General features: G+C 42.6%; 3 protein-coding genes across 5 annotated transcripts; 2 read left to right on the top strand and 1 right to left on the bottom strand.

Moving 5' to 3' along the window:
- The first annotated feature begins 68,089 nt into the window (after positions 1-68,089).
- On the top strand, positions 68,090-77,411 carry LOC147445716 (putative carbohydrate esterase At4g34215). Of its 3 annotated transcripts, XM_086525158.1 has the most exons (7): positions 68,794-69,949; positions 70,047-70,121; positions 70,818-70,938; positions 71,023-71,116; positions 72,216-72,499; positions 75,110-75,450; positions 76,981-77,411. In XM_086525158.1, the coding sequence occupies exons 1-7, from the start codon at positions 69,860-69,862 to the stop codon at positions 77,188-77,190; spliced, it is 1,215 nt and encodes a 404-aa protein (XP_086381284.1). In that variant the 5' UTR covers positions 68,794-69,859; the 3' UTR covers positions 77,191-77,411. The 3 variants fall into 3 exon arrangements, with proteins under 3 accessions (XP_086381282.1, XP_086381283.1, XP_086381284.1); XM_086525156.1 differs by lacking the exons at positions 68,794-69,949; positions 70,047-70,121 and adding an exon at positions 68,090-68,243; XM_086525157.1 differs by lacking the exons at positions 68,794-69,949; positions 70,047-70,121 and adding an exon at positions 68,598-68,616.
- A 3,642-nt stretch (positions 77,412-81,053) lies between these two features.
- Positions 81,054-89,984, top strand: LOC147445715 (uncharacterized). Its single transcript, XM_086526093.1, has 9 exons — positions 81,054-81,416; positions 82,021-82,139; positions 82,555-82,832; positions 83,046-83,243; positions 85,288-85,429; positions 85,990-86,030; positions 86,156-86,389; positions 86,818-87,009; positions 89,669-89,984. Exons 1-9 carry the CDS (start codon positions 81,241-81,243, stop codon positions 89,768-89,770), a joined length of 1,482 nt encoding a protein of 493 aa, XP_086382219.1. The 5' UTR covers positions 81,054-81,240; the 3' UTR covers positions 89,771-89,984.
- Positions 89,985-96,781: 6,797 nt separating this feature from the next.
- APC10 (anaphase promoting complex 10) lies at positions 96,782-136,170 on the bottom strand. Its single transcript, XM_086525155.1, has 7 exons — positions 135,883-136,170; positions 118,616-118,676; positions 118,365-118,457; positions 118,209-118,279; positions 97,839-97,940; positions 97,696-97,756; positions 96,782-97,197 (listed from the first exon to the last, which is right to left on the bottom strand). The coding sequence occupies exons 1-7, from the start codon at positions 136,017-136,019 to the stop codon at positions 97,174-97,176; spliced, it is 549 nt and encodes a 182-aa protein (XP_086381281.1). The 5' UTR covers positions 136,020-136,170; the 3' UTR covers positions 96,782-97,173.
- Positions 136,171-144,179: the final 8,009 nt, after the last annotated feature.

Here is a 144,179-nt window from a genome sequence, read left to right as displayed (position 1 = left end):
ACTTGGTGAAAGTTGAGGAGCACCACCTCCTTCTCCAAGCTTGTGAGAGTGAAAGCCTACACCAACACTCTTGGCTATGGGATGCAAATCCAACCAAGAGTCATGCTTCAATGCTTAAGCTTGCCATCTTCTCCATCTCCATTACTATGCTATTATGTATGCTAGCAAGAAGAGTAATGATAAGTGAGAAACTACTTCTTTCTCCTATGGAATGTTTCTTCTTCCTCTTCCCTTTCCTCATTCGCCGCTAGCTCTCTCCACCTTCGAATGTGTTTGAGGCCTTGGGACTTAGGCTTGGGATAGTTAATGCTCTTTTCAAGTTTATGTTATGTTATGTTTGTGATGCATGAAGCTTTCTATCTTCATTGCATCACCAAGGTCACAAGGAACACAAAGATTGTATTGTACCAAGTCTCTCTTGATGGGAGAAACTATAATACAAATGCCTATTGGAGGGGGGACCGGCTCCATATGAATCCGGTCCTCAACTATTGTCATGTTCTCTAAACTCTCTCTCTTGCAAAAGTATTGTTCATGCCAAGTTAACTAAGTACCATGTTTATGTTGCTACCATCAATTAAGTTCACCCGCTATGCTCACAAAGTAATCTCTTAAAAGTGCTTCACCTACTTTCCTAATTCCGCTACTCTCTAAGTTCATAGGCCATTTCCATTACATTTAGAGACCTCTATAGGAAGTAGTCAATAGTCGGTCGAGTGTAGGTTGACACCCTATGCTTGCTTCCACGCGCCTGCAGGTCGAGCTTCGTCCTTATCTGACAAATCTTATTAGGTGAGTTCTCGCTATGCTGATGTCTCGCGGCATATCCGCCAACATTGGCGCCGCTGCCGAGGACAAAAACCCTAGGTAGGTGACCAAGACTAGTCCTTGAGGATAGGGATTCTCTGGCTTGCCAGAGTCTTATTGTACATTTAAATAGGATCAGAGGGTGGTGGACTCTCTAGGTCTTAGGAGGAGTTTAGGGAGCAAGTGTCTGGCCTAGATCCTTCGACTTAGGTAGTATTAGTTAGGTTGTGGTGTGGAGATAGGAATTGGAGTGGTAGATGCGGTGAGAAGATAGCTTGAGAGTCGGTGAGAGGCTAGGAAGCAACCGAGACATCAAAATCACCATCTCACATGATGAGTAGGAGTAGGGTAAGTAGGACATCATGATTTATGATATGGAGCACTTCATGCATGTTATATTTGTTGTTAGGCTCATCAAAGAGCTGTAAAAGACGGTAAAATGTGTTTAAAAGCTGAATTGAAGTCCAAAAGTTTCTGTGAGTATTGCTGAGAGATCTGCAGAGCATAGAGAAGCCCACTAACAGAGAAAAAATAAATTTTAAGGAAAAAGACATCCTACGCGTAGAGAAGCCCACTAACAGAGAAAAAATAAATTTTAAGGAAAAAGACATCCTACGCGTAGGATGTCTACAGGGTGATCTGGCAAGAATTTGGAGAACCTGAGTTGACCAGAGTGTTAAGAAGGTAGGTATTACCCTAATTTCACCTGGAAAGTGGAAGATTGACCATATCTTGATAGATTGTGGCCAAAAGACAGGAGTTGCCAGACATCCTACCCAAATTGTGCCAAAGCATTATTTTAAGACCAAAACCATAGAATGTCTTCATCTGCATGATCTACATGATTTATTGAGTGCATGTGAAAGGTTTCATCTCAATTGGGTGAGAAGATTGGAGTTTAAGCATACTTTAGCATTTTTGACTGAAAAAGACTAGAATAGCTAAGTTTGGGGTCTGTTGACATTCAAACACAAATCTAAACACACCAGTGAGCTCAGCACATCAAAGGAAAGGCTTTGGACCAAGTAGGGTTAAATTCTGTTTCAGAAGACATCCTACGCATAGTATGTCTAATGCATGATGAAAAGTCCAAAATCCTATTTGAGACATACCAAACTCTCATATAGCCTTAGACAAGCCTCCTAGTCATCAGAACGGACACTAGGCTTCTGAAACAGATTTCTGATCAGCTGACCAGCTTATAGGTGTCCAAACCAAAAAGTAAATACACAAGTGAGCTCAGCACATCAAGGGAAAGCTACATTGAAAATTTTGGCTAAAACAAAGCAAAAAGATATCCTACGTGTAGGATGTCTACAGGGTCATTTTTTGGACAAAATTAAACTGTTGACATACCTGGAGGTTCTAATTGACTTAAGGGTTCCATAACTTCTTTCAGAAGTGAAATTGGAGTTTGTTTGACCTTTTTGACGGAGCCAAGACATAATTAAGACTTTACCTCTAGACTGATAAACACTTGGGTGGTGTACAATCCAAAATTGGCAGACCTAATCAAGAGCATCAGAAGTGTATAGAGTACAGTAGTGGTTGGGATTAACCCTTCAGATATACCAATCATTACTAAGACCACCTCTAGCAGTTAAAATCCTTGATTCGATTGCCAAAATTAAAATGCTTGTGTACATGTATATTCAGCATCAAGGCAAGAAGTTGTGCGGAAACCGATCCCTTGCCAAGTGAGTGGTGGGATTTGTGATAAATTGCATTGCTAAGTTTGATGAATTTAACATCAGGAAGACACATTCCTAGAGACCAAAAAGTGGCAGGTGATCAGGGGAGCTTAGTATCCACTAAGGAGAGTGTAACTCAAGCAAGGCTAGATCCATTAGCCCCAATCATTGAGGAAGGTAGTGATATTGACACTTCATCAGATAAGTCATTCTTCATGATGGGTAGTCAACAGCCAGGAGGTTTCTCCGGTGAAGGACTAATGCTAGGAGGAAGCACCTCCCAAAACCCTTTGAACAATGCCAAGTTCACTATAATCTTCTTAGAAGGAACAAACTCTCTGGGAGACCTAGTTTATTCTAACTATCGGGGACGCAAGTGTATTTATATAGAGGAACGGCATTCTCAGAGACTAGAGATAATTCAAGTCTATGATGATGGAGATAGATTCCGAGATGAAAAGGTAACCACTATCTATTGATAGTTAGCAACCCGGAGGATTACAACATGTATGGAGATAATGTGGCAAAGGGAAAAATGGTCTCAGAAACTCAAGAGCCACGTCCTAAAATTGATCGACCTGGAGCTCTTTTTATGTATGATAAAAAAACAACTAGAGTCTCTACCTATAGTGAGAATGTGGGAATTTACAAGCATAAGAGCGAGGGAGTAGTCTCTTATTTTTTATGCAAAGAACCCTACCCAAATGAATTGAGCAATGACAAGGTTCTTTACTTGTTCTCTTATGAAACTGCTATGGGGAAGGATATCATTTTTGTTGACAGGTACGGGCGAGAATACAAACAAATTCTTCCAGAGGAGGTAGATAAGGCAACAATTCTAGAAACATCAACATATGCCCCCGAAGAAGTACCAAGGTCCTCCTATACCCCTAGCAAGTCAACAAATCTATTTTTAGAGGAGTATGACACAACATCACATTCTAACCAACAGTAGACGTTCAACTACCAACCATCATTGCAGGCATGGCTTCAACAAAGTGTAACATTAGAACAAGACCAAAACAGAGGTGGTTATCCAGCCGCAGGAGGGCTAAGAGATTTACAAGAACCACCACTCTATTCACAGTATCAAGGCGAGAGTAAGCCAAAAACTCAAGAGTCGACAGAGCCCGGAAGACCACCTGTAGAACGAGTTTGAAGAGATGAACCACCTCTTGCAAGAACCGTAAGAAATTATGGCTTAGGAGCACCTTTGGGAGAGGAACCCTCCCACTACTAAAGGCCAGAGGAGGTATATCAAGTAGGACGAGGAGAACCATTGATGAGATTTGTAGACCATCATAGAATTAGACCTTCTCAGGTGCAAAAATGGGTAAACAAGGAATACACAGCAAATAGAGATCCTAGGGATCATGTAGCAGCCTTCGTGCATGTAATTAGAGTTGAAGAAGTTTTGGACTTCCCTACTCAATTTGCAAGGTTTGGACTTACCCTAGAAGAGGATGCCACCACTTGGTTTGACTCCGTGGAGAGTAGATATTTTGAGTCTATGGAGGAGGTTTTTGACGAGTTTATTGAGGAGTTCTCACAAAGGGGGATACCTCATAATACAGTCTCACAAATCCATAATTCAAACAAAAAGAAGGGGAATCTGTGCGAAAGGCAGCCGTACGACTAAAAATATATGTGAAGTTCTGCCCTGTGGAAGAACTACCAACCCAGTCCAGACTTATGCTCATATTTATTCAAAGACTGAGAAACACAGATCTCCAGAAGGACTTACATATGAAGAGGAACACAATGTTAAATGAATCAACTAAGGAAGCTTTTTACCTTGTAGACAATTGTGCGGTCTACAAGGAGGGTGAATTCAAGGAACTTGATGACGATTCATCGTCACAACAAAGTGGAAGCAAGTTCGCTAAGACAACATCGAGAGGAGAAGTAGTTGTAAGCCAAGAGCATCTTGTGGAGGAAGTGCTAAAAAAAATTAATATGTATGCCAAGCCTCAGGCTAAGCAGCCGAAGTAGTGTGCAATTGAACAAAAATGGACAAACCATGTGACCTCTCTAATGCAGGAGACAATGTCAACAAGAGGCGAGAAGAGATAAAGGTAAACAAGGAAATCAAGAAGAACTACACCTTCGAGGATGTTGCAGATCCAATGGTGGCAACCATGGGCCAACTTTACAACCAATATTTCCATATTTGCACCAAAAGGCCTCAAAAGTACACTGCACCACCTGCAGCAATTGGAACAACATTCGCATGGGAAATGAAGACAAGCAGGCCAGGGGAGATCAATTATGCGGCGTACCTACAGTACAACATTGTGAGGATGGGAACCCCAAAAATCCTACATACATTGCAGCAACGGAGATGCTCACAAAGGTGATATATGAAGATCTACATGCTAAGGGCCAGTGGCCTCTTCCTCCATCACAGATTGACTGGTTGAAGCTGACAGAAGACAAGGAAGAAGAGCAACCTATGGCTCCCAGGGTAACCACCAGACTGAAGAGAAAGCTAGAGACGGTGAAAGAAGAGCCTGCTCAACCAAAGAAAGGGAAGAAAGCTACTGTTCAAATGCCAGCAAAAGAGACCAAATCCCAGAAGGCTGCTCGGCTAGAGAGATTGATGGAGAGTTTCAGAGCACAATGAATGCTTAAAGGAGATCTAAATGAATTATGGAAGCCCTCACTTGAGGCAATGTCTGGAATCCTCTCAAAGGACGAATAGGGATCGCTTCGAAGATTACATAAAGAATTTTGAGATCCTAGGGCTGAGAACATTCCAGTCATACCATTTACTAACGAAGAGGTTGATGATGTAAGGCGACAGCTGCTAGAAGAGCAGGAAGGGGAAGAAAGAGAGAGGAAAACAAAAGCTGACCGAGACTTCAAAAAGAAGCCATCAACCCCACCATCAAGCCGCGAGTCAAGTCCTCCACCATCACCACCTCCTCCTTGTCCTCCTCAACCTCGACAAACTGAGGAGTTGAGCAAATCTGAGAGGCAACAAGACTCCAAGAAAGAGGAGAACAAAGAGAAAGAGCAGAAGGCAGAAATTGAACCAAAGGCTGAGAAGCAAGATCTTGAAGCAAAAAGTTATGGAATATTCCTGGATCTGCTAGCTGCTGGATACACCCGAGAGGAGGCAGCTCAGACAGCATTTCAATTATCAACACCTAAACCAGAAAAATCCACATTGAGTCCTCGTTTGGTGGAGCTGAAGGAAAATGCAACAGACACCATGGATTTGCAACCACAAGAGAAAGAGTGGGAACAAGTTATACAAAGACTGCAAGGATTGAGAGCCAGATCAATGGCTAAAGAAATGGAGTATGAAGGGCTGCTGTTGAGTGAAGAAAAGGTGAAATCAGAAGTGAAAACACTTCAGAAGCAAAACCAGGAGCAAATGCATGGCCAAGCACAAATGCAAACTAAGTTAGAAGCAGCACTACAGAAATGTCAGGAACTAGAAAATCAAAGTCGGAAAAGCAATCAGAAGCTGCTAAACTCTGAAGAGGAATACCAAAAGGTCAGCAATGCTCTTTTTGAAGCTGGGAAGGAAAGGGATGAGCTAACCCTACAGTTGGCGGAAGAGTCAAAGCAAGTGGAGAGCTTGAAGTAAGGACAGGGCTGAACTCTCATATGAAGCTAGCCAAGATGAGGTAATTGAACTCAAGGATCAAGTCAAAGTAAAAGAGCAAACTATTCAGAGGTTGAGAGCATCACCGGGCATAGCAAGATCTGCAGCTACAACTAGCACGAGCCAAGAAAGAGATGCGTTTGAAGAACAAATGATAGAACTTCAAAAAGAGCTCATGCTTGAAAAGAAGCAGAGAGTCTGGATGAACTTCATGGCCAAACAAGTGAAGAACGTCAACAAAGTCAGGGGCTGGCTGCAACGGAAGGAATTGATATAGAGAATGTGTCAGATCCAATGGACACCATAATACAAGAGGACATTCCTGAGGGATCATTACAAGAGCCCCGGGATCTGACACAAGAAGAAGAAGACAATCTACAGAAAGCCATAGAAGCAACTATATAGGACACCGCAAAAGAAGAAATGCAGTGGGAGCAAAGGATATTAAAGTCGATGACCATTCAGAAATTAGATGCAAATGTCGTTCGACATGAATGGCTACAACCCTCTCTCGCCTATCCTCTTCTCAAATATGAGGCTGCTACAATCAACAAGAGGATCAAAGAGGAGCCCACAGTGCCACTGTACAATGAAGATGTCACCAAACTAGAAGGGGTTAAACTCATTGTAGAATCCCAACCAAGATGGAGGAAGGCATGGCTCACTAAATACCCTCAGTATTTAGTTCATTTGGTAGAGGTGCCTAAAATGATTAGAGACAACCTCAGCTTTTTCCCTCTACCAAGGATGCAGACATGGAAGGAGCATGAATTGCTGAAGAGAAGCCACCCCACGTGGCTCAACTACCCAAAGCTGCCAGGCTTGAAGGCAGGTGAGAGAATGAGTGAGCAATACATGGTGAAAACCCTAACGGGCGCCATTAAATTTTTCACTGGCTCGTCTGACCTCTCTTGCATTATGCTCAGGAAGATATGTAAAACCCTTCTGGCAGTCTTTGAGGTCTTTAAACCTGGACAAGCCAGAGACAGCATATTCTTCTTCCAAGATACATATAGATGTGCTTATGAACTGTCTGCACAACCTTCCCATGAGGTGATACATGCCCTCTACCAACGAATAATGTTCTTGCCCTCATACCACCTCCAGGCCTTTGAAGAAGCCTTCTACACCGGCTTCTTCACCATCGATACAGATATATTCGACCCTACATTACTGGCCCAGCATGCACGGTATGAACCTGTTTTGAAGATGCACGAAAGCCTCCACTGAAGCAGCAGCTCCACTGTCATGTCGGGGACAACATGAACTAGGAGGGGGGGAGTGTTAGCAGAAGACTGGCGGCCACACTCAACTGGAGACTGGCGGAATACGAAAAGAAAGAAATCCTATGTAGTCATTCCCTGATTAAGAAAAAAGCTATAATTTCATCTGTAAACACTTGGGGCTTGCAGAAGTTTCCAATTTTATATATTATTTTTGCCAGTATACTGAGTAGAATTTTACTTTGGAACATGAGATAGTGTATTTGGAAGGTATTTATACCAAATTTTGACCTTAATAAAAAAAACCCTCTATTCATTTTAAGAGGTGTATGTGAGAAGCGTATTCTGTGTACAAGAGAGAGTGAGAGTTTATCTTGACGCTACGTGCACACTGGTGGTCGGAATCGAGTGCGGAGAAGTGCAGTGTGTTGCCCCCGGAGAGAGCTATGCGCCAACACCTACATTGTGCATGTACGGCTCGACTGCGAGATTGAACCGCGAGCTATTTCTAGTGATTCGATAAGCATACGGTGTCTGTTTTCACATTTCATCATATCCACGCATTCGTATTAAGTAGAGCTACACATTATGCACCTTAGTTTTTAGAAACGACAACCTGCAAAAACCTGTCAGACATCCTACGTGATTTTGCACCAAGTGTTTTTGGGTAGGATTTTGGGTCACGGACCTTAGGGAGAGTAGCCTATTGGTGTTAATAGAATATCCCTCAAGTTTCGTAGCGTTTCGAGAACGTCTGATGGGTATTTGGCTCTTGGAAGCGTTGTAGGAAATCTCCTCCTGTGTACTTTTGAAGGCTGTAACTTAAACATTGGGTAGAGACCTCTGTAGGAAGTAGTCAATAGTCTATCGAGTGTAGGTTGACACCCTATGCTTGCTTCCACGTACCTGCGGGTCAAGCTTTGTCCTTAGCTGAGAAATCTTGTTAGGTGAGTTCTCGCTGTGATGACATCCGTTGCGGCGTATCCGCCAACAACATGATTCTTTGCTAATGCAATCACAATGCAACACTAAAGTCTTAGCAATGCCAAGATCTCCCACTAGGTGAGCTAACCACACAGCTTCTTTGCTAGCATCAAAACTTGCCACAAATTGTGCCTCTGTGGTGAAAGATGACGTTTAGTTTTGAGGACATGATCTCCATGACAAAACTGCTCCAGCAAATAGGAAAACATAGGTAGATGTGGATCTTCTAGTGTCCACACAACCCAGATAATTTGTATTTGTGTACCCACAATGGATGCATCACTATTCCCAAAGCATAAGCACTTTTCTATTGTACCTTTCAGATCTCTCAAGATGTACTTCACTATTTCCTAGTGCTTTCTCCTAGGATTTTCCATAAATTTGCTAATCACTCCCACTACAAAAGAAATGTCCAGTCTCGTGACTACCATGGCAACTGCTGAAGAATATGGCACCATGGCCATTTTTTGTTTCTCAATATCAACGTTGGGAGTATCATTCTTGATAAGTTTTGCATATGCATGCATTGGCCTTGCATATTAAAACATTGCAAGACCTTGTGGATATATGTTACTTGAGACAATTCCAGTATTCTATGTTTTCTATCCCTCTTGATACACATACCAAGAAAGTGACTTGCATCTCTCAAATCCTTCATAGCAAACTGCGTGCTCAGTGACTTCTACAAGATGGAAATCTTCTCTTTAGACTTCCCGGCAATGAGCATATCATCGACATAAAGTATTAGGATGATAAGTGAACCATCATTGTTCAGCTTCTAGGTAAACAAGTAGTGATCTTCCTAGCTCTTTTCATACCCTTGGGACTGCATGCACTTGTCAAACTTCATGTACCATTTTATTGTGCATTGTTTTAGGCCATAGAAGGCCTTACACAATCTACACACTAGTTTTGCCCTCGTGGGCTTCTTAGGTTTGACTTCAAAACCCTCTGGCTATTTCATGTAGACATCTTCTTCAAGATCCTCGTGAAGGAATGTCACCTTCACATCCATTTGGACAAGTTTCATGTCCTCAATGGCTACTAATACAAGCACAAGATGCAATGTAGTCATCTTGACTACCGGAGAGGAAATCTCATCAAATTGCACACCTTTCTTTTGCTTAAATATCGTAGAAACCAAGCTAGCCTTATACAGTGCCTCCTCCTAGCCCTTATTCATGGCCAACACATCTAAGCAACCGATTCAAAAGAAAAAAAAGGATAATAATAATTATAATAATAATATTTGAGTAAATCTGGGCTAAATCCAAGCTCCAAAGTTTACCCACGAGTCGCTTTCGGCTTACACCACGGGGATAGGGGCATAACCAGTGCATGATAAATTACCTTTTCATCTCAAGGAAATTAGCAAAAGAAAAAATAAAGAGAAGATAAGGATAAAGATGAGGTGAGTAAGTAGCTTTTTGAAGAATTTTTGAAAACGAAGAAAAGCTATCAAGATATGTAAAAATAACTTATCAAAATAAGTTAAGGCCTTTATCAAAATAAGCATAAAAAGAGGGCTTGCCTACTCTTCAACACTTTCCCTCTTCTCATTTTTTGGAAGTGAAATCTTAAGAGTAAGTGGTAGAAGAAGCTTGTGAAATCCAAAGCTAATTCTTCACACACACCTCCTACATACACCTCTCTCTCCAAGAGAAGCCATGTCCATACCATAATCAAACTTATCATTACACTCTCCATCTCCTTTCCTAACCTTCAAGCTCTCCATAGCTTGAATACTCCTTTTCTCTCATTCCAAGTAGCGCCATTGATGATCTTCAAGCGAAGCAACAAGGGAGAGGTAAGACTAAGTCGCCAAGCTTCTCTGATAATTTCCAAAGCAAGAAGAAGACTCTACCACACACACACCAAGGTAATTTTTGCTTATTGTCTTCATGCTATTGCACACCTTAAACAATTGGGTTATTTTTACTCTAAGTTAATTCATATTTAAGCTCTCATGTTACCAAAGCAAGATTTCCTCTTATTTTAAAGAACACCTTATTAATTTCTTCTTGATTGTTAACTAATAACATTACTAATAACTACTAACTACAATGTTATTTCAAGTTCCGTTATTTCAAGTTTCTTTATATTAACAAACTAATATGGCATAGAGAGAGTAGGAAGCACTCTCTTTAACCATAGGTGACTGGAGATCATACTCATCTAAGTAGTATGCATGATGATTGGTGAATACTATCTAAACTTACCCCTAGATCCTTGCAGCAATTTCTTATTGATTTCAAGTTACACTTTTTTCTTTTATCTAAATTAGTTAATGGAGATAAATGCCATAAATCAAATGCAATTAGGTATTGGAATTTTTGGAACTAACCATAATTTCCAAAAAGGCATTATGATTTCTCCAAAATGAAATGCTCTCATGAAACGCTCACAATTTTTTCTTGATTATGCATTCAAGTTAAATGAGAAAATAGAATCCAAAAAGTATGTGTGCAAGGTTTTGTTTAGCAATGCAATTAAGTTAATATTTAATTTTCTCAAGAGGAAGTTGAGTTTTAAAGGATAAATTAGCATAATCTAAGGAATTTCTTTGGAAAATAGGATTCCCATTCCAAATAAGTTTATTCCCCTCTCCTCCCTCTTGTCAATCGGAAGATCTAAATCTTTAAGCCTCTCCTAGCTACATGAGTAATACTCTCCATGGTAGAAGAGGTAAGCCTAAATCCCATCTTAAGAAGATTTTGTTAATCATTCATTCTCCCTTGCACAAATATTTCTCACTACACGAGCATATCCACTCTTAGGAACTTTGCATTTTACTTTATACTATCACTCATTACTGAATGGTTCTACTCTTACACAATCATGCATTGACTCTTGCATAATCACTCAAAAGATGTTATAATTGTAAGTTGGTGCACTCTAAAGTTCTATGTTTGCAATTCATGACCCCACTCTAAAGCAAAGATGATCATAAAGAGCATATGCATTTTTCTTTTCAAGTTTGTATTCTTTCAAATTTGTTTTTGCAATTGTGATATAGGGAGGAGTAAGGAGATAGCTTCACAAAAGTGGCGGTCGTCCTGCTTGAACATAAGACTATGTTGAAGCAGAGAACTCAATCATGCCAATTTGGACGGGCCAGCAAAACTTCTTCCACTTAATCATATATTTTTCATCTAAGCCGACATTGTAAATCGTGAACCCAAAAGAGTCTGATTGTTTCCAAACAGTTTTGCACTTAATGAAGAGATTAGATACCCTAGTCCATCACTATTTTTGAAGTAATTATCCTTTTCTATCCAACTACCCAATTTTTAACATTGGGTACATAAGCCAAAATTTTTAATTATTAGGGATCGTTTAACTTTGGAGCTCATGTAGTGAAGAGTACGCCTACATTTGCGTGCTCACTACTTTTTTTACTGGTAAGAATTTCTAATGAAATCTCTTGTGTTACTTTTCCATACTCTTGGCATCGTGTACATGCTCAATGTACTATGTTTGAGTGTGTGTGCGCGCGCATGCGCGACACAATGAGTGATTTTAGGTCTAGGTTTCTTAGTGTGTTTATTTGCTAGTTTTGAGTTATTAATGGTATTTTAAAGTGAAACTAAACATGGATAGAGGTAAGTAGGCCTTAGAATGAGCTAAATTACCCCTCATTCGTCATTTTTGGTGAAGGTAAGAGGTAGCAACGATTGTGGTTGCTCACCTACTCGATGATAAATTTAGCAGGTTTTCTTATTGAAAACCTATTGCCTATAGCCTAGAGACCCCAATCTTAAGTTTCATGTCACTTGGAGTTCATTTGACACCTCTACGACCATTAGAGTGAAAGATAGACCGCATGAGAGACTTAGGCATTTTCCCCTTAGTTTCTTCTTGTCTTGAGAGTGACACCTTTCTCCTCAGTGCATTGACGTCCTGGAATTGCATTTGACATTTCCATGTACTAGTCGGGTCGGCTCCATCCTCGGATTTACATATTTATGTTGGTTTGAGTTCTCGCTAGGCTACTCCTTTTGATCGCGACGGACCGCCAACATTGGGACCGTTTCCAGGGACGTAGGGCTTACACTAGTGGAGGAGGTTGCAATGAGGTTTTTCTTTCCGCAATTCCCAAGTGTTACAGTTCATTACATTTATCTTTAGGTAGGAGAGACATTGAGGCTTGCTGATTTATCAGGTAGACTGAAGGTTGCCTTATAGGTGAGGACGACCTTAGTTGTTGGTTTTAGTGCATTGTGCATTGAGTCCATGCTTTGAGTCTTGTTGTAAATTGTGCTTGGTAGGCAATTGTGATGAGTTGGGACTAGATTCAAAAATTTCGCTATCATCTTTCCCACTATCACTTCATTTGATTCCGTTCTGTTTTATATTTTATTACTTTGTTAGTTAGCTTAAAATTAAGTTCTGGTGTTGCTTAGAGTAGCCAAAGTTGCTCTTGAATGCCATATCGTGACTTTTGATGGTAAAGTGAATGAACATGCAAGAAGTGTGCATAATTTAAGAATGGGGTGTGCGAATTGAGGAATTTTGGCTTGAGCACTTGCAAATACTAAAGGGGAACATATCTGGAAATTCTGGTTATTGTTTGAGTCATAAGTTGTGAATTAGGGCAAGTTCTACAGTAATTGGCTAATTTGGAGTCATAACTTTGGATACAGGTCAAAAAGTGGTCATTAGAGTGATACACAGTGTCATTGGGAAACCCCAGAGGTAAGGAACCCACAAGAATTGATTGGACAAGAAAAAGATACCAGTAACAGCAGTCGCAATTACTGCCACTAGCCAATTTTTGGACTCCATAGCAAACTACCAGAATCTCTAAGCCTTGTACTTGCCAAATCCACTTTCCACAAGTAAAAAAGGTTCAAACATTGGGTAAAACCAACCAAAACTTCTTAAGTGACTTGACATGGGTGTTAATTTGACTTTTGACATGTCAAATTTCAAAATTACAAGTGACACATAACCAAATCCACTTTCCACACGTCAAAAATTAGGAAGAGGATGGGGTCTAGGAGGGACCCTTTATTTGCCATGAGCTTATGGAGATAAATAACATTTTGATGAATAGCTGTATGTGTGTGTGCAAGAATGGTGGATGTGTAAGAAATATATAGGAGTGGTCAAATGATGTACTTTTCCTCCCAAAAAGAAGGTGGATAATTTTGTGGCTTTTGACCTTCCATAACTCCCACATGTGATCTCCAATTTGAGTGGAGATCATAGATCTGCAATCTACGCATCAAGTTATTTCCATAGATATGCTACATGATATGGTTTTACTTGCAAGATTTTAAATTCCATTTTGGGGGGAAATTTTGAATTCAAATAAACTAGCCGTTTTGCTTGTTTGAATTCAAAACTTATCCTTCGATTACTTTCTTAACACTAGGTTGGTAATGGGACACTTTTATGTCCTGTTAAGTGACCATTTTCCTTGAATTATGTCAAGAGTTTCAAAATGGATTTTGAGGTGCTATCTATCTAGAAAGTTGTCTCATGAGCTGAAAAAAACTTGACATTTTTTTGGAATATCAATTCCATCTTTAACCTTGTCCTTGCACAACATTTCACAACCTAAACTGTGTGAAAAAACGGGTCCTGTTTTTGGCTTTTTTCAACTTTTTTGCAACTATACCACTCTAGAATTCATGTTTGTGAGGTCTATAATGCTAGAGAACTATCTTTAGTAGTCCTCAACATGTCATGATGCTTCTAGGGAGAAATAAATATTAAAGTTGTAAGTTATGACCAAATTACAAAAATTGTCAAATCCTGTTTTTTAGCCAATTTTAGCTCTTCTATGATTTTTTTGGTGGCTTTCATGATATCCAAATGTAGTTTTGATTTTCTATGTCCCATATTGTAACATAAAGCTAATATTCCTTGAGTTTTTGGGCACCTAATACCCTATTTTGCATAGTACACAACGATGGTTGGTTTTTTCTATTATAGAAGAAAACAAAACATTATAGTATATCAAGTATAGCTTTTTCAATATTGCTAGTTTCTTGTGACAACTATATGCATTTTGTAGGTAGTAACCATATCTAGTCATAAGGATCAAATTTGGCTAGATATTCAATAGTTTCTATGGGATTCTACAACTCATAATGTTGAACCCAAATTTTTCATGTTTGCTGTATTTAGCACTTCATCTTTGTCCCCAAGATTCCCCTTGGTAAGAGATGTATTATTCTTTTGACATGCTCCATGGCTCCTTATGAACCTAAAGGACAATAGGGAACTAAGAAAACATGCATATATTATTTGTATTCAGCGTGGCTATAGAAACTTTGATGATAGGTTTGCAGAATGGTAAAAATTCAACTTTTTTGTACCTATTTCTTTTGGCAAAACAAAAAATAGTGAGTGAGAAGAAATCATATGTTCTGATCACCAACCCATTGAAGTTAAAAAGGGACTTTATCTCAAGTCCTACAAAAATCCCTAATCTTATTTTTATACAAAAAAACGTAATAAATGACTGTTTTGATGAAAATGTACTGGTCCATCAACTTTGGAGGCTTGGTGCGACCAAAAGATGAGAAATTTTACAAGTCTCTTATTTTTTCCATGCGTAGTAGGCCTTGAACTATAACCTCATGAAAGGATTTTACAAAATGAGTGGATCTACTATGGTTTTTGAGGTTTTTTTCAAAACCCTGAAAGGACACTTTTATGTCCTGTTAGGTTACCAACCTAGTGTTAATACTAAAGGTTTAACTTACTTAAACTACCAAATAAAGAGGCCCTCCTAGACCCCATTCTCTTCCTAATTTAAGGTTCAAAAATTGGGTAAAACTAGCTAAAATTGCAAGAGTGACCAAACCTAGGGAGTTAACTTGACTTTTGATAGGTCAAATATCAAAATTTCAAGTTACACATAGCTGCAAAAGACTATACAGGTGATTGGGAAGCCACTAGAAGTGCCATAATTCAAAAATCACTCCAAAGTCAGCTACCACTATAGTTGCCATATGTGTGAAATTGGGACCAAGTTGGTGTCATTTGATTCCTAGCAGTGCAAGGATCCAAATATACCCTCCTTGACTCATTTAGACCAGTAAGAGTCCCAATAATCATCCAAAAACTGTATGTCAAAAGCTAAAATATAATAATTGACCAAACAGGCATCAAAAAGTGTCAAAACATTTCATACAGATTGTCAAAAGACTCATGAGGTAGTGGCCAACCAACAGAAAGTGACTAGGATAAAAAAGAAAGCTTACCAGTCTTGACCTAGGTTTGAGAATTTTTGCAAATTTTTTGCGGTGAAGAATCTAATCACTCAAAGGGCCAATAGGCAATGTTGGAAGGGAGATGGGGATAATGGTTGCTTCGGATTCTCAAGATTTCTTGCACACTTCCCTATCAACCTTTCACCATCCCTTCCAATTCCCAAGTACTCACACACACCTAGACTATGACAACGCACACACACACACACACAAATAGATTGACAATGAAAGAGTGTAAGAGAGTAAGAGGAATTTTAAGATATGTAGACATAATCATGGAGTACACAGAGTAACATAGCATAGTATAAGAGAGAGGGAAGGAAAAATTTTGGACATCTACACAAGAACGGTCTAAAGATTGCAACCCCAAACTCCATGACACCTCTTGTGGAGTTTGGTATTTGATATTTGATATTATTATTGATGCCAAAAATTGGAGGCCCTTCTTTTACACTTTAGTCCCACTTTAGTTATAAGTGGAACACATTACTTATTGCATGACCCTCTTAGGGTGAGTTCTCACTGTTCTATTTATAAAAAATCCATAGTGGCTTAATGATAAAAGATCTAAAATACTATGCAAGAATAAAATGGTTGAGAGGATTATTATTTGCCGGTGCCTCCTTCTCAACTCCAAGAATTCCAATCTACAAATCATCATGCACTTAGTATTAGTAAAAAACAAATAGATAACACATAATTAACCATTAAGTCAGCTATCCCAATTATAGTTAATCACATGCAACAGGAGGGTGCCCAATCTTGTAACATCCCTCCCACCAGGGATAGCAATTGTCCTCAGTTGTTCACTAAAGAGTCAACTGGACCGTGTGTGATGGAAAGTGTAAAAAAGGTCTAGGAAGTTGCGAAAAAAAATTTCAAGCATCCGTTTGGCATCCTCTCTAGGGTGGCCTTTGAAGGTCAAAAGATAGCGGTTATAAACCATGCCAGTGCGTGTGGTGGTGGTCTCGTGATCAACTAGTTGAGCAGGGATGAGTTGTTCTTCTTGGTCCACAAGTGAAGGTGGATCCTCATAAATGTGATATGTAGGTAGGGGTCCTATGAAAGGTCTTAAAAGATTAATGTGAAAAGCATTGTGAATGTGTCAATGTGAAGGTAAGTCTAAACAAAATGAAACATCATTGATCATAGTAGATATTTTGAATGGGCCATAAAAACGAGGAGCAAGTTTAACAAAAGCATCAGTATCAACACTTTTGATCCTTCATTTTTCAATGTGAATCATAGCATAATCACCTTCCTTAAACTGGTGTGCCTTGTGGTGCTTGTTAGCATGCTTAGTGTAAAGTTCTTGTGAGTGTTTAATGACAAAATGCACGCTTGCATAAATATCATGAAAATTGGCAATAAAATGATCAACGACGGGCACAATATTAGAAAGACATGAAGCAAGATTAGGTAGAGAATAACCACACGCAATTTCAAATGGATATTTACCTCTGACTTTGTGAGTGGTGTTGTTATATGAAAATTATAGAATATGCAAGTAATCATCCCATTTCTTGGGTTGAGAAGAAACATAAGCTTTTAACAAGTGACTTCGGTTTGACCATTAGATTCAAGATGAATGCAGAAGTAAAATCAAGTGTTGTTCCAAGATTTTCAAAAACAGTAGTCCAAAAAGCACTACAAAATTTTGAATCTCGATCAGATATTATAACTTTAGGCAAACCATGATGTGGAAAGACAGCTTTAAGAAATAGAATTGTAGCTTAATGTGCTGTGAGTGTTTTCTTACAAGGAATGAAGTATGCTTGTTTAGAAAAATGATCAATGACTGTTAACCACTTACGGACACCCTATCACCTTTGACGGACGCCTTCTCACTTTATTTGAGTCATAGACCGGGCTTGTCAGTCCTGTCGGTAAGTAGGTGATCGCCGATGAGAGGTGCACCACTTATCTCATTTTTACATTATTTTTTCTATGACCGATCAATGTGGGCATCTATGTGTGAATGGGTCACATTCATATAAAAGGTCCTCATTCTTAAGGTGCATACCAAAAAAGTGCTTTTCTCTACCTCTACCTTCTTCTACATCGTGTGCTCACGAGTGTGTGTGTGTGTGTGTGTGTGCGCGTGTGTGCACGTATGCTTGAGAGAGAGAGAGACAGAGAGAGAGAGAGAGAGAGTGATCAAGCATTACGGCGGCATCGACTACAACGAGGCGGTTGAGCATGGCGACGGCGGCTCCCTCTTCTTCGCGGCACAGAATCCTTCATGACGGCAAGCATAGAGCGGTAAGTGACACACCATTTTCCCCTTTGAGCTTACAAGGATAGTCTAGTTGTGTGCTTGGATCCATTCGTGGCTCGCAGACAGTGTTCGGCAAGTCCCCAGCCTCCGATACATGCAGTAGAAGTGCATGATTTTGCATCATTGCCGGGGTCTGCCCTGCACCAGGCTCAAGGAGCTCTCAGTTCTACCTCATGAAGCCATTCATTTTTGTCCTTATTCAAGGATGCATCACTTTTTGCAAAAGGGTGTGACAAATGCCAATGCTACAAGATCACACAATGAAAGGATAAGATGCCCTTACATCCTATCAAAAGGGTGTGACAAATGCCAATGCTACAAGATCACACAATGAAAGGATAAGATGCCCTTACATCCTATTAAAGTGACTCAACCATTTGAAAAATTGGATTTGAACTTTGTAGGCCCAATTAGTCCAGCAGCTCGTAACACTCAATTTTGATATATTATTGTTGCCACTGACTATGTGACAAAGTGAGTAGAAGCCAAGGCAACACGCAAGGCCAATGCGAGGTCAACTGCTAAGTTTCTCTTTGAAAACATTATTACAGGATTTGGTTCTCCCCTTGAGATTGTGAGTGACAATGGTACTCATTTTATAAATGGAGTGATAAAGGAACTCACGACAAACTTCATGATAGCCCACCATAAGTCTACACCTTATTATCCACAAGCAAATAAACAAGCTAAGAGCACTAACAAGACTTTAATTTCTATCTTGACCAAGACGGTAGACGCTTATCACACAGATTGGGATTTGAAGCTAGCATCAACTCTATGGGCTTATCGTACTACGTATAAAGTGGCTATTAATTGTATACCATTCAAGATGGTATATGGCCAAGAAGTAGTTATGCCATGGGAGTTTGTAATTTGGAAAAGTGCTATATAATGCCTTATTGGACATAGGTGCTAAATATAATCTGCTATCATATGCAGTGTGGTGTCAGTTAGGAAATCCACCTCTTTCTGAGAGTACCATCCAAGTCAAGGATATCAACAAGAAACAAACTAGTGTTTTTGGAACCTGACACACTTCTGTTAGTTATGACAATGGGGGCGTAGCTCAAGACTTTTTTATCATGCATGTTGGAACTATGAAAGGCAATATAAACGTAGGATGCAAGTGGATGTTAGCGACCAAATGCACTATTGATTGGGGGACTGGGAGTGTCACAACACATAAACCAACTCTTAGCCATGCCACTCAAGCAATAGTCCCTGAGATATCACTTCTTGAGGAAATACAACCCAAAACAATGCATGCCCAAGAGGTTGAACCATCTGTACCTATAGCCCAACCCTCTAGAGCTTAAACTTCTATAGCTGAAATGAAGCATGAGACACATAAGACTCATCATAATATAACATAGAAAACATACAAATGGGTCCCTAAAGCTTCTTTAGCGACCATTTTTTACGCTAAAAAACAGAAGCCTTGTAAGAGACGCCCCACTCACTCTAAGAAATGTAAGAAAACATTGTCTCAGATTCCTAAAAATGACTATTGGAAGCCCAAAGCTACTATGAAGGGAATGATCAAATCTGGGTGACTAAACGTAAATTGTGTTCTTACTTATCACCTATAGACCCATGTGAGTCAAATCCTGTAATGATAAATCCGATTGAAGACCGTGGGAAGGGAAAGATCACAGAATGTTATACACCTGATTCGGAGCTAGTTTGGGTACCCAAGGAGAACGACTTGTATCGCTCGGCTCAAACATAGAAAAAAAATGAAGCTTCTTGCTCTTCATGTAGTTCTTCTACAGAAACACAAACTTCTTCACAACTTCCACCTACCACAAAAAATGTAAAAAAAAAAACAAGGAAAGAATAGCATCTCCTATTGTAAATTCATCACCTAGAACAATGCTTCAAGTAAAATCATGGGAGAGTACCTTACTATCCTTGCAACTAGATGAAACACCTAGGGTGGTGAAAAACTATTGGTCAAAGTCTTCACCCATTACAACTTGGAACACTTTGTTTCAAAAGGTGACGATATCATTCCAAAAGGTATGATCTACCCAAGGTAGGGGGGAGTGTTTGCTGACATCCATCATTCACTTGCTCCCCTCTTAACCTTCCTTCTTGAACTCTCAATCTCCCAATCTAAGGGAATGTATATATATAGCCATATACTCAAGAAAACAAAAACAAAAAAATAAAAGAGCAAGAGCAACCAAACCAAAAGCTTGAAACCTACAAATTCTAGTACATGACCCAAAAATCATAATAACACATTATACACAATGACACAACCTTTTAACATGACCCTTATAATATTGCACACTATCCAAAATCTATATGTGTGTACAAATATGGCCATTATGCTAGAGTCATCCACTCTTACCTTGGGTGAGAGGTACCCTCTTTACTTTTCACAAGTGTTTCACATAGTCTACCCTGTGCTTGCCTGTGAATGGGATTTGGTAGATACACTAGCGTGTGAGAAAAAAATTGAGGACTTAGAATGGCTGATACGTCTCTTGAACACGATTGATCCCTACTTAGTAGAGAACGTCTCTCTGATTGCTCAAGCTTACCCTTTTGAGCAAGATGACTATACATGCCTAGTGACATTCTTAGTGAACATATGTGCATCTAGTAATGAGGAAGATTTACATGATGACACGATGGCACGTATGGTCTCCCTGATGATGAATTTATTTTTCTTGACAATGACAAGGATAGGGGTTTAGACTTAGGGCTACCCGTCCATCTATACAATATCATGTTCCCTTGACCTGTAGGGGGTTGCAAATACTTATGTTAGGTTTCTTTATGTTTTTTTTATTGTGTTCAATAAAGTTTGGTGCCTCTATCCACTGATGTGCCTCCTAGAGGCATTCCTTGTATTTTCTAATGTGTACAGGAATGCATTGCAGTACTTGGGATTTTGAACTTCATGCAATCTTTGTCTAGTTCAATCTTTGAATCAAGCGCAATCATCAACGTGAACAGGTGTTTCTTGTCCATTATCATTGCCTCTTGTCTTTTTTAGCATCCATGTTTGTCTGCTTTAACTATGATTGGTAGCACAATATTCATAACATTTGCTTAGTATTAAACATTAGATTCAAATTTTTTTTTGTCATAGTCCCTTGTCTAGGTTTATGAATCAAGAAGTCTGACTAAGCTGGTTTGACCAAGATAGACATTAGAACTCTTCTCTTAATACCATGGGAATTGCCTTCCTAATAGTCAATGCTTACTTTAGGTTCTTAATCCGATATTATGAAGCATTGTGTGCAATGTACTAGTGCTTTCTAGTGGGCTTAATCCCTCTTGACCTTTACCTTAAGTATTATAAAGGGAGTTTACTATCGTGATGAGCCTGGGGAGGGTAACGATGTCAATATGACCCCCTAAAGTTACAAAATTGAAATGCAATGAAAAACAAACAAACAAAAGAACAAAAGTGTCAAAAATATAAAATCTAAAGTTGGAAGAGAAATCCCAACTTAATTTGGTACTTCACTCACATGTATTGCCTATGGTACTAGAGCCTTAGATGTTCCCAGTGTGGGCACTTTTCCTTGGAAATAAAAAAGCCCAAGGAATACAAAATAAGTACACACGTAAAAAATTGAATCAATGTGAAAAAGACTTTGGGGGGTCAAACAAAGAGAATAATTCAGGTGATGATTTCATATGCAATTCCTTTTATCGTAGCTTAACTAGAAGGTCTTCTAAGTATAGCCTCTACTCAGTCCTCGGACATGAAATACTTTGCTCTCGCAATTAAACAGCTTGATTGACCAAAGAGAATAGAGAAGCTTTCCCATCTATACTATAATAAGGGGGGGGGGGGGGGGGGGGGGGGGGGGGGATTTCGGTCCCCCCTCTCAAACACGTGGCTGAAGCTGCTAGCAAGTCTCCAGAAACCTGGCCGCAACCTTGGACTCAATATTGCACACGAGATGGGCTCTCACCTCATGTTGTCAACCTCTCTTGCATCCGACCACAGTCAGGCCACAACCGACGTAGGGAGTCAACTCAGACGCCTCCAAGGTGATGCTGCAACATGCAAACGCAGCATGAACAACATTGGTATCTAGATTCAACGTCCACTGCCAAAGGCACCACCTAGTGTACTATCCAACACGAGCGTCATCATCAAGGCATTAATGAACAATTGGCCGCTGCGGCATCAATCAATTTTGGGAAAATTCATTTTACCAAGGGCAAATTACCAAAATGCCCCTCTAATTTGTGGAAATTCTCAAAATGCCCCGCAAATTTTAAAATTTTCCAAAATACTCCCAATAGTTTGTCATAAATTCTCAAAATTTCCTTCAAATTTTCCAAATATCCCAAGATACCCCTAGTTGTGAGATTAAATATTTCTAAAAAATTGAAAAATTTGTAGCTTATCATAAGAAGACTGATTGTCTATCAACACAAGATGCTAAAAGTAGAATTTGAGGTTGTTATATAGGTTTTGGAGATGAATTGCTTCATTACTTTTAGACATAATTGCCTTTTTTGCTAGGTATTTTGTGGAAAATAACGTGCTAAGCACTCAAAAACGAATCTCAATTGTCAAATAGGAATCTATACTATAATAAAAGGGGGAGGGATTTCGGTCCTCCCCCGGCCCCCCTCACACACATGGATGAAGCTGCTAGCTCCGGCTGATGTACCCTCCATCCCGGTGACACATGCAACTGTGTGTGTGTGTGTGTGTGTGTGTGTGTGTGTGTGTGTGTGTGTGTGTGTGTGTGTGTGTGTGTGTGAGAGAGAGAGAGAGAGAGAGAGAGAGAGAGAGAGAGAGAGAGAGAGAGAGAGAATCTACCATACTGACAAAAAATTTACATCTGACAACTTAGAGAAAACATCTTCTAGGAGAGAAACTAGCACTAGATGGGTTTGGAGGAAAAAGGAGCATTTATCTTCTCCACAAATTATAAAGATGATGAAGCAGTGGAAAGTTAAGTCTAAAAACACTCAACCCCAACAATTCATCAACGGAAAACCAAGATACCAATCGAGAGTTAAATCTCATCAACCATCATCATTGATACCTACAGCTCAGGAAATCAATGTGCCAAAGCATCTAGATGGTACAATCAGACAAAGAGCATACAAATTATAGAATTTGCTATCTAGAAAACATCAACAAGAAACCTCGACCACAGAAACCCTTGAGTTAGCTACTCAAGAGCCAACTCTTGCACAACATGTTGGTTTGAATTTCATTGATCTTTAGAGCATGGTAGATCCAACCACGGCTATGGATAGACACGATTGTTCAACCCATGCACACAGTCGTCCCGGAGTACTCCATCTAAGAGGGGTGGAAGGGAACTTCAGTAATTATGGGCAATGTTTGAAGAGAGAGGAAAAAATTGGATATTAACGTGTATTTTTTGCAAAATTACCTAATAATTCCCTTAAAAAATCATCATCAAGGGAATTTTAACTGATAACATCTTTTCGATGAGTGTAAATAGTGTATATACTATCTGAAAATACATTTAAAAATAGCCTTTTTTGCATATTTTCATCAATTTTTCTTGATATTGGAGCTTAAAAATGAAGAGATTCACCAAAAATTAATAAAATAGTGTTCTTCAATGGATTTTCTTGATTGTTGATTTTTTAATTTGCTTTTTTTTTAGTGCATTTTATTATTTTCTTTGATTTATCCAATAAACATGTCAAAAATTAATAATAAATAGCAAATGAGCTCAGATGGAGAAACTGGAGATATGTTGATGATCAAAAGAACAAGGTAGGCAGACACAAATATTTTCAATCAAAACGACAAATGAAATCGGGAAGCCTAAATTAGACCGCCAAAGCCTACTTTTGCAAATTCTTGCAGAATGAGCTAACGGAGTTCGATTGAGGAAATTTTTGAGTCTAACATAGATTTCAGGTCTAGTAGGACTAACAAGGAAGTCTGGGAAAAATTAGTTTGGGAAGTCCGAGTATAGATATCCAAGGTAGCACAAAATCACCTCATTTCCACTAGTCACTCTTGGAGGAGAGAGCCTTCTACCTTCTTCGCGCGTGATTTTTGGAGTCCACAATCACCCATTTTTAGCATCGTCTCACACGAGACATGAAGGGTGCAATGCAAGTTACTGAAAAATCAAAGAAGAGGATGACTCAGAAAGAGAAGCTGCAAGAATTGCCACCATACAAGTTGGAGTTGAGCAGCTCTGTGAAAACGGCCTACCTATCCAAAGAACAACTTGAAGAAAACAACACTACAGTCTTCACCGGTAGGTTCAAGAGTGAATATGGACACCAAATAGAGTTACAAATGCTACCCAAGGAAGTTTATGATGTAACCGCAAAGCCAGACACTAAAGAAACCAACAGAAGACTGGGACTTCGGGAATTCTATGACCAAGAGATCTTCACATTTTTTGAGTTGGTTCAGCTACCAGAACTTAAAATAAATGACTTGACGGCCATTCCGTGTGCAGACAAAGTAAGGAATACTTAATAAGCTTGGCAGGATTCCCTAAAGCGAGCTTGATGGTCAAGCCATGTGCATCATTAACTGGAGCACTTGAGTCTGGCGGGGTTCACTACACGGGTTATTCATAATTGAATGCTTTGAAGATACAACAGATACGGTTCAAAGATTTTTTATGGGCAGCTACCTGATGATTAAGCTAGAACATTGATGATAGGGAATAAGCCTTTAATTATTTTCCATATGTTTACCAATTACGTGAGTTTGATGATGGCAGAGAGCGAGTTGGCACAGACCGGAGGCTGTGCAGGTTCAGAGGGGGTGGATGCCGTGCAACTCTGCTTCCATGATGGGAAAAGGAGCAAAGAAATGCAAGATAAGATTCTTTGAAGCCTGCACATTTACTGAGCAGTGATCAAGGCTTGTTAACAAGCAAAGTTTAATGATTAATGTATGCCAGATGCGGCTTAAAAGGGCCAATAAATTCCTTAATGATGCTAAAAAGGATTATGCTTGAAGTGAGCATAGATGGGAGATTATGATCTAGAATTGTAGTGCTTGAACTACTCCACTGGCCTATCTTTACGGCTCGTCGATTGGAGCTACGGTGAAGAAGTTATGGTAGTTTGAAGCTTGAGTCAATTGTAGATTTGTACCGGATTGGGAAACTGCAGCTGAGGGGACAAAAATGAAGTGGATGCATGGGCCTGAAGTGCTCACTTTGTGGAGTGCCTGGTCTTTTTAGATCAGTGATCAGAGTTGGCCGTTAAAGATTCACTGAGGGCCTGGTTTGTACCAATATAGTCCGCTCGACCGGAGTGCCATCTGGGAATTTTTTACTTCGACGACCAAGTTTCAAAATGTCATGCAGTAATGCTTGGTTGATATGTTGTGCTTGAAAAATATCTCATTTACTACAGATTGTTGATACCAGGAAATGCCCAACACGGCTATGGCTTAAGCAGTTGCGAAGTCAAGGGTCTCTCTCAAAATGCCTCTCAAAATGCAATCACCTATATTAGCATCTTGAAGCATGTGGCATTGTACGAGATGCAATATGGCCATTAAAAATCATGATGATTTTGTCAGTTTCGGGCTAATGAAAGCCTTGACAAGGATTTGGCCGGCGTGTATGCCTAATATGGTGCCATTACGAAAGCACAAAAAGCTCTTGATGAGCTCTTTGTTTGGAATGTCATCTTTTGGAATGCAATGATTGCGGGCGATGCCTAGGTCGGTATGCATGCTTAATGTGGTGCCTTAATGAAAGTTAAAAGGGCCCAAAAGAGGCAGCCCGTATCCACTAAGGGCCATTAGTCTATGGCAAATGGGGTGCCCTTTAAGGGCCGCCCGCCCATTAAAACCTAGTGGCCACCCAAGAAGGTAAGCCGGCTGCCCACTATAGAATTTGGTTGCCCATTAATTCATGAGGGCTTTTAGTGTGTAAGAAAAAGAAAAAGGAAATGGGGGATGGTGAAAATAGGGTAGCGCGAGCTGCACAAAGAGGAGAAGAGACGCAACAGCCTGCACAGGGCTCAGAAGCAAATGAGCATGAAACGGAAGTTGATGACCGTGTCCTTCCATCCCATTTTAGTATCACTCGTGCACGGAATTGCGTGCCCCAAAAATCTGCCATGCCATGTCATCAATGGCGGTTTCCACAGTGAGGGCACCGTCGTTGCATAAAAATATATAGCGACTATTTTAAGGGTTATCAAGGAGAGGAAGAAAAGGTAGGGTAACGAGGGAGGGCAAGGCGAGGTGGAGAAGAGAAGGGGAATACCAGGGAAGCTCAGCAGGGAACAAAGAGAAATCTCTCTCTCTCTCTCTCTCTCTCTCTCTCTCTCTCTCTCTCTCTCTCTCTCTCTCTCTCTCTCTCTCTCTCTCTCTCTCTCTCTCTCTCTCTCTCTCTCTCTCTCTCTCTCTCTCTCTTCCTTTGCTAGCAAAGGCATGACTCTCTCGCTTGTGTTGTACAAGCAAGAGGAATTCTCTTTCTCTCTCTTTTTGGCACATGAGGTGAAGCGAGGAAGGAGGAGAAGAAAGTAATGGGAGCTTGGCATGGCAAACGAGGAGAGCTCGGCAAGAGACCGGAGTCGGAGCTCGGCAAGATAAGGTACTCAAGAAAGAAGAGTCGGAGCTCGGCTTGGCAAAGGCAAAAAGAGAGTCGGAGCTCGACAAGGCAAATAAGGAGCTCGGCAAGAGTCAGAGCTCGGCTTGGCAAAGGCAAAAAAGACAGTTGGAGCTTGGCAAGGAAAGAAGGTGGCATGAGCTGGGAAGAGGAAAACACAAGGCAGACCAAGCAAGTGTAGCGGCCAAGCAAGGGTTAAAACTTCGGATAGCAATTGAAGAGCTAGGAAGATAAAACTCGAGAACGGCAGCTAAGCCAGTGCAAACCATAAAGAGCAGGAAGCTATAGAAGAATTAATAATAACTAAAACATGAGAGTTGAGGTAGTGAGCAAAATTATAGTCTGCAAAATCCAAGGGCAGTTGAGGCAGATAAAGCGACAGGAGGGAATTTCCATCACCGTCATTATCTAGAGATTGATTAAACATTCTGTTAAGTCCCCATGTCGTTAACGGCACGGTTAATCTTGTAAAATGAGAGCTTAAACTCGTAATATTTAGCTGATTCGAGTGATGATGTGCTAACAGCCTGCCTTGGCTACCAATTACATTGTATCAAAAGCTTCAATTGATTAATTGAAGACTACGGTGATTGCCGAATCCATATGTATATGTTTTTCTTGTTCTCTCTCACACCTGTCACAGCTAGAGGCCCGCCAGCGCCTACCCGGCTCACGTTTCAAACACATATCCCACGATATCTTTGGTGAACCCGACGCAAATTCGAGCTAGGGTGGGAGGTAAGATGGAGATGCCAGAACAATTAAAGCATTTCATTGAAGACTTCAATTCCAATGGATTTGATAAAAATCTAGCAGTTGCAGATTTGCCAAAAATGATGGAATTAGTTCAGGGTTGTCTACAGGAAGCAAAAGCCATGCAAATAAAAAAGCAGATTGATGATGCGGTAGAGATGGAACTTGATGTTGTATGGGAGCAGTATCATAATTTTCAAGGATATGATCCGGAAGATTTTATTGCATGTTATGAAGCCGAGATGAAGAGCCAAAATGTTCCAGAAAATTGGATGATTGCAGCTTTTGAAGAGGTTGTAAACTCGGATTATAAAAAGCAGGTTCAAGAACTGGCAGAAGCATATCCCACACGGTGGGACTATTTTGCAGAGGAATTCATCTGCAAAAGCTAAAGGATTCTAGATCTGGAAATAAACAAAGCCAGACTGTCTTCAGTAAAGGTGAAGGGGATCAGATGCAGTTGCTCAACTATGATCAATTCTGGGAGCATATTTCTGCGAGAAGCAAAGCCAAAGAAAATGTGGAGTTCGAAGTAGCAGATTCGATTTCAGAGGAGTATATTTTGAGCAACGAAGAAAAGTTAAATGATGAATTTAATGCTGCAATAGACTTATATGAATTTTTCTCAAAGATTGCTCGCATGGATGTTACCTCCAATAATGGTTCCAGTGAAGTCGTAGACTGTACAGTAAGTGGTTCACAAGTTGTTGACCTTGACATGGATTATTCTGAAGGATTTCATCAAGCAGATGAGCCTTTACAGGATATTACTAAAACTATCTGCACTATAGTTGAGCAGGACAACATGTTTGCTACAGATGAGTGCATAAATAAAGCTATTATATACACCATAGCTGATGAAGTGACCAAGATTGTGGACCCAGCACAGGATGAGCCTGAGGATGTCAATGAACCTATGATTTCTACTAACAATATGTTTGTAGATGCTGCTACCACAGAATAGGATGCCATAATTGATGATTTTTTGTCTAAATCTGAAGGAGATGATTGTAACAGTATATACGAGCTTTCTGATGCGTGTACCCATTCATAGGGGGTGCCAAATGAGCCTTTACTGTGCTATGATGGATTTCTAAGTAACATGGATGCAGATGAGAAAGCAGAAGGTAACATGGATGAGTATGAAGATTGCCTAGATCATGTTGATTGTGAACAAATTATTGACAAGAATTTTTTATCTATGCTTGTACATGGGATGTTAGAGGAGATAAATCCTATAGTTTGGATGAATGTTGAGACTTCCAAGGGTGATTTCTCCGAGGATGCTATGGCTGAAGATCTACAGGCTAAAGCTGTTTTCCATGATCAAGCTGAAATTCCAATGGATAAAAATTCCTCTGATGATACACGTCAGGAGACTCCCAAGGTTTTTCGTGATGGCTATGAAGCTAGAGGGGGTGATGATGCTAAATCATCCTTGATATTGCAAAAAATGCACAAGGTTTTTCATTTCCTTAGACAATATGCCAAATGTGGTTGGATTTGGATGCTATTCCTATTGATGCTTATGTCAGTGATGTCTTGGCTGCCAGTAAAAGGGAGTCAGAATTCTTTAATGCTTGTTGGTAACGAGCTTAAGTTGCCAAAAGTTTACGAGATGTGTGTGTTGCACTATGCTTTAGGTGAAGCTCTAGTATATTGCGGAGACCATCAATGCTATGTGATCTCAATGGTGTTTGATCCAGGAGATTCTAAGGATATTCATAAGCAGATTTAATATGGATGGATAATGTTAAGTATGCATAGTAATTGCATGCTATTTGAACCAGGGGTAGCATATTTGCACCAAAAATTCTTGATGTTGATTGATACAGGAGATGTATGCTCATGTGGATATTATGATGCTCCAGTGTGTGGGTAATTCCTTATCATTCCATTTGATCATGGGGGCTACTTAAGTGCAAGTCGCAAATTCAAAGAGTATCAGTTATCTGTTGTAGTAGGTTGCATGGTACAAGGTTTTGGTTTCTAAATTATGCTGAGTCAAAAGAGTTTTTGGTTATGCGTTCAATAAGATTACATGGTTGGCTTCCAATTGACTTCTTTGGACATTTGATGAAGTATCTTCACATTTTTGGAGTTGGTTCTGCTACCAGAACTTAAAGTAAAGGACTTGATGGCCATTCCGTGTGCAGACAAAGTAAGGCATAGTTGAGCTTGACGGGGTTCCCTAAAGCAAGCTTGATGGTGCATCATTAACTAGAATATTTGAGTTTGGCGGAGTTCACTAAACAGGCTATCCATATTTGAATGATTTGAAGATACCACAAATACTGTTCAAAGACTTTTGATGGCCAGCTACCTAATGATTAAGCTAGAACATTGATGATAGGGAATAAGCCTTAAATTATTTTCCATATGTTTACGAGTTACGTGAGTTTGATGATGGCAAAGAGCTTAAGGTACTTGTAGCAGATGCAGATTGAAATGCAGTTTGCACAGACCGGAAGCTGTGCAGGTTCAGAGGGGGTGGATGTCTTACAGCTCTGATTCCATGATGGGAAAAAGAGCAAAGAAATGCAAGCTAAGCTTCCTTGAAGCATGCACATTTATTGAGTAGTAATCAAGGCTTGTTAACAGGCCAAGTTTAATGATTATGCTAGATGCGGCTTAAAAGGTCCAACAAATACCTTAATGATGTTAAAAAGGAATATGCTTGAAGTGAGCACAAATGGGAGATTATGATCTAGAACTTTAGTGCTTGAGCTGCTCTATCGGCCTGTCTTTACGGCTCGTCGACTAGAGCTACGATGAAGAAGTTATGGCTGAAGCTTGAGTCAATTGCAAATCCGTATTGGATTGCGCAACTGCAGCCGAGGGGAAAAAAATGAAGTGGATGCATGGGCCTGAGGTGCTCACTTTGTGGAGCACCTCGGTCTTTTCAAATGAGTGATCGGAGTTTCGGTTGCCAAGATATTGGTCGTTAAGATTCACCGAGGGCCGGGTCCGTACCAATCTCGTTCGCTTGATCGGAGTGCCATCTCGGTAGTTTTTACTTCGACCAAGTTTTGAAACGTCATGCAGTAATGCTTGATTGATATGTTGCACCTGACAAAAATCTCATTTACTGAAGATTGTTGATAGTAGGAAATGCCCAACACGCTATGTCTTAAGCAGTTGCGAAGTCAAGGGTCTCTCTCAAAATGCAATCACCTATATTAGCATCTTGAAGCATGTGGCATTGTACAAGATGCTAACACGGGTAGGTAAAGTCATGATGATATTGTCAGGTTAGGGCTAATGAGAACCTTGACAAGGATTTGGCCGGCGTGTATGCCTAATATGGTGCCGTTATGAAAGCACAAAAAGCTCTTGATGTGCTCTTTGTTTGGAATGTCGTCTTTTGGAATGCAATGATTGTGGGTGGTGCCTAGGTCTGTGTATGTATGCTTAATGTGGTGCCTTAATGAAGGTTGAAAGGGCCCAAAAGAGGCTGCCCGTATCCACTAAGGGCCATTAGCCTTTGGCAAATGGGGTGCCCTTTAAGGGCCGCCCGCCCATTAAAACCTAGTGGCCACCCAAGAAGGTAATCCGGCTGCCCACTATGGAATTTGGCCACCCATTAATTCAGGAGGGCTTTTAGTATGTAAGGAAAAGAAAAAGGAAATGGTGGATGGCGAAAACAGGGCAGCACGAGCTACGCAGGGAGGAGAAGAGATGCAACAGCCTGCACGGGGCTCAGAAGCAAATGAGCATGAAATGGAAGTTGATGATCGTGTCCTTGAGTCCCGTTTTGGTATCACTTGTGCACGGAATGGCGTGCCCCGAAAATTTTCCATGCCACATCATCATCAGCAGTTTCCACAGTGACGGCGCCATCGTTGCATAAAAATATATAGCGGCTATTTTAAGGGTTATGAAGGAGAGGAAGAAAAGGTAGGGTAACGAGGGAGGGCAAGGCGAGGTGGAGAAGAGAAGGGGAATACTGGGGAAGCTCAGAAGGGAACAAAGAGAAATATATCTCTCTCTCTCTGCCTCTTCGTTCTCGTCCTTTGCTAGCAAAGGCACGACTCTCTCTCTCTTGTGTTGTACAAGCAAGAGGAATTCTCTTTCTCTCTCTTTATCGGCACATGAGGTGAAGCGAGGAAGGAGGAGAAGAAAGTAACGGGAGCTTGGCATGGCGAGCGAGGAGATATCGGCAAGAGACCGGAGTCGGAGCTCGGCAAGATAAGGTACTCAAGAAAGAAGAGTTGGAGCTCGGCTTGGCAAAGTCAAAAAGAGAGTCAGAGCTCGGCAAGCAAGATAAGGTACTCAAGAAAGAAGAGTCGGAGCTCGGCTTGGCAAAGGCAAAAAGAGAGTCAGAGCTCGGCAAGGCAAATAAGGAGCTTCGCAAGAGTTGGAGCTCGGCTTGGCAAAGGCAGAAAAGAGAGTTGGAGCTTGGCAGGGAAAGAAGGTGGCATGAGTTGGGAAGAGGAAAGCACAAGGTAGCCAAGCAAGGGTTAAAGCTTTCGATAGCAATTGAAGAGCACGAGGAAGTTAAAACTCGAGAACGGTAGTTAAGTCAGTGCAAAGCATAAAAAGCAAGAAGCTACAGAAGAATTGATAATAACTAAAACATGAGAGTCGAGGCAGTGAGCAAAATTATAGTTTGCAGAATCCAAGGGCAGTTGAGGTAGATAAAGCGACAAGAGGGAATTTCCATCACCATCATCAGCTAGGGATTGATTAACCATTCTGTTAAGTCTCGGTGTCATTAACGGCCCGGTTAATCTTGTAAAAGGGGAGCTTAAACTCCTAGTTTTCAGTTGATTTGAGTGACGGTGCTGCGAACAGCCCACCTTGGCTACCGATTACATTGTACTGAAAGCTTGAATTGATTAATTGAAGACTACAGTGATTGCCAAATCCATATGTATCTATTGATCTTGTTCTCTCTCACACCTTTCACAGTTAGAGGCCCGCCCGGCTCCTGCTCGGCTCATGTTTCGAACACATATCCCCCGACAATGGTGCATCATGCTCCGCCAAGGAAGAGAGAAACTCATTCCCTAGTGCATCAACCTCGACTTCCTCCATAGGTATGGCTGCTCTTTCCCTTCCATCAAAATTATGCACCTGTTGCACCACCATGGAACATTCCATCACAACTTTCATCAGCATAGCCACTAGCATGGCACCACACATCAGTTTTACCTGCATTCCATCACCCGTAGGCCTAGACCGCTCCACTTGGTCTTCATCATACACATCAACTTGCTCCATTCTCTTCTCTTCTTGAACATGGGCTACTACCATATCAGCAAACACACAATAAGGCAGTTTTACCTGTACCAGCTCAGGTTCATCAAGCTCCGTCTCCTCTCCATAGGATGTGGACTCATCTGCTCTATTCTCCTAACTTGTCTTCCAGCTACTCGAGCTTGTATCTCCTTCATCACGGGCATCATATACCGACTCCGTATCAGCGTCTTCATGTGCTTGCTTCTCCACAAAAGCTTGACCGTCTTCACGGATTTGCTCACTTTCTTCATCAGCTTCTGAACCCTCGGTATCTGCAAGTTGATTGCATTCTGCTACATTTTCATGCAAACTTTCCACAAGAACAGGCTTTACCTCTTTAATCTGCACTGGACCTCAACATTTGCTACCGCTTTTGCATCCGGGTCTGCTTCAACAAGGAGCTTCTCCTTGTTGACAAGCTCGTCCGAACTCGGCACATGCACATCACAAACTGGAAATATCCAAGGAACATAACCAATAGTAGGCCTTACCTCAATAGACTCTGCACCTCAATCACTTGAAACCGCCTTCGGTTTGACCAAAGAACTCTTTGATACCTCCGCAACAAGCACATAATCAGCAGGATTCAACACGCCCAATTCCAGCTTCCGCTTCACCTTTCTGCTCTTCATCTTGGCCAGATAGACCATGTCTTCGTAGGTATCTACACCATCCTTGACCTTTCCTCTAGCAGCTTTGACAGCTTCAAATATTGATTGCTTTTTACCCCAGTAGCAACCTCTAACTGCTTCCAATAGGCTCCAAACAGCTTAAGAAAAATGGAAAAGTCCTTACTTACATCCTGGCGTACCGCCTTCAGCTTTGCCCCAGCTTCCTCTGCAATAATCACCTCTCAAAACCTCTCCAAAATTGACTTTGCAACCTTTGCCATGATCCTTGATCACTGCTCTTTAAACCATCGAACCACACCTTAGCTCGTCCTTGCATCAACAACAGAATCGTCTGCAGCTTTTTTGCATTCGTCAACATATGCATCGACAGCAGCCATAACTCGAAATTTGCTAACCAATCCTTGGTGTCGTCCAGCTCCGCTCCCATGCAAAGAAAGATGCCAGAAAAATGCACATTAAGTTTGTTTGAATCTTATATGTTTAATGAACAGTGATTAAGGGCTGGTTGCAGGCCGAGTTCAATGTTGAATGTATGTCAAATGCGGCTGAAAGGGCCAAAACATGCCTTAATGATGCTAAAAAGTGTTATGCTTGAAATGAACACTTATGGAGTATTGTGCTCTAGAACTACAGTGCTCGATGTGCTCTACTGGACTATCTTTACGGCTCGTCGATTGGAGCTACGATGAAGAAGTTATGGCAGTTTAAAGTTCAAGTCGATTGCAGATCCGTGCCGGATGGGAAACAGTAACTGAGGGGATAAAAATGAAATGAATGCGTTGGGCTGAAGTGCTCACTTTATGGATCGTGTCGACCTTTTCAAATCGGTGATAGGATTTACGGTTGCCAAATTATTGACCGTTTAAGATTTACCGGGGGCCAGGTCCGCACTAGACCGGTCCACTCGGTTGGATTGCCATCTAGAAGTTTTTGTCTTGTTTCCGGGTTTTGGAATGCAAATATTGTGGGGAAAGGCCAACACTGCTGCGGCTTGCGGGAGAAAACTGAGTTGCTTGGTAGAGCCTTGGCCGATATGTATGCAAAATGTGGTGCTGTTACGAAAGCACAAAAAGTTCTTGTTGAATTCTCTGTCAAAAATGTCATCTTTTGCAATGCAATGATTGCAGGCGATGCCTTGGCCGGTAAGTGTGCCCGAATGCCAACCAATGAAGGAAGTTTGGCATTGTTTTGCTTGGCCGGCATGTATGCCAAATGTAACACCCTTGCAAGGGCTATGGCCGCTCATTCGATATGTATGCTAAATGGGGTGCCCTTTAAGGGCCGCCCACCCAAGGCAAATGAGAGCTATGGCCGCCCAACTTAACCCCATGAAGGCTGCCCACTTGATTAAATAGAAGGGGGTTTTAGTGTGAACCCAATGGGGGGAAAAATAAAAACAAACATGGCGTTCAGCAGCACGAGGACGAGCGCAGAGGAAGAGAAAAAGCACTCGCGCTGGGCGCCATGATGCTCGGATGAGCTAGCAAGAGTGATGAACTTTGCTCAGGAGCTCAAGGCGCCCCTTTTCGGCATGCCTCTAGCGGGATTTTGTGCTGCTCGAAAGCCAACCCTGCCACGTTGTCAGGAGTTTTTTGGAGCAAGGGATTGCGCATATGTACATATACATGCATGGTGCATCAAATAAAGGATTGCCCATTTTCCTTAGCCAGGTGGTTATGTGGGGCCCACATGTGTACAGGTAGGACAACATGTACATAGTGCAGCGATTTTCACTATTACCAGTACCAGTGTGTTTTTTATACAATAATGAGGAGTTGGTAGCGCGTAAAACTTCTCGAGGAAGCTATCCGCTGGCCGACGACGTGAGGTCAGCAGGTGCGTCAGATGGCATCTAGTGGCGTCAGGAGGGCGAACGAGGTCAATATTTGCACGCAGATGAGGACGGACACAACGTGGGTGTTTGCTTGTGAGAATTATGCAGAAAGGTCATCATGAGGACCTTTTTTTGGGGCCACTTCACGTGGTGGCGAGATGCATTATTGGAAAAAAGCTGAGTGCCAGGTGTGCGAATGATGCAAAAAGGTGACAACTATGCACTGCGAGGTCAGTTTTTGGCCTGTTCGGGGTCCGTTTGAGGTCATCTAAAAGGCCAAGGGTGCCCAACTAATAAGGCTAAGTGTGGGAACTGAAAAAACTGAGAGAAGACCAGAAAAAACGTGGAGAAGAGAGGAGGAACAGCCGCAGGTGTGTTTTTGCCCATTTTGGAGCCTGTTTTGGCCGAAAACTGCTCATCCGAGGTCGGATTTGAGCACTTTGACATTGTAGACTGGGGTTTTGGGCCGTTCCGGACGCGATGGCGCTGTCCATTTTGCCAAATTCCTCACTCTTTTCCTGCTGTTTTTCTGTGTAAGTTCCTCCTATGAGCGAAGTTTCTGCTCCAGTTTGTGATTGTATCTGGTTTCTTTCACCCATAGTGTGTGAGCTATTTGCCCCATTGGTGTTGGCCCAAGCTCAATTGTATCTAAACATCAGAAATTCTCCTCTTTTGAGCTGAGTTTTTTGGGTGTGTGTGTGTGTGTGTGTGTGTGTCTGTGTGGAGTGGGCAAGTGGATAGTCTCTCTCCTCTCACTCCAGAGGTGTGTTCCCTGTCTCGGCCAGGTGTGTTGTCTAAGCCGAGTGGTGCCCCATAGTGTGTGTGTGTATCTTCCCAAGAGTGTGTGACGGGTTGTTATAGAGGCGCTGTGTGTGTTTTCATCCCGCTCACATACTTTTGGTGCCCCCACTGAGGATCTTCTTCGAGTACCTTCTGCTTCGAGCTTCAAGCTTCGAGATTCGGGATTACAGGTTGCAGATTACAGGTTACAGGTTACAGGTTACAGGGACAGGTACAGGTACAGGTGATTCACACAGGTACAGGTAGCTGGAGTACAGTGATATACTAGCAGTGATGTCACTTGCAGTTGTTGTGGGTATGCATCACTTGGCGCCTATTTGAGCGCATTGTTTGTTGGATTGTACGTTACTTGTGGAAACTGCCATTGTACGCCTTTGTGGAGCCATATATGGTTTTATTTGGCAGTCCCAGCCATTTCTAAGACTTGGTCTGGAAGATAGTCATTTCTGAGACTTGACTATACGCGATTTGCATTAGCTTTCGTGTGAGGGTCGATAGCGTGAGGTTTTTATTGAGCTGGGGGATTCTCAAATGTGGAGATCCTTTCGGTGATACAGGTAGCTGGAGCACCCTTTTCGTGACCTCGCCATAGGCTATGTACTAGTGAGTCCTACTTGATGCTCGGGTTCTATTGTTGACAGTTTATGCATACATAGACAGTCTATATTTTGGGTTCCTACTGCTCTACTTCTGGGGAAACTCTGTCGAAATTTTCCCAAGTTATGATGGCTGGTTTTTTGGTATTTTGAGCCATTTATGCTGTTATGCTGCTGAAATTTTGGCAAAATCAGAGGTTGAGTCAGGTGTGCCTTCTTGGGAGCTTCATGGTTGGCTTTAATGGATGATCAAAATGGCCCTCAGTTCACTCCTTTTCATTTAACGCAAAGAATTCAGATTAATGTTCATGTGTCCAGGAAGATCTTTTTCCAGCAGCGCATAGTCTTTATGTTTGGGCCAAGAAGATTGAGAGAGATCCTGGAATGTCCTTTGCCTGTTGTCATTCCGATGATCAACTATGAAAACTCATTTGATGTGCATGTGTTTGTCCTTATCTAAAGTTGAGCTCCATTGAAGTTTCTAGGGATTGGGAAGTGAAAAGTTTTGGGTTCTTGCACGTGTGTTCGAAGGGGTTCTCAAAGCATCATAATTTGGGTGGCCATGGCTTTCTCTTATCCCGAGTTTCATGGAAGAAGTGATGAAGATGTGGAAGAATTTTTGGAAAAGATGGAGGTTGCCTGCATTAGCAACCAGATTCATGACCCTACGCAAATGTTACGCCTTCTCCAAATTTGTTTGAAGAGTGATGCACGAGCTTGGTCCAAAGCATTTGAAGAGGAGTTGCGTATGGCTGATCCACCTATAAGATTGAGTTGGGACAATCTAAGGCATGGATTGGAAGTGGAGTTTGTGAAGATAGAAGACCCTGACAAAGTGTGGCAAGAAGTACAGGCTTTGGTGCAAAAGGAAGGTGAGCCAGTAGATGCGTACATACGTAAGTTTTCATTGGCATGGGAGCGAATGTGCAAGGCTTTAGCACCACAAGTACCCCCGCCTGACATGATGAAGAAGGACAGGTTCTTGGCTGGTCTTTGGGAGAATATACGTTGGAGAGTAGAGCTAAAGAAGCCTAGGACATATGAAGATGCACTAGAGGTAGCAAGGAACAAAGAGTGGAAGCTGAGGAAAATGAGCCAGTTAGGGGTGGAGTCTTTGCCAATGAGGTCTGAATTTCAGCCTATAGAGTCTTTACAAGGGCGCATGTCAGGGGTTCATCATGAACCAGTGGTTCCTGTTACTACTCAGGTTATGCCAGCAGTGGTCACTACAGCAGTGCAAGATGATGGCCTAAGGCAAGACATGAGGCAAGTGGTTGATCTGATGAAGAATCTCAGCCTAAACATGCTAGGTCAAGTGGGAAATAATCGAGGTCGAGGGCGGTTTGCAAATCAGCCAAGAGGTGAAGAAAGACCTAGGAATGGTGCTGGACAAAGTAATAGTAGGTTTTGGAGGCAGACGCCCACATGTTATAATTGTGGAGAGTTGGGTCACATCAGCCCGCAATGTGATAAGCCACCAAGGATGGGGGGAGACATGTATCCATTGCCAAGACAGGTGCTAACTAGATCAAATGATTATGGCATCGAAATTAAGGGAGACGAAGGAACCAGTGGACTGACCCAGGAGGAAAAGGGAAAGACAAAAGTGCTAAGTGTAGTCACCTTGGAGAAGGCATCAAAGCTAGAGGATACATTAGTGATGCCTATTGGGAAGAGGACCACAGAGGATAAGGAAGGAAGAAGTGCCCCAGGTCCTAGTAAGAAGAAAGGAAAGAGCCATGAAGGCGAGGATGTCAAGGCCAAGAGGAAAAGGAGAGCTCGTCGAAAGTTTCATGTTTCAGATTTTCCACTAGGGGATGGGCAATTAAGCTATGACTTGAAGGAGGATCTGACGAGCAGGAAGGCAGATGTTACTTTTGGGCAGCTTATAGAGATGGTGCCTAAGCTAAAGCGACAGTGGAAGAGGATGGTTAACCCAATGGAGAAAGAGCCAGAGAGAGGTTCAGTGAAGGTGTTGGCAATGGACGAGCTACCAGACATTTGTCCAATAGTAGATGTGTGGCATAAAAGGAAAAATTTGGGACAAGGTTATGTGGATGGCGGAGCCCAAATATGCGTCATAACACACTCATGCGTTGAGAAGATGGGTCTCACAGTGGCTGGGGTGTCAGGTTTTCGGATCAGATTGGCAAACCATCAAAAAGTAAAATGCTTGGGTGTTGTAAAGAGCTTAGAAGTGGAGGCATATGATGCAAAGGCAGTGGTTGATTTTCATGTGATGCCAGCAGGGTTGGGAGCATATCCTATTATACTGGGCAGACCATGGTTACGTGCAGTGGGAGCTGTTCAAGATTGGCGACATGGTACGATTAGCCTCTATGGAAAGACAGGTACCAAGAAGCTTTATAATATGGACACAAGGAAACGATTAGAGGAGCTTTATGAAGATGAGGATGAGTCTAGTGATGAAGACTCTTCCACGGTGACAGATGAGGATAGTGATAGCACTACCAGCAGTGATGAGGATGCTGATGTTGCATTTCTTTTGATGGACAAAGAAATCCAGGAGATTGGTTTAGTCGCATTTGCGAAGGAAGTTGAAGATGAAAGTGAAGGGCCTTATGAAGTGATTGAAGGGCTGATGCAAACCAAGGTTGAGTTGTCAAAGAAGCAGGAATTGATGACACAAATGATCAGTGGAGACCTCTCAGCTATGGAGAAGGATATATATTTGCATATGCTGGCTAGTTTTCCTGATTTGTTCATTACTTCATATGAAGAGATCAGAGGGTTCAAGGGTGAAGAGATGCATATAGAGCTGAAAGAAGGTGCTAAGCCAGTGCGGCAAAGGCTAAGAAGGATGGGTCAAGAGCAAATGGAAGCCTTGCGGGTAGAGGTGGACAAGTTATTGAAGGCAGGGTTCATAGTTCCAGTGGAGACCACAGAATGGGTGAGTCCAGTTGTAGTCAGTCCAAAGAAGGATGGGAAGTGGAGAATTTGTGTGGATTTTAAACCCTTAAACGCAGCCACTAAGAAGAACCCATATCCTCTTCCATTCATCGATCAGATCTTGGATTCAGTGGCAGGTTATGAGAGGTACAGTGTGTGTGATGGTTTTTCAGGCTATTTTCAATTGAAGATTGCTCTTAAAGACCGCACAAAGACAACTTTTATTACGCCATGGGGCTGCTATTGCTACACAGTGTTGCCGTTTGGGTTGTCAAATGGACCATCTTTCTATCAAGAAAGAGCAAATTGGGTGCTGGAACCATTCATTGGTAGTTGTGTTAAGGCTTTTATGGACGACTTCTGTGTCTATAGCAGTAGGGCTGAGCATCATGAGAAGTTGCAGATGGTATTGGCTCGATATGATGAATGTGGAGGACAATTAAATCCAAAGAAATGTCATATAGCACAGCCAAGGGTGAAGTTATTGGGCCATATGGTGTCAGAAAATGGCATTGAGGCTGATCCAGATAAGGTGAAGTCTATTATTCTTCTTCCATCACCTATGAGTACGAAGCAATTGGCAACCTTTATACACAAAGTGAAGTACATGGCACGGTTTATTCCATTGTCTTCGCAGCTTCTTTATCCATTACAACAAGTGGCAAAGCATGATCCATTGCAATGGGATGAAGAGTGTGAAGAAGTGTTTCAAGAGGTGAAAGAGGTGTTAGGGGGGTTGTCAGCCATGCAGGCTCCTAATTGGGAGAAAGTTTTTTATGTAAATCCATCAGTAGGGGATGATGCCATTGGAGCCATGCTATTGCAAAAGGAGAAGGGCAGCCATTATATGAGGCCAGTGTATTGTGCAAGCCGAGTGAAGTTGGTAGCGGAGAGAAAGTTATCGGAAGTAGAGCTAGTGATGGCTAGTGTAATATTTGCTTGTCGACGATTTCGTCATTACTTGCTACCACGGCCTTTTGTTTTCTTGACGAGTTATGCCTTTTTGCCACAGTTAATTAATGGTATTAACATGTCAAATGTGGTGAAGAAATGGGTAATTGAGCTGCAAGAGTTTGAGTTCTCTTTTCTAGTGGAAGATAGTACAAGGGCTACCCTAGCTGATTTGTTGACCTACAAGGAGAATCCCCTTATTGTTAAAGAAGAGGTGGTGAGAAAGGTAGTTGAAGAAGTGCCACAGATCAGCAATGCACATGTGTTGTTCTTTGATGGTTCATACAGAAAGAGCCATGATGCAGCTTCAGGGGGTATAGCACTTTATGATCCAGAGGGGAAGCTAGTATGCAAGAGAGGGTTCAAATTGGATGCTCATAGTAACAATGAGGCTGAATATGCTACATTGGAAGCCGGATTACACATTTGTTTGAAGCATGGGGTTCGAAGGTTGAGCATAAAAGGTGATGCCTTGTTAGTGGTGAAGCAAGTGTTGGGTGTGTGGAAGAGCAAGAACACCTCATTGAAGGAAATGTGCTTCAGAATTAAAGGCCTGTTAAAAAAGTTTGAAGCATGGAGTATCAGACACATTGAACGTGCTCTAAATGGAGAGGCACATGAAGCAGCTCAAGGCATGATTGGGGAGCTATTTGTGTTGAGGACCACTTTACCTCTTTATCATGGCCGGGAAAGTTTGGCTCAAGAAGAGGAGTTTTTGCTAACAGGAATCATTCCAAAGGAGATTCAGAAGTCTAAAAAGTATGGCTTTGTGCGTAGAGCATACAGGTACAAATTGATTGGTGATGTCTTATACATGAAAGGGGCTGATCTCGTGTTGAGACGTGTACCTTGGCGGGAGGAGCTTTACAGAGTGTTGGAAGAGAATCACGAAGGCGCATGTGGTGGCCATTTTGCTCTAAAGATCACCTTGCATAAGATTTTGCAAGAGGGGTATGTATGGCCTAGTTTGCACAAGGATGTTCACCATTGGTGTAGGTCTTGCAATAGGTGTCAAGCATTTGGGAAGAGAGTGTTGAAGCCAGAGCTACGAAAAACCATTATGGCGTTTGATGTGTTTGAAAAGTGGGGGATTGATGCAATAGGCCCGTTACCTATCACAAGCAGGGGCAAAAGCTATATTTTGACGGCAGTGGACTATCTTTCTAGATGGGCAGAGGCTACAGCAGTAAAACAGATCACTGCAAAGGATGTGGCAAAATTTGTGTATGATGAAATATGTTGCAAGTTTGGGGTGCCATTAGAGCTACTTTCAGATAAGGGGCCAGGATTTAGAGCTAAACTGCTAGACTTCTTATGCACAAAGATGAAGATTAGGCACCAGCATACCACTCCTTATTACCCGCAGTGTAATGGCTTAAATGAAAGGTTCAATGGTGAGTTGGTACAAATTCTTTCTAAAGTGATAGAGCACCAAGGAAAGAATTGGGATTTGGAATTGCCTAGTGCATTATGGGCTTACCGTACTTCGGTGAAGACAGGTACAGGGTTTACTCCATTTCATTTGGTGTATGGAAAGGAAGCACTATTGCCTGTGGAGGTAGAGTTGCCTGCGGTCAAGATGTTAGAGAAGTTGCTTGGGCCGCCTAGTGATGCATTCAAAGAAAGGCTTTTGCAGCTACAAGAGGTCCAGTTGGATAGGATGAGCGCATTGGAACATTATGGGCAGATGCAGGATAAGGCTTTGGCAAAGATAAATGAAAAGGTTAAAAGTAAGGGTATCAAGAAACATGACTTGGTTTTGCGCTACAATAGTAAGCTGGACAACACCTTCCAAAAGAAGTTTCAGATTAAGTGGGAAGGCCCTTTCAAGGTAGTGGAGTGTTTTCCAAATGGCACATATCAGCTGGCTAACCTGGATGGTGTTCTACATACGTCAAGGGTAAATGGATTGCGTCTTAAGTTGTATCATGCCAGGTTGATGATGGTGGAGCATGATGAGCTGTCTGTGGATCAAGCTGTGTTGGTGAGGGATGAGGAGACCTGTGATGCGGCGAGTCTCATATCTCTCTTTGCTGCTGCTGATCATGAATGATCTAGCAGGCTAGGGGATGGGCAAATTATGTCAGGAGTTTTTTGGAGCAAGGGATTGCGCATATGTACATATACATGCATGGTGCATCAAATAAAGGATTGCCCATTTTCCTTAGCCAGGTGGTTATGTGGGGCCCACATGTGTACAGGTAGGACAACATGTACATAGTGCAGCGATTTTCACTATTACCAGTACCAGTGTGTTTTTTATACAATAATGAGGAGTTGGTAGCGCGTAAAACTTCTCGAGGAAGCTATCCGCTGGCCGACGACGTGAGGTCAGCAGGTGCGTCAGATGGCATCTAGTGGCGTCAGGAGGGCGAACGAGGTCAATATTTGCACGCAGATGAGGACGGACACAACGTGGGTGTTTGCTTGTGAGAATTATGCAGAAAGGTCATCATGAGGACCTTTTTTTGGGGCCACTTCACGTGGTGGCGAGATGCATTATTGGAAAAAAGCTGAGTGCCAGGTGTGCGAATGATGCAAAAAGGTGACAACTATGCACTGCGAGGTCAGTTTTTGGCCTGTTCGGGGTCCGTTTGAGGTCATCTAAAAGGCCAAGGGTGCCCAACTAATAAGGCTAAGTGTGGGAACTGAAAAAACTGAGAGAAGACCAGAAAAAACGTGGAGAAGAGAAGAGGAACAGCCGCAGGTGTGTTTTTGCCCATTTTGGAGCCTGTTTTGGCCGAAAACTGCTCATCCGAGGTCGGATTTGAGCACTTTGACATTGTAGACTGGGGTTTTGGGCCGTTCCGGACGCGATGGCGCTGTCCATTTTGCCAAATTCCTCACTCTTTTCCTGCTGTTTTTCTGTGTAAGTTCCTCCTATGAGCGAAGTTTCTGCTCCAGTTTGTGATTGTATCTGGTTTCTTTCACCCATAGTGTGTGAGCTATTTGCCCCATTGGTGTTGGCCCAAGCTCAATTGTATCTAAACATCAGAAATTCTCCTCTTTTGAGCTGAGTTTTTTGGGTGTGTGTGTGTGTGTGTGTGTGTGTCTATGTGGAGTGGGCAAGTGGATAGTCTCTCTCCTCTCACTCCAGAGGTGTGTTCCCTGTCTCGGCCAGGTGTGTTGTCTAAGCCGAGTGGTGCCCCATAGTGTGTGTGTGTATCTTCCCAAGAGTGTGTGACGGGTTGTTATAGAGGCGCTGTGTGTGTTTTCATCCCGCTCACAACGTCATCAAGGGAAACGACCCATTAGCGACGTCGTTAATGGGTGCCTAGCTATTTTTAGCATGCATCCATAAAAAGAGGGAAGCGTGTGGTTATTGGGTCATCTCCTCATTTTTTTTATGGAGTGATGTCTCCCCGGAAGATCAAGCAATCCTTAAGCTCTCCAAGCCCTCAAGCATGAGCCCTTAAGCAATGCTCCTCCTCATAAGCTACAAGTTCTTAAGCTCCTCATAAGCTACAAGCTCTTAAGCTCGCATAATCTTAAGCTCCCATAATCTTAAGCTCTTAAGCTCCTAAGCCCTCATTGAAAACCTCTTAAGTTGTCTAATCTCGCCCTTAAGTCATCCGAAACCTCTCTAATCTCCCAAGCTTAACCAACTTCACCCATAAGCCATTCTTAATCTCTCTAATCTCCCAAATTTGCCCTCAAGCCATCCTAAACCTCACTATTCTCCTTAAGAATCTCTCTCGAATTCATAAGCCCAGCTTTCATAGGCCTTTAATCGGAAGCCATCATATTCATAAGCTCCTTAATCCAAGCCAAAGCTCTCGCTATCATTAAGCTATCATTAGCTTTGTTAACCATAAGCTCTCCGAGAAAATTTTTCTCCTGATATTATTGAGCAATCTTAATTGTAAGCTCTAAAGCCAAACTTCTAATCCTCTTAAGCCATTCAAAACCTGGAACACATCCTCTCCATGATCCAAACAACATAGTGCATTCATCCATAGAGTTTTAGATGTTTGATTGATTTCTTGCCAGATGCATGTTAATTGAACTCCGAACTAGTCCAAACGTCGATAAATTGAACTCCAACACAAGGGTCCAAATTAATTATAGGAAGCACTTCTCTGTCCCTCTCTGCCACTCACAAGCCTCTCTCTAGCCGAAGCTAGTGGTGACACTTGTGCTTTGACTAGAAATCTAACGTTGAGGCCATCGTGGTTGCTGCCACTTGTGCCGTGCTGATCTCCTTTGTCAAATCTTTATTACCGTAATCACTATCCAGCTTGCCTTTGTCTTTGTCTTCCTGTGAGTTCCTACTTTTTCCTTTGGCTTCAAACTCCCGAGCCAAACAAAGCGTTGAGTCACATTCATAAAAATTGTGGTCGTATCTCGTGGGTACTGAGGCAGCTAACTAAGTATTGAAACTACCATCCTTGTCCAACTTGCCTTTGCCGCTGTCCTCTAGCGAACTCATCCATTTGCTTTTGACTTCACAATCTCAAGCCAAACAATTTGCTAGGTTCCTTGAGAACTGCCAGTGCATAGGCCGCTAATTGGATGGTGGATCCGTTATCCATAGTTACTTGTTGGTTTTGGTCGATGTCGTCGCGTGCGTTCAAGCAAGGGTAGGGCCATGTTGAAGTTGCAAGAACTGGAGGGTTACTTCCTTGTACTCCAAAAGGTGCCGCAAAAATGCCCAAGCCTTTCCTCAAGATTTTCTCAAAGATCTATGTGGATCCTTCACTTTCAAGTGGCAAACAGTTCGCCTTTTCTCTCTCAGCGGCCTCTAAACGGTCCTCAACAAGATGGCTCATAGCGTTTTAAAACGCAAAGCCACTCATCAAAACAAGGGGGAGGTCGTCTTTGTTGCTGCCAAAAGAGGGGGGACATGTCACTGTCAAGGCCTACCGGGAATATCATATCAAATCGCACGAGAGATAGTGTCCATCTTGCTGTCGCTACCAAGTTGAATTGCCATTGCATATCAAAATGCAGGGCAAAACGGCATGTAAACTTGACGGTGAACACATGTGTTAGTAGCACTTTAAAATGCTAATTGTAGTGACCTAAGATAGGAAACGGCAACACACAAAGGGCACATGCAACGACAAGCATTAATGCGCCAAGTTCGTCAAAACATAGTCTGTAGAGTATGATGACGCCAACGGAGGGTGAGAGATGTCCATTGTTGTTCTTCTCAACGGCTGCTCCTCACCCAAGGTCTTCAAGCATGGAGCTCCACCAAGGGCTTTGATACCATGTCAAAGTCGATGATTTGGAAGCGTAGAGACCAAGGGAGAGAGAGAGAGAGAGAGAGAGAGAGAGAGAGAGAGAGAGAGAGAGAGAGAGAGAGAGAGAGAGTCTCTTGAACCAATCAACCTTGGCAATGAATAATTAAAATGTGTATACAATGGGGGCAAGGGGTTGCTTATATAGCAATCTCAGTAAATTGCCCTATCCAAACTTTGACAAGTAAGTAAAATAAATACCTAAAAGCCAAAGTAAATAATGGGATCACATTGGGCAGTTCACTTGAGATGCCAAAACTCTAACACACTGATGTGTGGATTCTGGGAAAACGAAAGCTAAAAATCTTCAATCTTCCCTCACACACATAACCATCAACCTTTCACCATCTTTCTCAAAACCCAAGTACACACAATCTAGACAAAAACACCAAGTGCGCGCACACACAAACACACACACACACACACACATACACACACACACACACACACACACACACACACACACACACAAAATAGACTAGATAGTGAGAGCATGTAAGATAGGAGATGTAGAATGCCATAATAATAAATATCTAATTCTCCAAAATGATTTTCTCATGTTAAACTAATCATTTAATATGGGGAAGTGCCAGGGGAGAAAAAGCTAGAATATTGGTTAAGCTAGCAGACCGGTGTCGTGCTGTGACACGTACATAGTGGGAACGCATGCTACAAGATCTATCTTGTAATTTTTTAGATACATAATTATATTTTCTATAATGTAGATATGCATAATTAAGTATAATAATTAGCCTTCTATCTCATCCTATTATTTTTCTCAAGGGTAACATATTCTTACTTTACCATCAGAAAATACTATGGGAAAAGCGTCAATAGCTCCGCCTCTTTAACTTGGGGCAAAAAGCATTGATTCTTTATTTCTACTATTTCATTATCATCTCACACCTAAGCTAGATCCTATATCTAGGGTAAACTCCAATATATATATATTCTATGTATTTTTCATATTTTTCTTATATTTGTTTCTAAATAGCTACTAGGAGGGAATCAAATCCTAGTGGGACACTAGGTGGCATGATTTCAAAGATACACTTATTTTAATACATTATTTCAAGCATGATAACAAAACTCTGTCAAGGAGCAATGTCATGCTTTCATATGGCATGAGGTGTCCTTTGGAATCAAATGAAAATCTAAGCTAAGGGGACCACAGGAAGACTTTTGCTCATAAAATACACTTTAAACAACGTATAGTGTTTCTCTTTGGCCCAGAAAGGCTCAATGAAATACCTCTATCACTGGATCCCATCATACTACCTCTCATAGACTATAGTTTTTCTTTTGATGTAAGCGTAGTTATCTTGCTATGAACCAAGAGGATTTGTACACACAATTAATTCCAATCACTAGACAAAATATATATATTATGGTAAGCACAAAACTACAATTCCAAAGAACAATTCGTAGCCTATTTGGTCAGCCAAGATTGAATGCCATTAACTCATCTATTAACCCTTTCATATTACCCATGATACGATATGACCATAGCCTTGATGTTTTCATCTTTGTGTTGTTTTGACACTCTCTTTTGTGTTCTTTCTTTGTGTGTGTGAGTGCAAAAGAGAAAAAGTGGGTCTTCTTTGATTGCACTTCTTTCCAAACCCAAGTCTTCATGGCATCTATGGTTTAACTCCTTCATATAGTTTTTTGGAGTTCTCTCACAAACTCTCACAGCCATACGCCCGGTGCTTTCCCGGCAAGACCGCAAATTTCTCGACACCGGCCACAGTAGGGATCCAAAGGAGGGAAAATAGGGATCCAAAGGGGGGGCCATCTGCAAAATATCCATGTGCAACAATGGGCTAAAAAGACCCTAAGGTTCAGCCCATTAAGACTTCCAAAATGCTAAGATTCCAAAATTCAAAGGTTGTGTCCAAAGGTCCACCATGGGGGGGAATTGGATGCTTTGTGTGTGTCCCAAAATTCTTTACAAATACCTACATAGGAGGGGGCGAGCCTTGCTTGTAGGGGATGAGAGAGAAAGTCACACACACACACACACAAGCTCCCTTTACACAAAGGGAATGAGGGACACATGTCAGCTCCCTAGCCCAGATGCCCACAAGGTGTACCCAATTCCTATTGGATGGCCTTGGAGGTGGACCAATGAGAATTAGGGTAGAGTAAATCTAGTTTAATTAATTTAAAAACACTTAATAAAAGAACCAATGAGAATTAAGCTCTCTAGAAGACTATTGGACAGTCTTCCAAGGGGTCCAATGAGAATTCAACAGCCCAATGGCTTGCCTGATTCCTATTGGCCAGGAGGCAAAGGGGTCCAATGAGAGTTCAGTTGCATTTATTAATTACATCAAGATCTCACAAAAGGGGAAAGGGGGACACATGTCAGAAGTCTATCACTTATACTGTTTAATTATCATTGGCTAGCCCTAGGGAGGTCCAATGAGAGTGGAGCATGAGCAAATAACAAGAGGGGTCGACTTAGAGAGAGAGAGAGAGAGGGGGGGGGGGGGGGCTGATTTTTGCAAGGAATTATCACACACACACTCACACAATCTCATGTCAATCTCATGTGTGAAGTAAAGAAGACTCTCTCTCCTTTTCAAGCTTTAATGGAAAGCTTATCACCTACTCCAAGCTTGTGAGAAGGGAGGCCTACACCAACAACTCTTGGCTTTGTGATGCAAATCCAACCAAGATCCAAGCTTCACTGCATGCTCATCTCCTCTACCATGCTAATTACTAAGCTAAGCTATGCTAATATGAGTGATTATGTGAGGAGATGTACATCTTTCTCATAAGACTACTCCTTCTTCCTCTCAATCTACTCTCATACCCCGCTAGCTCTCACCATCTTCGAAGGTGTGTGAGGTCTTGGGTCTGAGACCGGATATAATTGATGTGGTGTTTGAGAAGTGTTTTGCTTGGTGCATGAAGCTTTCATATTCATTGCACTAGCTAGTCTTGAAGGAACACAAAGAATTGTATTGTACAATGTCTCTCTTGATGGGAGAAACCATAATACAAAGCCTTTTGGAGGGGGGACCGGCTCCATGTACATCCGGTCCTCAACTGTTGTCAATAGCTTAATTTCTCTCTCTTTTGAAAGTATTGTTCATGCTATCTAACTAGGTGTTATGCGTTTTGTTGCTCTCTCCACCCAAGCACTCTTGTAATTTTCATTAGGAATCTATTCTAATGAAATGCCACTATGTTCATGCTTTTTTCGCTATCAAACAGTATTTAGGCCATTTAATGTTACATTGGAATCAAAGCACAAGGTTTTCTTTTCTTACTCAAGAAGGGAGGTCCTCAAGCTAGCTATAAGTGGTTGGTATTTATTATTAATGCCTGTGAGTTTAAGTAGAATAGGGATTTTTCCAGCCTTGTAGTGCACCTGCCTTCGTGCAGTTTTCGGGCGGGGGCATCAACACCGCGTGCGCTTATGGTCTTTATAGTGGAGTCCTAGGGGCTTGCCTATGGCTTAACCACTATTGAGTTATTAGAAGCTTGACAAGAGCCGGTTGTTGTTTTGGTGTTGAACGACCCTCTCTCTTATTCCTTGCAATTAATGGTATTTGAGCCACGGGTACAGTAGCTTGAGTGCTTTTTCTAAAGGGGTAAAGAGGAAGTTGCAACTAGGGCTTGAAGTGCCAAAGTACACCTAAAAATTTTTACACCTAAAAAGTTGTTAGAATGGCTGGCAATAGTTAAGAGAGTGAAATTCATGTTGATAACTTTGATTTTGCTAATGAGCAAGCTACTAATGATGCCCCGATGCTTGTTTACTATCTTGTTTCTAGGCTTCAACAAGCACCATGGGCAATCCATCTCTCCTTAAGTGAAGTAATCCACGGCAGCTCCGTGCTCATGGGGGATTCTCCGCTCACCACCATGACGAGAGAACTCCCATAGGAAGCCTCCTGTGAGACTTCCAAAAGAGGTCTCTCTCCGATTCTAGAAGAAGAAGAGAATCCATACGAAGGGCTTAAGAATTTACTTCTTGATGATGCATCTCCTTCGCAAAGGAGAAATCAAGAGCCTCCAGCAAAGGAACGAGAAAGAAGCGAGTCTCCGGCCACCTCGGTGGAGATGGATCCACGAAGACGGCAGGCTAAACGCTCTGCAACACCTTCAAAACGGAGAAGACCATCGCATCCTTCTCCACACCATAATTCAAAGAGGGATGACAAAAAGAGAGAGAAGAAAAAGGTGAGAAAGAGGACACCCTCTTCTCCATCTTCTTCATCCTCTTCCTCTTATGAAAGTGATGGTGAAGACGACGAAGATCAAGACAAGAAAAAGGCGAGAAAGAGGTCACCCTCTTCTCCACCTTCCTCAAATTCTTCACCTTCTGAAGAAAGTGATGGTGCAACCTTTGAACCAGCAAAAAGAAGAGGCCATAGGAAATCCTATGCCTGCATGGTAAGAGGTTCGTCCCAAGCTCAAGAAGTTCAAAGAGGGAGGGAAGAGCATCTCTTTCCTTACCTATGATGGCACCTTTGGTGCTACGGACAAAGTCTTGGCCTTTATCCAACAATTTGATGCGGAGTTCGGAGATGAGGGCTTCACGGACTCCTCTACTATGCTAGGCCATGTAGCTTTGCACTTTCAAAAGTCCGCCAGGCAATGGTGGTTCTAGCCTACGAGCCAACGGTGAAGCTCCACGAACATGGAAAGCTTCAAGAGCTTCCATTATGAAGCAGTTTTTGGCCACCGATGCCAAAGACAAAGTACTCACCGAATGGCGAAGCTTAAAGCTCTCTCCCTATGAATCCATTCACAAATATGTAGACAAGTTTTGGGACCTACAACTCAAAGCCACTATCTTCAAAAAGTTGGATTTTGGAGAGCAAACGCAACAATTTTGTGCAGGCTTAACCAAAGAAATGGCGGAGTTTGTCAACTCCCAAAGGCCACGTACCATATCGGCGGTAATACACCATACTATGGTGGCCTCTCGAATCAATTTCCAAACGGGGGATAAAAGAAATAATAAGCCCACGGAAAACAAGGGTTCCAACGAGCCTAAGGGGAAGAACAATGTCCAAAAGTCTCCTAAGCGAAACTCCAACAAAGCTAAAGAGAAGGGAGTTTACAAAGGTAAAAACAAACTCTCTCCTGAAGAGATTGAGCGTTATCGCAAGGATAACCGGTGTTTCAAGTGCGACGAACAAGGGCATGCGTACCGTGCTTGTCCCCAAAAGAACAACCGCCAAGATCCCCCTAGAGCTACCTTGGTTGAAATCCAAGAGGAGGAGACTCACCAAACTCACCACAAAGGATCTCCTCTATGCCATGCTTGGGGAAAGGTAAGAGAACTTGATGCTTTTATTCTCTTTGACCCTGGTTCTACTCACAATTTTATATCTATAGAGTTGGCCACCAAGCTAGGCATACAAGCCTACGAGATGGGAGATGTCCTACCCACCGGCAGCAGTAGACAGTGCTTTCAAGGGGCAAGAACCTTCAATCACTCCCTTAATCGGGAAATTGAGGCTTCATGTCCAAAGCTCTGTGGACAAAGAGGACTTCTTTATCTCTCCTCTCAAGCATGAGGATGTAATCCTAGGGGCACCATGGTTGATAACCTGGCTGCCAATGTTAAATTCCTTGAAAGGAGAATCTCCTTTAAGTTCAGGGAAAAAGACATGTATATAGATGCTAAGGAAATGGGTAACACTATCCCCATTGTACATACAACAGCTTTCAACAAGTCAATAAAGAGCTCTATTTCCGTGTACATGGTTTTTGTTAAAGATTCTCAAAATGAACCTAATGCTTTAGCAAAAGAAAATAAAAGCAACCAAAAGGAGTTAGAGTTATCCAATTTTCTCAAGGGGTTTCAAGATGTCTTTATTGAAGACATCCCTTATGAGATACCTCCTAAACAAGGTAATGATGACCATGCAATTGAACTTCTTCCAGGAAGTTCACCGCCTAACAAACCTCCTTATAGAGTTTCTCAAGCTCAACAAGAGGAGATTATGCGGCAAGTGCATGAGTTAGTTGAGAAGGGCATGGTTAGGCCTAGCTCATCTCCATTTTGCTCACTTGTGCTATTAGTGCAAAAGAAAGACGACACATATCGTATGTGTGTCAACTATATAGCACTAAATAGGATTACTATCAAGAATAGGTTTCCCGTTCCACGGGTAGAAGACCTATTTGATAAGCTACAAGGATTGACCTACTTCAGTAGGATTGACCTAAAAAATGGCTATCATCAAATAAGGATAGTTGATCAAGATATTGTAAAGACCGCATTTCGCACCACATTTGGTCTTTATGAATACATTGTCATGCCTTTTGGCTTGACCAATGTACCAGCCACATTCAACCGCTCGATGGAGAAGCTCTTCAGGCCTCATCGAACCTTCACTGGAGTGTTTTTTGATGATATTATCATCTACTCTAATTCATTAGACGAACACAAGCAACACCTCCAGGTAATATTTCAAGTTTTAAGAGAGAATAAACTTTATGTTAATCGAAAGAAAAGTGAATTTTTCTTGCAAGAGATTCAGTATTTAGGTCACATTATCTCTCAAGATGGCATCCAAATGGATCCATCAAAGTTAGAGGTAATAAAAGGATGGCCTAAACCAAAGAATCTTCATGAACTAAGAAGCTTTATAGGTATGTGTGCATACTATAGACGCTTCATAGAAAAGTTCTCACAAATTGCAAGACCATTCTATGACCTAACAAAGAAAAGCGTTAGGTATACATGGTCTGCTAAGGAGAACAATGCTTTCGAAAAGCTTAAAGAAAAGCTTATCTCTCAACCTGTGCTTACACTAACGGATCTCACAAAACCATTTGAGGTCCAATGTGATGCTTGTGGTGATTGCCTTGGAGCTGTTTTGCTTCAAGAAGGGTGTCATCAAATATCTAATATCTAACCAACCCAAATGATTTTCTCATATTAAATTGATCACTTAATATGGGATAATAAACGGGAACAAGGGTTAGAATATAGACATGTGCTTACGAATCTATCTCAACACGGGGCCAATGGTAAAGGGGCCCAAATGAGAGATGGTCTGTCAAAGAGCAAGGTTAATTAATGAAGCTTAAAAGACCTTAGGGTTAGCTTCATTAAAGACCTCCAATGGTTAGTGTTAAAAGTCCTTTGACCTTAAGCAAGCTAGGGCTGAGCTTGAGGTGGGAACTCGACCTAAACTTAAGCAAGCTAGGGCTGAGCTTGAGGTGGGAACTCGACCTAAACTTAAGCAAGCTAGGGCTGTGCTTGAGGTGGGAACCTTAAGCAAGCTAGGATTGTGCTGGGGTGGGAACTCGACCTAAACAAGATAGGGTTGTGCTTGAGATGGGAACTCGACCTAAACTTAAGCAAGCTAGGGCTATGCTTGATGTGGGAACCCGACCTAATCTTAAGAAAGCTAAGGCTGTGCTTGAGGTGGGAACCCCACCTAAGGTGCTTGTCATGCTTGATGACTAAGGTACTTGAGGTACTTGTCACATTTAATGAGGAAGTTGCTTGAGAAGCTTCCTATGCATGGGGGGTAAGATGCTTGAGTCAAAAAGAGAACCTACTAACTTAATGAGGAAGTTGCTTGAGAAACTTCCTATGCATAAAAATCTCAAAGTTAGGGAAATTCTAAAAGAGCACATGGGACACATGTCAGACTCTCACTAAGCTCAACCACATGGGAGCTTGAATGCTATTGGTTGGGATAAAGAGGGGTCCAATGAGCTTTCACTTCCACCTAACAAATATCTAGATGTTTTCAAGCTCTCTCTCTCTAAGGGGTAAGGAGGACACTTGTCAAAACAATACCCATATGCTTGACTGCATGTGGCATGTGATTGGCTAAGGGGAGAGGGGTCCAATGAGCTTGCAATATGAACAAATTTCTCCCAAAGCAAGCTAGGGGGGTATACACCATCACACACACTCATTGGCAAGACTATTCTCACTTGGTGAAAGTTGAGGAACACCACCTCCTTCTCCAAGCTTGTGAGAGTGAAAGCCTACACCAACACTCTTGGCTATGGAATGCAAATCCAACCAAGAGTCATGCTTCAATGCTTAAGCTTGCCATCTTCTCCATCTCCATTACTATGCTATTATGTATGCTAGCAAGAAGAGTAATGATATGTGAGGAACTACTTCTTTCTTCTATGGAATGTTTCTTCTTCCTCTTCCCTATCCTCATTCCCCGCTAGCTCTCTCCACCTTTGAAGGTGTTTGAGGCCTTGGGACTGAGGCTTGGGATAGTTAATGCTTTCTTCAAGTTTATGTTATGTTATGTTTGTGATGCATGAAGCTTTCCATCTTCATTGCATCACCAAGGTCACAAGGAACACAAAGATTGTATTGTACCAAGTCTCTCTTGATGGGAGAAACTATAATACAAATGCCTATTGGAGGGGGGACCGGCTCCATATGAATCCGGTCCTCAACTATTGTCATGTTCTCTAAACTCTCTCTCTCTTGCAAAAGTATTGTTCATGCCAAGTTAACTAAGTACCATGTTTATGTTGCTACCATCAATTAAGTTCACCCGCTATGCTCACAAAGTAATCTCTTAAAAGTGCTTCACCTACTTTCCTAATTCCGCTACTCTCAACGTTCATAGGCCATTTCCATTACATTGGTATCAGATCATTTGGTTTCTCTTTTCTTGCTTAAGAAGAGAGGTCCTTAAGTAGCCTATTAATGGTTGATTTTGTTAATTATATTAGGGTAAGTGGGACTGGGATCTATTAGCGGTTTTGTTGAGCCCACTATGTGGGATATGGTGCACACCTCGGGAGCTTTGGACTTAATAATGGAGTCTATTTAGACTTGCCTATGGCTTTACCATTATTGAGCCATAAGAAGTCCGAAAGGAGCTATCCCTCGACAACTTCGCTATGTTAGACTCACTCCACTACTCTCTATAATTAACCAATTCGAGCCGTGGGTGTAGATACTTAAGTGCCTATTTTCAAAGGCTAAGAGGAGTAGCAACTAAGGTTTTGAATTGCCAAAGCATACACTAAGTAAACACGTAAGTATAACTAGCATGGTTGACAATAATCAAGAGAGGAGAATGAACATTGATAACTTTGATTTTGCACATGAAGGTGCCAATGATGATGCTCCCATGTTTGTTAATTATCTTGTCACTAGGTTGCAACAAGCTATGGGCAACCCCACTTTGCAAGCCGAAGTTACTCAACAACTTCGTGCTTATGGGATTTCCTTTCCTCTCCAAGAGGAGAGAGAGCTTACGAGGCCTCTTGAAGAGACCCCCAAAAGAAGACTCTCTCCCATACGAGAGGAGGAATCCAAAGATCAAGAAAGCAATGAATCCCTAAATTCCTCTGAAGATGTGGCTCCACGAAGAAGGAGGACTAAACGATCGCCAACTCCTCCTAAGAGGAAACGGTTAACCCATAGTCCTTCTCCTCGTCACTCCAAAAGGGAAGAGAGGAAACCAAGGAAGAAAAGGGCATGAAAGAGGTCACCCTCTTCTCCTTCTTCTTCACCTTCCTCCTATACCGATGAAAGCTATGGCTATTCTCCTAGAGAATATAAGAGGGGAGGACATCGCAAATCTTACCCTGCATGGCGAAGGTCACAAAAGCTCAAGAAGTTCAAAGAGGGAGGAAAGAGTATCTCTTTTCTCACCTATGATGGAACCTTTGGTGCTACCGACAAAGTATTAGCCTTCATCCAACAATTTGATGCGGCCTTTGGAGAAGAGGGCTTCACGGAGTCCTCCAAGCTACGCCATGTAGCTATGCACTTCCAAAAATCGGCTCGTCAATGGTGGGCTAGTCTTCGAGGCAATGGCGAAGCACCAAAGACATGGAAAACTCTACGGGTTTCCATCATGAAGCAATTCCTTGCAAGTGATGCAAAGGACAAAGTGCTCACCGAATGGCGGAGTTTAAGGCTTCTCTCTCATGAGTCTATCCACAAATATGTGGACAAGTTTTGGGATTTACATCTCAAGGATACTGTCTTTCAAAAGATAGACTTTGCTGAGCAAAAAAAACAATTCTGTGCAGGATTACCTGAGGAGATGGCCGAGTATGTCAACTCTCAACGGCCTGACTCTATCAGTGAAGTAATCCACCATACCATGGTTGCTTCACGCATCAATTTCCAACAAGGGGTTAGACGGAATGTCAAACCCATGGAAAATAAAGACAAAAGTGATGCAAAGGGAAAAGTTAATGCCCAAAATTTTTCCCACGGCCATTCCAACAACAACAACAACAATCGGTCCAAGGAGAAAGGAGTTTACAAAGGTAAAAATAAACTCTCTCCTGAAGAGCTTGAAACTTTTTGCAAGGATCAAAAATGTTTTAAGTGTGGGGAGCAAGGACATGGCTATCGTTCTTGCCCCAAAAGAAATGCTCGCAATGAGACTCCTAGAGCTTCCACTATCGAAGCTTCAAAAGAGGATACTCATTGCAAAGGATCACCTCTCTCCTATGCTTGGGGAAAGGTAAGGGAGCATGGTGCTTTCATCCTGTTTGACCCTGGTTCTGGTCTCAACTTCATATCAATGGAGTTGGCCACCAAGTTGGGCATTCAAGCTTTTGAGATGGGAGATGTTGTAACGGCCGATGCCGCTTTCAAGGGACAACAAGCCTCCGTTACTCCCTTGATTGGGAAGTTGAGGCTTCATGTCCAAAGCTATGTCGACAAAGAAGACTTCTTCATCTCTCCTCTCCAACATGAGGATGTTATCCTAGGGATACCATGGTTCAACCGCATGGCTGCCAACATGAAGTTCCCTGAAAGGAGAATCTACTTCACCTACAGGGGAAAGAATATGTATATAGATGCTAATGAGTCTGGTCGTACTATACCACTTGTAAATCCTCTCGCCCTTGATAAATCAATGAAAAGCTCAGTTTCTGTGTACATGATTTTTGTCAAAGAATCCCAAAAAGGTCCTAATGTTTCATCAAAGGTGAATGGTAGGAATCAAGAAGAGTTAGACTTGTCTAACTTTCTAAAAAGATTCCAAGATGTGTTCATTGATGATATCCCTATGGACTTACCTCCAAAACGAGGGGATGATGACCATCGAATTGAGCTCCTATCAGGAAGCTCACCGCCTAACAAACCTCCCTATCGAGTTTCACAAGCTCAACAGGAGGAGATCATGAGGCAAGTACAAGAACTGGTAGACAAAGGAATGGTGAGGCCTAGCTCCTCTCCCTTTTGCTCTCCAGTCCTCTTAGTGCAAAAGAAAGATGGTACATACCCCATGTGTGTGGACTATCGCGCACTAAACCATATCACTATCAAAAACAGATTTCCCGTACCCCGGGTAGAAGATCTGTTTGATAAGCTACAAGGCTCTACCTACTTTAGTAGGATTGACCTTAAAAGTGGCTACCATCAAATAAGGATAGTGAATGAAGATATCCTAAAGACTGCGTTTTGAACAACATTTGGCCTTTATGAATATCTAGTCATGTCTTTTGGCTTGACTAATGCACCAGCTACATTCAATCGATTAATGGAGAAAAATTTTAGACCCTACCGCAAATTCACTGGAGTGTTCTTTGATGATATCATCATCTACTCCAATTCCTTGGAGGAACACAAGCAACATCTCCAAGTGATTTTTCAAGCATTAAGGGAGAATAAGCTTTTTCTCAATCAAAAGAAAAGCGAATTTTTCCTTCAAGAGATTCAATACTTAGGTCACATTATCTCTCGAGATGGTATCCGTATGGATCCATCAAAGTTGGAGGTAATAAAAGCATGGCCTAATCCAAGGAATCTACATGAGCTAAGAAGCTTTATTGGTATGTGTGCATACTATAGATGCTTCATAGCAAAATTCTCTCAAATAGCAGGACCATTACATGACTTAACAAAGAAAAACGTTAAGTATTCATGGACTGCTAAGGAGCAAAGTGCTTTTGACAAGCTCAAAGAGAAGCTTATCTCCCAACCAGTCCTCATGCTTCCGGATCTCTCAAAGCCATTTGAGGTCCAATGTGATACTTGTGGTGATTGCCTTGGAGCAGTCTTGCTTCAAGAAGGGCATGCCATAGCATATGAGAGCCGAAGGCTCAACACGGATGAACGGGTCTTAGGCATTTATGAGAAAGAGCTGTTAGCTGTTCTACATGCCCTAGACACATGGAAGCACTATCTATTAGGGACTCCATTCATCTTACGAACAGACCATCAAAGTCTCAAGTACTTCATGACGCAAACAAAGCTTTCCGACAAACAAATGAGGTGGGCAAATTTTCTTTCACAATTTAATTTCCACATTGCTCACATTGCTGGTAAGCATAATCAAGTGGCTGATGCACTTTCGCAACGACCAAAAGTTAATGTTGTGTCAATAGCAACTCACAATGATCTATCTTCTATGATAGATGAGTATGCTACTGACCCTAACTTTAAAGATATAATGTCAGCCCTTGCTTTGGGGAAGAAAGAGGAACCATTCACCTTGCAGGATGGTTATCTTCTCCATGGCAATAGGCTATGTGTTACCCACTCCCTTCGTGAGAAAGTCATGTATGAATCCCATGCCCCTCCCTATGCGGGCCATAGAGGCATTCAACCTACTCTTCGAGGAGTAGAGACGTACTTTTATTGGCCTACCATGAAAGTGGACATACAAGAGTATGTTTCAAAATTTGTAGTATGCCAAAAGACCAAGTATGATAGAGGGAAGCAACCTGGATTACTCCAGCCATTTCCAATTCCTAATTCACCATGGGAGAGTATATCCATGGATTTTATCTTTGGATTACCAAAATCTATCCATGGGAATACGGGAATATGGACAATAGTCGACAGGTTTAGCAAGCAAGCACACTTTATCCCTGTCAAGAAGACTATTAAGGCACACCAAATGGCAACTCTCTTTATATCATAGATTTTCAAACACCATGGATTGCCAACCTCCATCGTGTCAGATAGAGATCCTAGAATGACAAGTAATTTTTGGAAAGGTCTCTTCGAAAATCTAGGTACAAGATTGAATTTCTCTTCGGCCTATCACCCACAAACGGATGGCCAAAGTGAGATAGCCAATCTTACAATTCTTGATCTACTAAAGACCTATGTTACAGAAGTAGATCAACGCTCACAATGGGAAAAGTACTTACCTCATGTAGAGTATGCGTATAATAATACTATCCATACTTCTACGGGAAAAGCACCTTTTGAAATCATAGAAGGAAGACCTAAAAGTCCCTTGCTACTTACAGTACATGGGAAGATCTTCGCTGCCGATGAGTATAGCCGTGACCTCCAAACATCTTTTCAAAAGATTAAGGAGGCTATATCCATCTCCCAACTAAGGCAAAAAGCTGCTGCTGACAAGCACAGAAGGGCCTTAACGTTCAAAGAAAATGATTGGGTCTTACTTAAGTTTCCTAAGGCTCGATTGAGGCAAACGACGGGAAAAAACCCTACGGGCCATCAAAAGTATTATGCTAAACTAGCAAAAAGATACTATGGTCCTTTTCAAATTTTGAAGCCAATCAATGAGGTAACTTATCAACTCAAGTTACCTAGCCATTGGCTCATACACAATGCTTTTCATGTGAGCCTACTCAAGCCCTGCAAAGGAGAGCCTCCAAATGAACCAATTATTGAAGACCCTCCCGAAATCGAAGATCAAGAAGAGGTACTACAACCCGAAGCTATCCTTCGACATGAAGACAAGGTACTACGACATGGTAAGATTATCCGACGGTATCTTATTAAGTTCAAAAATTATCCTTTTGAAGATGCTAGATGGATGCAAGGAATCCAGCTTAAGGATAGTATGAACCTTGTCAATGCTTACAATGCTACCCTAGAGTAACCAAATGTCCATGTTTCTTTGAAATGATTAATGTTTTTGTCTTATAAGACTAGTTCTCTCTTTATTGTGCCAAAATTTAAGTAGTATGTATACTAAGAATCATGTTTGGGATGACGCCGTCTCTCAAACACCATGTAGAATTTGTCACTCTACTTGGGAGGAGGAAATGGACTAAAGAGTAGACATGCTTGCGGCAGCTATGTCTCCCAAGCACCAAATGGATTAGCCATCCATCTTGGAATGATGTCGTAGGGTAAAAAGGGATCCTCTACCCGCTAAGACAAATTGACTAATGACTATGACTTTATCTCTTTTACCTCATAGTCGAGGACGACTATGATTTCAAGAGAGAGGTAATGTCATCAAATATCTAATATCTAACCAACCCAAATGATTGTCTAATATTGATTTGATCACTTAATATGGGATAATAAACGGGAACAAGGGTTAGAATATAGACATGTGCTTACGGATCTATCTCAACACGGGGCCAATGGTAAAGGGGCCCAAATGAGAGATGGTCTGTCAATGAGAGATGGTTAATTAATGAAGCTTAAAAGACCTTAGGGTTAGCTTCATTAAAGACCTCCAATGGTTAGTGTTAAAAGTCCTTTGACCTTAAGCAAGCTAGGGTTGAGCTTGAGGTGGGAACTCGACCTAAACTTAAGCAAGCTAGGGCTGTGCTTGAGGTGGGAACCTTAAGCAAGCTAGGGTTGTGCTTGAGGTGGGAACCTTAAGCAAGATAGGGTTGTGCTTGAGGTGGGAACTCGACCTAAACTTAAGCAAGCTAGGGCTATGCTTGATGTGGGAACCCGACCTAATCTTAAGAAAGCTAAGGCTGTGCTTGAGGTGGGAACCCCACCTAAGGTGCTTGTCATGCTTGATGACTAAGGTACTTGAGGTACTTGTCACATTTAATGAGGAAGTTGCTTGAGAAGCTTCCTATGCATGGGGGGTAAGATGCTTGAGTCAAAAAGAGAACCTACTCACTTAATGAGGAAGTTGCTTGAGAAACTTCCTATGCATAAAAATCTCAAAGTTAGGGAAATTCTAAAAGAGCACATGGGACACATGTCAGACTCTCACTAAGCTCAACCACATGGGAGCTTGAATGCTATTGGTTGGGATAAAGAGGGGTCCAATGAGCTTTCACTTCCACCTAACAAATATCTAGATGTTTTCAAGCTCTCTCTCTCTAAGGGGTAAGGAGGACACTTGTCAAAACAATACCCATATGCTTGACTGCATGTGGCATGTGATTGGCTAAGGGGAGAGGGGTCCAATGAGCCCTCCTTCTCCAAGCTTGTGAGAGTGAAAGCCTACACCAACACTCTTGGCTATGGAATGCAAATCCAACCAAGAGTCATGCTTCAATGCTTAAGCTTGCCATCTTCTCCATCTCCATTACTATGATATTATGTATGCTAGCAAGAAGAGTAATGATATGTGAGGAACTACTTCTTTCTTCTATGGAATGTTTCTTCTTCCTCTTCCCTATCCTCATTCCCCGCTAGCTCTCTCCACCTTTGAAGGTGTTTGAGGCCTTGGGACTGAGGCTTGGGATAGTTAATGCTTTCTTCAAGTTTATGTTATGTTATGTTTGTGATGCATGAATCTTTCCATCTTCATTGCATCACCAAGGTCACAAGGAACACAAAGATTGTATTGTACCAAGTCTCTCTTGATGGGAGAAACTATAATACAAATGCCTATTGGAGGGGGGACCGGCTCCATATGAATCCGGTCCTCAACTATTGTCATGTTCTCTAAACTCTCTCTCTCTTGCAAAAGTATTGTTCATGCCAAGTTAACTAAGTACCATGTTTATGTTGCTACCATCAATTAAGTTCACCCGCTATGCTCACAAAGTAATCTCTTAAAAGTGCTTCACCTACTTTCCTAATTCCGCTACTCTCAAAGTTCATAGGCCATTTCCATTACAAAGGGCATGCCATATGAAAGTCGAAGGCTCGACCTTGTTGAGCAAGCTCTAGGCATATATGAAAAGGAACTCCTTGCAGTTCTACATGCCTTAGACTCATGGAAGCACTATTTATTGGGAACTCCTTTCATTCTGCGAATGGATCACCAAAGTCTTAAGTACTTCATGACGCAGACCAAGCTCTCCGACAAACAAATGAGGTGGGCAAATTTCCTTTCGCAATTTCATTTTCATATTGCTCACATAGCTGGCAAGCATAATCAAGTAGCTGATGCACTCTCAAGACAGCCGAGAGTGAATGGTTTCCATAGCAACTCACAATGATCTATCTTCAATGATAGATAAGTATGCTATTGATCCCGATTTTAGAGATGTGATTTCAGCCCTTGCATTAGGGAAGAAAGAAGAACCATTTACTTTACAAGATGGTTATCTTCTCTATGGCAATGGACTATGCGTTACTAACTCACTACGTGAGAAAGTAATGTATGAATCTCATACTCCTCCTTATGCGAGGCATAGAGGGATTCAGTCTACCTTAAAGGGAATTGAAACATATTTCTATTGGCCTACCATGAAAGTGAACGTACAAGAGTATGTTTCTAAATGTGTGGTATGCCAAAAGACAAAATTTGATAGAGGAAAGCAACCTGGATTGCTTCAACCCTTGCCTATCCCTAATTCACCATGGGAGAGCATATCCATGGATTTTATCTTTGGATTGCCTAAGTCCATCCATGGGAATACGGGAATATGGACGATAGTAGACAGGTTCAGTAAACAAGTTCATTTTATACCTGTCAAAAAGACTATCAAAGGCCATCAAATGGTAGCCCTCTTCATTTCACAAATTTTCAAGTACCATGGCTTGTTAATGTCCATAGTGTCGGATAGAGATCCTAGAATGACCAGTAATTTTTGGAAGGGTCTCTTTGAGAATTTACGGACAAGGCTAAACTTCTCTTCGGCCTATAATCCACAAACGGATGGCCAAAGTGAAATAGCTAACCTAACAATCCTTGATCTACTAAAAGACTACGTAACGGAAGTAGATCAAAGATCCCAATGGGAGAAGTACTTACCCTTAGTGGAGTATGCTTACAATAATATTGTACATACTTCCACAGGAAAAGCACCTTTTGAGGTGATTGAGGGAAGATCAAAAAGTCCCTTGCTACTTAAGGTACATGGGAAGAACTTCGTTGCAGATGAGTATAGCTGAGACCTACAAGAATCTTTTCAAAAGATTAAGGATGGTATCTCTATCTCACAACAAAGGCAAAAGGCTGATGCTGACAAGCACAGAAGAGCCCAAGCCTTTAAAGAAAATAATTGGGTCTTATTAAAATTTCCCAAGGCTCGATTAAGGCACACGACAGGCAAGAATCCTACGAGACACCAAAAGTACTATGCTAAACTAGCAAAAAGGTACTATGGTCCCTTCCAGATTATTAGGCCAATCAATGAGATGGCCTATCAACTCAAGTTTCCCAATCATTGGCTCATACAAAATGCTTTCCATGTGAGCCTATTAAAGCCTTACAAAGGAGAGCCACCTCAAGAACCAACTACTGAAGACCCACCGGAGATCGAGGACCAAGAAGAGGTGCTGCAGCCCGAGTCCATTCTCCGACATGAAGACAAGGTACTAAGAGGTGTTAAGACTATCCGAAGATATCTTATTAAGTTTAAGAATCATCCTTTTGAAGATGCTAGATGGATGCAAGGCATACAATTAAAGGATAACCTAAACCTTGTCAATGCTTACAATGCTTCCCAAGAGTAAGCAAATGTACAAAATGTACAAAATGTTAAAAATGAACAAAGTTTTTGTCTTATAAGACTCTCTTTTTTTTTATTGTGGACAAAAATGAAGTAGTATGCATGCTTAGATCAAGTTTGCGGAGACGACGTCTCCCAAACACCAAGTAGAGCTTGCCACTCTACTATGGAAGATTGATAGGACTAATGTGCAGACATGCTTGCGGCAGCCTCAGGCTCTCAAGCGCCAAATGGACTAGTCATCCATTGTGGAATGATGTCGTAGGGTAACACAGGGATCCTCTACCCGCTAAGAAAAGGACTCATGAGTATGCTTTATCTTCTCTACACCATAGTCGAGGACGACTATGATTTCAAGAGAGAGGTAATGTCATAATAATCAATATCTAATTCTCCTAAATGATTTTCTCATGTTAAACTGATCATTTAATATGGGGAAGTGCCAGGGGAGAAAAAGCTAGAATATTGGTTAAGCTAGCAGACCGGCCACAATAGGGATCCAAAGGAGGGAAAATAGGGATCCAAAGGGGGGGGGCATCTGCAAAAGAGCCATGTGCAACAATGGGCTAAAAAGACCCTAAGGTTCAGCCCATTAAGACTTCCAAAATGCTAAGGTTCCAAAATTCAAAGGTTGTGTCCAAAGGTCAACCATGGGGGGAATTGGATGCTTTGTGTGTGTCCCAAAAGTCTTTACAAATCCCTACATAGGAGGGGGCGAGCCTTGCTTGTAGGGGATGAGAGAGAAAGTCACACACACACACACACACAAGCTCCCTTTACACAAAGGGAATGAGGGACACATGTCAGCTCCCTAGCCCAGATGCCCACAAGGTGTACCCAATTCCTATTGGATGGCCTTGGAGGTGGACCAATGAGAATTAGGCTAGAGTAAATCTAGTTTAATTAATTTAAAAACACTTAATAAAAGAACCAATGAGAATTAAGCTCTCAAGAAGACTATTGGACAGTCTCCCAAGGGGTCCAATGTGCATTCAGCAGCCCAATGGCTTGCCTGATTCCTATTGGCCAAGAGGTAAAGGGGTCCAATGAGAGTTTAGTTGCATTTATTAATTACATCAAGCTCTCACAAAAGGGGAAAAGGGGACACATGTCATAAGGCTATCACTTATACTGTTTTATTATCATTGGCTAGCCCTAGGGAGGTCCAATGAGAGTGGAGCATGAGCAAATAGCAAGAGGGGTCGACCAAGAGAGAGAGGGGGCTGATTTTTGCAAGGCATTATCACACACACACTCACACAATCTCATGTGTGAAGTAAAGAAGACTCTCTCCTTCTCAAGCTTTAATGGAAAGCTTATCACCTACTCCAAGCTTGTGAGAAGGGAGGCCTACACCAACAACTCTTGGCTTTGTGATGCAAATCCAACCAAGAGCCAAGATTCAATGCATGCTTATCTCCTCTACCATGCTAATTACTAAGCTAAGCTATGCTAATATGAGTAATTATGTGAGGAGATGTACATCTTTCTCGTAAGACTACTCCTTCTTCCTCTCAATCTACTCTCATACCCCGCTAGCTCTCACCATCTTCGAAGGTGTGTGAGGTCTTGGGTCTGAGACCGGATATAATTGATGTGGTGTTTGAGAAGTGTTTTTCTTGGTGCATGAAGCTTTCATCTTCATTACACTAGCTAGTCTTGAAGGAACACAAAGAATTGTATTGTACAATGTCTCTCTTGATGGGAGAAACCATAATACAAAGCCTTTTGGAGGGGGGACCAGCTCCATGTACATCCGGTCCTCAACTGTTGTCAATAGCTTAATTTCTCTCTCTTTTGAAAGTATTGTTCATGCTATCTAACTAGGTGTTATACGTTTTGTTGCTCTCTCCACCCAAGCACTCTTGTAATTTTCATTAGGAATCTATTCTAATGAAATGCCCACTATGTTCATGCTAATTTCCGCTACACACAAGTATTTAGGCCATTTAATGTTACATAGAAATTATTTTTGCACATACTTTTAGCATAAGAGTAAGAGAGAAGAATCTTGCACACAAGTGACCTAAAATCCTAGCCCCCAAACTCCACGGCACCTCTTTCTAGAGTTTATTTAATTTTATTATGAAACCTATTTTAGGTGCCAAGTATTTAGGGCCCCTCTTTACACTTTAGTCCATGAGTGGTGTCTTTCACTTATTGCACGACCCTTTATAAGGTGAGTTCTCAATAGATATATACAATGAAACCTTATTGGAAAAATAACTAAAACATTGTGCAAATAAAAATGGCCGAGAGAGATTATTTGGCACCTTCTCCTCAATTCCCAAAATTCCAATCTACACAGCATCAATCTCATTGTTAGCAAACATAAAAAGACAGCACTGTAATTAACAGTTACATGCCAACTATCCCAAACTGTAATGCTAACCACATACAACAGGAGGGTGCCCAAACTCGTAACAAAGCTAGTGGTGATAGGTGGGGGGAGAGACAAGGTAGGAGCCCCTTGTAGCATGGGTTTCTTCTTAGGTCGAATGTGGGTCAAATGAGGGGGTATCTTTATCCCATGAGATTCCATGAATCTCCTCATGATATGAGGGGAGTGCTCCATCCATTCATGATGCTCCTCAGTGTCAGTATTGAGGAGGTGCCCATGTTGGCAACAATCTCCCTGAGGCAGGTGATAGCTCGATGGATGCCCTCTACAGCCAGTGTGTAGAGGTTAAACCAAGTGGTGAGGTCAAGCTGGTGGAGGATAAGATCCTCTCCTCTGGCCCGTGTTAGAGTTGCAAGGTCCAGCTCAATCAAAGTTGCATGGAATACAAGCTCTTTGATACAGAGTACAAAGTCTTGTACAATGAAGAAGGGTGGTGGAAGCTACTCTTCATAACCGATGGTAGTGAGTGCCACGTCCTAGCCCTCTATTCCTTGTGAAGCTAACATGGGCTTAAGAAAGGTAAGAGGGGAGAATCCAAAAAGAACAACCTAATAGATATGAGGTATTCCTTTTTAGGGGCACTCATGTGTAGGGGACATGCCATATATGGCTTATGAATTGATAATTACCATGTTTACCATAGCCCATTGTCACAAAGAGAGAGAGAGGGGGGGGGGGGGGGGGGGGGGGGGGGGGGGGGGGGGGGGGGGGGGACATGCCATATATGGCTTATGAAGGGATAATTACCATGTTTACCATAGCCCATTGTCAAAGAGAGAGAGAGAGAGAGAGAGAGAGAGAGAGAGAGAGAGAGATCCATGCAAAAAATTGCATCAAAGGGACAAGTTTTGAAACATATGTCCTCTTTTACATTGATAATGCTAGAAACCATAGAGTACACCAAGAGCTAGGTTAAGCTTCTCCACACAATGCAAGGAAAAACCACATACAAGTACATGCTTGGAAAGAGTGATCAAGGAATGCATAACAATAAAAAGTAAGCATGTTCAAACATAGATTAATGCAAGCAACACACACATAAGCATAATTAGTATGTAAGCAAAAGGGTAGTGGTGAAGAAGAAGGAGAGATACTTCAAGCACACTTATTCTCCAAAAGGTGAGTCTACATGTTACAAAGCGCCTTTTATACATAGGATTCATATGCATTGTTCGGGCGTCCACAATTAATGAGCATTTGAAATTTACTAATTAAGTTGTTCTTACAACTTGGAACTTAGCACCAACCGGATCTTCGTTATACAACACAAAATTTTGAAAAAATACATGGGAAATAATATTTACAAAGGGAATTTGTAAATCGTTTCTGTGCTTCTATTCCAATCCACCCTTAAGTGTTGTCACTTGCACTGTGTAGTGCGTGAAAACCACTACCCAAGGAAGCTCGAGCACCTTGTTTCCGCTAGTTGATGTCTTTCTCTTCCACTGTATGCAATCCTTGAATTCATTGGTGTCTGCCTTTGGAGCCAACAACTAATCCACCATGTTGAAGCACTATTGTTCCTCATTATCCATGTGAGGAAGCAAGTGATTAGTCTCTCTCAATGGGCTCTTGATGCAAAGGAGCCTCTTTTTGGACATGCTCTTGGTGCGCAAGAGAAGCCTTCTATGAAGAGAAATGACAATTGTTCATCTTGAGAGTTTCATTTATGAAGCCTTCTATGAAGAGAAATGACAATTGTTCATCTTGCGGTAACTCTCTCACTAGACACCGGGGTGGTCGGGGTGGCTTCCCTGATAGCCGTTGTAATTTTGATCCCTGGATGTTGTCATGGCTTTACATGAGCACGACAAAACCTTGTAATTTTTTGGGCTGCTGAATATAATCCACTCACGATTGTGAGTTTTGTTTTGTTTTTTTTAACTCTCTCACTAGACATCTCTCAATATATTGTTTGAAGCGAAGAAAAGATTCCTTCACCTTTTTGTTTTCCTTTTTCTTAAAAGCATAGATTTGGGAAACGGTGTTATGCTAGACACTTTTGGAGAATTTCCTGCTCTTGCAAGAGTTGATCAATGTTTATGAAATATCTGTTGTTTAATAGTTGGGACTAAGTCAATGTTGTTTGTTCCAATGTCAAACCAAATCTTTCATACTACATATAAAAATTTGCCACTTGTTTGGCTCTTAAGACTCTCACTGTTAAAGAGTGAAACATGCACATAGGGATCTCTCGATCCATTGTACTTTTTGGGCACACACTTCACCACTTGAGAAGGTCACAGTCTTTGCATTTTTGCTACCATTCTCATCATTCTAGGATCCCCTACTACAACATCTCTTGCCGCATACCCACTAATTGGTGCTCTAGAGGGAGTTTGGTCCATTATTCTCTCTTCAGATATGGTCTCTCTACCCTTGATTCTAGTGTAAGGAGCCCTTGTGTTGAAAATCATGTTTGGAGAATCATTGCCCCGATGTCTAGTCATGGAACCCTTGAACTTTGAAAGGTTCATAGGTAGCATGATTGGATCCCAACGTAAAGAACCAACGCATGTCCGCACACTGGCTATATCTTGTTGAAGAGGCGCTTCCAAAGTCGAAGGGGGTGGTTCGAACACCCCCTAGGCTAGTGATGATTCTTGGAGGTGCTGCTTGACAAGTGAAGATGTGGTCACACGAAACGTAGTTATCAGTAAGATGTTACTCATGCAACTATGCCAAAATTGGCATAGTTGCAACATGTTAAACAAATAAGTGGTGCACGAATGAACATGCATGAGGCACAACAAAATGTATTGATAAGTATTTTCTTGCTTATTACATATGTGGATGTGGGCCAGACTCTACTCCTGTGAATGCCATTTTTATAGTAAGGCCATTTCATTTTTAATAGCCACTTGGCTTTTGGACTGAAAGGCAGATCACAGGTCACAGAAGAAGTTTGGTTTGCTTCGTATCGCACGTAGTGTCTACGCGTTTTAGAGGCACAACGAAATCTGCTCGCAAAGAAGGTAAGCTTCGCCCCTCTCACGACTCTGTCCTGAGCAAAATTCCGTTTTGCATTGCCATATTCATTCTGTAGAGAAGCAGACATCAGGGTTATGTCTCGTTGGTGGTTTGCATCACGCACGACGAACTGACCTGGCTCGTTTCATGTTTCTTCTACCAGACTATTCCCTCCATAGGAGAGAGGATCCTTTACTCTCTTACCCTGCCTTACAGTGAACAACAGGCCATGTAGCTGAGGAGTACTCCATGAGCTTGACATCTTAATAGCTCGCCACCCTCTTGAAGAAAATGGTGCTTCTGCTCTTGTATCCAATTGCATTGAGGAATTCTGTCTGAGATAAAAGCTCGTAACACAGATTGCAGTATATTATATAGGTGTATTGTGCATCTCCCTCTCTCCCTACTTCTACTGCCATTAGGGTTTTGTTTATTCATGGCCAACAATTGCTGAGTACTGATTTTTATGTAGTAGGGCTTCCTTACATTCAACCACCAATACTGAGTGTAAAGAGTCGCACATAGATGGTGCAAAGGTGGCTCTTGTCTGCAATTTGGTCTCTTTGAACAAATCCCATGGATAGGCATTGAAGCAATATGCTAAGTTTGAGACAACTAGCGGGAAGGATCATTGATTTGACGTGGGAGGGGATGGTGTTGGCTCTGGAGGATGAGTTACGGGGCTTTGGACTTCAAGGGGGCTCCTAGGCCTTGATAAGACAGTCATCTGGGATAACAAAGCAGAAGCAAAAGCTGTCAAAGGTGCTTAGGAAAAGAAGAATTAGATGACGACCAAGTCTACAAGTGCCAGCAAACCTTCTCACGTACACGGACAGCCACCTCCAAACAAGGGCATCCAGGGCCTCACCGTGACTTGCAGATGGGCAAGCAAGCAAGCAGAGCAAGACGCTAAGAGAGGGAGAGAGATCTCACAGATAGAGAGAGGGAGATCACAGGTAAACTTCCGATTTGCAGTAAAGAGAGAAAACTCTTGTGAGGAGGAGAGCATAGATCGCTACAGACAGTGTGAACCCAAAATTCTGGCAAATTGCAACTAAATAGAATGAGAATACAAAGGAAGGGGGGTCCAGGGCCGCCTAGAAAAAAAGCCATATCATCACATTGGACAATAAACTGGCTCTTGGGACCAAATCTTGTCCTTGGCCAAACACAATTTAGGTAAACATGCAAAAACTAAGACTCTGACCCCAGGAAACCCTAGGAAAAGGGGTCTTGCCTCATGCCAGTTTACCGGCGGGGCAAATACATGGCTCGTACTTCTGGAAGAGGTATGACCGGGTGGGCAAATACATGGCTCGTACCTCAGAAAAGGTATGTCTACCTCAAGTACGGCATGGAGCCACAAAATAGCCTCATTCCCTAAATTGCTTATGGAAGATATTGGAGTCAGTATCGAACAGAAGATGAAACTCTTAACAAAAGCCCGAGGCATTCATGGAGGATTATTGTATGGTACCACACAAGTGTAAGGAAGGTGGATTATACAATGGAGGATAGGCACATTCTACAAAGCACAATTCCATATAAGGGCATTTGGCGCACGCAGGTGATGTCCTCTTAGATATATTGAATTGGATAAGTTCTTTGTTCTACGTGTGGTATGGAAGGTTATGTTCAGAAGCATCATCCAAACGAGCTTGATTTGGATGATCTTCGATTGCCCTCCTCTACATTTTACTTCTACCCACAGGTACTTTTCCCATATGGTATTGTAATTTCAGAAGGAAATTCAAAGCTTGTACTCAGAGACTTGGACGTTGGATAGGCCTCTTGTATCTGCTTTGCAGCAGGCTCAGCGAGCTTCCTTTGTAGAGCCTAGAGGTCCTTTTCAATTTTTTGGGGATGCTGCGACCGTGGACGAGGTGAGGCAAGGATTGTCCATCTTCGTGATTGATGGCATTGGATATGGCTGACAAGACAAGTCACCAATCCAACGCAATCTTTGTGCAACTAAGGCAGGGTCCTGCAGGCAGTAGTGTGAGCCAAAATTTACAGCCATATCCAATGCAGAGAGGAGGATTCATCCATTATATTTAACGTCCGGAGGTCCAATAGAAGCCCCAAGGGAGACTCTACGTTGGAGAGCTACTTGACGACTTAAAAGGGAGTCATTATTCGGAGTAGACCTCTCATTCTAGATATCTTGAAGGTGCAAGCTTGCATGAGCTTCTGGTACTATCCGTTGTACATCATCACATATGAAATCCAAAGCAAGCCCCACTGTGGTACCGAAGTTGGAGGCCCTTGAAAGGGTGGATTGGGACCTTCTTACTGTGTGCTCAGGAGAGGACCAAGGAATCTTTAGGGATTGTGATTGCTATATTAATCTCGTGTCATGTCTTATCATCTGCTTCACCTCACTATGGGCCGCCTTTTCTGATGGTAAATATCTCTACATCATTACATACCAGTCAAACCCAATACATGTTTCTGCGTGGTGAAAATGTAATTTTTTGTGACAGTTTTTTTAGAATTTACTGCATTACTCAAATTGTACCGACGATAACTACATAGGCAGGCACTTGATCATTGCAGCCTGTTTTTGGGTACCTCTGCAGATGGAGTTCATTGTCAGAGCCTGGCATTCAGGAGCTTTTATCTCGCGCTTCCTCAGTTCCCCATGGGATGCAGCACCTTCAATTGTTTCAGTTGCACAGTGGTTCTCTGAAACTACCCCATGTCTGCTCTTCATGCCGCGCCTCTTCTGAGTTTCTCATTCAAATTCTCATATCTTTTGCTCACTGGTTCCTTTCCGTCTTTCAGCTGTTGATTTGGCTTCTCTTTTCCTGTGCATCTCCCTTGCCTTCCTTTTATTATTCTCGCTGCATCGTCTTTATTTTAGGAGGCTGCAGAGCAGGTAAGAAAGAAGAAACACTTTCTTTAAAGCAATTTTTAATTGTCAAGAGTTCACTTCATGTTTGAACAAGGAATGAGGTTAAGGTCGTCAAGTGTTGCAGCTTGTGCGTAGATTGGTTTTGTATTGGTTCATTCAGGTTCTTACGTCATCGAATCTCATCTTATGTTACAGCTAAATTTTAGGAATTAAGGATTTTCACCTGTCTTACGTGTGCTTTTGGAGCATTGCTACAAGAGTTTGTTCAAGTCTTCGCTGCGCTGCTTGTGCTTGATGTGAATGACTTCAAAGTTGAGCTTTTGTGAAAAGTAGATGGGTTTCATTCAAGCTTCACTCTTTTTTTTCTGACCTCTTTTGTATATTTCCTTTTAGATTTTTTGCTGTCCTCATCAGAATAAAACATAAAATATTTTTAGCAGTTCATTATCTTCTTTCTTATATGCATAACATACACTGAGTTTTCTTGTATAATATACGTTGAGTTTCTTGATTGTGTGTTTTGTACAAAAGTTTTAGCCCTTTCTGTATTTTGTGAGGCTAGACCTCTCTGACCTTATAAAGGATGTGTGTACCAACACTGTAGGCATGGGGGCTTCTGGTCTTATTATTTACTGGAGGGACATGCTGGTGCACTTTATTGTCTTGATTTGCCGAGTGTGTGAAGACTTTCAGGGCGTGTAACAGATTACACATGACATTCGGTCGAAAATGAAGTACTTCTTTTCCATCTAAAAATTAAGTTCTTGGGCTATTTTCCCTATAGTTTGTGCTGCTGAAACATGGGCAACTGCTAGGATTGAACTGTCCCATTACAGCATCAGGTCATAATTAAAAAGGCTGCACACTGGGCCCTCCCTTAGCAAATTTGTGTTCAGCCAATGGGTTTTGAAATCTTCGTGTGAGCTGTGGCTCCAGGTGCTACTAAGCAGCATATATTGCAACAGCTGCAATTTTCTCAACATTTATTGTTCAGTCATTAGTTGAAAGGCGACAACAGTGCATAATTTGTTTTATACTCTGTTACATTCTTGCATTGCAGTACTTAAAACAATTCTTCTACCATTTTTATATAAACCCAGTGAAGTATTTTGATTGATTGTAGATTGCGAAAAACCCTGATTCCCATGGCGGATGGTAGTTTGTCCCCGCATCTCAACATTTGCAGTTCACAAACCCCAGATCAGATATTTATTTTGTCAGGACAGAGCAACATGGCAGGCAGAGGTGGCGTTGAATCAAAGCATTACAAGGATGGCAGTGTTCTTAAGGAATGGGACCATGTTGTACCTCCTGAATGTGATGCTGAGAAAGGGTCAATTTGGTGCTTAAATGGAAAGTTGGATTGGGTGGAAGCATGTGAACCTATGCATCATGATATCGATTTAGGTACTGAAAAGTTTATATTCTTCTTTCATGTCCATTTTATGACTTTTGTTTTCTTCTTAAATGAAATGGACTGAATTTAGAACAAGAGATTCCTGTTAATTACACAGCTAGGTGTTCATAAGTTTTTCTATTTGTTGGAATGCTCATTTGATTAGCTTTTCATTATTTTGTTAGGAGGGGGAATGGGCAGTGAAGCAGAGGAGGGTAATGACAAGCACCACCATTGTTTTTTTTAAAAGGCAAGCCACAGTCGCTAGAAGCTGCAAAGTATTTTGGAAGTCAGCACTGAAAAATTAGACCAAGTTTTCAATCGAGAAAGAGGCTAGTGCATCCTATCAAAGCACCTTCACCACCGGGATTCAAGAGCAAGAGTTACAGCATCATCGCAAGTGATGGAAGAAAGGGATGTCGAGCTAACCAGGAAAAGGAGAATGAGTTGGAAATTATGTCTAGGATAAGAGAACCCATATCCTCAGAAGAGAGAATTTCTCCTGGAGTCTTCACCATGTTGACCAGGCATTGGGAGTCTCATAGTCTGTTGATCATGGAAAGGTCGATAGAGAAGCTTAAGAACGAAGCTGTAAAGGGATAAATATTGGGCACGAGTTTTCATGCCAAAGGTGTGTCAGGATAAGAGAAATTGTTTCAAGAGAGGTGCGGTATGTCGGTACTGTGAAGGAAAGACATGGGGCCTCTTCACCAAGAGACAAAAACATTGGGAAAATACCTGAGTCTTGGGATCTATTGGCTTTCAAGGTAGGATCACAAAGTAGCAATAATCAGGCATGAGTCATCTAATGAGTCAGAAGGCAACCGCCAAGAAACAAAATAAACGAGTTGGTCACCTTCACTTGTGTCTCTAGGGTAGAGCCAGAAAGGTTTCGAACTTTCGATGTCAAAGAGGATCTTCTTGCTGTGGATGGTGTTAGAGTTTCATCCCCTGGTGCTTCATGATTTTTGGGATTCTTGTGTGGCTAGTGGTCTTTTTGGGCTGGCCACCCGCTGCATTGCATGTGGATTGTATTGTTGGAACCTTCTAGGCAGTTCTGACCTGTCATTTATGGGCGAGAGGCTGGGTTTCCCAATTTTATCCATTTTCATGGGGTTTTTAGGCTTTTTCAACATCAGTTCTTTTGTTGGGTGATTGCCCTACCTACACGTACGTCACTCCATATGTGCCTAGGGTGGGTAGATTACCACTTTTTGGTTCTGAGTTAGCAAAGTTTGCTCTTTAAGAAGAGGCTAAAGGTTCAACGGTCCAACCCTCCATGACCACCAGAGACCCTAAACACTTAATCCTATTGAGCAAAAACAGGAGAATTAATTAGAAAAACAGGAAAAAACATGTAGTAGGCAATCATTCACACACCCCCCCCCCCCCCACCCACAAGGAGACAGGCGGACACATGCAAAGAAACATGCAAGCATGCAGACAAAACGCCAATCACAGAGAAAGAAAAAATCACATGCATGCGTAGCAGGCAACAAGCAGACAAGAAAGCAAACAAAAGAAAAACGTGTGGGTAGAAAGAAAGCAGAAAACAGAAAACGTCACAGGCAAGAGCACAACAGGAAAGGATGCGAGGGTGAGGGTGTAAGAAGGGGAAGGAGAACCACCAGGCGTTCGCAGCCGCGTGCAGGCTGAAACGGGAGGAGCAAGATCAGCTCGCAGGGGGCTGCCAGAAGAGTGCGCAAGGACCCGCAGGTTTGCATGGTATGGAGGAAGGGGTTCGTCGCCTCAGGTGTAGCATGGAGGGAATGTTCGACGCGACGAACCCCTCTCTCTCTCTCTCTCTCTCTCTCTCTCTCTCTCTCTCTCTCTCTCTCTCTCTCTCTCTCTCTCTCTCTCTACTACGAGATACGAGGCCGCTTCCACTGCTTGTTTAGAGAGGGCTTTGGACCACTCTCCAGAGTCATGCAGTACGAGGATCAGAGATGCTTGGGTTTGTTTCTACTCGAGCTGCGCCGACACAGAGAGAGCCCGATGAGAGGAGAGGCTAGCCAGTCTCAAAGACACATCACAGACTTCTTTAGAGCAGACACTGGACACCCGGAGGAGCTACTACCACAGCAGAGCTCGTCGCCTCACACCAGAGGCACACTGATCGACCGGGCGACCGAGCTGGGGAGATCCAGACGCCCACGACTGCGGAGGACTACACAGCACCGATGGAGGCTGCATCAGAGGATTCGGATCACTTTGGCCCGACATGCACGACGCCCGGTCAGACTACTGACCATGGAGGAGATTGATGAGATCCGCCAGCGACCGATGCTGGATCTCTTGTGATTTAGCTACCCCAGCTAGCTGCTCTGCCCCGTTCACACCTAGCAGTCCAGGATTCCATATTATATTTGTTTTGTCATTTTGTTACTCTGACTTTGTATCAGATCCACCACATTGTAACTTTTTGGTCTCATAGGTCACTTTGGCCTTTTGAAGACGTAAATATAACATTTCATTTCATTTCTCTCTCTCTTTCTCTCTGTCTCTGTCTCTCAAGTCTCTTAAAGGAACCATCAATAACACAAAGTCAGATTCATTAATGTAAGGTTGACAACAAAGGATGGTGATTGTGTGATTGTTTGTGTGTTTTTGTATTCAAGCAGGTAAAGTTTGTGGTTTGGGACCTGGTCTTGTATTTGCGGCTTCAGTACTCCGGCAATGGAAAGGACTAAAGGAATCTCCTCCATCGATTGGTTTGGTTCCATGTGCTATTGGTGGTACTCAGATAAAGGAATGGGAGAAAGGAAGCAAGCTTTATGAGCAGATGATCCACCGTGCAAAATATGCCATTGCAAATTCAGGCACAATAAAAGCCCTTCTTTGGTACCAAGGGGAGAGTGATACCTGTTCTTCTATAAATGTCAAAGAATTTCCACAGAGGCTGAAATCATTGTTTATGAATATTCGTCGCGATTTGCAAAACGATGAGCTACCAATAATCCAGGTAATCTTATGAGTTGCTTTTGGCTGTACATGTGGTTCAATGTGGGCTTGTCTTTTGCATGTTGTCAGTGTAGTCACCAGCAAAAGAGCTGCCAGCTGAGCTATTCAGAAGATTTTGTTTATGTGACAAATGAAACAAGGAAGCCAGACTATCGTAACGGTGGTCAAACAACTTTGGAATAAGATAAATAAGTACATCATCTTCGGTTCCCAGATGGAATTTAAGACCATGCAAATGCATTAATAGCTAACAAAGGCCATTAGCATCTAGGGAACTATAGCATAGGAGCATTTGGGGATATTTGAATGTGATTGGGTAATTTAAATGGATAAGGGAGCAAGTGGCTTATTTGAATAGCCTGTATTAAAAGAAATGTTTCTCTTTTTAGATATATATATATGTGATAACTTGTTTGTCCTACTTCAATCTCTGTTATATGTGAAGATATTTCTTGAGGCTGTTATTAGACAAGCACGTAGGTATCCTGCTATTGATGTGTGGTATGCATGAGCCTTAAATAGATAATGGTGAAGGCATCATCAATGCATGGCCCATCAGCTCAGAGATACTGGGCATACTTGCTTCATCTTTCCAAGTGAGTGATGCCTGGCTATTCCTTTGGTTGGTATTTTACCATCGACAACCATCCAAAGTAATAGTTTTCCATGTTAGATGTTTCACAAGTCTAATCTACACTTTAAACAAGCAGGCTCAATGCCTGTCCTTAAGCAATTACCCACTCTTTTAGCCATGCCAAAATAGTGAGGGCACATGGGAGCAGGACAAGCACGTGAGTTTTGGACGTCCACAAAGGGATTGGCCCAAATCTACAAGCAGGACTTGTGGCGAGTCCAGTAAGGACCTCTATGCCTCTAAAGAAGTGGAGATCTTTTTTCTTCACATTGGTGGGCTGGCCATTTTTTTGGACGGAGCAAATCTCTGTCCCATCCTATGATGGATACAGCAATGCCCTGCCAAAGGGCGTATCCTAGGCCGGAATATGTTGTTCCTTTCAGGACTCCAATGACTAAAATGACCAGTAGTAAGACTTGTAGTTGATGTTACATCCATCTATTTGACAATGTAGGTCTGGGCTTGTGGCGAGACCGGTAAGGACCTCTATGCCTCAAAGTAGTGGAGATCTTTTGCCTTCACATTGGTGGGCTGGCCAGTTTTTGGACGGAGTCCCATCCTATGATGGATACAGCACTGCCCTGCCAAAGGGCGTATCCTAGGCCGGAATATGTTGTTACTTTCAGGACTCCAATGACTAAAATGACCAGTAGTAAGACTTGTAGTTGAGGATACATCCATCTATTCGACAATCTTCTGACACTAAGATCCTCTAGTCTAGGAATTAACTTGATTATTGGAAATCTTCCTTAAGACTCTCCCCTATAATGTATGTCTCACGATAAATTTGCTCGTCTCGTGTGTTCTTTATTCTTTGTGTAAGGAGGGAACGCAGGCTCCATTTTTCTCGTTCAAACATAGTGACAAGTTACACTAACTACTTTTGATACTGATCAGGTTGGTATAACTGCAAAACATCATCCACATCCTGAATGGCTTGAGGAGGTTCGCTGTGCGCAAATGGCAGTGAATCTTCCTGGTGTATACTATGTGGATGCAAATGGTCTTGCATTATTGGAAGACAACATTCATCTTACCATGCACTCGCAAGTCCAACTTGGGAAATGGCTTGCAGATTGTTATCTGAATTTGTTGCAGGACTGCTAGTGAAGGTAGGAGCCAAAGTTTGAAGTATGTCTTCATGATTATACATGCTTTTTCTTGCATTATGACATCATGCTTACCCGCACTAGAAGGAAGCTTTCCCCAACCCAATAAGAAAAGAGGAAATGGCGGAAGCCTCTGTCAAAATTGTACTTTGGTTTCTATTACCGAGATTAAACGGCTTCAACTATTTTATTACTTGCAATTGAATGGATGTTGAATTCTCTCTCTTTGTAAGTCTATGTCTCATTTTTTATATGCGTGCTGCATGATACGCCATGCATGCAAAATTGCGTTTCTTATGCACTTCTCTATATTGCTTGGTAATTTGTTAGTCCCACTTTGACCTCATAACATTCATGATGTTCTGGGTGCCATCTTGTGTAGCCCCTTATGCCCTTGCAACTTGCATGCATTGAGTGCAATTGCATTTGAATACTTCATTTTAACATCATTTGTGTAGGCTTCTCTCACATTATGTGTTCACTGTGTCAACAAGATGCGATTTAGATCCAGTAATTGATAAGGGTGTGCAATTAGCAAAATTAAGGTCTTGTGTCTGTGCAAGAGTCGATTGATTGCTACTTTGACATGCACAGCAGCAGTAGCAAGATTTTGGGATTTTGTGGCTCTAAGAAGAGCTAGAAATTTATTTTATTCTCCATATTATAAAGTGAAAATTACCGAAGTTACCCTGAAATTTGGGGAAATTCCCAAAATGCCCCTCATATTTTACCAAAAATTCCCTGCCGCATTGTCTGAACCGGGCCTAAATCCTCCCTCACCCCTGGGCGTGGCTGGCTGTGCACCTCCTCCCCCACCCTTCCCCCCTTTCACGGCCCCTCTCCTCATGACAACTTCCTACAACAGAACAGCTCTTGACTAACAATCTAGTCGTGAACTCTCGTCCATTTACTCTCCCTCAACTAACAACCTCCTCATGAAGGCCTCCCCTTTGCAGCTAGTGAAAAAAACAGACCTTTCTCGAGCGCATGAGAGAGAGAGAGAGAGAGAGAGAGAGAGAGAGATGAAATGAAATGAAATGTTATATTAACGTCTTCAAAAGGCCAAGATGAACTATGAGACCAAAAAGTTACAACTGGTGAATCTGATACCATGTCTGATTACGGAAATTACAAAGTTACAAAGTTACCAAGTTAACAAAGAACTAACACTAAAACACCAAGGAGAAAGGAAATAAGGGGGGGGGCGCTCGTGGGTTCAGATGAAATCTCTCATCGGTCGTTGTCGGATCTCATCGACCTCCTCCATGGTCAGAACTCTGGTTGGGTGTCTTGCATGTCGAGCTAGAGTGATCTGTATCTTCTATTGAGTGAGAGAGAGAGAGAGAGCCGAGTTCTTCCCAATTCATGTTAACCAGAAAGGGTATGTGATGTGTGTGCTCTATTTCAACTAGGCCTTAGAGACTTCAAAAATTAAAGCAATTGAATGTAGAGATATGAATAAAACCTTGGATGTCTCTACCAATTAGAAAAAATTAAACACCCCCCCCACCCCCCCCCCCCCCCCCCCCCCCCCCCCAAACCCCAAAAAAAAAAAAAAAAACAAAAAACAGAGAAAAACATCGGAGGTGATAAAATTTGGCATGAGTGTCAATGGATATTTTGATCAGTAATGAGAACTAAGTGTGAACTTGTACATGAACTAGATGTTAACTCCTGTATTGCTTGCAATGTGTGAGCTTTCGGTGAGGTGGATGTGACACAATGCCGTCGACAATTCTTTCCATAATTTGTACGTCATAGCACATCAAAATGCTCAAAGCCATCAAGCACTGTCAAGGTACATTTCACACCACAAGCGAGATTCATAGGCAGTCAATGAGATAAGCTCCTATTTCTTCCTAAGTATCAACTAGCACTAGTGGGTCTCAGACAAAAACCCACCAAACTTCACATAATGATGAAAGCATTGGCAAGGATCAGAGCAATCTCCATGTCAATGCTCCCTACACCTTGCCATTCCTAACTTAGCTAGATTGAATGCACCCACCTTGAAATTCATTCAAGCTTGGCATGCCCGCGGTGTGTGAAGTTATGGCGAGGACACTCTGCAAAGGGTCCAAAACAATAGTTTGAACCCATCATGTTTGGAAAACACAAAAGCCTATCAATTGCACATGCATTCCAGTAGGGCTGAATGTTCAATGCCTTCAATAGCCTCCAAGTACAGGATCATCCAAATGAATCAATGGAGAACGACAAAAAAATAATTTGTACAATCCCATCCTCGAATTGTCAAGTGATAGCAAAGAACATTGTCCCACACCTGTCAAACGTAAGGACAATTCTCCCTATGTATTTTGCTAATATATTTATAATAAGGGAAATCACCAAAACATCTCTGAAATTTGGGGAAATTCCCAAAATACCCTTGTATCAGTTTTGGATGGATTGCTCCAAATTTTGCATAGTTTAGTTTAATCTTCCTATGAAGAGTTGCAAAAAGGAAAGTTGCAAAGGGGCGTTGAGTCTGGATGGCGAAGGCTGATTCGTTGCAGTTTAAGTAGTCTTCCTTTGAGTCCGCCAACCTACCACACCCCCCCCCCCCCCCCCCCCCCCCCTCCCCACCAAAAGCCGCGGAAGAGCTGTTGGCTGCTCTCAACCTCTATCTATTTTTCGAGGTTCCTCCTCTAGCATCGTTCAGACGGGGCGACAGAAGGGTTGCACCCAGTGTTTCTTCCACCGGCCCTCATCTGAACCCAGCCTTAACTGTCTAATGATTGTATTCATGTACTTGCCACTTGGTTTAGGTCTCCACAATTTTGAAAAAAATAACAAGGTGAAAGTTCACTATGGCCTACATATAATGCTATTGAGAGGAATTTAATAATAAGAGGGTTCTTTTGGAGAAAGTGGAGTGTCAAACTACTTTGCATGTCTATATAAAGAGAGGTGGTCGAGCATGCATGCCGAGTGTAAAGTCAGTTTACATTTGTATTTTGGTTTTTCTTTTCTTTAGCCTTTTTTTCTATTTAGAGTTTTCGTGCGCAATGTATGTATTGAATTTATTTATGTACTGCATTTTATTCAATAATGATTTGAAAGGATTTTTAATTTTATGAGATTGGGGAGACCTAATTGACCTAATTCATCAAAAATGTTTGTTTAGATTGTTCCTAAGGCGTTGAAGGCCCCCCCCCCCAAAAAAAAACCAAAAAAAAAAAGCACACCCAATTTTTTTTTGATAAATATCGTAATTAGGAGTCTTTAATTTTTAGGAAAAATTACCAAAATACCCCTCTAATTTGTGGAAATTTCCAAAATACCCCTCAAATTTCAAAAATTCCCAGAATACCACCAATAATTTGTCATAAATTCCCAAAATGCCCTTCAAATTTTTCAAAATTCCCAAAATACCCCTGGTTGTGAAATTAAATTTCTCCAAAGATTAAAAAGTTTGTAGCTTTTCATAAGGAGATTCATGCTTGTTAATATAAGATACTAAATCCAGAATACCAGTTGATTATGTAGGCTTTGGAGATTAATTGCTTCATTATTTTTAGACATAATTGCCTTTTTTTGCAAGGTAATTTGTGACGTTTAGGTAACCTAGCTAGTACGTTGATTTGTTTCTTTTGCAAGGTAATTTGTGACAAATTACATGCTAAGCACTCAAAAACAGATCTCAATTGTCAAAGAAGAATAAAGATTAAAAAATCTTGGAACAATCCAACCAAAATAAATACAAGGAATTTTTGAAAGTGGAGGGGTATTTTGGGAATTTTCACAAATTAGAAATTAGAGGGGTATTTTGATAATTTTTACTTGGTATAGTAAAGCGCTTCACTAGGACACATTTCGGACAGTTCGAAGCGAGTCGCGACCCCTCAGTCCAACGCACGCTCTCTCTCTCTCTCTCTCTCTCTCTCTCTCTCGCTCGCTCGCACGCACAGAGAATGCATGCCCCTCTCTTCAGAAGAGGGCTTATCGTTTCGTTAATCATTCCGCTAATCCATCTTCACTAATCCCGTTACATTCCGCTAATCCATCTTCACTAATCACATTTGAGGCTATCTTTGCGCCACCCACAATGGGCTGCGGCAAATCATCCCTCGCAGATGTTGCCGACGATGCCAGTGGCAGCAAGGACGAGGCCAAGAAGGGCACACATTCTAAGAAGGAGGGCGGCTCCAAAACCAGTAAGGAGGGGGGGGGCTCCAAAACCAACAAGAACAAGAAAGACAAGAAAGACAAGAAGAACAAGGAGTAATCCTGCCTACCTACTCCTCCTAATTGTTCATCAAGCATACTAACACTAAATCCTTATGTTCAATCAACAATGCCTTCAATCATCATTGTCGTCGATGATTGATGTCGGCCATGGCCGGGCTGGTGACTGCACTTGATGCAAAAGTTGCATGCATAGAGAGAAAATTGCACAAAGAAAAATCTATATCAAACAAGTAAAAAATGCAAGAAGAAGCTAGATCGGTTTTCAATTTCTTTTCAATATGTTTACGACATCCGGAAATTGTGCCTTAAATTACTGCAACGACATGCTATTTAGACATGATTCCATTGCATACTCGTCAGAGCGAAAATTGATTAGATATTTATCAAGAATGTCCATATGAGCAAGTTTAGTGAATCACATTGCAAACCTTTGATCAAGCTCAAGCACATGGTGCCAAAAGGCTAGACTAAGCTATGCATGTCACCTACATAATGCTAAAATCAACAGCCCTAAGCAATAGGTCAAAGACATATGCTAAAAGTAGTGCCCTTGATTGAGACAATATTGCCATGCTGGAAATTGCTTTCTTAAGTTAAATCAAAATTTTGGTATCGACATGTTGTCTTAATCATGCAGAGGAGGTGAATCAAGTGATGAAGGCTCAAGTATTCATGGAGGCCATGGGCCGGGAAGCGAGCGTCCCCCTCCGCCCCCTAAACCACGCATATACACCAAGCTTCACATAATTGTGCTAGGTGACTACTAAATTTATACCTGCATGCATTTGGCCTCCTTGTTTGTAAGTATTGTTAGAAAATCTCTCTCTCTTTCTCTCTCTCATGTGTGTGTGTGTGTGTCTCAATAAGAAGAGGAAATTGGAATAACCTTTCTACCACCCAAGTGTGGAAGATTGGTTATCCCAATTCCCTCTTGAATAGCGGGTCTTGGGTGGATAGACCGTTGAGGTCTTGTGGGATTGTTCCTACGACGCTCTCCCTCTCTCTCTCTCTCTCTCTCTCTCTCACACACACACACACACACACACACACACATTGGGGATAATGTGCTCATTCCCATTAGGAGGCTAAACAAATATTATCATGGTGAAGTCTTTATATATGTAATGTGGGTATTGTAACTGAATATGAAGGATCATTTGTGGTGATGTAGGTGGACCTGGCTCTGGGAAGGCTTCATTGTGTACAAGGATGGCCGAAGAGTACGACTTTTTGCACGTGTGTGTGGGCAACCTTTTGCGTGCGGAGGTGCAAAAGAACTCTAGCATAGGCAAGCAAGTGAGTGAGCTCATGAAAGAAGGCAAGCTTGTGCCCCCTGAAATACCCTTGAAGCTCCTCAAAGAACACATACATGCGGGATCCTCCAAGCTTCATGTGCTTGTCGACGGCTACCCTAAAACTCTAGAGCAAGCCAAGAAGCTCAAATCTGAGGTTTGGTTCTGTCTAAACCTTTGTCATAATGTATATGACAGTCATGATGTTCATCAATGTATTGCACACCAAATTAAAGACTGTCTTCCTCCGATTAATGCCATACATATATTTATAGCTTCTCTTTTTCCATGGGTGTATGTGTGTGTGTGTGTGTGCACGCATGCGCATATTGTCGATGCTTATATGATTTTATTCTATCTATTTTTGCAGTTTTCAGAGATCAACATGATAATATACTTGGAGTGCCCTCCAGAGAAGTTGGAGCAAAGGTTGTTGTTACGAGCACAAACAGGAGAAAGGTCGGACGACAAGTCGGAGACCATTCAAAAGAGGCTAGACCATTTCAACACTGAGTACATGGAGCTTGTCAAATTCTATGAGACCAACTATCCCTATGATTTTGTCAAGGTAACAAGCCTTCATTCTCAGTAGAGCGGCCATTCTCAAAGCGCACATATCCTAGTTTGTGGTGTAAATTTTCCAATTGAAGATGAAATTTTATTTATTAGGGACTTATTCTCTAGGTCAAAATTTGGGCATTGAAATCATAAATCCTTAGATTTTGGCATAAATCCTGGTTGTCTTGTTAGCTTGTCCTTAAAAGTTAGGGTTAAAAAAATTGAAATCAGCTATGGTTAAAGTATCTTTGGTAAGGCTACTTAATTATTTTGGAATGTTTGATTCCACCTTATGTGGGGGCTCAGGGCACCCTCTCCTTCCCCTACACAGCTGAGTGTGAGCTATATATTTGGCCTACATAAGACCTTAGTAAAGCGTGAAACTCTCGTGAGCAATTGTGGACCGTTGGAAAAAGTCTGCCGATTAATGCTACCTAGCAAGTTAACGAGGGAAACTCTTTCAAGAGGGCATTTAACTACGCATCATCTTAAGCTGGTTACACACCAATGGGCAGGCATCCACCCTCATTTTGGGGTGGGTGGGCATGTTTTATGCACTTGTCTGCCCAATGCAACAAAAGGCTAGGCTCTGGCTTTTGTCACAACGTCGGCTCCATCCTTGCCCAACATTGGGTAGGTGAGCTTCAATGCAGGGCTCTGGGAAAAAATAGGTTCGCTTTATCCAAAGCCTGTTCAAAATGAAAAATGGTTGGCTCAAATTTGAGCAAGAAGGTTCTCACGCCGGTTCAAATTATGGAACTTTTAGTTATAATATGAGATTTTTAGTATGATTATCTCTCTCAAATTTAGAGTTAGCCAGTTCATATGCGGGTAAAGGTTCCAAAGCCAGGTCCACAAAAAATGTTTCCCGACCCTGCAAGTTCAATGTCCATCTTCTTGGGCGCTCAACATGCATGCCCGAGTTTAAGTGTCCGTAATATGGACGTGTGGTCCATTCTTTCCTGTATAATGTTGGGCGCAGGCGCGTCTCACAGATGGGTGCCCAGTAGAAAGACCTTGCCAGCTAACTTCCAAGTTAGGTGTGCTCTGGCAATTCAGGCTTTCTTTTTTTGCTGCGCAACAATACTAGCCTACAAGGCGGCCCTGCAGATCAGGAATCCCTTGGTTGCCTGCGTTCATTTACTCAACTTTCTGCGCTGGAACGTGCCCACTGCAGCTGATTGATCTGCGCCGCCGACTACTCGGCCCAAGAGCATCCACCTCAAATTTGTAAAGGTGACAATCATTCTGTAAGGACTCTACACTCACCTCTCAATTCTACCTAGTTCATCTGGCCTTAGGCCTCAAGGGCAGTGGTTATTTAATGAAGCCCCAGAGTTGGATCTATGGCACGGAAGCCCACACACAGATTTCAAAGTTCCGTAGCCATTTGTTGATGAGTGTGCAATGCAGAAGGGATGCAAGGGCCGAGAGATTAGGGTTTCAAGAGAAGAGAGAGAGAGATATGTTTTGGTGGAGCTTATTCTCACACTATATGTGACCTCCTTATTATTCTATACTAAGGATAAGAAAGAATGAGATTAGGATTAGTGAGCAGTTAGCCTGTGATGATATTGGCCTAATGACCTTTACTCATACACCTTTTGTAAACTCGAACATGGGGCACAACGTCCACTTCTACATATACGTGTTTTCTCCCAAAGACATCAAGCGTCATGCGAGCGCATGGCTAGTAAAGCTATATGAGATGGTAGCCACCTGGGTCTAAACTTGGATGAGGAACCTTGTGCATCTTTTTTTTCGGCCATCCATGTGTCTCGAGATGCGTGTGTGGATCCCAAGCTGTTGATCCCACGGCATTGGGGTTGTAAAGACCCCGTGCCCCCTAGCATCATGGGAGCTACAACACTACCTAGGGCAATGTTTACGAAAAATCAATTTATTAACCATGCATAATACCTTTATATAATTTTTGGAAAAAATATTTGATGTATTGAATGTACTTTCCTTCTTCTCTTGATCTCAATTCACACTAGTAAATCTAATTGATCAATATCTTAATTACCCTACACGGAACTCTTGTGCCCCAATAGATCAAAGCTGGATCGCTCCAAAAAGTAGAAGTTTTCTTGGAGGTTGCTACTCATATGAAGGAGATGTTTAACCTTGAGGCCAGAAGTGCACTTGTACACAAAAAGCATGATTGCAACAAGACAGAGTATATCTTTATATTAGGTAGCTTCTCACTCTTTCTATCCATATATCAGTTTTTTTTTTTTGGGTGAAAGGCCAAAAAAAAAAAGTTTAATTGTCATACATTGGCAAGCTTTGACAATGTTTTGACACGAGCAACACAAAAGTAACAGAGACCATCACTCACATTTTGACTACACTAGCATCAATGTATGTGTTTGAACCTTCAACCTCATAGCTCCTCACACGCCCAATCAAACAGACAAGTACCCATAGTTGGGCTTGCGGGGCTCACTTTGTAAATATGTAAACATAGCATGTGAGTTCAACAGAAATGGAGGGTTTGCATATACTGAACCCACCCCCTAACTAGTTTTGCAAAATCATGCACAAAGCAATCTAACAATGAATATATACACTGCTTGTTAATCAAACAAAGACACACGTATATACACCGTGTTTTAGCAATAAAGCTCAATTATACACATGGATATATACACCGTGTTTTAGCACAATAAAGCTCAATTATTTCTTTACTACATGAAATGCAACAAAAAATAAATAAATCAATTGGTGTTACGTATGCTTGTGGTGTTCCCTAGGTGGTCCAGGATGTGGAAAGGGGACCCAATGCAAGCACATGGTATGTATATGCTTGGTTATTTGGGTCTTCAATAGTCCTAAGGACTTCTTAAATGTAACATTACCTTGGGTTACAACACTATAAGATTAAATGGAGTGATTGGATTAATGCCATAATGTCTATAGGTGAAAGACTTTGGCTATACACATATCTCAACAGGGGACTTGCTAAGGAATGAGGTAAAGTCAGGGACCAACATTGGCAAGGAGGTGGAGGCACTCATGAAAGCTGGCAAACTCGTCCCCAACAACATCACTATCGGTCTACTCGAAAATGCCATCCGCTCCTCGGGTTGCAAGCATTTCCTTATTGATGGCTATCCTCGCTCCCTTGAGCAAGCCCATGCCTTTGAGGAGAAGGTGCTCTCTCTCTCTCTCTCTCTCTCTCTCTCTCTCTCTCTCTCTCACACACACACACACACACACACACACACACACACACACGGTGCAAGGACTCTTAAGGATTTTCCATTTGGTTTGTTTCAACTCGTGTTATGCATTCCTTTTCTCTTGTATGCCCCTTGTGTACAAATTTTCCTACATAGCATATAATTGTATTATATATCATGTTTCTCACAAAGCATTGTGTGTGTGAAAGCTTCATGATATATTTACCATAAATTGTGCAAAGTTCCAGTGCACCATTGTATTTGTGTGTGTGTGTGTGTGTGTGCACGCACACACATGTACATGTAGATGTGTGTGTTGCATAATCAGTGTTTGCACGTGTATGTGAAATGTGTTTGTTGATGAACCCTTTATTGGCTTGTTGATTTGTATGTCTACAGATTGGCAAACCTGGTGTAGTGATATTTTTAAGTTGCTCCACTAGCACTATGGAGAAACGGTTGTTAGAAAGAGGTAAAACATCCAAACGCACCGATGATAATGTAGAAGTCATCAAGTTACGATTTGAGACTTACCAAAAGGAGTCCAAACCAGTGATTGACTACTACAAAGGCACAAAGAAGTTGAAAGAGGTTTGTTGCTTTGAATTGAAGTCACCACAGTAACATTAATAGTCGCTGCACACTCATGCATATGGATAGCAACATAGAAGAAATTTTCTTATTCGTGATATTAGCTATCAACTTGGCCTATCTCGACCCACCCTTTATCGATTCTTGGGTGTTTTTTTGCTATTAACAAAAAAAATATGGGTTACCCTTCCAAAAATTACAAGAAAATAGCAAAAAATATTTGGCAAGAGTGTTTGTTATAGTAGCATTGCCTATGACTCCCATCCATGATATTACACATTGGGATGAGAAAGGAATCGTCCTCCTCCTCGGGAGACCATGCAAGGGGAAGAGCTTTGCTCAAAAGAAAGTTTGCAAGAGCAAACTCACATGGGTCATGAAATGCAAATCTTAGAATTATGTTTAATTCTGCTAGACTATAGCCCCAAAGGTTTGATCTCTACAGCTCAAGTTGTACAACACCTATTTAGAGTGCAATTGCTTGTTTTCCTTCACCTACAAATTGATATACTCATCATTAATGATTTAGCTTAATTGCTCCTAAAAGGGCATTGGTTAATGGTAGTTTAAAATATCATATATGCCTAATAGAGCTATAGATAGAAGGCCTTCTATCTTGGTAAGGACCTATCCCTTTCCTAAGGCCTCTCTTTCTTGGAAGGCCCTCCAAATAAATTCACTCTTATCGTGTCCTAAAGACCTGCTCTAGTCTTGACCATGTAAAGCCAATTGAGAAAAGAAAAAAAAAAAAAGCAGCTGATTAAACCCATGGATCTTTCTTTCAAATCTACTTCATTCTTCATTGAGAATCTCAATGGATTTTTCTTTCTCCTTATGAGCTTAGACTTTGTGGGTATCCACATAAGAGCAAATAATCAATTTGAGGTAGCCATTGGAAAGAGCATGCAAGAGGCCTTGTTGCATCACCCAATGTATAGAAGACGTATGAAGGGAATGTGTAGGCTTCTCTTAGGTTGTAACAAAGAGAGAGGTCATTGTCAAGTGATAGCTTAGTTGGTAAGGGGCCTGAATAATGTCTTCAGGGTTGAGTGTTCAAACACCACTAAGTCTATCCCTATGGGTGCAAATCTAGAAGTGGAATGTGCGCAAGTGTGTGCTTGTGACAATTCCTAGATCTAGATGTTGCACATATAGTCTCTTACAATTTTTCACATGTTCTCGATTTGTATGTGGTATGTTTAGATGGAAGTGGAGTACTTGCTACATTCCAAGGGGTCAAAACTCATATTTAGCGCTACGAATCAACTAGCCACATCAAAGATTTGAATGGCTAGTCTTGATCCAAGATTCTGTATTTTCTCGCTTCATTAACTGCAGGGTATGAGACCCTGAGCCTAAGAACCGCTTGCTCCACCCAACCATCCCCTTCTCTACTCATAGAAAGGTCCCTGGTCTGGTTCCCATTGGGTCGTGCCCGGGCCCTTGGCCTCACAAGTTTAGTATTTCATCACGAAAAATGTTATATGTGTCACACAACATAGATGTGGTTGCAAGCTGTAAGCCTGTTAGTAAACCGCCTTACAGATTAAGCCATTCTGAGGCTAGTGAGGTGCAATGTCAGCTTGGCAACTACCTTAGTTGAGGTTTTGTTCAACCTAGGTCTTTCACCATGGGCTTTCCTCATTGTGTTGGTGGTGAAGAAAAGAGACGGTAGTATACGCATGTGCATTAGCTATTGTGGTCTTAACGCGGTTAATATGAAGAATAAGTATTCGTTAGCCAAGGGTGGATAAGTTGTTTGATAAACTCACACATGCACATTCTTACAAAAATAGATCTGCGATGAAGGTATCATTTAGTATGAATTAGACTTGGCGATATAAACTACTTAAAAAACAAAGTTTGGACATCATGAATGTTGGTTATGCCTTTTGGCTTAACGAGCGTTCCTGCTACTTTCATGACACTCATGGATAGTGTTTGAAACCGTATTTGGGTAAATTTGTCATTGTTTTCCTCAATCACATTCTAGTCTATAGTGCAGTTGAGGAAGAGTACTTGCAACATCTAATGTAGGTGTTTAATCTTCTTAGGCAACACAAAAAAAATGCTAAAGAGTCCAAGTGTGATTCTTTAAATATGAAAATTCATTATTTGAAGCATATAATTTTAGCTACATGCCTTCATATGGATCGGTGTAAAGTGAACCATTTTCAAATGCCTCCTAAAAGATTGGAACTGCTCTAAATTTTAGGATTTGCAAGTTTTTAGTTAAAAACTATGTAAGAATTGATATTCTATGACAAATGAATTGAAAGCCAATGGCAAAGCATTTCACTGGGAAGAGATCAACATCAAAGTTGTGACGCACTTAAGGTCTCTCTAGCTATTGTACCATATTAGCTATTGTGGATCCAATAAAACATTTTGTGATTTGGGTAATGCAAGTTGTGCAAACAAGGTGAGACCTCAAGTGGCCAATTTAAAGCAGAAGAAGGCCATTTAATAGAGGGACCATTTTAAAACTAAAAAAGGAATAAACAAAAATTATGCTTCTTTCCCCTTCCCCTCAAAGGCATCTTTTAGCATGCCAAAAGACATTAAACAATTTAAGAAAACTATTTCTAATTGTGCACCAAGAAGGAAGAGAGAGAGAGAGAGAGAGAGAGAGAGAGAGAATTATACTATAATGTGGCAGGTATCAGCGGAGAAGGATCCTGAGAGCATATACAAGCATGTGAAGGAAGCTCTCCTTGAAACAGTTGAAAAGCCACCACCTCCACCTGCAGCATCGACGTGAATTTGATGTTTTGAGAAAGGTATCATCAATGGGTCGTATGAAACCTTTACATTGTACTTTGCACAAGGAAAGTACCAATGTGAACTTAGTGGTTCACACTTCTTTGGGCCAATTGGTACAATTTTCTCGTGTATCATTGAGTTGTATAAATGGACTATTCAATTGCTCTATGTATGTGAAATAAAGGGATGAGCACTCATCCATTGTAGTGCTACTTGTTGGATTGCAATTTTATTTTATTTCGTTTTATGTGAGATTTCTTCTATATATGAAAATTATGAAGTAAATGTTCATTGGGATTCTTGCTTTTATCAAAGTGAAAGAGTCAAGCTAAGATTAGTAAGGAAGAAAAACAATTTCCATGTACAATGCACATAGAAGCACTCTTAATGGAATGTTTTATTTGAAAGTTTCATTTGTCCTGAAGTACATATTGTTTACTTTACTTTTGTAGCTTCTTATAGGGCTCTTACTCCGATCAAGCATATGTGATTTCGGCACTAAAAAGGGGGTTGGGGGTGGGGGGGGCGGGGGGGGGCAACTCCCCATAGTCTCGTATTAAAAAAGAGGTTGGAAAATCGGAGGTCAAGAAAGGTGAGTATGAGTAACACCCATCTTTAATGTGGGGTGGAGTAATGGGATCGACGGTTTGGGTTGAGGGGCGGGATCTCGAGGCGTGCTAAACCTGACCAACGGGGAAAACGAGGTGAGTTGCCAAAAAAGCGAGGTGCGTTAAACCTAGCCAACGAGAAAAACAAGGCGTGGCAAGGAGATTTGAACCCGTGACGTCGCAAGCCGGGTTTAGAGTCACATGGGCTAACCACCTCACCCGCGCATGTATTGTGTATCCACAACCCATTTTACAACATTATATTGTAAATTAACATGCATTGCCTACGCTGTCCAGGTTTAGTTTTTGATGTGATATTTACGACAGCGATCTTCTCGGCTTTCGCGCGTGAGCTTCTCTGTCTTTGATCCCATTGCCTCCCCCTCTTAAATATGGGTGTTACTTAGTGCTAAGGGGGTACCAGCTTGGGAGAAATTTGAACAAAAAGGAGAATCTCAGTTGATGCGAGGGGTCAAGCATGGGGAAGTGAGGTGTCAGGTGAGGCGGAGGACAGACAGAGGGGGCATGTGGGGTAGTGCGCAGAGGAGGTAAGGGCAAGCGTGCAGGAGCTAACTGATGTGGGCGAATGCGAGGGATGACTTCCACCCTTTTTTTAAACATAAGGTTTTACTGCTTTGACAAAATCATACGCGAGCTGCAACAAATTGTTGCTTGGTGGAGCCCGTGCATGTTCGAACCTTGCATCATACCTTTCAAAAACGTTAAGAGATGAGAGTTCCAACTTCCAAGGCTGGCATAAGGATGGACCATGAGGAATCTCCCCAATGAATGAATATAATATGAATAGAGCCAGTAGTATGTGTCAAGGAAGGTGAGTAGTATGGGCCGCTGTTTTTATTTATTCCTTCAACAAAAATCTTGAAAGATGCTCTCTCAAGTTTTTCTAAGAAATAGATACTCGCTATGTGTTTTTACCCTGAGTGAGAGCGGACGAGGAGGGGGTCACAAAGGGGGAAGGAGGAGGATGTTTACTTCCCGCCGGAGAGAGAGAGAGAGAGAGAGAGAGGAGGGGAGTCTAGCAATTAGGTCTCCCCAATCTTAGAAAAATAAAAATTATTTCAAAACATATTAAGTACATAAGTGAAGGGTGAGTTTAGGAAATGAAAAGACAGATGAAGTTGGAAGTCAAAAGACAAATGAAGGTGGAAAGTCAAAAGACAAATGAAGGTGGAAAGTCAAAAGACCTTTTGTGCCCATATAAATAGGTGTTTTTCTTCTCTTTCATTTTTCCTTTAACGTTTTCTTCTCTTCTCTTTAGCGTTTTCTTTGCTCTCTCTCTCTCTCTCTCTCTCTCTCTCTCTCTCTCTCGCACACACAATGTTATATACGTCCTTCCGAGCTAATATTGTTGCAAATCTATGTGCTTTGTCATTACCCGTTGTTATGTGCTATAAACTAACGCATCGTTTTTCTTGTTGTTGAGAGGACTCTTTGAACTAGGAATATCTTTTAATATCTTTGAAGCCATTAGGAATACCTTTTAATTAGCAATTAGGTCTCTCCAATCTCAAAACACATTAAGTGTGTGAGTGAAGGGTGGGTTTAGGAAATGAAAAGATAGATGAAGGTGAAAAGTCAAAAGACATATGAAGGTAGAAAGTCAAAAGACCTTTTGTGTCCATATAAAGAGGTGGTCCACTTCACATTGGCATATTTGTGTTTCTCTTCTTTTTTATTTTTCCTTTAGCATTTTCTTGTCTTTATTGTGTTCTCTCTCTCTCTCTCTCTCTCTCTCTCTCTCAATCTCAAAATGTTGTTCATCCTTCTCATGTCTAACTAATATTGTTGCAAATCTACGTGTTTCATCAATGCTCGTTGCTGTGTGCTATAAACTAGCGCACCGTTTTTGTTGTTGTTGAGGGAATCTTTAAATTAAAAATACCTTTTAGGAGACACTACTTATAATTAAGATATTTACTTTTACTATGACTCCCAAATTTTGGCCTGCAAAATTGTGGTTGGCTAAAATTATAATGGGGATTTTTTATTTTTGAGCAAAAAATTTACATTATAGATTAGGATGTGGGAGAACTTATTGTAGGTATGCATATATGACTTTCAAAGCGTATTCTGGTGAGCAATTCACACTCTTTCTCATCTCTTTATGTACACCATTCTAACTTTTCACCTTGTGTAAATCAAGCAAACATACTTTTGAGGTGTGTTATAAACACTCAAGCATGCATAATCTTCTACCACAATGATATTAGGTTGCGAGCTACAAAGTGAGGTAGTGTGTGAATATAAGAGGGATGGTGTGTGTGTGTGTGTGTGTGTGCGCGTGCGCGTGCATAGGTGCAGAGGGGTCAATCTATTCATAACATTTTAATACAGGGGGTTTTTAAGTACCCTGTGAACATACGTTATAGATGAGAGAGAGAGAGAGAGAGAGAGAGAGAGAGAGAGAGAGAAAAGGGGGGGGAAGGGGGGGCGGCCGGGGGGGGGGGGAGGCTTTAGCAATATATCAAAAAATAGTGCTGAAAACAAAAATGCTACAGGTAAAAAAAAAGAGAGGTAACAAGAAGTTTATGAGAGGGATGTGTACATGCATATGGGGGATGAGGGGGTGGATCTCTAACTCTAATGGGGGTGAAACTATATGTGCTAGGGAGTACAACCATCATATGCAAAAGACTAACTAGCTCCATCTAGTATCAAACTGGGGGTATAGGATGTCATGCATGGGTGGATGATGAGTGAAGAGTCCCCACAATGTAGGAGGGTTAGAGAAATTCCCCCTGTCTTGTCTAGTCTGCTCATGTTCGGGTTCCCTCTGACATCTGTGAGCTCGGCCAATCTTTGCCTATTGTGGTGTGACCCTTCTTTGAGCGACGATAAGTGATGCCACAACATCTCTCTAAAGAAGTCCATAAGTTGTGACTATCGTCTCTCACTCGATTGTATGGGTGACTAGAGGAGAATCTCTCATGTCTTTGAATCTCCAACAAGAAGCACCCAAGCTAGCTTTGATCTCTCAAATCCAGTATTACTTTGTAGGTAGGCTAGCTTATGAATAGGCCATCATATTTCTCATATGCTAGGCATCTTGCATGCATAATGCTCCTCACTCTCCACCCCACTTCTAGATATACCAGTAGGTCCTCCAAACTATGTCAATGTCAGTTACTCACCCAACCACAATCTCTAATTTGTGAAACAAAACCTTGAGGGATATCCTAGCATTGTGTGGCATATATGTGTCCACATGTCCTAGCATGGAAACGAAGTCATCCTCTAATATAATTGTGAAGTGATATCTATATTACAACATCTTTGGAGGAAAAGGTTGTCTAGGCATGATTTGTGTCTCTTTGTATGCAAGCTATCCTGTGGTAGCTCCCTCAATTGCACGAAAGGTGGTGGAATGTACAACTCACTTGCTAAAGAGGGGACTTCAACCTTAAATTGTCATTGCCTAGTCATCCTAAAGTCCTCTTACTACCAAAGAGGATCACTATGTACTAGAGGGGGGACCCCCCCCCCCCCCCCCCCCCCCCTCCCCAAAAAAAAGGGCCATTAGATCAACATCCAAGAAAAGGGCATTTGTACATGCAAAGGGCCCTTTCAAGTTTTCCACGTGTGCCTAGGGACCCCCTAGAAACAAGGTTTCTAGTCTTTTGTACACGAACATAGAGTGCGCTCACCTTTTTGGCCTTCTGACCTTTGACAACTAGTTTCTTTCATATGGGGGTAGTTGAAGGACCTTCCATTATTGCAATGGAAAATTTAACCCAATGACCCTATGGCTCCCTCACTTAGAAGCAGCCCATTGGAGGTGCATTATAGTTTAAGAGGACCCCTTAGTATCACCTTTAAAGATTCTGTGGGGAAACATTCTTAGTCCCACAAATACTAAGCCATAAGTGCGTAGCTCAAAATTTGGCAACAACAAGAGAAACCAACACAAATTGTTGCAAGCATTTTCAACACCCTAATTTTTGTAAATTTGCGCTTATAGGTTGGATTTACAATGAAAAACTAAGTGTTTGGGATTTAAATTCGTGGACTTTTTAGCTTGTTGTATGAAGCAGATGTACATAAAGGCAAGTCACCTACGTAGTCCTAGCTAAAAAGGTTATGTTGGTGTGTACATGTGTACATTCTGAGGTGCTTCTTGCATATAAGTGAGATGACTCCTAAGAAAGTGGGTAGATTATTACAAGCAATGTATAGGTATTAGGCCGTTGTGCCTGTTCTAACTTTTAGATGCCAATTTTTGCCCTGGATTAGCCTTCTCTTTGTGTAGTTGTGCTATGGCAACCTTTTGTTTGCACCTGAAATTTCGAATTGTTCATGTTCGACACATTTGGTGGAAGATCTACACATACCTTTTTAAGCTTTGAAGTATCCCTTCTGCTGAAAAGATGCACTCTAGTCTATTTCCCGTAGTGTACAAGATATGGAAACCTTTTGTTTGCACCACTTCTACACAATTTCACTAAAATTTGAATTGATCGTGCTCAACACATTTGTTACAAGGATTGCACAAAACTTTTCAAGCTTTAGAGAATCCCTTTTGTAGTTTTGTTTAAAAGAAATAACATATTTCCCTCTATGTACAAGATATGACAACACATAGGGGCAATTTGATGTAGAGAAAATTGTGTAAGCCTACATGGGGGATATGTAAACTTCCAAATAGTGGTTTTGAATAGGGAATTTGTGAAGGGGAAACACATTTCCTCCAGTGTTCAGATTGATGTGTGTTGTAATTCATGCTAGGATAGGTGTTTCTCAACTCCCATGGTGGTCTTTTGGATAGGCGTCCGTTAGTAAACTCCTAAAGGGTCATTGGTACATTGTGTTGTGTTCTTGGTGCTAAGTTGATGTATTGAACCCTGAGGAAGACACTGCTCTGGGAGGTGCCCAAGATTTATTTGCCCAACATCGACCTTGTTAACAAACACCCATGCTCTTTGGTATATTTTAAGCGCTAGTGAGTTATATTAGTAAAGGGGTACTTTTATTTGGACCTTTACCCCACATAATTCCTTTCTTGAACTCCCCGGAAGGTAGTGCCAAACAAATTGAAGTCAAGGCTTCTCTTTTCTTCTCTTTTGCTTTCAGCCCAAAAAAATTGTGCATAAAGAGGTTTTTCCTCAACATAAAAGTGCAAAGGATTGTATCAATGAAACTTTTACAAGAAAAGGCTAAAAGACTTATGAAAGGTGGACACATCAAAAACATTAATAACCTTCTCTTTAGGCCGAAAAGAAAAGGCGGAACTGCCAAAACCGAATGTGGCACTACAAAAGACACAAGCATTTTGAAAGTAACTTTTGCAATCAACCGAATCACTACTATCGGTCCCTCGCTTTCAGAATGTGTTTCTACATTGCAAATGCCAAATTCATATTACTTTCACATAAGCTGACATAAAGCAATCTTTCAATGAGATATTCAAAAAAACATTGTTGTGTCCTAATTTTACAGAAGTTGTGGATCATTTTATGTGCATTTGACTCACCTATGGCAATTGAGTCTTGACCGAATCATAAGACTTGAAACCGAAAATTTGTGATCATATTCCTCCGCGGGCTTCCAAAAGCCATTGCACACTCATCAACATACATAATACCTAGTTCCACATGCTTCGCTTTGGCTTCCTCACATTGGCCCTCACGACCTTGTCCCGGGTGTGGGCAATCTCCAATGGCATTGCCTATGGACCTTGCCTTGGGCACAACACATCTGGCTCAAGATCCTTCACCTGATGGTACCTATCTATCCTTCTAGATAGTGCCTACCGTTGGAGTGCAACCCCCTGCTCTGCTAGCTAGGAGGCAGAGCCCAGCTTCACCGAATTTTAGACATGGACCCAAGAAAGGGATCTATGATAGGAGCTGATCAACACTATTGTCATCTGGCTTGTTTGGAGGGCTTCTTGCTCCTGAGTTTGAGCAGCAGCTCAAGCGACCCACCGTGGCCGTTTGCTCGGGTTGATTCTCACACTCAGTATAATCGCATCCATGACAGCTCAGCTCCAGCGTCTGGAGTGGCGGCTCCAGCCCTTTCTTAGCCTTTGGCAGTCAAAACCTTTCATTACGGAGACGCACGACCTCCGCTAATAGTGCATGCCACCTGTTTGGCGCCTTCTCAATCCTATTTCACGACATAGCCACTGTATTTTCTGGTGCTATCTCAAAAGTCTCATGTTTTGTGCCTGTTCCCTCATAATAGGGGTTGATGTAGCCCATTGGGCAATTTTTGACTAATACAAGGATCTATTCTACACAAAAAGGTGCAGCAAAGGATCACGAGGCGGATTAAGGCTCAACACAGGGATAGAAGTTCAATAGAGGGTTTTAGTAATCACCAGTTGAGAGACCATCAGCTGGTCATGGTTGAGAGACTTTGCATAACAACATGCGCTCAGATCATCTAGGTAAAGTAGGTATCATGCTACGTGGCCACTCTGACCAACCTTAAAAGAAGACATAACATTTAAGGACAGGTGTTTCTTCTTGTAACTAGAGGATCTTGGTGAAGACTTGTATTTTCATTCACTCGTAGCATGAAGTCATCTTCCAGTGATTAGGGAAAATCACTGCTGCTCTACATTTTTGCGAAGCTCAAACAAAGTCTATCTAACCGTCAAGTGTCGGTGAGAGTGGGGCTGAAGGTCGCAGCCCTGCATCCACTGGATGTTCTGCAGCAGAATTCAGCCCGTCAACCTTTCAATGCATGCCACCTCAGCAGGCAGAATCCCATGCTTGCTTGGATGAGCCAGTGAGCACGTCAGCAATCGGAATTTAATCAGGCATGCGACACATCAGCATGCGGTGCTATTCGTTGCCTGCAATGATTGAGCGCCAACTCAGCACAAGGAATAACATGTGCAGGTGAGGGTGCAGGTATCAGGTGTGCAGCTCCAGGGTGCAGTGATCACGCATGAACAGTCTAGCCCCACTCCCACCAACACTTGACGGTCGGGAATGGTCCTGTAGTGGCCATTCCATGTAATAATGGCCACTGAAGGACCATTCCCTAGCACTTCAACGCCACAAAAATAACATGCACGCATATTCATTTTTTGAGACTGTTATCATGCCCCATAAAAGATCTCTAAGTTCGGTAGCCTCGCTGACAAACAAAACACAGATCACCCAAACAAGACAACACAATGGCTTACAAGGCAGTCCAACCCAAAGAGCTTACTTTTCAAGATCAATGTGAGCAAACTATTAAAAGTTTGAAGCTATTAGTGCCTCTTCCTATCCTTGTTCTGCAAGCAAGGTAATTCTCTATTGTCAAAACCTTTTTACCAAAAAAACTCATTACAGCTTCATCTTACAGTGGAATACATTATAAACTCTGCTGAAGTAAACTCAAACTGTTGACCAATAACAGGGCGCCTGTCCAAGGTAAACAAATCAAGGTTCAATGACCATCAGTACCATTTTGAAAGGTCAAAAACAAAAACTGCATATTACTTACTGCCGTGGACCATAAATTTTTATTTGGCGAATGTGAGTATCTCGTCCATTTTGATGGTTGGAGAGCACAGCAAGTTGAACTAGAAAAGCTCGAAGAAACTCACTGCACAAGAAAGGACATTGATCACTGTGAAACATATATACCTTCATTAAAAAAACACAGTCTGACATTACAATGTGTAGCACGACCACATAGGAATAATATATCAAATAGGGAGAAATTAACAAAATCAGTATTAAGATTGGAGTGTCAGGCAGTGGCCGCAGGAGATGGATGGAAACACCTGACAACAGCCATGCAGGTGCAAGCCTATCCTCTGCAATGGACAGCCGATACACCTCCAAGAAACAATGAGAAGCTGGTACAACACCGACAGATGAGCACCTCTCCGAATTAAGCCTCGGGAGAGGTCCTGTTGGTTTTTACTTTGATGGGGGAGTTTGGGTTGGGGGGTGGGTTTGTTTGGGCGGGGGGGAAATCCAGGTGCATGGTTGTGCAAGTTCTACACGGAATGTAGAACTACCTCCAAGGCTGGTTTGAATCTGCAACAATAGGGAAGCACATGCAAGACGATTGCCTGGGGAGTGCAAACGGAAGAATGATATTGCCCTGTAACAAAAAAAGGGAACCGAGAGCAAGGGTATTGTAACAAACTTGGACACTCCAAATCAAGATTTTACCGCGACACAACAGAGATTCACTTCAAAACAGTTCATAATTCACAATTGAGTCGACACAGCCCGGCGTAGCTCCGTGCCTAGAGATATTGGCTCCAAAGACTCGTGCCCCTTTTGGTATTTCTTTTTGTATTAATCTGTGTTCAAAGTACAAGAGAGTGGGTAGATGCTCACTCTCAGACTCTGCGTCCAGATGCTCTAAGAAGTGAGGCTTTGCCCACTTATTTATTGGTACAAGGGATGCCCGAAAGCAGAGCCACAAAAGCATTCAATTTTGAAAGCTTCTTAAAATAAAGCAACTGGCCCAAAAGCTGTCCCAAAATTCAGCCAGCGTAAAATCAGGGATTCCGTACGCTGCTCGCTTTTTGCACCGTGATTTACGGAAATTCCAAACGGCAGTCCGTACAGCCTGCCACGTCAGCCTGTCGGCGCATTTTACGGGTACTGCTGCCACGTTGGCAGTGCGCTTGTCTGGGTACGGATGCCACGTCACCATTTTGTGACATGCCCCCCTCTTGAAAGCATTGTAGTCGCCCTCGATTACGGCATACCAAGCAACTGCGTACAAAATCGTCCACGTCCTTCTTGAGTCTCGACCAAAAGAAGTATCGCTCCACACCTTTCAAGGTGGTATGGTATCAATGCCGTGGTGACCCGTAAGCAGCCAAGTGTTTCCTTGTGGCACAACCGGTCAGCACACATGCCTGAGAATGGAACGAAAGCTCTTTGTTATTTGGGTTACTTACCGTGTTTGAGGTTTTCAGATTTTGCAATTTGTAATCATTGCATATTTGGAAAACATGCCCAAACTTCACATAAAAAGTCTCTTTATCTAAAGCCTTCACGTTTAGAGTTGGTTCATAGTGCTGTATGTGAATGCCAAACTTGTCCCTGGGTGGAAAGTAATATTTTGTGACCTTCGTTGATGATGCACAAGGAAAATTTGGGTATATCCAGCACATCATAAAGATGACACGCTAGAGGTATCCAAAAAGTTATTGGCACTTGCTGAAAATCAGACCAGCAGTAAGTTAAAGTGCCTTCGCTTTGACAATGGGGGTGAATATGTGTCCAAGTCCTTCCAAGACTTCTGTGACAGCAAAGAGATAAAGAGGTAGCTCACTGCACCTCATAATCTATCCCAAAATGGTGTTGCAGAGCGCATGAATCGGACTATTCAAGAAGGAGTCCGCTATATGCTGTCACATGCTGCGTTACCCCATGGATTTTGGGCAAAGGCTGTTATGTCAATCGTACATGTGGTCAATCGGTCGCCTAACAGGTCTTTGGATGGGAGAGTTCCCCAGGAAGCGTGGTTGGGCAAGCCACCTTCATACGCTCATTTGAGAGTGTTTGGTTGCGAAGCGTTTGTGCACACACACAAGGACAAGTTGGAACCAAAGTCCTGTAAATGCATATTCCTAGGATATGGTGACGAAGGAGAAATGGGATATAGATTATGGGATCCCAAAAAGAGGAAAATTGTACACAGCAATGATGTAATCTTCAGTGAGGATCGCATGCACAAACAACCTCAAAGGACTGAAGAGGTCAGGAGAGTTGTTTTCTAGGAAGATCTATCTTTTGGACAGCAAAGAGTGCCTGAATTGCAGCAGCGAATACCTGCTGTAAATGGCCCTGAAAGAGCAGGGAATGATGCTGGAAACGATCAGCCAGCTATTGCCCATGATGATGAGCCACTGGAGATGCAGGAACAGACCAACAAGCTGTTGATGCTGATTTGCAGGCTGAGATACCAGGACAGCAAGCTGAAAATGGTGATTTGCCGGCCCAACAGCCAGCCAATAATGACCATTGGATCAGACGATCGACTAGGCCTACTAGACAGCCTGATAGATTTGTTCCAGGTGCAAATGTGGCTGATTATGTTATGCTTACTGACTGTGGTAAGCAGTCATGTTTCAAAGAAGCCATGACTAGAGAGGACAACAAGAAATGTCACAAGGCTATATTGTCAGAAATGGACTCACTTGAGAAGAACCGTACATGGAATTTGGTGCATTTGCCAAAAGGGTACAAGATTTTACCATGCAAATGGGTTTACAAGATGAAAGCACGCTTGGTTGCTAAGGGGTACAAGCAGGAACAAGGAGTTAACTTCGATGAAATTTTTTCTTCACTACCTTGAGGACCATCTTAGGTTTGGTTGCATGCGAGGATATGGAGCTTATGCAAATACAGCATTCCTGCATGGTGATTTACATGAGACCATATATATGCCGCAGCCTGAGGGTTTTGTGGTCCAAGGAAAAGAGAAGATGGTGTGTAAACTCAAAATATTATAAGTTTGATACATTCATGCAGTCCCAGGGTTTCAACAAGAGTTAACTGGATCACTGCTTGTACACCAAGAAAGCTTCAGATGTCAGCCTTCTCTTGCTGATCTTGTACGTGGATGATATGCTTCTTGCTGGTAGGAATGCTCATGAACTGGATACATTAGAGAAAAACTTGCATAAAACTTTTGACATGACAGAGTCACAGATCTTGGTGATTCTAATCGCATTCTTGGTATGCGTATACATACTGCGTGACAGATCGAAAAGGCTTCTTTATCTGTCGCAACAGGAGTATGTATCCAAAGTGTTGCAACATCTCAATAAGGAGAAGGCAAAACCAATGCTCACTCCATTGCCTTCATATGTGAAACTTAGCGCAGAGGATAGTCCTAAATCTGATGGTGAACGGGCTGAAATGGTGAAGATTCTGTATGCCTCAACAGTAGGGTGCTTGATGTATGCCATGGTTGCTACACGTCCTGGCATTCCATTTGGGTGGGAGTGGTTAGCAAGTATATGGAAAATCTTGGCAAAAAGCATTTATGATCTGGATTCTGAACCTATGCGGATCTAGATGCGATTGCCAGGAATCATGGTCCTAGATTTGAATGGATTCTGTGTGAGATGATCTGAATGTGATGTGATGTGAGTGTCGTCTTTGTACAAGTGCTGAATTTGTGTCGTCTAGTGTGTCCGTACCTAGAGTCAGTGTCTACTGAACTAGTTTATAGCTTATGTCTAATTTTGTAGGCGTAATCGAGGGCGATTACAATTCTTTCAAGAGGGGGTATGTCGCAAACAGATGACGTGGCATGACCACCCGGGTAGGACCATACGGTCAGACAATACGGATGCTGACATGGCAGAGGCTGTACGGAATTCTAAACTTTGTGCCGACTGCTGATGTGACAGACTGTACAAAATCCCAACGTGGCAGATTGTACGCAAACCCGGAATTTGCGTTAATTGCTGATGTGGCCGATTGTACGGAATCCCATAATTTGCACTGACTACTTTTGGCTGTTTTTGAGACCAGTTGCTTTTGGGACAATTTGCTTTTGAGTTTTAATTGCTTTTGGGGCATCCCTTGTAAATAGACCCTTAGGGGCCTTAGGGGCCTCACTCTGCAGAGCATCTAGACGCAGAGTCTGAGAGCAGAGGTCCCCTCGGGAGTTGTACTTTGCTCAAGCATTAATATAAAAGAAATACCGAAAGGGGCGCCAGTCTTTGGGGCCAATCTCTCTAGGCACGAGCTACGCCGAACCGTGTCGACCAAATTGAACTGTATTTTAAAGTACTGAAGTATTTTAACTGATTCTCTCTTGTGTCGTGCCAGATTCTCATCTTGGGGTGTCCAAGATTGTGACATGTATACCGGGTGTTGCAAGCATGTTGAGGTAGAAGCTATAACCTGCCGTCCCGGAAATAAGTCTGCTACTCCTCTTGCACAAGGGAAAAAAAGCTTGCATGGTTGTGACCCATAGCAATATGGATACATGAAAGGGAGAACCTACACCCAAAACCTCATTACATAGAGATCATCAAGAGGGAGAAAAAGCATTACGAGGACCAATTAGCCCTCCTCCGACCAATTCCATAAAGGTTAAGATGAGATGATGAGGAACATGATGATGCAGCAAGAGGACTCACATCTTCACGAGAGGAAAGAGGCAACGGAGCAAGAAGAATGCCGCTTGGCTATTGAGGCTGAAAAGGAAGCACAAAGGCTTGGTTTGGAGACCGAAAGGGAGGCTATGCCAAACAAAAGCATTCAAGATCTCATTGTTGTTTTAGTAGACCGCAAGGATACGACACCAAGACCAAAACCTGATTATGAGAGGCTTGCCAAGAACATTGCAAAGGCAACAAAGACTATTCTCAAAAAGATCCAGTTTAATCGGTATGATGGTAAGATGGATGCAATCGTCATTTATTCTTGGTTATAGCATATCAACTCTTATTTTGAGGTTGTGAAAAGTCCAAAAATAAAAAGGTTCTGTTGGCCTCTATGCATCGCTCACGTGATGCTATCATCTGGAAAGATACGCAAATGGAGAAGAAGTCGGCTACGCACAAGGCGACCAATGACGCGTCTTTTTTGGATATGCCTCACATATTTAGTAGGGAGGAGTTCCAAAAGGATCTTAAGGCACGCTTTTGCCTCCACAGTATCTCCAAAGACTGACAAAGGACTTTCGGGCTTTGTCTCAACAAGGTAAACATGTTAGGTCTTATGCTAACTGAGTATCGCAACTAGGTGGGCAATTAAGAAAGATAGATGAGGAACTGTTGGAGGAGTTCCTCTTTGAATTGGACCACTCAATCAAGTTCAATATGGAGTTCCGAGATCCAAAGAAATAGATTAAGGCTATTTGATTAGCTCGACTACAAGAGATGAAGCACAACAAGGGTAAAGTTGAAGTCACCAGTGATTTGACATGGAGCTTGAAGGAGTGTTGTTAAATTGGCTTTATCTGAAGGAAAAACAATTCTAAATGAATTATTGAAATTATAAGTGAGAGGGTTTTTCGTGCTGGAGACATCCGAGTACAGATATTTCTAGTGCGGCATTCAGAGTAATGACGCGAGCATTGTGAACGGGGATATCTGTAAGGCCACCAAGAACAGGTACTTCTACAGCGTCACATCGGATGGGTGACACGGAGCATCAGGAAGAAGTATTCAACCATCCGGGAACGGACATCTCTGATGCGTCATAGGATGGGTGACATAGAGCATCTCGAAGGAGATTGAACAATAAGTTCGGTGAAAAAAGACAAGGTGATGGGTATTCTTGATGCGTCACATGGTGGGTGGGTGACGGGGCATCGGAAAGGGAACATTCCATAGTCAGGAGGAAATTCCGAACTATGTTAGAATTGTGCACAAGAACGAGCAAGCACTTGAATGAAGATGGGTTCAGAGGAAACTTTGAGGAAATACAGATGCGGGGAAAGGAGATGCTTTTCCGGAAAGCAGATGCTTTTCCGTGTAGAGATCTATGTTGAAATTGCATTTGTACATGAGACCGCATCTAGGAACATGATTGTATAAGCATTCTTTTCAGCTTATGAGGTTTTATTGAGTTTTTAACAGGTTCATACCATTTTTAAAATAGGACGGCTTCCCACTTAATAGGTGGGCAGCCACCTAGTAAATATAGCAACAAAAAACCCAACACCCCCCTTTTTGGGCAGCCCGCAATCTCTCTCTTTCTTGGGCAGCCCACAATCTCTCTCTCTCTCTCTCTCTCTCTCTCTCTCTCTCTCTCTCTCTCTCTCTCTCTCTCTCTCTCTCTCTGGCAGAGCACAAGCGATCCCTCCCCCTCTAGCTTGGGCGCCCCTCTTCCTCCCCTATTTCTACCGGCGAGACCGCCTCTATTCCCGTCAGCTTCCAGGAGCTACAAAAGCAAACTCTCTCCTTCTCTTAAGCACAAGAAAAATCCAGCACTAGATGCAAAGAGGCGCTGCTGCAGATTTTCAGCCGCGAAGACGAAGCCACCAGTATTTCCATGGCTGCCCCAATTGCACAAGATGTCGCCAAGACCATGTAGGCAAGTTCCATCACGAACAAGTGCCTACGGAGAGTGTTTTCGTCGCAACAAGTTGCTGTCTTTCTCTATTTTCATCCCATAAACGTCATAGACGGGGCTGATTTACGAGAAGGAACCCAAGAACACACCGAGCCTTTGCATGGGAAAAGCACTCTAAGGAACTTGTAACAGACTTGGACACTCCAAGTTGGGATTCTACTGCGACACCACAAGAATTCACTTCAAAACAGTTCACAGCTTACAATTGATTCGACACTGGCCCGGCGGAGTTCCGTGCCTAGAGCTATTGGCTCCAAAGACTGGCGCCCCTTTCGGTATTTCTTTTTGTATTAATTTGCAACTCAAAGTACAAGCGAGTGGTCGGGACTCACTCTCAGACTCTGCGTCCAGATGCTCTGAGAAGTGAGAGCCCAAACCACTATTTTATAGATTTACACGGGATGCTAAAAGCAGAGCCCAAAAGCTTCCAAAATCAAAAGCATGTTCTCTCTCTCTCAAGCTCTCTTAAGCCAAAATAAAGCAAAAGCTCTTTCACTTTGTCTCTCTGTAAATTGTGTAGCCAGCAAAAGCAACCCAAAAATTATGTCGTACGTACGCCCTGCCACGTGGCTGTCTGCCCGCGAATAGCGTCGTGTTTTCCGAGGGCTGCTGTACAGCACCTGCTCCGGGACTGCTGCCAGCGGAGGTCATATTCTGGGGCTGTCGATGCGGAGAGGGTGTGTGTACCGGGCAGCCACGTCACCAGTTTGTGACGTACCCTCATCTTGAAAGTATTGTAATCGCCCTCGATTAGGCCTGCAAAACAGACAGAAGCCATAAACTGTCTTAGCAGACACTGACTATTAGTACTGACGCACTAGGAACACACATCTAGCACATGTACCAATCGACAATCACATCACACGACATCATAGGACATCACATAACAAATCACATCCAACATTCATTCGGATCTCAGACCATAATTTATCAGCAATACAATCAACAATGGCATCTAGATCCACTCAGGACCTCATAGATGCCCGATTGACTAATCCCTATTGCAACCATGTCTATTGAGATCATTCATACCAAAATGCTACAGTCATTTTGTCTATCAGTTCCTGCACTTAAACAAGTCAAGAACAAATCAGTTTCATATTTTCCGGAATTCCATTTTTAAGTCATACAGCAGAATATTGTCAACTCTCAATATCCCTGAAGCTGCTATATATTGTCAACTCTCAATATCCCTGAAGCTCAAAGAGACATCAGTGACTCTAGTATTCAAAAATCAAGGCATCTGTTGACAAAGGAGCGAATTTAACCAAGAACCGCCTTCTCACTTTACCCTTAATCTTTTTGTCCTTATGTGCCAATATCTGTTCTGGAACAAGGATCTCCTCGTTTTCTTCCACTTCGGATTGCTCATCAGGCTCCCCATCTTCGGACACATCACCTTTAAAAGGTTTCAAGAGACTCACATGAAATGCATTGTGAATCCTCCGAGTGTCAGGCAGCTTCAGTCGGAAGGAGACATCATTGATCTTTTCGGAGATCTGGAAAGGTTCGTAGTATCTCATACTAAGCTTTGGAAAAAGCCTCTCCTTTCCCTTCTTCTTTCTCAGGCGTGCCTTCTCAAAACGTAAGAGCACCCAATCATTCTCCTTCAATTTCAAATCGCGACGATGGCGATCCGCTACCTTTTTCCGTCTTTCCTGAGATTTCTGCAAAGCCTCGCGAACCTTGGCAAAAGCCATGTCCAACTCGCGCGTGTACTCATTGGCTTCAAAAATCTTATCTTTCATGCTTAGGAAGGGTGGAACCTTTGTAGCACCTTCAATAATCTCAAATGGCGCCTCCCCCATCGAAGAGTGTATCGTGTTATTGTAGGCAAATTCCACCAAAGGTAGATACTTTTCCCATTGAGTCTTCTGATCCGAGATATAAGACTTCAATAAATTCAAACACTGAATTGGCAATCTCAGATTGCCCGCTAGTCTGCGGGTGGAAAGATGACGAGAACTGCAACCGCGTGCCACTGCAATCTCAGACTGCCCGTCAGTCTGCGGGTGGAAAGATGACGAGAACTGCAACCGCGTGCCACTGTTCTCCCAAATTGCCTTCCAAAACAAACTCGTGAATCTAGGGTCCCTGTCGGAGACAATCGTATCGGGCATGCCATGTAATCTGAAGATCTGGGCCACAAACAGTCTCGCTATGTGACCCGGCTTGATTGTTTTCTTCACTGGAATGAATTGAGCCTGTTTGCTATATCTGTCAATAATAGTCCAGATACCATCGTGACCACTCTGTGTTCTCGGGAGATCAAAAATGAAATCCATTGCAATACTTTCCCAGGGGCGGGTGGGTATGGGTAAAGACTGTAACAATCCCTATGCTTTACGTCTGTCAAACTAAACCTTCTGGCATACCAAGCAACTGAGCACAAACTGGTCCACATCCTTCTTGAGTCTTGGCCAAAAGAAGTATCTTTCTACCCCTTTGAAGGTGGTAGTAATGCCACGGTGACCCATAAGAGGCAGACAGTGGCATTCGGTCATAACCTTTTCCCTCAACGGCTGTGTAACACACAACATGGTTTTCCTCATCAAGTAGCCATCCCGAATGGAATATCCCGCTATTGTCTCCCCATCCCGTATCCGTGTGAAAATGTCTGCAAAATCTGCATCTGTGGCATATTGATCGACCGTATCCTCGAAGCTCCTATGATGTGTCGCGGAAATAGCCAAAACCAACGATTTCCGAGACAAAGCATGTGCCACCAAATTCTTTTGTCCCTGCACATGGACAATCTGGAAGTGAAACTGTGACAAGATGTTCGCTCATTGCATCTGCTTTTCCGATGCCTGCTTCTGTGACAAGAAGTAGCATAAACTCTGATGATCTGTAAAGACAGTAAAATCCGCTCCGAGTAGGTAATGTCGCCACTGAGTAAGAGCATGGATAACCACCAAAAGCTCTTTCTCATAAATCAGTGTTGTCAATTCCGGCCTTGAGAACGATCGGCTCTCGTAAGCAATGACATGGCCTTCTTGCATTAAGACCGCACCCAGACTACGACCACAAGCATCACAATATACTTCAAATGACTTCTACAAGTCCGGCAAAGTCAAAACTGGTCCTGTAGTCAATTTCTCTTTCAATGTCTGAAAGGCAGTCACCTCTGTGGGTCCCCACGAGAAAAGGACTCCTTTCTGTGTCAAGTTATGCATAGGGGAGCCAACCTCTGCAAACTTTCTAATGAACCATCTGTAGTACAAACACAAGCCCAAGAAGCTTCTAACTTCATGGACATTCTTCAAATAGGGCCAATCACGGATAGTCTCTGTTTTGGTCGGGTCCATTTGCACTCTTGCTGCTGAGACAATGTGTCCCAAAAAGTGTATCTCTGATAGGAAAAAATCACTTTTCTTCGCATTAATCACCAACTTGTGATCTCATAATGCCTGAAAGACCTGAAGCAAATGTTCTCTATGTTCTGCCTCATCCTTGGAGAAAACAATGATGTCGTCAAAGAAAGTGCCAACAAATAGTCTGTACTCTCGAAAAATCCTGTCCATCATCCGATTAAATGTCGCAGGAGCATTGGTTAGGCCAAAAGGCATCACCAAAAACTCAGATAACCCAAAAGTAGTCCGAAAAGCTGTCTTGTAGACATCTCCTGGCGCGATTCGGATATGATGATATACGCTTTTCAAGTCGATCCTGCTAAAGCACGAGGATCCCTGTAGTAGTCGGTCAAGTATATCATCGATCCTAGGAATCGGAAATCTGTTCTTGATGGTGATTTTGTTGAGAGCTCTATAATCGATGCACATTCTCCAAAATCCGTCTTTCTTCAAAACCAACAACATTGGAGAGCATTACGGTGAAGTACTAGGTTGGACAAGACCCTTTTCCAAGAGGTCTTTCACTTGGTTCATAATCTCTTCGTTCTGGTCTCGACTCACATGGTAAGGTGGCCGGTCCGGTGGTGTGCTTCCAGGTATCAGATCAATGGTATGATCCTCACGACATATGAGGCTTTTCCATATTCTAGGCATACGAGGTTTTTTTCAGTTTTTGTCCAACTAGCCACTTGTAGCCTTTCTGGTGGGTGCTATTTTTTCCTACTTTTCCCATTTTATGGGTCGTGGGGTTTTGGGTGCGTTGGGCATTTCAATTAGGCCCCTATATAGGGAGAGGGGCACCCCTCATTCTAGCAGTGTTCCAAACCCTTGTACTTCTCATTTGCAAAGTTTGCGCCCCACCCTGCCTGCTCGCACAGCACCTCCCGCCAGCCATCGCCCAGCCTACACCATTCGTACCACTCACCTCCTTAGCAATGCACCACTCGCCTCCACTCACCTCCTTAGCAACGCACCACTAGCCTCCAGCCCACCCCTCGCCTTCAGCCCACCTCTCACCTTGTGCTGCATTGTGCTGCAGCTCCACCATCACAGCAGCCCACAGACGGGCAGCCCAGGCCAACCCCATATCCATTAGCAGCTCAACATTCAAGGGGATGGGCTGTAAACACTAGGCTTCCCGTGTGCTCAGACTCGCCTCCTCGAGCTCGACCATGGCACCTCTTGACAGGAAAGAAGTGGAGGACATGATAGCCAGAGCTATCACACAGGCAAAGAAAGATGCGGACAAGGCACTGAACGCCAAAGTAAGGAGGATAACGGAAAAGATGAAGCACATGGAGGATAACATCGGAGGCCTCACAGAAGAAAAGGAGGCTTGGAAGAAAGCATTCGAAGAACTCCGTGACACCTCCAACACGGAGATACACCCTATACAAGAAAGCATCAACCACCTCCGGATCTCCAGGGAAGAGGGGGAAATCTCGAGCTTCGAAGATATAGAAGTAGAGATCAAAAAATAAATGGAAAGCAGACATCAAAGAAGAGATCCAGACAGAAATGGAGGCCAAACAATCGGGATGGGTGGAAGTAGTTAAAAAGAATATCAAGAAGGAGGTATGCGAGGAGGTTCACATGGGAGAGCACTTGAGGGTTCAGCTTACTCTCGAGGAGGAGCGATTGCGCCATATGAGGAAACACAATGTTAGGATCACTGGCCTTAAAGAGGGACCTTCAGCAGAGGAGGATGCATGAGAGCTTTGTAGCCAACTAGGCTACAAAGAGACTATGCCTTTTACAAAGGCATGGCGAGCTGGCCGTGACACCACTCGAGCTCGCCCGTTGATCATGCAGTTACGAGGAGATGAGGACTGCACCACCTTTTTTTGCAAAAGGGTGCTCTTATGAGGCCTCCAAGGCGGCCATATCTTTATGGACGAGGACCTCACTAGGATGCAGATCGAGCACAGAAAATCATGCATGCCCAGAGTACTTCAGGCACAGAAAGAAGGTAAAAAGGCCTTCTTTCGAGATGGTAGAATCTTCATCAACGGCTGCCCAATCTCATAGGGATTCGGGACCTATGAGACACATACACTAGCACAGGAGACACCACTCAGAGGGGCAGTCTGGAACTGCAATGGTTCTATATGGACACATCCGGAGCGCCTAGAGGAGATCATCAGTGAGCATGACTTTGTATGTTTTACGGAGACACATGAGAGCCCAGAGAGAGGACTACCTGTAGTCACAGGAGTTTAGTGGGAGTCGACTTACAGGACCATCACCAGACAAAGTATAGCTCGGGGGTCAGGAGGGGTGGCCATACTATTCAGACGGAGCTTACACAACCGGATACAGGTGATGAGTAGAGACGAGGAGGCATGCTATATGTGGGTACGGCTAGAGCTCACCCACGAGAGAGGGCTATACATTTCCATATGCTACTTTTCACCACATGGATCACGATATGCTATCCAGGACCCCTACTCTCGACTGTCGGAGGACATTTCTCACTACACATCACTCGGGGAAGTCCTCCTCATGGGGGACTTCAACGGGAGGACACAGAGCCGACAGTGTGAGATCTATGATATGGAGCAGCCGGAGATCATGAGGGCACTTGATGCAGAGGACATGGGGGTGAGTAGAGTGTCTGCAGATGGGGGACAGGACAACACTGGATATGGCAGACACCTTCTTGAGCTTGGCAGCAGGCACCATCTCGTTATTTATAACAGGATGGCGAGGTGGCCAGATTCTGGGGGATTCACTTGCTTCCCACACAGTGGGGGAGAGAGCACAGTGGACTATTTGTTGGGCTCTACCCAGACAGCAGAGCTTATACACTCCTTCAGCGTTGCACGCACACCGATAGGGGCGGATCATACTTATCTTACATTCTCCCTTCTTGCTACACTACCATTTCTTTCACTCATGAGCTCACTCCTGTTTATATACATCACCTGCATGAGCACCTTATACACTTAGACCCACAGCACCTCTGGACACACTCACCACACACATTACATCCATCTTACACAAGTCAGCCACTCAAAGTTTCCCACATCGCATACACACACACCCTCCACGCACTGGCACTATGCCACAAAACAGGTGGTACGACGACGAATGTCGAGATCTACACAGACACCTACGTATATTGGAGATCAGAGGGGAGATTACACATCGCCAGGCTCAACGCAGGATGCAGACACTTACCCGTCGTAAAAGACGGGAGTGGGAGGAGCACCAATATTGGGACATCTATCATTACTCATGAGCCAGGATAGTGCTGAGGCATGGCGTCGGATCAGACCTCCCAGGCCATCCACTCCTATTCAAGACCCAGCGACATGGCACAGATATGCTGAGAGCTTATACGAGATCCCAGGACAGCCACCCATACCTACGCCATCGGCTACCCAACCCACATCATCTACTTTCTTCACCACCCACATGGTGAAGAAAGCTATATCCCACCTACAGCATGGGAGGGCTAGAGATCAGGCAGGCCTACAGGCAGAGCATCTTATATATGGCTGTGATGCATTGGCACCACTCATTGCCCACCTCTTCAACCGCGCGCTTTCAGAGGGATTCCTAGAGTCGTGGACAGAGCACACCATCGTGCCTCGGATGCCATGGATCCTAGCACATATCGCACTATCATGATTGGTCCTATACTGGCCAAACTATATGGCGCGGTTTTAGAGGAGCTCAGTTCTCTAGCAGAGGGAGAGGGCATGAGGACACCAGGACAGGCAAGCTTCCGCCGAGCTTTCTCTACTATTGATCATATCTTCACCCTTCGTTGTCTGATCGACCAGACATGGGTGAGGAAGAGGAGATTACGTGGACTTCCGCAAAGCATTTGACACAGTACCTAGAGAGAGACTTTTCAGACGCCTGGCTGCGCTTGGGATTGGAGAGGAGATGGCATGGGGGATCTATGCATTGTATGAGCATGTATCTGGCAAAGTGAGATGCCCGAGTGGATTATCTGACACCCTTGTGAGCACCATTGGTGTGAAACAAGGTTGCCCTCTATCACCTACACTCTTTGGTCTATACATTGACAAGATTGTAGACTTCATCTTGCACAGGGGTGGAGAGGGTGTGGATATTGCAGGGACTACTGTACACATACTCATATATGCAGATGATATTGTCCTGATGTCAGAGACGGCAGAGGGACTACAGCTACATTTGCAGGCCCTGGATGATTTCTACTCACAGAGAGGACTCACGGTGAACCTTGGCAAGACCAAGGTTCTCATATTTCATACATCGGCTCAGATTCACCGACAGAGTAGATTTGCAGTAGCTAGAGGGGATATAGAGGTGACATGCTCATATATATTTGGGGGTTACATTCACCGCAGCATCAGGGACCTTCTCCATGACACAGGCAGCCAGAGATAGACTTACCAGAGGATACGCATCACTAGCTATGATGGAGAGACAGTGCCACCAGGCCCACTTCCAGGAGCCCCGGACGAAGGGGTGGCTCTTTGACACACTAGTCACACCTGCACTCATGTATGCCTCGGCCATTTGGAGACCGGGACTGGCAGACTCAGTATGGACACAGAAAGAGAGGCCACCGAGTATTATGATCTCCAGGATGATTCGCAGCAAGCCATCAGTTCCACACGACATTATTAGAGCTAAGCTGGCTGCACCACCGATGTTGGTAGAGGCACTCTTTCAGACTGTTTGCCTTTTTCACAGATTCAAAGATATGGATCCAGATAGGATCTCTCATAGAGCCTTCATTGCATCTAGAGAGATGGCACAGGCAGGGGACACTAGCTCATGGTATGCCCAGACAGGAGATTGGCTAGCTCAGCACGGTTTTGATATCGATAGACTACCACCACTCCAGTATGACACCCAAGCCCCGACCTATTCCCTCTCACGCTCTGAGAGGAATAGGGTCATCAGACAGGAGATATGGCATACATATATTCAAAGGACATGGCGCAGGCCCACAGACACCCTACCTCCTAAAATGCTATATTACTATGAGCATTTTCTGAGGTTCTCAGAGCAGGGATTCATTGAGATTCCATTATACATGCAGGAGTACATGCCACACCGACTTCGGGTCAGCATTGGCCAGCTACGAGTGTCATCACATCAGCTAGAGATTGAGAGTGGCACAGCCAGAGGCATACCACGAGAGGAGCGTACATGCCGGATCTGCCAGACAGAGGTGGAGAGTGAGGAGCATTTTGTCATGAGATGCCCAGCATATACAGAGCTGAGAGAGAGATATGGCATTGGAGACTCATTACAGTAGCATATGATAGGCCGAGAGCAGAGGAGGTTTGGCTAGTTCCTGGTTGCGGCTTTAGAGGTTCGAGAGCAGTTGTTACAGCCACGCCAGAGTCAGGATAGCAGGACACAGACTACCATCACACAGTTTTTCCGACGAGCAGGGCCAGACCCCCCCACACTACCTACACAGAGCAGAGGGCTTACCCTTCAACAAGCAGAGTCTCAGAGGGCACGTCGGAGACCGAGGCTCCCAGGATACACGACACATGGGTATCACCAGAGGGAGATCTCGAGGATACTAGCTCTACACCATCGGTATCTAGAGCAGAGTCATGTACCAACACCAGGGGATCCAGCATTCCAGAGATACCTGAGCAGGCCACCACCGATGTACCACATTCTCTACCCTACATATGTTGCTTGTTTTTAGATACCCTCCCTATCATCTCATGGTGGTATCACCTTGCAGCCCCTAGTTGAGCCTGATGATGCGTGAGCACACCTCGACACGAGGACCCACACTATACATTGTACACCACATGCACCACCCTACCACACCTTTTTGCTTAGTATAGGCTCATTTCAGTTTGTACCTTTTTTTTTTTTCCCGGTGCCTAGAGCATCAACACATGTATATGATATTGTCTCATAGGTCGAGTTCGGCCTTTCGAAGACGTTAATAAAGCTTTCTTTCTTCTCTCTCTCTCTCTCTCTCTCTCTCTCTCTCTCTCTCTCTCTCTCTCTCTCTCTCTCTCTCTCTCTCTCTCTCTCTCTCTCATGGGGCAGCAGCAAAGGCATACCCACACACTCAACCAGATAAGAGAAGACGTTCTAGGAACATGCCTCAGAATAGTTGGTATGATGAGGAGTGCAGAGAGATAAGAGTTCAGATTCAGAGCGAGCTTATACTTGGAGTCATTACATATAGACAGTCTCGGATTGCCCTTCGGCGTTTAGTGCGACAGAAGAAGCGGGCCTTTTTAGCCCAGATGGAACGTGATTTGTATCAACTCTTTTTGTGTCGAGATTCAGGTGAGGCCTGGCGTCTCTTCCATGAGCACTCACCTCCTCCAGTGATTACTTCTCCCGAGATTGGGGGTCAGTATGCAGCATCATTATATACACTACCTGGGCAACCACCATTACCAAACCCTCTAGAGCCATGTCTAGTCACTAGTACCTTCTTTACCACTGAGATGGTGAAGAACGCCATTGACAGGATGAGGACTAGGAGAGCATATGATCATGATGGTTTGGTGGCAGAGCACTTGATACATGCTAGAGATTTACTGTCAGAGGTTCTTGCGCGGTTGTTTAACCGTCTCATGTGTGAGGGACTACCCGAGTCTTTGAGATTATCTACTATTGTACCTCTCTTCAAGGCAAGGGACCCCACGGTGCCAGGGAACTACCGTACTATAATGATAGGGCACACATTGGCACGGTTGTATGCATCCATTCTTGAATAGCAACTGAGTAAATGGGCAGAAAATGAAGGCATACGAGCAGCAGGACAGGCTGGATTCAAGAGGGGTTTCTCCACTTTGGACCATATTCTTACACTCAGAGCCATTATTGAGGAGGGTCGGGCACATGGGAGACGGAAGTATTGTTGCTTTGTGGACTTTCGTAAAGCATTTGACACATTGCCGAGGGCCAGATTGATGTGCAGGCTACTGAAGTTGGGAGTACCCATAGAGATCATATGGGGGATCATGGCTTTATACAGCAGTGACTGGCCAGGTACGCACTCTTGAGGGGATTTCTGAAATTGTTCACTCCACTATTGGAGTGAAACGGGGGTGTCCTTTGTCCCCTACACTATTTGGTATGTATGTAGATGAGGTCTCTGACTACATTGACAGAGAGGGCGACAGAGGCGCTCAGCTAGCAGGGACATGGATCCCTTTGTTATTATATGCTGATGATATTGAGTTAATATCAGAGTCACCAGAGGGTATGCAGAGACAGTTGGATGCATTGCACAGCTTTACAAAGGATAGTGGATTATCTGTGAACCTTGGTAAAACCAAGGTTATGGTGTTTAACACCCCACAGTGGGTCAACAGATCGGCACCTACACTCGTATATGGTCAGGACATTGTGGAGTACACAAATGAATATACATATCTGGGGGTGGTATTCACGGGACCGAGGTTTACTCTAAGATCAGCACCTACACTTGTATATGGTCAGGACACTCTGGAGTACACAGATGAATATACATATCTGGGGGTGGTATTCACGGGACCGAGGTTTACTCTGAGGAGAGCAGTAGAGGCTAGACTGTCCAGAGCCTATGCGGCATTGGGAGGGCTAGAGAGGATGTGTTCGCAGGTTCAGTTTCAAGAACCACAAACAAAGCTATGGCTCTTTGATACTTTGGTTGCTTCAGCTATGCTTTATGGGGTCCAGGTTTGGGGACCATCTGTGAATCATGACAGTTGGAGGAGCATGGAGAGACCCTTGGTATTTATGATATCTCGGATGATTAGAGCCAAGGCCTCCGTACCACATGCGATTATTCGAGCGGAGGTAGCCGCTCCTCCTATAGAGATTGAGGCTCTTACTAGATTAGTGTCCTTTATGCACAGTCTATGGGATACACATAGAGGCAGATATACTAGATTGGCTCTTGAGTCCTCTAAACAGTTAGCGATGCAAGGAGATGCGTCATGTTGGTATGCGCAAATGACCTCATGGTTTCAGAGGCATGGTTTCAGAGGCATGGAGAGACTGCCTCCTTTTCAGTATTCCCTGGATGCACCCTCATTGCCAGTCACATGGACGGAGATCACTAGACTCATTCGTCAGGATCTTATACAGTTGGACACCAGGAGGACATGGGTAGAGCCGATGCAGGAGTTGGGCACGAAGATGGCTTTCTACAAAAAGCATCTTCTCCAACTTTCGGGAGATGGGTTTGTGATTCGTCAGAGCTACATGGACACTCATTTGTCTCATGGTCTGCGATGTGCTATTGGTCAGACTCACACATCCTCACACCAGCTGGAGATTGAGACGGGTAGATTCAGAAAGGTACCACCGGAGTCTAGGATATGCCAACTATGCGATAGAGAGCCAGAGACAGAGCTACACTACATATGCCACTGCACTGTGTATTATGAGATACGAGGGCGCTTCCATTGCTTATTCAGGGAGGGTTTTGGACCCCTAGATAGAGTCATGAGGTATCGGGATCAGAGATGCCTTGGCTTATATCTACTTGAGCTACATCGACATAGAGATAGTCTGCTGAGGAGACATGGAGTACGACAGTCACAGCGACAGACCACAGATTTCTTTGGATCGAGGGAGCCACGAGACCAACCACCAGCACAGGGTTGTACCCACATTCATACCAGAGGCACCCTCATTGATAGGGCGACTGAGCTCAGGAGATCGAGACGACCACAACCGAGACACAGGAGCACACTCCATCGACGGAGACTCCAGCAGATGATCAGAGGCATTCTAGCACGACACCCAGAGTGTCATTGAGGGCCTATTCTACATTTCACATTTCACACTTCATTTTTCATTTTTCACATTTTACATTCAGTACTTTTTGTACTTATACTTCAAACATTGTATTAGATTCACCACTTTGTATCTGATGGTCTCATAGGTCATTTTGGCCTTTTTGAAGACGTTAATATATCATTTCATCTCATCTCTCTCTCTCTCTCTCTCTCTCTCTCTCTCTCTCTCTCTCTCTCTCTCTCTCTCTCTCTCTCTCTCTCTCTCTCTCTCTCTCTCTCCCACACCATTTCCCTTGTCACCACTCCTGCTGCCAAACTGACACCCACAACAATGTATATAGTATTTTGGCCCTACCACGAGGCAATCTCCCAAGGTTCCCCCCATTCCACCCAAAATCAAGAACCTTTTGAGCTTTTGTATGGACACCAGATTAGACATACAAATCAACCAAAACTCCACAAATTGAGTTAGAATAAACATCACTCACACCGTGGACACAAAGCAATACGACATCACTCTAGGCCATTTTTGGCTAGTCCTGTAAAGGCCCAAGTTTAAGCTATTTTTGTTTTGTTGCAAGGGCTGGCCCCATGTTCGATGTTGTGGGTAAGTTGCGCTTGAGGTGGAATACTAATATTAACCTCTCAAGACTCGAAACTCACAATATAGTCTTGTGATCATTATATTTACTCGTGTCATGGTAGACGAGATTGACAAAAAAAATTGTAGCTCAGCCATCTAACAGTACCTACCTTACCCACCTCTTTCTAGATGTTCACATATTGGATCATTAAAGTAAAATCTCATGTATTAGAGACTATGCTATCTCGTTTGCAGACCTGCATTTTAAGAGAAGTCATCAATGCCTTTACTCTTGTGCATCCTTCTCTAGGGTTTTGTCCTGTGTGTGTGTGTGTGTGTGTGTGTGTGTGTGTGTGTGTTAGAGAGAGAGAGAGAGAGAGAGAGAGAGAGAGAGAGTGGGTGCCTGGGTGTGGTGTCTGTGCTGATGTGTCAACATAGGCACTTATTGGGGCTCAAGCTCTCTGCCCCCCGGCATCTTCTCAACCAGAAGATGGTGGGTATGAAGGGATACATGCCGAATGGGTGGGAGGACAATCCTTCTCCCATCCACATTGCAACATCAAGTTGTTGAGAGCGAGGAGAATAGGACCACGGTCCACCTTCTAACTCTTGAGTCTCCCCAACGGCAAGAAAGCATTGTAGAGATCACCTTTTATACGCATGGAGTTCTAATCAAGTCTCTTTCAAACGAGGGGATATGGAAGCATGCTCCCATGTTGGTTATTGTCACGTCACTCTACCGCCTTGAGAGAGAATTTACCTTTTGTGCTTTATGCACCTTCTCTTGGAATATACTTAGACCTGTTTTCTTTGAGAAAAAGAGACAATGGAAAAACATCTCTTAGGTCCACGAAAAGACCTTCAAACTGCCTAAAATATGAAGTGTAAGCGCACTAAGGTCATTGGACTAAACAAGCAACACACATACAAGGTTCTTGGCAGCCAACTCACACAAGGCATTACCATGGTAAAAAGCCCAATAAATGGAATAATAGCTGACATCTGAACTTCCCCGAAAAAAACCTTATAATTTTTTGGTTTTGTATTGAGAAAACAAGCCCTGACAGTTGAGGCACTTTGTGTGCACCCTACTATTGCATCAACATGTTAAGATTAGGGTTTTTATTTGCAATCTTGCTTACATGGAATCATTTGGACACAACGAAACACGGACCCATCCAACAGGTTCAAATAGATCAACCTGTTTGATTTCCTGCCTCACAAGATTAACCAGAAAACCAAAGTCAAATACAAAAAATGGCAGCATTCTCATGTTTATTTACCCAGTAAAGCCTTACCCGTAAGTCGTGAAAAGAATTTCCGGCTCGAACAGATATCTTGTTAGGAGTGTAACTCTCGTCGTGCTTGTAATCCACGTAAATCGCAAGTTGCTGAAATGTTGAACTAAAGTAAGAGAAGTAACTATGTTTGCTAGGCAGAAATTGTGCGTCTAAATACGTATATCAATTTCTTCCAAAACAGTTTCTTGAACAACAACCAATACCATGATGGCTGAGCATTGTATAAGTAGCTATGGAGGCATTTCAACCTGCAATCGGACCTTCTTCTGAAACTGGATGTTCACAAGGTGGGGTTGCGCACCATCAGACCTGCAATAAGCAAAAGAAAAGATAAACATGAAGTCGTCACACGAGAGAAGCATGAAAAATACCCAGGTCCTACCAGCATTTGTTCCAAGCAGCCAAGTAAATTTAGTAAGGAGATTATGTAACCGGCCTGTTCAATCCAAAAAGGGCGGTAGACTTTACTTTAAACCTTGATTTAGCTTTCACCCATTATTAGTCGTCTATTTTACCTGTACTTTCAAGACACAACAAAGGGGAGAGGGATACAGGCTGCTAGATTGCACCTGTATGAGTAGACGGACACCAGATTGGCCCCTAACTTAGGCGCCCCTTTCGGTATTTCTTTATTATTCAAAAGAGGGAATAAACGCTGTGGTTCCTACAAGCTGCCCCGCACAAACTCGGCTGAATTTCCACTGTTCCAGCCCGATTTCGACAGCATAACTGTACTAGAACCCTTCACGGTCAGTATTCCCACGCATTGACCGACTTTCCCGACGCATACGGGCACTTTGCAAAACCTGGCGAGAATCTGCAGCACGCTGAATTCTCTGTTTTCAGCCCTGAAAATGCGCCAGATCGCCTGTACAGCGGTCCCCTTGCGTCCCCGAACCTCCTGGGGGTATTAGGGTCCGTTTAGGGCCAAAACCCTAAACCTGCAAAAATACACAGCAGGCTGTAATTCACTGTTTCGGGCTCCGTTTCGCGTGCCGGTCGCATCCCTAGCAAGTCCTCGAGCTCCCGCACCTGTAGGGCTACTTGCCCTTTGAATCGGACGAGATTTCTGGCGTGAAACCTCTCCGAATTCACCTGTACCTGTGGGGGGATTAGCCGCTAGCTAATCCAGTACCTGTGCAAGAGGCTCTTGCCTCGGCAATCGCGCATGAACCCACACAACTGTACATTGGTCAAATGAAGAGCCCACTAGAGGGGCATAACATACTGCCAAAGGGGAGAGAGAGGGCAGTGCGTAGCGTGCAGGGCATCACTCCTGGCACCGCACTGTGCATAAGAGGGAAAGCAAGCACTCCATAGCTCTTAACCTGTGACAGACACTTGCAAAATGAGCCTCCCAACTATAAATCACGTTTTTGCCTTCTCTATAAGTAGTAAACTGGCCTCAGAGTGCCAAGTGTCACTCATTTGTGCATTTTCCCGCTTTAGACCCTCGGGTCTAAAAATATCTCACCTGCAACCTCTGTTGACTTGGCCACAGAGTAACAAAATGATCCCCATGTCAAACTGCACGTAATGACGCGAAGACATTTTCAGGTCCCAAAATAGCAGTTCCCTAAATTTTAGGAGATGCTGCCATTGTATCTTTCTAGGTCATCCGACCCTCTTTGTACACTGCGGCCACATCCAGAACTGAAATGTAGCCTCTGTAGCAAAGGATTCCACTTTGGCTAGTCAATGACCCCACTTGGCTAACCATAGTCCTTGTCCAACCTTAGTGCTCTCTTGCCCTCAGGCCTGGACTCCCTCTGGACAGTTCCACACTAGCTATGCAATACAGGGCAGTTAGATTTCCCGAGGGGTGTTTCCAAAAAGTGAAAGTAAATAGATAATAAGAAAGAAATCAACAAAAAGGATAGATAGTAGTCACACGCTGGTGACATACCCCCCTCTTGAAATCTCAAACGTCCTCGTTTGCATCTATGTCGTACAAGCTCCTAGTCAACATTGATGTATTCAACACCTGTCGACACATGTACGACACATACATGCTCATTGTCAACCCTGGTGTATTCAACACCTCGTCGACTCATGTATTGCCTGCGTGTGAACCCTGTCCCAATGACATAGTGGTAGCTTCGCACTCTGCCATTGCTTTGAGTCACTAACGTTCCAATGACAAAATGGTAGCTGCACATTTTGCCACTGTCTTATAGTACACGTTGGATCCCGTAACACTTTCGAGCATACCCAAACCGACAGTTTAAGAATGCAGTTACACATGTACTCTTTAATAGAAGCAATCACTGTATCCTTGACAAACTGACAAGAAATACTCACTTCTATAGCACTAATCAAACTTTTGGACATTCCATAAGAGCAATTGCCAAACTGACAATCTGTACAGCTCTAACATTCATGTAACAGGTATTTGATTTGAGCTCACTTTAAATACCATGTACATCATTTGTTTCAGAAGCCATTGCCACACTGACAATCCATTTAGCTTTGAAACTCAAGGGGTCAAGGTAGGTTGCAAATCGAAGGCTTCCAGGTAAAGTGATAACACAGTTGGTGACTCTGCAAGTTCACCTTCTTCCATCCACTTAGCATCCATTGGTGGATAGTTTCTGAACTTTACCAAGTAACGCCTAGTAACCTTGCCTTTCACTTTCCTTTCTTTGTGTGCCAAAATCTGTTCAGGGACCAAGATCTCGTCAAGTTCCTCGACTTCCGGCTGATCTTCAGCTGGCATATCTTCTGGCACATCACCCACATAGGGTCTGAGAAGACTCACATGAAACGCATTGTGAATCTTCCAACTGTCAGGCAATTTCAGCCTATATGCAACATCACTGATTATGTCGCATACTTGAAAAGGCCCATAGTAACGCATGCTGAGCTTTGGAAATAGTCTTTCCTTGCCCTTCATCTTCTTTAACCTTGCCTTTTCAAAGCGTAAAAGCACCCAATCACCAAGTGAATATACCACTTCACGACGGTGACGATCAGCTGCTTTCTTTTGCTTTGCCTGAGTCCTTTCTAAGGCCACTTTGACCTTCTTGTACATTTCATCCATGTCCTGAACATACTTATCTGCTTCAAATATCTTGTCCTTTGTATGCAGTATGGGAGGAACTTTCTTGCCACCTTCAACTATCTCAAAAGGTGCCTTGCCAGTTGATGAATGCACTGTATTATTGTATGCATACTCCACCAATGGCAAATACTGCTCCCACTTTCCTTTATGCTCTGACACATAGCACTTCAGCAGATCTAGGACAGTAGAATTTGCCTCTTCTGACTGCCCATCTGTTTGAGGATGAAATGACGAAGAGAATTTGAGCGTGGTACCCATATTCTCAAACAAGCCTCTCCAGAACAAACTAGTCATGCGTGGATCACGGTCGCTAATAATCGACTGTGGCATGCCATGATACTTGAAAATATTGCTCATAAACAAGCGTGCCATCTGATCTGGCTTTATCTTCTTCCTGACAGGAATAAAATGAGCCTGTTTGCTGAATCTGCAAATAATGGTCCAAATACCATCGTTTCCTGTCTGCGTTCTCGGAAGATCAAAGATAAAATCCATAGCAATACTTTCCCATGGTTTATCTGGAATAGGTAGTGGTTGCAATAACCCTGGTGCCTTTTGCCTGTCAAACTTGACCTTTTGGCATATTAGGCATTCTCGCACAAAGGCATTCACATCCCTTCTCAATGTAGGCCAATAGAAGAATGTCTCTACCGCTTTAACTGTAGCATCGATACCACGATGCCCTGCATACGGTGGGACATGACTCTCTTCCATAACTTTGCGTCGCAATGGCTTTGTGACACACAATCTGCCATGCATCATCATGAACCCGTCTTTAAGAAGATAGTGTTCATGACGTTGTCCATCCATTAGTTGCTCGAAGACCCTTGCAAAATCTTCATCATTTGCATACTGTTCTCTCATATCATCAAGTTCATGATGATAAGGAATCGACACAGCTGAAATTTGTGGCTTCCTTGACAAGGCATCAGCCACAACATTCTTCTTGCCTTCGACATGCACAATCTGAAAATGGAACATGGACAAGATATTTGCCCATCGCATATGCTTCTCAGATAACTTTGTCTGTGTCAAGAAGTATCGCAAGGTCTGATGATCCGTTTGGACAACGAAATCTGCACCTAGCAGGTAGTGTTTCCAACTTAAGAGCGCATGAATCACAGCCAGTAACTCTTTCTCATAGACCTGCATGGTCATCTCTGGCCCTTGCAAAATTCTGCTCTCATAGGCTACTACCCTGCCATCTTGCATTAGCACAGCACCAATGCTACTACCGCAGGCATCGCACTGGACCACAAATGACTTCCTAAGATCTGGCAACACAATGACTGGATCTGAAGTCATCTTTTCCTTTAAGAGATTAAAAGCTGAAATCTCTTTCTGTGTCCATCTAAAGGTGACTGCCTTCTTTTGAAGAGCATGTAAAGGTGAAGCAATCTCAGCGAAATTTCGGATAAACCTTCTGTAATAGGAGCATAGTCCCAAAAAGCTTCGGACATCATGCACCGTCTTCAAATTTGGCCATGACTTGATCGCTTCGACTTTTGCAGGATCCATTCTGACACCGTCCTTTGAGACAATGTGTCCCAGAAAGTGAATCTCTTCCAGAAAAAACTCACTTTTCTTTGCATTGATGAGCAACCTATGACTGCGTAGCTCTTTGAACACAATGGCCAAGTGATGCCTATGCTCCTCTTCATTCTTTGAATAGACTATCATGTCATCAAAGAATGTACCAACAAACTGCTGGTGTGGACGGAAAATTCTGTCCATCATCCTATTGAACGTAGCAGGAGCATTTGTGAGACCAAAGGGCATCACTAAAAATTCGTAAAGGCCAAACGTTGTTCTAAAAGCAATCTTGTACACATCCTCTGATCTAATGCGGATCTGATGGTACCCACTCTTTAGATCTATCCTGCTAAACATAGCTGCTCCTTCTAATTTGTCCATAATATCATCAATTCTAGGTATAGGGAACCTACTCTTGATGGTATTCTTGTTCAGTGCACGGTAGTCGATGCACATACGCCATGAGCCATCCTTTTTCTGCACCAACAACACTGGAGAACAGAATGGAGATGAACTGGGCTGAATCAGCCCTTTTTCTAACAGCTCCTGTACTTGGCCCATTATCTCTTTCTGCTGAGCCGCACTAACCCTGTACGGAGGCTTATTTGGTGGGCTACAGCCTGGCACCAAATCTATCGCATGGTCCTCGGGTCTCTCTGGCGGTAATTGAGACGGTAATGAATCGGAAAAACAGTCACTATACTGTTGTAAAAACATTGACCTTTCTTTATCTAGCACAGATAAATTTGATTCATCACAATCTGACACTTCACGTGCAAAAACCAAGTACGCAGAAAGATGCTTTTTCATTACAGAAGTAATAGCAGAAGCTGATACAGTAGGAATAGACTCCCCTTTAAGCTTTACATCCAGAATGTGAGTCTTTCCCCTGCTCTGTACAGTGATCTTTTTGTTGTAGGCATCCATGATTCCCTGTACACGAAATAACCAAGGAATACCTAACAACACATCACATCCGTCCAGTGGCATGATGTAAAATTCTTCAGCATCTACATAGGACTGGATATGTAGACGCAACTTTCCAATGATGGGTGTGACAGCCTCTGTATGGCCAGGACATGCCAAACCTGCCTCTGCTGTATACCCCATCTCTTCAGGTCTGATTCCCAACTTTGAAGCCAATTCTGGGGAAATGAAGTTGGCTTTGGCACCTGGATCAAAGAAGATAAGCACTGTTTGATCCCTAACCTTTCCCCATGCTCTGCAAAGCTCACTTGCATCTGAATTTAGCTTGTCGCCCACCATATCTGGCACTAGACCAGCCATGGGCTTCTTTCCTTTCCTGTCCTCCTTGTCTTCAGAATCAGCTGGCCTTTTCTTTGTAGGACAGTTGTAAGCAATGTGGCCAGGCTGCTCACATATAAAGCATTTGTTCTCTGTCCTCAGGACCTTCTTTTGCTCTTCTGACTTGCGAGGAAAACGTCTTTTCCATTTCTTTGCTGGTCCTTTTTCTGATTCAGCCGTAGCTTTGTCTTTCCCTGCGTTGGCCGACTCCTGAGTCCCTTTAGGAGCCTCATTGGGAACGTGCTTCTTGGCTGAATTTTTCTTGCCTGATCCTGCCTTGACGCCAGTGTTAAATTCACAATCTTCTCCCTTGAGCAAACCATTGCCAGTGTTTGCTACCTCGATGAGCTGCGTCAAAGTAGTGACTTTTGTCTTCGTGCAGTATTTTCTCAATCCTTTGGGTAGGCCACAACAGTATTTTTCTATCTGTTCTGTCAATGGCACAAACCTATAGGAAGTTACTGGAAGTAGAGCTTTCCAAAACTTCCGATTGTAATCATCCAGATTTCTGCAAGTGGCAGCATTTAGCTGGTGCCATTCTGTCATGACATCTGCTTCGAAATCATCAGATAACCATGCTGCTGCAAAAATCTGCTTGAAGTAAATCCATGTGGACGGAGCTTGCCCTTGAAGCAATAAAGTTGTCCACCATTGTCCCGCATTCCCTGTCAAGAAAGTGGCTGCCTTGCGGACCTTTGAAGCCTCTGTAAAGTTTCCCCCTGCATAGGCCTTATCAAACTGCTGGAGGAATGAAAGAGCCTTCTTCCTGTCATCAAACCCTGTAAAGGTCGTGAATGACACTCCTTTGCCACCTTCTTTGTACGGAGTTGGCCTCTCCAACGGCGTTAAATTGTCATATGGAAGTGACTGAAACATGGGAACACTATTAAGGTTCATCTGTGTTCCTTGGCCGCTATTAACTTGACCTGGAAATGCCATATTTGGCTGCTGATTTGTAATTCCAGCCATACCAAAATTTGCTTGTGGCATCCCAAATTGTCCCTGAGTGCTTTGAAACCCTGGTTGCATACCTGTGACACCATACATGGGGTTAGGCATCATCGTTTGAGCACCCCCAAACACTGTTCCTGGCGTATAAAACTGATTTCCAGGTGCATGACCAGCCATGCTCTGAAATACCGATCCACCTCCAAAATAGCCAGGGTGTACTGAAGGTGGTGGGAAGACCTGTTGCATAGCCTGTAAGTTGCTTCCCTGCCCATTAGAACCAGCTATAGGCTGCTGAAAGGTGGCGGGCTGAATTGGTACAGCTTGAAAAACTGGCATCTCAGCCACCTGTTCTTGCACCTTAGGCATACGTTGTGGAGACTGCATGTTCTCCGTCAAGTGTACAGGTGTTTCCATTGACTGTGCGGTATGAATCACCTGTGTTCCAGCCTTAACAGGCTTTTGAATATGATCCAGTGACCCAACTTGCTGAGACGGAACAGGAGGTTGCAGAAAAGCTAAAAACCTCGGATTCTGCATTACTTGTGTGAACATAGCCACAGCAGTAGCCAACTGGGTCTTGAATATATCGTCATCTGTCTGTGGTGGTCTTGACGACTCACCCACTTCATGTGTCTGTTGACCCTGTGAAGAGGAAACCTCTTCAGTCACATCATCTGGTCTGTCAGCCATAATTGCAATTCCCTGTGTCTGGTCTATAATCCCCTGTGTCTTCAAGCCCAAAACTGACCAAGGCTCACTTCTATGGGAAAAAGTGATTTAATCCCGTCGATGGAACCATGTAACCGGCCTGTTCAATCCAAAAAGGGCGGTAGACTTTACTTTAAACCTTGATTTAGCTTTCACCCATTATTAGTCGTCTATTTTACCTGTACTTTCAAGACACAACAAAGGGGAGAGGGATACAGGCTGCTAGATTGCACCTGTATGAGTAGACGGACACCAGATTGGCCCCTAACTTAGGCGCCCCTTTCGGTATTTCTTTATTATTCAAAAGAGGGAATAAACGCTGTGGTTCCTACAAGCTGCCCCGCACAAACTCGGCTGAATTTCCACTGTTCCAGCCCGATTTCGACAGCATAACTGTACTAGAACCCTTCACGGTCAGTATTCCCACGCATTGACCGACTTTCCCGACGCATACGGGCACTTTGCAAAACCTGGCGAGAATCTGCAGCACGCTGAATTCTCTGTTTTCAGCCCTGAAAATGCGCCAGATCGCCTGTACAGCGGTCCCCTTGCGTCCCCGAACCTCCTGGGGGTATTAGGGTCCGTTTAGGGCCAAAACCCTAAACCTGCAAAAATACACAGCAGGCTGTAATTCACTGTTTCGGGCTCCGTTTCGCGTGCCGGTCGCATCCCTAGCAAGTCCTCGAGCTCCCGCACCTGTAGGGCTACTTGCCCTTTGAATCGGACGAGATTTCTGGCGTGAAACCTCTCCGAATTCACCTGTACCTGTGGGGGGATTAGCCGCTAGCTAATCCAGTACCTGTGCAAGAGGCTCTTGCCTCGGCAATCGCGCATGAACCCACACAACTGTACATTGGTCAAATGAAGAGCCCACTAGAGGGGCATAACATACTGCCAAAGGGGAGAGAGAGGGCAGTGCGTAGCGTGCAGGGCATCACTCCTGGCACCGCACTGTGCATAAGAGGGAAAGCAAGCACTCCATAGCTCTTAACCTGTGACAGACACTTGCAAAATGAGCCTCCCAACTATAAATCACGTTTTTGCCTTCTCTATAAGTAGTAAACTGGCCTCAGAGTGCCAAGTGTCACTCATTTGTGCATTTTCCCGCTTTAGACCCTCGGGTCTAAAAATATCTCACCTGCAACCTCTGTTGACTTGGCCACAGAGTAACAAAATGATCCCCATGTCAAACTGCACGTAATGACGCGAAGACATTTTCAGGTCCCAAAATAGCAGTTCCCTAAATTTTAGGAGATGCTGCCATTGTATCTTTCTAGGTCATCCGACCCTCTTTGTACACTGCGGCCACATCCAGAACTGAAATGTAGCCTCTGTAGCAAAGGATTCCACTTTGGCTAGTCAATGACCCCACTTGGCTAACCATAGTCCTTGTCCAACCTTAGTGCTCTCTTGCCCTCAGGCCTGGACTCCCTCTGGACAGTTCCACACTAGCTATGCAATACAGGGCAGTTAGATTTCCCGAGGGGTGTTTCCAAAAAGTGAAAGTAAATAGATAATAAGAAAGAAATCAACAAAAAGGATAGATAGTAGTCACACGCTGGTGACAGATTGATGCACAAACATACCACTCCCCCCCCCCCACACACACACACACATGTTCCCAATCACTCGTTCAAAGAAAAAGGCAAAGACAAATGCAGGCACAAGCGCAAAAAGAGCAAGTCGACGGGGAATAGAAGAGAGGGAGAAAAACTAGTAAACTGTTCCATGACACACCCGATGTTGCTTGGCAATATCATCCAATCTTGGGGCCACGAGCACTGGAGCTTTCTGATCAATCCTAAGCAGGGTTCTTGATTCAAGGAGGCGCGGTTGCGAAAACAGACTCTATGCAGTTAGTACGTACATACGCTTGTATCTATATATTCCATTGTCAATGCATGTGTGCTTACAGGAGTACTAAATGTGTAAGATTGGTATACATGTACTAGTTTGTAATGTTAGCACGTATGTAGGACTTTATGTATCTTCCTACATTTAAGTTTATGTAACCAGCTTCTCCTACACCTGCAAGGTGGTAGAGGCTGATACAGCTCAAAATAACCAAACAAAAGTGTGAAAGATCTCTTGGCGTAGGGGCAGTCGACTCTTAATATCAGATTTTTTTTTAACGAGTCTGTGGCCCTGAAATATCATAGACCACCTCGTATGTCACAACTTTGTGACATGGCAGCAGTTTCCCCAACTTAAGAGATTGGCCAAGGGACAAAGGGAGTTAGGGTTTAAAAACCTAACCCCACCAACTTATAGAACCTTTGGCAGCCGGACTGGCCCGGATTTTGCAGCAGCATGCTGATGTGGCATAGCGTACAGATTTTCATGTTTTCTGGGGCAGCCCTCTGGACCCTAGCTTTTGGGTGCAGAGCTTTTAAAGGCCACAGCTTTTGGGGGCGCCAGCTTTTGGGCCCCTTTTACTATTTATTAAAGTTGCTAGGGCCTCTCTCTCAAGCAGATTAGCTTAGGAGCATTGTCGACTTTGACATGGTATCAGAGGGCAAGGATTGTTGAGTGTGGGAGAGAGCGGCACCACAAAGGAGAGGAAACGAAGAAGGAGAAACAACAAGAAGCAATTGAGGAGGTGGCGTTTATTTGGTCGGCATTGCGAAGCACTCCCAAGGGTCAGCGTTTTAAAACGCTAGGTGGAGGGTCAACTTGCATCTAATCGGCACCGTTGTAGACTGCAAAAACGCTAGGAGACGGATGTCCTTGTCGACAGCGCTTCATGCCCTAGACATTGCGTTTTGATAGGCTGTCCGTAGCCCTACCCGACTGCGACAGTAGGTCAAGCAGCGTTTTGAGATGCCGGCAGCACATGCAGTGGAGTTCTACAGCGTCCCTAGATGCTGACAGTCTTTTCAATAGCATTTTGAAATGCTCGCCTCTACGACGGCATGGCGGCCTGCTCAAGGACTGCATTTTGTACAGCGTTTTGAAGCGTAAGAGCCAGCGACCAGTTTTAACAATATGGTGTGGAGAGCTCATGAAGACAAAGCTTTTGCAAGCATTTTACAATTTTGACCCGAGTGGCCTGTTTTGAGGCTGTGCTTATGCTTGCAATTTGAAAAGCCTAGCAGTTGTACTCTCGAAGGCCAAGGAAAAGGTAAAGCCAACAGACGTTCCCACGAACCCTCGACATCAACCATCAACCAACACCAACTATCGGCTATGGATAGCCCATCACCCAGTTAACATCCTATGCACTCGTAAAGTTCGCAAGGAAACCATCACTTTGTTTGGCTCCAGATTGTGAAGCCAAAAGCAAATGCACGAGTTCGCTAGAGGACGGAGGCAAAGGCAAGCTTGACAAGGATGGCAGTACCAGTACTCAATTGGCTGCCTCAGTACCCACAAGGTCTGACAATCGTTGTTATAAATGCAATAGGACGCTTTGTTTGGCTCAGGAATACAAAGCCAAAGGCAAAAGCACGAACTCACAAGAGGACAAAGGCAAAGGCAAGATATATAACGTGTTAAAGATCTGACAGAGGAGATCAGCATGGCACACATGGCAGCGGCCACAATGGCCACGATGTTGCATATGCGTCAGCCAGAGAGAGGCTTGTGAGCGGCAAAGGGGAGCAAAATGAAGCTCCCTACAAATAATTTGGACCCTTGTGTTGGAGTTCAAGTTATCAGTGTTTGAACCCATGGGTCGGAGTTCAATGCACATGCATCTAGCAAGGAACCAATCAGACGTATCTAAAACACTATGGATGAGTGCACCAATCCATTGTTGTTGGTCGGATTATGAACAGGATGTGTTTCAAAGTTCATTGTCTGGAAAGTTTGGACGTAATGTGTTCACAGTTCACAAATGGGGATCCTTCGACGTAGTGTGATCTACAATTCAATTTTCTACAAGGCAACTGCTGCTCAGGATGGCAATCTTCTAAGGTAAAAAGTTGAGGGTAGCATAACTGAGGTGTATCCAATATCCCGACCGGAGTCACAAACCGCTGACGTGTCAAGCCATTAAAGAATGGAGCCGACTTGCAGATCATGACCAAGGGGCCTAAATGAAGGAGCGCTAGCAGCAGGCAGAGGGTAGCGCTAGTGTTTCCTGCAGACGAGAGAGAGAGAGAGAGAGAGAGAGAGAGAGAGAGAGAGAGAGAGAGAGAGAGAGAGAGTACTCAGGTAGGATAGCATGTTCCAATTATCACACGCATTATTTTGATGTTATATGGGTACAAATATGAGGGTCACTTTTAAGTGACCCTAGAGGTAGTTCACACCCAAAGAATAATAAAATATATACAAGGGTGGCCAGAGGGCCTTTAGACCCAACAACCTCCCACTTAAAGGCCAGATGTGGTACCTTTAAGTAACTCCCACTAAGTGTAAGCAATGTTGATGTTGTGTCTTAGCAAGACACTTAGTGAGAACATCTACGGGATTATCCTGTGTTTTAACCTTTGTCAAAGTAGCAAGGCCATCATCCAATACCTGGTGTATAAAATGATACGGCACATCAATGTGTTTGGTACGAGCATGGAACATGGCATTCTTGGCAAGGTATACAGTACTCTGACTATCAAAACCAAGCACTGGAGCATGAGCTGGAAGACCAAAAGTCCTCACAAGACGGCCAAGCCAAATGGCTTCTTTTGAAGCCTTTGTGACCGAAATATATATATTCAGCCTTTGTAGTGCTCAAAGCAACAATCTTTTGCAATCTTGAACACTAAGAAATAGCTCCACCAGCCAATGTAAAGACATAACCGAGTGTCAAGATCACTTGCCATGTCCGAATCACAAAATCCCCGCACAGACAATGTACCTTTTCCATAACATATGCATGTGTCATGTGTACCTTTCAAGTACCTGAAAATGCTTTTCACTGCCTCCCAATGTGGTTTGCCAAGGTTAGACATAAACCTGCTAACAACTCTCACTGCATAAGTAATATCCGGTCGTGCAACAACCATGGCATACATCAAAGGCCCACAAGCTGATGCATAAGGAATACTTTTCATAGCATGGACACCATGCTTGCTAAGCTTTGTGTGTGGAGGTAACGGTATACCAAGAGGCTTAGCATAAACCATATTAAATCTCTCAAGCACCTTTTTTGATGTCTTGAGAAAGGAATAAAAGACGCTTCTTTCTATCCCTTGCAATGCGCATACCTAAAATATGTTCAGTTGCACCCAAATCTTTCATAGAGAAAGCTGGATTTAACTCCTTTTTCAAAGCATTCAAAGTTTCCTTATGCTTGCCTGCAATCAGCATATCATCCACATATAGGACTAGCACAATAAGACTACCATCAGGAGCCTTTTTAGTGTAAAGACAATGATCTGCATGACTGCGTTTGAACCCATGGTTTGTTAGAGTTACACCACCGTTGCTTCGCCATTTTGTACGGCTAGTGATTATCCCGGGTTGGCCATCCATCGCACATCATGTAGATTGCATGGGCGGACACATTTAGCACGTGTCCGGCCGGTCATTTTCTGAGCCTGGCTGGGTGCACACATTTTTAGCCATTTTTGGGCTTTTATGTTTTTTGCACCAGTTACACATTTTTGCCCTACCTCAACCTAAGATTCTATAAATAGAATGCTTAGGGTCCTGTAGTCATACAGATTGTGTATTAAGAGCATCGTTTGCAGAGCACTTGTGTTTTCTCTCCCTCCAGCGTTTTCGGCACGTGTGGCTCACACTCTTTCCGCTGCTCACTCTCACATGGTATCAGTCGCCAAGAAGCGGAGAATCTGCGTCGATCAAACCTCCTGAGGCTAGCGCTAGCACTTCCGCCGGTTTCCGACATGGCAAAACACAAAAACACTGATCAACGTTTTTTCAGCCCTAGCGTTTTCTGCAAGAACAACAGCATTTTTGCATCTGTAGCCTTGATTTGCATCGCTTTCCAAATCGGCACCAAACATCTGCTAGCGTTTTTGCAAACTCTAGCGTTTTTGGACAGATCTATGTTTTGCAGACCTTGCTGCGTTTTTCCATGTTTTGCTAGCGTTTTTGGTGATTTGCGGCGTTTTTCACAAAACGCTGATCTTATGCACCTATGGGAGCGGCCAAGGAACACCCAAGAGTCTTCTACACTGCCTGGAACTTGCAGATCTACACCTTGGACAGGTATCTACACCCAATCGGCACCATTTTCGGTAATTATTACTTGCTATCTTTTTCTCTGTTTCCAGCCCCTCTACGGCTGAAAATCTCTATTACAGCAGCATTTTCAGCACCCTTTGCAACGTTTTTTTTGGGTGGACAGCACGCTGAATTTTTACCTCTTGTGAGATTGAACCCTCCCTTGCTCGTTAGGACACCATCCGGTGGTTGTCCGTGCGGTTATCTTGGACTACTACAGCCTTGGGAACAGTACCTTTATCAACGACTTACGATCTTATCGATTTACCTTTTAGACTTCTCTCTGAGCACACGACATGTCGACTCCGAAGCAGAAGGGACAACAACAACAGTCTCCGAAGGGGGCCACTACGTCTTCTGCGACTACGTCAGCATCTGCCAACGCTACATCCAACAATTATGCCCTCACCCAATTTGCTGAGGAGAAGAAGTTGGATTTACACAACTATTCTGTGTGGAGGACACGAATCCACACAATTATTGCCTACCATCGACTCTCGGACTCTTGACGCCATGGTCAAGCCTATTCTACACCTACTTCGAGTGGTGGATGGCTTGCAGCCATGCATTGGCAAAGTCTACGAAGCCATCGATCGGATGATAGAGGCACTTGAGAAGCTTGTGCCTGACCCTGTTCAGTATGCGGAGATTCATGGCTTGTGTGAGTCAAGGTGGAATGGATACTACTCTCCACTTCATGCGGCAGCTTATGTGCTTGACCCTGAGTTTCAGGGAAGGCGTCACGAGACCGACAAGGAGGTGAGCAAAGGATGGCGGCTTGCATTGGAGCGCCTTGAGCCTAGCAGTGACATTAGGCGCAAGATTAGAGACGAGCTACTCAACTACAGGCAAAAGAAGGGCTCCTATGGATGTGTAGATGCACAGCTTGATCGCAACAAGATTGGCTCGGTTTTGTGGTGGGAGGACTATGGAGGAGATGGCCCACATTTGCAACGCTTGGCTGTTCGTGTCCTTAGCCAAGCATGTACCACTAGTTGCTTGGAGCAACTATGGAGTGTGTACAGCCACATTGCCTCTAAGAAGAGGAATCGCCTTGGGGTTCAGAGGGCCAATGATTTGGTGTTTGTGAGCGCTAACTTGCGCATGCTTGCCAAAGAGCGTCACACACAAGGCAGATCCTTTCACTGAGTGGGAGATGGCACAAGAGAATCCATCTATGGCCGATACTTTTTTGGAGAAGCTAGAGGAGGACTTCGAGCCTCAATGCGAGCCTCCCGCGCCCTCATACGTCGCTGACGACCTCGACTACGACGACGATATGGAGATTCAGTAGGCGAGCACTTCTTGAGTTTGATGATCATTGATCACTCGACTCTCGAGTCTAGACTCTTGAGTCTAAGACTCTACCTACTACATAGCCCTTTGTACTTTTTGTTATCCTTGAGGCCTCAGGCTTGTCCTAAGTCCTTTAGGCTTTTTGACTCTTGAGCCCTTGTGGCATGCACTTCTCATTTTGTATCCATCCATCATCGATGTTTTATTAGCACATTTCAGCCTATATGACTCGTGTTCTTTGGTCTAGTTAGTGTAAATTTATGGTCAAAGTGATGCTCTATATGTGTGGCATGTGTGTAGGTCAAAAAATGCCAAAAAAACTCTTTTTTTTTGTCGTTCCGACCCCCGTCCCCGTTTCCTGACTTTTGCCGTCCCGTCCCCATTCCCGACCTCGTTCCCGACCCCGACCCGCCATCCCATGTAACTATGTATATATCCTTAGCCAATTTGCCCTACCCAGTTTCCCAACAAAGTCACTTATTAATAATAAGTGAAAAATGGCTAACATAGGAAAAATAGGTTCTGTGCACTGTAAAATGCTCCTAATGGAATGTAATGGTAATGTTGATGATCATGCTGTGCGCAACCAGAGGACATGCATCTACTCTAAGTGCCTGGACATGCACGGTCTGTGAACAGACTCACAAAAGTGTCAAAACACTTCCTAAGCTAAGCTAATTGAACCCTTGTCATGAAGTAGCTTGTCCACATGCACATAGGGTTAGATGTGCACGTGACAGCGCAGGCCGTGCATGTCCAGGCACTTAGAGTAGTTGCATATCCTCTGATTGCACATAGCAGGATCATTAGCATGACATTCAGTACCCATCATGAGCATTTTACAGAGCATAGAACCCTTTTTCCCAAAATACACATGTTTCACTTATTTATTAATAAGTGACTTTGGTTGAAAAAGTAGGTAGGTCAAATTGCTAAGGGGTTATAAAAGAAACCTAGCGCTAGCAGTTTTAGCCACAAGAGATAGAAGAAGTTCCAGCAACTTGCAGTGTTCTCTCCTCAACAAGATCGGAAGAAGACAACCTAGCGTTTTCAGCCAACAGCAGCGGCTAGCGTTTTTGCTACAGATCAGCCTAGCGTTTTTCAGTTTGCAGATCAAGCCTAGTGTTTGCAGATTCTGACGCCAGATCAGCCAAGCACATCAACGTTTCAGTTTTCAACACTTAGCCATTGCAGATTTAGCCCCTAGCCTCGCAGATCTCACCTCCACGCAACAGATCCTCATTGTACCGTTGAGTCAGCCAATGTTTACAGTTTCAACCCGTTGTTTTGAGATTTCAACATCTGCATTTTCAGTGCATTGTCCTTAAGTCGTCGCCATCGCCATCCTCGTCGACATAGTGTCAGCATTTAGCTGAAAGTCAATAGTTTGCAGATTTCAACATTTCAGCCCTATCGTTTTCAGTTTTCAGCCCGTCCTCGTCGACATCGTCGGCAAGTCCATTGCATCTAAACCATTGTACCAGATTTGTGCAATCTATAGCATAGACCTCTCGCCATAGAAAGGGGGGCCCTTGGAGGAGGATTTGAGAACCGTCTGGTGTCGTATTCCTCTCTCTCTCTCTCTCTCAACGTCTTCATTCACAGTAGCATTCACTTTGTTTGTGATCATTACATTCTCTCTCTAAAGGAACGGAAGGCTCTCCCTTCCGTAAGGAAAAGGAACCCTTGAGCACAATTTGGAGCACTCATCTTGAGCAATATCAACATTCACTTCCGTTGCACCTTACACTGTGCGATTATATCTTTCAGCAACACCATTAGATGATGGATTATAAGGGGCTGTCAATTCTCGCTTAATACCATATATCTCACAAAAACTGTTAAACTCACGTGCTACATACTCTCCTCCATTATCCGTCCTAAGAGCTTTTAACTTCAAGCCCTTTTGTGTGGTCACAAATGCATGAAACCTTTTGAATGAGTCAAGTACATCACTTTTATTGTTTAGTACATACACCCATGTCTTTCTTCTGTGATCATCATTGAAAGACACAAAGTACCATGCACCTCCATGTGAATTCACAGGCATAGTGCAAACATCAGAATGTACTAAATCAAGAACATGCAATTTGCGAGCGACACCAGAGGAATAAGAAAACTTCACTTGCTTTCCATAGATACAATCATTACAAAAATCAAGGCCAGGGAAGTTAGTTCTCTCCCTTTGTTAGTTGCCCTAAAAGTTCTCTCTCTCCCCCTTTTCCCTAAAAGCTTTCTTTCTAAGTGTTCACTGGAAAACTTGTAAAATGTTACCAGCTAGGTTTTGGTTTTGCCTGTTAAATAAGAATTTGTTACATATCGTAGTTGTGATTTTACCAAAAAACCTCCAAAAAAAAAAAAAAAGTGGATTTTGATGGCCCAATTTTATTAGCTGTACAGAAAAATGTCTTACAAAAACACTGCTCTCTCTCTCTCTCTCTCTCTCTCTCTCTCTCTCTCTCTCAAGTTCTTAACCTGGTTCCACAGATTAAAACGCGGCAAGCAAAAAATACACGCAAGACAGAGCATTACTGCCAGTAGGTCTCGAGGTTGGAGTCGCGAAGAAGCTCGACACCATTCCCGGGTTTTGCAGAGCTAACGCTCCAAACCGCTAGCTTCCCAATCTCCCGCTTTTCGCTCTCGTCCTCTCTCTCGAATCCCTCCTCCATGAAAACCAACGAGTATTAGTTTCCGAAGTATGGTTCAGACAATGCAATGAGGAATGACTTGCCACTATGACCTGCTGAAAAACGGGTGAGAGAGGGGAGGTGGAGAGATTTCATGACGGTTAAATACGACCTATGGGACCAAGTCCACGTCATGATTGGAAGAGTAATCTCTGTAAGGAGAGTCCATGGCTGAAAATGTTGGGAAAGCAAGCTGTGACGTGATCAAACACTGAGCACTCGATTGCGATGCTCAGACTTACAAACTTTATGGGTTGGTTGGGGGGGGGGGGGGGGGGGGGGGGGGGGGGGGGGGGAGAAGAAAAGTTTTAACATTGTATAGAGAGAGTAGGTGCCCCAGTTCATTTATATTGAGGAATATTCATCTTGAAGATTTGAAATGTTAAGATCAATTAATAATGATGTGTAAACAAGCAATTGTTGATGGACTACCAAACTTTTATGTTCACCTTCATCTCCCCAAGGTCGCATAAGCCATGCAATCCATCCCTAGCAATTCACCGTAGCTCGAGGTTGCCCAAGGCTATTGACCTGTTGAATGACATACTCCATCGCTTTCTCCTCGATCATCTGAAGAAGAAAAGTTTTAACATTATATAGAGAGAATAGGTGCCCCAGTTTATTTATATTGAGGAATATTCATCTTGAAGATTTAAAATGTTAAGATCAATTAATAAGGTGTAATAAGGTGTAAACAAGCAATTAATAAGATCAATTAATAATAAGGTGTAAATAAGCAATTGTTGATGGACTACCAAACTTTTATGTTTGTCCAAGGCTATCGACCTGTTTTGAATGACATACTCCATCACTTTCTCCTCGGTCATCTGAAGAAGAAAACTTTTAACGTTATATAGAAGAATAGGTGCCCCAGTTCATTTATATTGAGGAATATTCATCTTGAAGATTTCAAATGTTAAGATCAATAATAATAAGGTATAAACAAGCAATTGTTGATGGACTACCATACTTTTATTTTCACCTTCATCTCCCCAAGCTACGTAGCATAAGCCATGCAACCCATCGCTAGCAAGTCACCCTAGCTCAAGGTTGCCCAAGGCTATCCACCTATTGAATGACATACTCCATCATTTTCCCTCGGTCATCTGAAGAAGAAAACTTTAGCATTATTAGAGAGAATATATGCCCTAGTTCATTTATATTGAGGAATATTCATCTTGAAGATTTGAAATGTTAAGATCAATTAATAATAAGGTGTAAACAAGCAATTGTTGATGGACTACCAAACTTGTATGTTCACGTTCATCTTCCCAAGATCGTATAAGCCATGCAACTCGTCCCTAGCAACTCACCATAGCTCAAGGTTGCCCAAGGCTATCCACTAGTTGAATGACATACTCCATCGCTTTCTCCTCGATCATCTGATCGCCAAAGTCCCCAACAAGTTTTCTACCCATGCTACAACCTTTAGTCGTCCACATACTACATATTCTAGTGTTCCATATCACTAAAATAGGTGTCATGTGTCGTATCCTAATGTATTAGGATATCATTGGTCGCAATCATCATTCAACAACCAAGATTTATCACATAAACAATGTCATCTTCATATCCTTATCATCATAAAGCAAATCCAAATCCATATCAATATTATCCAAATTAATTCCATCGTAGATATACGGTTAACAAAATCACACTAGTAGCAGTGGTGGCCAGCCACTCCAATATGATTTTGTAATTGGTGTTGCTTAAACCGACAAATCAAGGCGTGCTGCCTAAACCGATGAATCTACATTAGTGCTAGTTGAACCGGTGAATCTGCACAAAGGTTGTGATGCCCAAACCAATGAGTCTGTATTTATGGTTGTGCTACCTATATGGACAAATCTACACTAAATAAACACATTGGTGTTGATGAAACCAGCAAATCGATACCAAGACGAAATTGTACACTGTCCAAACTGGCGAACCTGTGTACTTGTGATCGATGGAGTAGTTATGGCATAAGCTATAATACATTTACTACTTGTTTAATAGAAAGTTTGAGTATGTTTAGGTAATGAAATACTTACAAGAATATTTTTTATTATTCCAAATCACTTTAGCTCATGTAACTAGCTTTATAACTTAATGACGAGTCACTTCAATATTAATTCCATTTGATTCAAGTACGAACCAATGTCTTAATAACAGATAGTTTGCAACATCGCTCATAAGGTCATGTGGTTAAGGACAAGGTAGAAAAAGGAATGCTTTATTAGATGCACATACACGGAGGATCTCCTCCATCTAAAATTGTTCATTCTTGCTTGCCTCGAACCGCTTAAGCTTATCTACTTAGCTTTATCTATGAATAGAATAACTTACAAGAAAGTAGAGAAGGTGAGCATTATCAAACTAGTAGATTGGAATACAAGCTAATGTTTTTTCATGATGATTGCCTTTAAAAAATACAAAGGAAATAAAATAAACATTAGGGTGATGCATTATGTATGGCATATTGGGCCTATACATATAGACAACTCACTCATCAACTAGGGTGATGCATTATGTGTGGATAATTGGGCCTATACATATAGAAAACCAACTCATCAACCAATTTCAAAATGCTCTTCTTAGATGGACAAGAGTAAAAAAGGGGTGATGCATTATGTATGGAATATGGGGCCTATAAATATAGAAAATTGACTCATCAATCAATTTCAAAATGCTCTTCTAAGATGCACGAGTAGAATGCATCGATAAATTGCATACCCTGAGGTTCTCTAAAGATCTAGCTAGTAGAAAAACTGATAATCTAGCCATATAATGTGAATCTATGTTAACAAAATCCTAAAGCATGACATCATCTAAGATTCAAATGTAGAAGGAAATGTGATCGCTATTGAGAATTTTTGGAGAGTTGATGAGAAGAAGGAGATTGTCATGAATGCATAAATAGTATGAAGTTTTACATCTTCCAATGTGAGGGGATACTTGAGTGGAACAATATTATCCTCCATGAATAGGTTTACACTTGTGCATCTCTATTGTTCTCTTTGCATGGGATTAGTAGACTCTCTCAAGATTTTGGCACGGTCTTGTATTAGAGAGTTGATATGCTCAAACAAAAACTATAAATCATTGACTAGTTTGAATATTTGATTTGGACAATAGGAAAAGAGTCCATCGTAAAATCCTATATTGTGTTTGTTATGTCCTCATGTTCTAAGTGACTTTGGGCAGTCCTAGTCAAAGAGACAATATGTCCTTGCTCTTAATTATCTCTGTGAAACAAAGAAACAAACCCCAAAAGTTATAACTCGAGCCTCATTTTAGACTAAAATGAGGCTCCCTTTCTACTCAGTGCATGCATAGCACTCCGCTTTAGGAGGTGCGCATGGATGCACTCTTGTACTCTATTGTTCTCTATCTCTGTTTGATTGTATACATTTTTTTATTGTGTGTATGTATGATTTAACAGGTATGCACGATCTTCAATTATGTTGCTTGTATCCTATGTTATTTCATGTCTTTGTAGGATCGCCACGTTGTTGGCTATAGCAATGGTATTAGAGTTGTGGCTAAGCTCTTGAGTATACAATGATTGAGGTTATGGAGAACTTTGTCTACACCAAAAGTAAGAGCTAATTTTTCTTTTATCTCTCTTTGTTATCAAAATTTCTTTACAATGTCAAGTCCAAGTACCAAGTTTGCGGGAGATTTTTCTTTGTTATCTTTTATGGCTATCTCTTGGTTAGCGAGGATAGTATAATGAAAAAAATTAAGTTTTGACTTGTAGATCATATGCATACGCATGTAGAAATCGTGTAAAAAAGCACTTCTTTTGGTATCATGGATTAGAGAAAGAGAGCGAGTGATATTAAATAGAGGTGAAATAAGATGGTGAGGAAGACGAAGTCTATTTTGCATAGTTTAATGAAGAAGGAGAAGAGAAATCTTAACTTAGTAGTGTTGGTATACTTGCAATGCCCACCTCTCTCAGTCTTTCCACCATAATATATGTTGCACAATTTGTAAGGCCCCCATGTGAGGAGAAGCCAATGGTGCACATATATTTGGTGGATTCTAGCTTTGCACACTATGAGATCTCTATTTGTGATCATGGATGGTACGAAGCAAATTCAAGGCCAATCAAAGACTTTTTATTTCTTTCGTCAAAATATTCCTTTTTGCCGGAATATCTTGGCCGGACGACAGCCTGAAGACAATCGGAAAATGGCCGTCCGGTGGCCGATTGTCCATGGTCGTTGGCCGGTGGTCGGACTTCCTTGGCCGATGGCCGAGCTCTAGAAAGACTTGTCTACCCAAAAGCGGCTACACATGGGCACATGGGAGAGTCCTACTTGGACTTGGGGCTATCCAAGGGCGGCTGTACATGGGCGTTTAGAGGCTCCCTTACATCTATATAAGGAGGCCTTCTCATGAGTAATTTAGTAGAATGGTGTGCACACTTGATGCACATGACACATCCTTGTTGAAAGATTGTTAGTCCCTTGTCATCCACCCATGTGCTCTCAAGGTAGATCTTAGATGGAGATTTAGACAACTAGAGCAAGTAGGAATACAGACGCCATCACTTTGTAATAGTGTGCTAATCTAAAGTTTTTGATTTGCCACTAAACTACTTTGCATAATATCTTTCTCTACTCTCCTTCCTACTAGATCCTTATTGTATTCCGCATTTCTTACAAGTAGGAACAATTCCAAGAGATCTTCAAGCACCCCACTAATTAGGCATCTCAACAATTTAAGAAAAAACGACCCTAAAATTTTGGATTGATGAGACCTTCTATTTCCTGGTCTTGTGAAATTTGTTGTCACAAGGTGATCAAAGAAGTGGACGTGTAGATTGTTTAAACTTCCAGTCCGTACAAATTGCACCAACCATTAATCATCACAAAGAACCATTAGCATGCACACAAACTACAACCACCAACCCACACAAATGGAGCCACTCATGATGGAACATCACACACCTCATAGAAATTCCAAAAATTTCTATGTCAATAGAGCGCGTTCATTTCCAGCCAATCAATTTTATCAATAAGCATCCAATACATATCTAGAATCACCCTAATGTTGACACAAAATATAAAAATCCATTGTATAACAAGCCTGACAAAACTTATTTTTATTAGAAAGAGAAATGTGAGTTAAAAAATCAAAAGGCCAATGTAGTTCAAAATGGGCTCTTGAATGAGTTAGTAGGCCCATCTTTAAGAAAGATACAAATGCATGTGAAGGGACCAATGCAAATCAAGCAAGTGGATCACTTGTCATTTAGACAGGCTTTGTCCATTTGATAGTAAGTATTTCTAGAATGCCAAAAGAGTTATGGTCATTAACCTTGTAGACAAGAAAAGGAATGATGTTACGAGGGTAGCCTTGCAGGTAGGGAGAGGGTGTAGTTGTTGAGAGAGTAAGTGATTACACGACACTGACGCAAGGAGTCAAAGACTAACACATTGAAAAATAGAACCATTGTTTGGAAGTTTTCCATTCCCTCAAAGTAGCCCATATTTTTCAAATACAATATTAAAATGGATTCATATATTCAATATTAAACTTTGGCAAAGAATCAAGAAACTACAAGGAAGACGAGCAAATAAAATTTGAGCAAGCCAAAGAAATCAAGCCAAAAACTAAGCAAACACCACTCCATTTACTGTTTTAAGTAACAATGGATAAAGATATCCTTGTTTGTATAGTTTTTTACAAATTTATACGAATTCACTAGCAAAGTGTGGAAGGGTAATCTTAGGTGAGGAGGCAATCTCCTGCATGAAATGCAAGTACATATTTGACGGATGGGAAGGTTCCACGATCTAAGAGGTGTTTGTATAAGTTGGAGAGTTGGAAGAGATAGACATGGGAGTATCCCATGGATATTGCTACCTATCATTGTCTCTCTCTCTCTCTCTCTCTCTCTCTCTCTCTCTCTCTCTCTCTCTCTCTCTCTCTCTCTCTCTCTCTCTCTCTTTGTTCTCCTCTCTTAGTTTGTGCAAATCCATTGGGTTTAAAAAAGTACCATGTTTTGTGTAATGAAATGAAGACAATGTTCAAAGGGAAAGCTCAAGTGGCCTATCCATGACAGGTGCCTCATTCACTACAACACTTGATTATTAATAAGTAGATGAGTAACTAATAACAACTTGACTAGGAAATTAACTATTAAGCTTTTGCATCTTTCCTTCATCGTTTGCAATATAGTGTAATTGGTGAATGTATTAAAGTTTTGTTGTGAATAATTCATCAAAGTCGCTTTTGCTTGGCATGTTGATTATAGGATTTTTGTTCGTGCAACTTTCATGCAAAGTTCGAGAACGGCTTTGTTCATGTTTTGATTCCAAAGGAAATTGTTAGGATATAGTATGGCTTAATATGGTAACAAATCCCCTTGAGAGTGATGTCGTGACCATGAATTGGCAGTGTCAAATCATATTTGATTAGTCCATAAAGGAGAGTAAGCCCAAGCTTTGCAAAAAGCTTCAAAATTCTCACAAGGTAGAGCCTTTGTAAAAAGATCAAGAAGGCTATCGTGCATACGCACATAAGCCGATGACATGTCATGTTGTAAGTCTCTCCATAACATAATAATAATGAAATTCAATGCGTTGTGTGAGCATCAAACACTCGATTCCTTGCAGTTTCCAAAGCACTCTTAGTGAAGATATCCCCAATATCCAAATAAATTAGAAGGTGTGTGAACCAAACATTCTCATCCATAGCTGTGAATGTTGCCTTGCACTCAATCTCACAACTGGAAGTGGCCACTAATAGGGTGCTTCTTGCTCAAATACGGTATGAATAAGTTGTTGAGCATGAAACCAAAAACATTAGTGGGCATTTGTATGTCAAAGCAACTAGCCCATTTTGAATCTTAAAAATCATGTAAATTTGGTGGCAATGATTCCCTTGAAATAGAACAACCCGAGATAATATGTTCTAATTCAAGTAGCAAAAGATCCACCTAATTGCATAGACCTTGGGATATGCATAAATCTGTTCACTGGCAAGATTGTTGTATATTGATCCTCTCATCTTGTATTGCATATACAAATTTAGCAACCAATAGCCTATTGATGAAGATTAGCTTCAAACCCGTATCTTTAGGAGTAGAATAGCCCTGTAGTCCTCGATGACAAACCTATGCAATAATGTCTTAGTGTACTTTGTCTCACATAAAGAAATACTCCATCATACTGGTTGAATTGTATGCCCAAATAATGACATAAAAGCTTTAAATCTAGCATTCCAAAACATGCATTTGAATTAGCCTTAAAATCAACAATATGTCCCTTATTTGGTCCAATGAGCCACATCACCAACATAGAGCACAATGCTAAAAAAATACATCATATGCATCCTTGGCGTACATACTGCTCTCAGGTAGACTATTTTGAAAACTAGGCACAATCAAATAAGCAGGTACCTTTTCATATCAAGCACGTGGATCTTGCTTCAAATGATAAAAATCCTTTTTACACAGGACACCTTGTTTTTTGGCCCTTATCAAGGGAAAAAGAGAGAGGATGTGCTACATACACATCCTCATGCAAATCGCCATACAAAAACGTGGACTTCATGTCCAACCAATGTACGTTCCAACCATTATGAGCTACCAATGCACAAATGGTAGGAATGGTAGTCATATGATAAGTGGAAGTAAAATTCTCATCAAAATAAATGCCCTTCTCTTGTGCATAGCCTTTTTCCACAAGTCCAGCCTTATAGTGATCAACACTAATATTTAGAAAACCCACTTAGTACCATTTACCTTATTTCCAAGAGGCAAGTCACACAAAGACCATGTGCCATTTTTCATGATAGATTCATAATCAGATTGCATTACAATCAATCAAATTTTTTATTCTTTTCTTCATGAGCCTCCCACATTATACATATGGGATATGACCAAAGCATAAAAATCTAATACATAAGAGGCATTTTGAGAACTTGATCAACTATGGCTAGACAAAGGTGTACCCCATTTAGTATGTCATAAATTCTACATATCCATATTGGCATACCTCTAGCCTTTGCATTTTCAACCCTATCCTCATCAATTACATCTTGTACATTTGCATCAATAGTCAATTAATTCATAACATCATTTGAACTTGCATAGGATAAAGATGTGTCTTATTAGGAATTACATTCATACTCCAATCAATAAAT

This window comes from Adiantum capillus-veneris, chromosome 12 (genome assembly GCF_014529385.1).
Source record: "Adiantum capillus-veneris isolate H3 chromosome 12, ASM1452938v2, whole genome shotgun sequence".
Classification (NCBI taxonomy): Eukaryota; Viridiplantae; Streptophyta; class Polypodiopsida; order Polypodiales; family Pteridaceae; genus Adiantum; species Adiantum capillus-veneris.
The sequence above is the reverse complement of the archived record's forward strand: the minus strand, read 5'-3'. Positions and strand labels throughout refer to the sequence as shown.

Bases quoted from the DNA above. Each gene is read 5' to 3' on its own strand.
- LOC147445716 (XM_086525158.1), top strand. From the start codon at position 69,860: ATGGAAGGTTATGTTCAGAAGCATCATCCAAACGAGCTTGATTTGGAT. The intron at 69,950-70,046 runs GTACTTTTCCCA...TCTGCTTTGCAG, and splicing joins CATTTTACTTCTACCCACAG to CAGGCTCAGCGAGCTTCCTT. The intron at 72,500-75,109 runs GTACTGAAAAGT...GTATTCAAGCAG, and splicing joins GCATCATGATATCGATTTAG to GTAAAGTTTGTGGTTTGGGA.
- LOC147445715 (XM_086526093.1), top strand. From the start codon at position 81,241: ATGGGCTGCGGCAAATCATCCCTCGCAGATGTTGCCGACGATGCCAGT. The intron at 82,140-82,554 runs GTGACTACTAAA...GTGGTGATGTAG, and splicing joins GCTTCACATAATTGTGCTAG to GTGGACCTGGCTCTGGGAAG. The intron at 85,430-85,989 runs GTAGCTTCTCAC...GGTGTTCCCTAG, and splicing joins AGAGTATATCTTTATATTAG to GTGGTCCAGGATGTGGAAAG.
- APC10 (XM_086525155.1), bottom strand. From the start codon at position 136,019: ATGGAGGAGGGATTCGAGAGAGAGGACGAGAGCGAAAAGCGGGAGATT. The intron at 118,677-135,882 runs GTAATGCTCTGT...TGCTTATTGCAG, and splicing joins AACCTCGAGACCTACTGGCA to GTCTGATGGTGCGCAACCCC. The intron at 97,941-118,208 runs GTAAGCAAGATT...TTTCTTGTGCAG, and splicing joins TTGTGTCCAAATGATTCCAT to TGAGTTTCTTCGAGCTTTTC.